Source organism: Argopecten irradians, chromosome 1 (assembly GCF_041381155.1).
Source record: "Argopecten irradians isolate NY chromosome 1, Ai_NY, whole genome shotgun sequence".
Lineage (NCBI taxonomy): Eukaryota > Metazoa > Mollusca > Bivalvia > Pectinida > Pectinidae > Argopecten > Argopecten irradians.
In genome coordinates, this window is record NC_091134.1 from 48,654,011 (window position 1) to 48,798,189 (window position 144,179).

General features: G+C 34.5%; 10 protein-coding genes, 2 long non-coding RNA genes and 1 pseudogene across 13 annotated transcripts; 10 read left to right on the forward strand and 3 right to left on the reverse strand.

Moving 5' to 3' along the window:
• Positions 1–2,002: 2,002 nt before the first annotated feature.
• LOC138329984 (uncharacterized) lies at positions 2,003–3,033 on the reverse strand. Its single transcript, XM_069277340.1, has 2 exons — positions 2,402–3,033; positions 2,003–2,294 (listed from the first exon to the last, which is right to left on the reverse strand). Exons 1-2 carry the CDS (start codon positions 3,031–3,033, stop codon positions 2,003–2,005), a joined length of 924 nt encoding a protein of 307 aa, XP_069133441.1.
• Positions 3,034–11,476: 8,443 nt separating this feature from the next.
• Positions 11,477–17,293, forward strand: LOC138331002 (four-domain proteases inhibitor-like). The gene is made up of 8 exons (XM_069278465.1): positions 11,477–11,561; positions 12,242–12,317; positions 13,319–13,441; positions 13,600–13,728; positions 14,449–14,577; positions 16,035–16,160; positions 16,380–16,505; positions 17,131–17,293. The coding sequence occupies exons 1-8, from the start codon at positions 11,492–11,494 to the stop codon at positions 17,186–17,188; spliced, it is 837 nt and encodes a 278-aa protein (XP_069134566.1). The 5' UTR covers positions 11,477–11,491; the 3' UTR covers positions 17,189–17,293.
• A 1,979-nt stretch (positions 17,294–19,272) lies between these two features.
• On the forward strand, positions 19,273–20,762 carry LOC138330991 (serine protease inhibitor dipetalogastin-like). Its single transcript, XM_069278457.1, has 4 exons — positions 19,273–19,382; positions 19,606–19,681; positions 20,163–20,288; positions 20,547–20,762. The coding sequence occupies exons 1-4, from the start codon at positions 19,310–19,312 to the stop codon at positions 20,599–20,601; spliced, it is 330 nt and encodes a 109-aa protein (XP_069134558.1). The 5' UTR covers positions 19,273–19,309; the 3' UTR covers positions 20,602–20,762.
• Positions 20,763–25,760: 4,998 nt separating this feature from the next.
• Positions 25,761–30,936, forward strand: LOC138330980 (four-domain proteases inhibitor-like). The gene is made up of 5 exons (XM_069278450.1): positions 25,761–26,043; positions 26,210–26,291; positions 26,454–26,579; positions 27,940–28,062; positions 30,817–30,936. The coding sequence occupies exons 1-5, from the start codon at positions 25,971–25,973 to the stop codon at positions 30,869–30,871; spliced, it is 459 nt and encodes a 152-aa protein (XP_069134551.1). The 5' UTR covers positions 25,761–25,970; the 3' UTR covers positions 30,872–30,936.
• A 5,244-nt stretch (positions 30,937–36,180) lies between these two features.
• LOC138330969 (serine protease inhibitor dipetalogastin-like) lies at positions 36,181–38,928 on the forward strand. Its single transcript, XM_069278439.1, has 5 exons — positions 36,181–36,295; positions 36,538–36,619; positions 37,465–37,593; positions 38,155–38,283; positions 38,788–38,928. The coding sequence occupies exons 1-5, from the start codon at positions 36,229–36,231 to the stop codon at positions 38,837–38,839; spliced, it is 459 nt and encodes a 152-aa protein (XP_069134540.1). The 5' UTR covers positions 36,181–36,228; the 3' UTR covers positions 38,840–38,928.
• Positions 38,929–44,382: 5,454 nt separating this feature from the next.
• Positions 44,383–49,001, forward strand: LOC138330958 (serine protease inhibitor dipetalogastin-like). Its single transcript, XM_069278430.1, has 6 exons — positions 44,383–44,490; positions 44,719–44,800; positions 46,400–46,525; positions 47,038–47,166; positions 48,099–48,227; positions 48,865–49,001. The coding sequence occupies exons 1-6, from the start codon at positions 44,424–44,426 to the stop codon at positions 48,914–48,916; spliced, it is 585 nt and encodes a 194-aa protein (XP_069134531.1). The 5' UTR covers positions 44,383–44,423; the 3' UTR covers positions 48,917–49,001.
• A 5,031-nt stretch (positions 49,002–54,032) lies between these two features.
• LOC138330047 (uncharacterized) lies at positions 54,033–60,085 on the forward strand (annotated as a pseudogene).
• Positions 60,086–62,208: 2,123 nt separating this feature from the next.
• Positions 62,209–67,621, forward strand: LOC138310665 (serine protease inhibitor dipetalogastin-like). The gene is made up of 7 exons (XM_069251971.1): positions 62,209–62,373; positions 62,995–63,079; positions 63,814–63,942; positions 64,475–64,603; positions 66,038–66,166; positions 66,493–66,621; positions 67,503–67,621. Exons 1-7 carry the CDS (start codon positions 62,289–62,291, stop codon positions 67,555–67,557), a joined length of 741 nt encoding a protein of 246 aa, XP_069108072.1. The 5' UTR covers positions 62,209–62,288; the 3' UTR covers positions 67,558–67,621.
• A 3,834-nt stretch (positions 67,622–71,455) lies between these two features.
• Positions 71,456–87,952, forward strand: LOC138330129 (serine protease inhibitor dipetalogastin-like). The gene is made up of 8 exons (XM_069277572.1): positions 71,456–71,492; positions 71,998–72,076; positions 73,838–73,951; positions 81,058–81,189; positions 83,650–83,772; positions 84,250–84,265; positions 87,079–87,212; positions 87,910–87,952. The coding sequence occupies exons 1-8, from the start codon at positions 71,456–71,458 to the stop codon at positions 87,950–87,952; spliced, it is 678 nt and encodes a 225-aa protein (XP_069133673.1).
• A 9,016-nt stretch (positions 87,953–96,968) lies between these two features.
• On the forward strand, positions 96,969–99,132 carry LOC138331012 (uncharacterized). The gene is made up of 3 exons (XR_011209644.1): positions 96,969–97,295; positions 97,972–98,052; positions 98,596–99,132. It is a non-coding gene; the product is annotated as an uncharacterized lncRNA (long non-coding RNA).
• A 2,712-nt stretch (positions 99,133–101,844) lies between these two features.
• Positions 101,845–106,096, forward strand: LOC138331035 (uncharacterized). The gene is made up of 3 exons (XR_011209647.1): positions 101,845–102,748; positions 102,921–103,015; positions 105,789–106,096. It is a non-coding gene; the product is annotated as an uncharacterized lncRNA (long non-coding RNA).
• Positions 106,097–106,257: 161 nt separating this feature from the next.
• Positions 106,258–116,403, reverse strand: LOC138331018 (organic cation transporter protein-like). 2 transcript variants are annotated; one of them, XM_069278479.1, is made up of 12 exons: positions 116,286–116,403; positions 115,356–115,453; positions 113,963–114,128; positions 113,283–113,478; positions 111,679–111,782; positions 110,918–111,072; positions 110,255–110,423; positions 109,505–109,720; positions 108,912–109,138; positions 107,932–108,113; positions 107,335–107,486; positions 106,258–106,519 (listed from the first exon to the last, which is right to left on the reverse strand). In XM_069278479.1, exons 3-12 carry the CDS (start codon positions 114,106–114,108, stop codon positions 106,435–106,437), a joined length of 1,632 nt encoding a protein of 543 aa, XP_069134580.1. In that variant the 5' UTR covers positions 114,109–114,128; positions 115,356–115,453; positions 116,286–116,403; the 3' UTR covers positions 106,258–106,434. The 2 variants fall into 2 exon arrangements, with proteins under 2 accessions (XP_069134580.1, XP_069134584.1); XM_069278483.1 differs by lacking the exon at positions 113,963–114,128.
• A 1,270-nt stretch (positions 116,404–117,673) lies between these two features.
• On the reverse strand, positions 117,674–121,245 carry LOC138310670 (uncharacterized). Its single transcript, XM_069252002.1, has 5 exons — positions 120,949–121,245; positions 119,622–119,657; positions 119,285–119,320; positions 118,349–118,437; positions 117,674–118,103 (listed from the first exon to the last, which is right to left on the reverse strand). The coding sequence occupies exons 1-5, from the start codon at positions 121,028–121,030 to the stop codon at positions 118,005–118,007; spliced, it is 342 nt and encodes a 113-aa protein (XP_069108103.1). The 5' UTR covers positions 121,031–121,245; the 3' UTR covers positions 117,674–118,004.
• Positions 121,246–144,179: the final 22,934 nt, after the last annotated feature.

Below are 144,179 nucleotides of genomic sequence, written 5' to 3' on the forward strand. Positions count from 1 at the left end.
TTCTCTGCTGTCGTTGATTTGCATATGTTGACTTCTACCCATCTTGAGTAAAAATCTACTACGACAAGTAAATTGTCGCCAGACGGTAGGGGTCCAAGATAGTCTATCGCGATATCTTGCCACGGTCCTGAGGGAAACTCGGTTCTCACCATTGGTTCAGGTTTCGACGGATTGCTGACAAGCTGACATCCGTAGCACGTCTTACAATAGTTCTCAATATCACGATCCATTTTTGGCCACCATACTTTAGAACGTAGTCTCTGTTTCATTAACACTATGCCTGGGTGTCCTTCATGACCTATGTCGAGCACTCTCTCCCTCAATAAGGTAGGTACAACAATCCTTGTACCCCGCAGTACTAAATTGTTTACACACGAAAGTTCATGTCTGACCAAAATGTAGTCTTTGTGTTTAATTTTGTCCCATTTCCCTGACAACATACACTGTCTGATGTTGTCTAATTCAGAATCTTTCTGAGATTCTAACTCCATCTCGCGAAGGGTCATGGCTGTAGGCACGCTAGACTCCGCGACAAAGTTGACATATTCCTCGATTTTGTCTCGAGTTTTCACCATAGACTCTGGATCCCTTGTCAACAATCGAGATAACGAGTCTGCAATGTTTTTGGGTCCTGGTATATGTCGTACGGTGTACCTATAGGGTTGCAACCGTAGCACCCAACGTTCAACTCTAACACATGGTTTTGATTTCGGAGTGAATATATACTGAAGTGGTTTGTGATCAGTCAGTAACTCAAAATCTGTACCGTAGATATACAAGTGAAAACGTTCACATGCCCACACCAACGCGGAGCTTCTTTCTCCGTTTGTGAATATCTCCTCTCCACATTCGTCAGACTACGACTTGCATAGCAGATTACACGGCTCTGCCCATCTTTCTCTTGTACGAGCACGCCTCCGAGTCCAACAGGACTAGCATCTGCTATAACTTGGGTTTTCGCATTTAAGTCAAAGTAACCCAGTGTTTCTGCACTAGAAAGTCTCTTTTTCAAAATCTGAAATGCTGTTTCCTGGTCAGTCGTCCACTTAAACGGTTCACTCTTTTTGGTCAACTTCCTTAACGGTTCAGCTACTGTTGCTAAGTCGAGAATAAATCTTCCACTGAAATTGACGAGACTAAGGAAACTCCTTATTTCCGACACAGTTTCTGGACGTCGAGCTTCCTGTACTGCTTTCACTTTTTCATTCGCAAGTCCTCTACCACGTCCTGACAAAATATGTCCCATAAACTCTACTTCAGGTAGGTTAAACTTGCACTTGTCATAGTTCAGTGTGAGGCCCCTCTCCTGGATAACAGATAATGCCTTGTTGAGACGGTGATCATGTTCCTCCTGAGTAGCCCCATGTACCACAATATCGTCGAAAATGCTGTGTACTCCGTCACATTTGTCGAGAAGCTGCATTATAATGCGATTGTACATTTCCGGAGCACAGCTGATACCAAACATCAACCTTTTATACATACTGGAAAACACCTTTGTGGGTCATGAACGCAGTTATTCCCCTTGATCCCTTATCAAGTTCGATTTGGTGGTAAGCTTGGGCAATGTCGAGTTTCGTGAAAATAACGCTTCCGTTTAATTCTTGTAGGATTTCGTCGACTGTTGGTATCTGATACCTTTCACGAATGATTGCCGTGTTCGCGACTCGCATATCGACGCATAGTCGGATATCTCCATTCGACTTGGGTACAATAACAACTGGTGACACCCATTCAGTGGGACCTGTCACTTGTTCGATGACATTTCCGCGTACAAGCTCGTCCAGTTTTTTCTCAACCTTCTCCTTTAACGAATACCCCATCCTCCTACCAGCTTGCACAACTGGTTTCATAGTTTTATCAATAGGTAGCTTTAGTTGATAGTCATTAAGCTTTCCAATACCCTCAAAAACACTTGGGTACTTTTCTCGAATTGAGCTTACAGTCACCTTTTCTGGTCCTAATCGGAGTATTCCTAGATCTTTAGCTGTTCCTTTCCTCATCAACGCCTTTCCTTTTTCCTTAATAACAATGCCCTTTGAACTCCAGATTCTGGTTCCTTGACCTCTGCTACAAAACTTCCAACTACAGTTAATAGAACGTCGATCCCATATGCAAATAACCTCTTACTTGGTTTGATTTTCTGGTCACGTACCTTGATGTTGTTCCTTTTCAGCTGGTTCCAATCCTGTTGGTCTAGCACATTAACACCTGCACCAGAGTCAATCACAAATTTTGCTTTGACGCCTCCCAGTTCTAAATTTATGTAACTGTCATCATCACCTGCATCAATGCTGAATAGAAATTCATCGTTAGAGTCATCATCAGCGGCAACTTGTTTCACACGAGTATGGTTGTGTTGTTTTGATTTTGTTTTACATCGCGAAGCGAAATGTCCAACCTTTTTACACTGGTCTTAGCAGGGCAGGATGGATCAGATTTTAGGTGTCCAGAATAACCACATGCAAAACACGTTCTGCTATCCTCAGATTTTTTAGACTGGTACCCAGACCTTTGACGTTTCTTTTCTGTATCTTTTGCACTAACTTTCCGTACTGTTTCATGCGTTTCCATTGAAGTTGCCTCCCTTTGCGCCGCTTCAAATGCGTTTGCTAGTTCTCGTATGTGATCGAGAGTAACGTTACGTCTTTCAAGTAGCTTCCTCCTTAAACGACTCGAACTACATTTCTCAATGATTTGGTCACGAATCATCTCATTCATGTCTATGAAATTACAGAACTGACCTTTTTCACGTAGTCTTGTGATGAATTGTTCAATCGATTCAGCTGGATCTTGTGACATGGCCCTGAATTGCGACCTTTCGAATGTCTCGTTCACTTGAGGCCTGAAATGTCTTAACACGTCTTTGGTTTTGGTAACGGTATACATGTTTTCTCCTTCACCCGGCGCTCTAACATCCAAGGTGTAAAATATGTCTTGCACCGCCGGACCTGCACAGTGTAATAATAATGCCTGTTTTTGTACCGCATTGTCCACTCCTTTGCCTGTAGCGTAAAGTTCAAATGACCGCATCCATTTTTCCCATCGATATCCCAACGTGGAAATTTGAGTCGTGTCAAATTTGGAAATACAGCCCAAATCCGTTAAATTAACTGCCTGCGCCAACACATTGGGGTTTTACATCCTCGTCGCCAAATTTTTAGTGTTTGTTACGTGAGTTAAATACCCATTTAAGGACGGATTGAACCAAAACATAGAAATCAACACCATCGAAGGTTCACAGCATCATGGCTCCCACGTTTATTCAACTGCGCATGTGTACAGAATACAAACATACTTCCGTATCCGGTTAGTTCGGATAGGTATATACTAAATACAGGATAGTCACATGTTTGTATGTTTACCATTATCATAAACTTAGTAAGGCATCACACTGTTGTACAATATTTTGCTGATATCTGTAGGTGTCTGGAATCTATGTATGAAGCACTTTGTTGTTTTGCGTATGTTGATTGAAAGTAGCTTGCTGTTCACTACAAGATTTCGTACATTTTTGTCTTCGGTAGAGCCTTGGGTAGACGCGCTTCAGTTTGGTTATTATAACTCGATAATGTTCCAGTGGAGAATAATGTGATTAAATCATTGCATACTTAACATGAAATATTTTCCTCTTCAATACCCTGTCTGTGTTACAAGGTGTTATTGATTTTGAAAAATAGTTGAAGTACTCGGAGAAAAAACACGTACTACCTATAACTGTAACTATGTACGTACTGCTAGAACCTAACGTCACTAACTTGGGAATCAAAGGTGCAAGTATTCGTAGTAAAATCGACACCCTCAGCGACGCTCAGTTTGTACTAATTGCATTTCTTTATTAATTTTAAACAACAAATTGTGACCAAATGGTAGTCTATATATAGTCGGTATGAGTGCAGTATGGGTGACATATTATACAAATATTTCATGGGTTACTGTGCTCTAGTTCATAATATTTAACCCGAGGTGATGGTAATCAACAAATGTTATATTGCACGAGGCCAAAGGCCAAGTGCAATATAACATTTGTTGATTACCATCACCGAGGGGTAAATATTATGAACTAGAGCACAGTAACCATGGAATATTTGTTTTATTACATAATCACCAGTTTTTCAGTTTAATATTTTTTTTTATAAAACGAATACGACAATCACTTAACAAAATCACCAACACCGTAACGTACGGAAAAAAACCTTAATATCCTATTGAAGATTGACGTATAGCCCACGTACGTCACGTTGTAACTCCGGTTTGGATGTCTTATTGTCTGTTGTCACATTATTAGACCTGCTTGCAGCCTTTTGATCTAATACATTCATCGTGTCCGTCCTTTACTCGGTACAGTAAACGTCTACATGACGTGCTTGATTCGAGATCTATAAATCCAGCGCGAAATTGAGCGTGAACATTTGTGACATCATAATAACGTAATTCACTGTTACTCGCAATTCCTCGGAAGTTTTCTACAAAACTAGACAACAACAGCGAGGTGTTCCTAAAGCCGTGCAATATAACATCTCGAACCGTGCAATATAACGTTTCCATGGAAGCGTGCAATATAACTTCGAACCGTGCAATATAACAAGGTTTTATTGAACGGTCGGTGTAATAGTTGAAAATATTATATTTCTTCATATATAGATTGGTGTAAACAAATTATGTAATAAACATATATATACATTGTATATACAATTGTATATCGTACAGATCAAAGAAAGATAACTGTGCTAGATGTATACAAAATGTAAAGTGACTGCCTGCTGCGATATATTAATCATTTATCAAAGAGTTACCTCCCTTACACTATAAGGATGAGAGAAATACAAAATAAAATGCGAAATACAAAATAGCTAAACGAAATCCAAAACAGAATAGGTAGGTGAAATTATTTTATAATATAAAAGCAATAGTAAATATTTCAGTTAAATTTGTAGTCTATGTGCATTAGTGAAATGCTTGCCGGGATTTGCTATAAACAAATATTTGAATATTTGAACATATAATGTGTATTTCTGGACAAACTATGAAACAAAAATGTATCATGATTGAATATTAATATGCTAACTAAAACTTTAAAATGGTTTCATGTCATAAATGTGGTTCAGATAACCATTGTCGGTATTTCTGTTGCTATCTATACCTTTATAAATATTTTCATTGCAAATTATTCCATTGACAAAGATATTTAGACATTAGTACATGTATGTGAATATATACACAATATCCCTACGGGTTTTGACGATTTGATCTTGTGGTCAGATAAGTTTTACCATACAAAGCGTCTTCGCCATAAGGTCTGTAACAAAGACATTGGCCGCAATTTATATTATTTTTAAAATTTTCTGTACATTCTATTTACAATAATACTGAAGCGAATGATTGTAATGTAAGATATTTTGATTAGAGTTATTCCCCTTGATTTCCGGAAGTTTATAATGATTCTTTAATTAATTAATGACTAATCAATGTGCAGGCCTGGAATATTGTAAATAGTTTCTAATTTTACAGTTACATGTAGGAAAGATATATTAGCAAATTAAAAGTTGATTACTGTTGAAATAAATAAGTATTTAATTATTGAAATTCTTTGTATACCACGAATAATTTACTGATTCTAAGTTAAGTAGTTCAGCATGATCGTCAATGGGGAGCACGATGTAAGAGGCGAATCTCTGCTTCGGCAAGGTTCTGTCAGTGACCAAGCTGAATAAGTTTGGGCCCAGCTGAGAAAGTTGGGGTTCCACTGTTGCTACCACTATGGGGTATACGTTACAGGGTACTGCAGTACAGGGTGACGTACTGACGAGTACAGGGTAACGCGGTGTCAGTTCGATACCAGGTGTTCAGTAACACAGGGCGGCGTGTTGCTTGAACAATGAGACAAGGTTTGCCAAAAGCACTCGGTGCCGCGGTAAAAGGGTGACTCGGTATTGTAGTCACAGGTGTCTCGGTATTGGTGTCGTGATAATGTGTACTTTGTACACGAGGGACTGACTGTCATAGTGAAGCAGCCTCTTTACTTAGACCTGTGGTATTGAAGATACAGGGTGCTCAAGGTGATTCAGTTGTTGTATTTACCAGGTGTAAATGAATCGGATCATGGTTGTTAACATGTGATTATGAGTCAAGTAGACTAGCCATTTATTTGTATATATTGTTGGCAGTATTTAGTTTGTTGTGTTTAACAGTGCCTGGGTCCAAGATAGAACTTGGTAACGGACCGTACTACAGTTGTAGTTGCAGTACAGAGTAGCAACAGGCATAGTCGGTCACGCTATTTACAATAATACATTACAAGTCTTTATCATATCGCCTGTGTTAATCTTACCATATCGTAATTGTAATGTTTAACGATGTCCTTGTGGGGAACATGTTCATATTTATCATAGATATGTCTACAAAAATAAAATTGTAAATGTACGATTGGAAGTGATTCTATATGATTATGAAACAGGGGATGAGACAATAAAGCGACTAGACCGGGGCTCGAACCCAGAACCTTCGAACACAATCTTGATGTCCTACCAATTCAGCTAGCTTTTTATCGATGATGGACTCGGTCCCAATTTCGCTTCAATTATTTTGTAATAACTAGTTATTTAGCCTTACGTTTTTAGAATCCTTTCAAATGATCATACGTTTAACATGTTTACAAAGTCTTGTATTGTGATATTATATGACATATGAATACACTTTTAATAGATGTTTGAATGTAAACAAAAACATTATACGAAAAAAAATTATAAATAAAAAACACTTCTATGTTGTTATGTGTTTTCTTATTTTTATTGCATCCCCTACTTCGGGGGCAATCACAAAATGATGTCCTGAACTGACTAATTCTTACATAATTTCATTATTATCTTACAATGTTTAATTGTGACATATTAAGACATGAATACAGTGTTATTTTGGGCTTCATATTTTATGATATTTAATTTGTATATTATTAAAGATTTCCTTGTTAACCTTCGATTATCTAATTATATATGTAACAATATAAATCATACTTTTCAACAAAATCAGCGAATTTACATAGAGGAACCTTATAAAAATAAGATATCTAGTTGTGAAATTGAGGTAAGAACTTTTTTTACTTTGCATAATTTATTCATATTAACTTGACATATTTTGTATATATGATTGTCACCAGTTTCAATCTTGCTATATATGGCGCGTTGGTATTGCGTTATTTCCATTTGGTTATCATTGAAGATTTTGAAGCTTGATTTTTTTATTAGCTTCAGTGATTCAGCGTGCTCTAACAACCAATACTTTTAGCTCTTAGCATCAATTAGGTGTATAAGATGAATAACATATCGGTTTGGTTTAAGATAATATAAATATGATCTTGTCCTTATCATACAGTTTATGAACGTCAGTTTTTGCTAGGAGTTATAAGTATCAATTTGTACCATTAGGATCAATAAATTAATAAAAGTACCTTTTTGTTTATCAGACTTGATATTTCTATTTGTTGGTTTTATCATATATTGTGTGGTCGCCATTGCTTACGTAAATAAAAAAAACCACTTATAATGAATAAGCTTTATTCCCGACCGACTTTTTTTACATGTAAACAAACAATACGCAATGTTTGTTTGCCGTTGAGTCTGGTTTCCCAGGTAAATAATGATACAAGATATTCATCTGTTATTGACACATTTTTCTGACATTGATTTTAGTAGTTCAGTGAAAAATTTGCTGTATAGGAATAGTTAAAGCTAATCCTTAATTTAGCGATAATGGAACACACCTTGTCCCGCTTTACACAAAAAAAGGACGTCTATACTAGTCGGGTCTGACACTGTGTTTGTATTCATATTCATTGCCATCACATTGATATGAACGCAAATCAGATATAATAGATTGTCTTATTGAGTGTATTCAAACGGAGTAATAATCCATTGTTGTTTTGATAACTTCATGCATATGGTCCTGTATATTTTACATGGGTGATCCTCATACCAGAAAAATATTTCAATGAATGACTCAGTTTACAATATTCTCATGGCATTCATTCATAAAATTTAATTACAACACACTGAATGTGATAAAACTCTCCACCCGGATTAGATTTTGGCAAAACTCAATGATTAAAATTCGCTTTATAATGCATTTGTAAGACGTAGTTTTGGTAAATTTGATAACAACAAATGTCAGCGTAAAGAAACACATACTGGTATTGAACGTTTTCAATATCATGTCTTGGAATAAGGCACTTCCTAATTTGTCTTCTTCTCTCGATATGCCTGCATATGTCGTATTACTCATTGACTGCACTAGAGTAACCAATCGTCAACGTTTATGGAATGGTTATTGTTAATTTCAATTTTCGTGGTCTATGATATGTAACTAAATCACATACGAATATCAACATTGGTTTTTAATATCAAACTACGTTGATAGACATTCTATATTGAATTCAATGAAATGAACCCATGGTTAATTTGTTGATTAAATGCCGAGTACATATGTTTTTATCAAAATACCTGTATAAAATCATGTGCTTAGTCATGCTCCGTATAACGGGATGCCATAGTAATGTTGATTATAATATATGAATGATAAAGTGGTCGCATGCCTCATGTTTAAGATTATCTTGTGTTGGTCAGGCATATATGCATATATAATTTTTGAATCAGGATGTAATTATGACACAGTTGATCCTTTTATTGATAAGTCACTATCTGTTTCCATTTGATCCATTGTTTTGATTTATTAATTGGTTTGTAATCGATATGTTTTAATAAAATGATAAATGGAATGCGTCTATAATGCTAATACGCTCTAGATACATAGTATAAACAGACCTATATATATATATATATATGCAGTGTATATATGCCCTTGGTTACAGCACATTTTATTGCCACTATTCAGTCTAGCATATATGGTATCAATCGTATTGGTTTTTCCCCAAACTTATTTAAAGCCATAGCATAACTTGTCTCTATGTGTTAAAGTTTCATTAAAAGTCGGTCAAGTTTGATTGGCATATCATCTTATAAGGTCGTCAGTTCGGTATTAAAATTCTTGCTAAGGCGATATCCAGGTCTATACATGATTTCCCATACAACCTTTAGAACGAACGAAACGACTGAAAAGATAACATATTGACAAAACTGTCATTAAAACGTAGGAAATGCCCACGACCAAACACATCTTACATGTCATAATTATAAAAAGAGATTTATTTTCCCTCTTGATATATTTTGATTATTTCAAAACACCAGCGCTGATTAAAACTTCACACAAAATATTTACATCTTATTAAGGGAATATTAACTTGACGTTAACATCTAGGTCTAAAATATTATAATATTAACGATTTTTTGTAATTGATAGATCAAATACTAATAAGCAGCTGAATTCAATTTGATATAATATGACATTAAAATATCATTCGAATGTGTAAGATACATGATATAAAACAAACTCAATTAGGGAATCTAGTATACATTTCCTTTTGTATTTCTTACATATACATTACATATTTCTTGGTAAAATGCAAATTACTAACTTTCTGATTCTTGTTTCCTGGAAACACGGAAGCTAGAACGAGTTAAGCAAGATATGTTGAGTAGACCAGTAAAACATTAGTATCAAAAGTTAGCTGTAAAACTTTTTCTTCATTACGAAATAGATAAGATTCACAGAGAATACGAATGTATATATCTAATTTCTTTGAAAAAAACCAATATCTCCAAAGTGCTAATAGACGTGTAATGATTTCAATATTCGATCGAAAGATATTAGAATAAAATTAGATTAAATTGTTTATACTTGAACGTTGTTTTGATGTCGTTTCTGTAACGATAATGAAATAATTGACATTTCAAACTAAACAGGCATGCATGCATCATAGATTTCAAAATTAATGAAAAATAAATAAATCAAGGTCAATAATACATAAAAATGATGAATACTACCAAAAGGCAGACTTCATTTATTCTGTCAAATATGAAAAGAAAGACATTAGAAAATTCTCGATGGTATCTTGTCAAAAAAACACCGGATTGTGTTCAATACTCCACAGGGGACATTACAATTTCCCAATTAACATGATATTGGTAGGAATTCAGATTTGTTTTGCAATGAAAATAAAATCTAAAATGTAATTGAAACTTTCATATCAGTAATCCGATGCGATCATTGATATCTTATTTCACCAATATATCACCTGTTCATATTACTAAAACCATCATATATCATAACAAAACACACCCCTTTGTCAAATATGCACTATAATCAGTAGGGTTTGCGTTCCTTTTAATTTCTGATGTCAGACATTTTTACATCTCAAATGCTATAGTACCAGACAAAACCCCACTCAAATGTAATAACGGTACAAAATAGATAGCAATAGTTAGTATAGCGCAGGTTTTACCTAAATGCTAGACCGATCTTTTCTATTTACGGATATAGTTCCTAGATCTTTCTCTTTTTCTCGTATGGCGTTGACTGAATTAATAAAATATCTAATGTGTATTGTATACCTTAAAGCCGGATACTTTCGCGAGTATAATATTTTCGCGATTTCGCGGGACATTGCTATGATCGCATATGGTTTTCTCCTTTTTAAATAAAATCTTGAAAATTTCGTTCCGCGGAAATAATCGGCTATTCGGTAGTTATTGTAGCCAGGTAATTGCTAGTACACGTCATCATTACGGGTAATTTCTCTTAGTATTTTGATTTGGTCATTTACAGTATGGAGATCAAATACGGAATCTGTGAATATGTCTAATCGCCAATATTTCTTTTGGCAAGGATGCACGGTGCGAAAATATTTACACACCAAACACTTTTAAAGATGATTTAAGATAAACACACACGAAATTCATAACGTTTACAGTGCTGTATAAGAAATGTTGTGTTCTTGTACATGGCGAACACGGTGGTCTACATTACGAATTACAATGTATGTCTGTATACCGTCGATACATCATTTAACTATGTCATCCTAGCTGGCAAACACCTTGTTAGGAGAAAACGCTTGTTTCAATTCTTAACTTCGAATGTGTAAATTTTGTATTTCATGTGTATGTATGAGAGTTTACTTGACTAAAGTATTGTTTAAACTAAACACCTGTATTAGGATGAAATTCTTCGTAATATTTCAAAAAGTTATTGATAAGTTTATTACAACGTTTAAATAAGTTCCTAAAGAACCAAATGATACTATGATACACATTTGTTACTATTAAAACACTGTTTAACTATTGACCTTTAACATTTTATTGTTGACTTTTAAGCCTGACAAGTGATTTAAATAAAATCGTACATCTTAATAGGACTCACAATCTGATTGACGTCATCAAAAAGGGGTTTTCCAACTAGGTTCACACGGAAAAGATGTAACGTCTATTGTGTAATTTATTACCTTTGTTGTTTTGAAGAACAATGCTAATGAGTATGTCACGTGATTGAATGTATATATATAAATACTCTTATGAACAATAGAATTTAGCAGTGACAAAACAGGATGAACATTTATCTAATAGCGGTTTTCTTTCTGGCGTCTTATTTACAGATTTCTGAAGTTCATTGCAGACGTAAGTAATAACATTGATTATTAAAATCATATACACTGCCATAGATCAATTTTAAAAATGAATCTTGATAGTATAAAAATGATGATTATATGTGAAACACCTTGCTGTATACAAGCAATATTCATTCACGTGAAATTCACGTGAAGAAATACTGCCAAATCAGCACCTAACATGTCCGCCATAACCTGACTTTTGATTGGTCCAGATTAAGATACATGTATTGTCCGATTTCAATAAAAAATGACATTTATAGGATTTTGAGGGATATCAAACGCAATTGTTCCAAGGGTTACCATAAAAACAAACTTCTAAACAGGCTTCTTATTAGTCAAAATTTAGATAGTTTTGATGACAATCGGCGTATCGACGAATCGCAGTAAATAGCCCACGCCCTCACTTCCATATACAATCAGACAGGTTCGTAATTATCAATTCTTGATGGGGTTTCTTAGCTATGTTGATGAAATATATACTTGCAAGATGATGACCGTTGGTCATGGCATTGTCGTGTACTGCATCACTTCAGAATCCAAACATGTCCTAAATGACTAATTGGTTTTTGATATGACTAACAAACAAAATAATTTCGGAGGATCTATATGTGTTTTTATTTTTGATAAAATGTCCACTAGTCTAAAGAATGATCCTGAATGTTTTGTCTTACTTTATTTGCTTACCAGGAGTGCGGTGTTACGGTAAGCCAGTATGTGGGGTTAATGGAAGAACGTACCGTAGCGAATGTTTGGCTAATAGAAGGTAAGACAAACAAAAGCATTATTTACAATATATTGTTTATCTAAGTGACTGATACATTATAAACGATAACAGCAACAATAAATACATAATTAAATGATGAAATTAGATTAATGAATCCATATTTTCTCAATCGACAAAGTAAAGATTTATTAATAAAATGAAAAAATATTAATTGGTTTTGAATGTACTCCCTAGTGCAAATCCAATTATATTTACCAATTATATTAATTGATACAAATTAAATTTCCGGCACTTGAAACTGTCTGTGACATAGATAAAATTTAAGATCTATATACATTGCCCCAAGCCATAATGCTGTTGTCTTTCAACTATACATTTATATCGTATGCTGCAATAAAAATACTACCACACACTTTTTAAAAGTATGTTATGTCCTCGTAATGTCTTTCGTGTTCTTGGATTGGAAAAAAAAGAAAAAAAAGACAAACAATATTTGCTTATATCATGTCATGATAGCAAAAGGATTTTCAGAACATTCCCCTTCGTCTTAGTCGTCTACGAATTAGATTATGCTTTCATTTTATTAATCTTCAACTGAGGCCAGACCTTAACTTATGCGTGGGTTAGACCAGACACAGTGCATCCGTGACATATGAACGGTATGACAGATTTTGCTCCTTATCAATTCGATGTGACAAGTTTGTTGTTTGGCGTTTTTACGACACAAAGTGTCGGCTCAATTCTGAGCAATGTTGTGGACATTAGTGTGTCTCGACTGATGACTAAACCCAGGACCTCCCAGATAAGGAGATGATAAAACCATAACGTAATACGAAAAGTAGCCGTTTTAACGATCATGCAACGGGAAAATCAGGGCAACGATGTCTTCGAAAAGGGACTATCAAGACGCCCTACTGAATAGATAATGATTCCAGACATAATTTTAGCTTGTTTTGTTCGTTTTAGTTCCATCAATTATCAAGGCCATTTAAAGATGAATGAGAAGAGAAATATAAAGTGTTTCAAATCATAATTTACAGAGGCATCACAGTGGCATGCAGAAGACGTTGTCCTTGTCGAAGTTGTATTTGTACAAGGGAATATCAACCAGTCTGTGGCACGAATGGGAAAACCTACAGCAACAAGTGTGTGGCAAAGTGCAAGTAAGTTACCAATGCATGTTTGTCAATTTGACCCTTGCAAACATACCCAAATCTACGTATAATTTATTATAGCGAAAAAGGCAAAACGATGAATGATCCTATCGTCCATATCTGCTTTAAGTTAATGTTCTAACAATAGCATGTTGTCCCCATTGTAGTAACGCCCGTGTAAGGTGTCAAGGCAAGTGCCCTTGTCGTCCTGAGCAATGTGTCTGTCCGTCAATATACAGTCCAGTGTGTGGATATGACGGGAAAACATACAGCAATGCCTGCAGTGCTGGATGCGAGTAAGCAGATACTTTGATATAATATCAACATTGTTAGGTTTTCACAAATGTCTTCAAGAAACTTCACATAAAAGTTGATGAATTTTGTTTTAAAAGAGATTTGTGCGATCTGACTGTAACATTTTATTTACCATTCACACCTTTCCGCACTATTTCAGGGATACGATTTTTGATACCGTATCTATGTCAAACGAAATCGATCAAGAAGATATATTTCTGTAAACAATAATCGTCTATATTAAATTCTAAATGAGTATATGTCATGGTGTTTGATATATATGATTATATTAGATATGCTCTGGTTTTCCACATTTTTATTGGCTAATACATGGTCACGTGACGTGCAATATATATAGCATATTGACTCGATGATTCCATATTTAGAATTACCGACTCAATATTCCTTTGCGAACTGCATTACCTAAACGCTGATTTCTCTAATGTGACATTCTATGACCAATGTTTTCTTGTGATTAAAATACACATTAGATATCGTTTTTGACATTTATTAAAAATCGACATATCACATACAAAAATTAAGGACCTTTGTAGAGGTCCACAATTGATATGTATGATTTTACATATGAAGTTAATTTTTATAACTCATTGGCAAATTTTGAAAGACAGTTGTCAACAATTGACATTTACAATGTTTTATCAATATCGAAAAATAGAAATTTGACCTTGGGCTACGTTATTCTTAATCGTTGCCTGTTTCAGTAATGTAAAGATAAGGTGTAATCGCAAATGTCCATGTAAAGGAATTGGATGTGTTTGTACAAAACATCTTGATCCAGTTTGTGGTTCAGATGGAAGGAACTACGGCAATCCCTGTATGGCAAAATGCAAGTAAGTGGCATGAACCCATACATTACGAGATGTAAATGGCAAGGTGTAATGATAGTGTTGTTTACCTGTATTGAAGTTTGTATTTTAATACAAGCAGGTGATTTTTGTTTGCATAATGTATTCAGACTAAGTATTTTTAATGTTTTAATCCATATACATATGTATCAAGAATAAACTGGGTGTAAATAAATGAATAATCAACAAACCAATAAAAATGATGTTTTAGAGTTATTAAATATGCATTATAATGATAGTTTTTTAATCGGCTACTTTTTCATGAGAAGACATTCTTTCTTTCCTGTAGTATATGTCCCATTTTCTAATAGGAAGTAAGATCGTAATGTAAAGGGTGTACTCCTCTGAGAAGTCAAAATTTTCTTGTATTAAACTTTTTTCTCATATAGATTTTTGGAAATAGGAGTTCATACCATTAAAGTAAATGGAAAAAGAACCATATGTCCGTGTGCTCGTTTTTGAGCTATTGTCACTCAAAGTCACCTATTTGACAAAATATTGGATTTTATGGGAATTTTGCCGTTTTGACAATAAACACAAGAGATTAAAGCCATAATTTCCTAATAAGATGTGTGATATGTATGTATGTTTGTACAATTTATTTTCCAGTAGTCGTCTTTAAAAATATACCAGTTTTGATAAATAAAACTAAATTTTTTCACAGAATAACAAAATATGCTACCCTTACCCCTTAATTTTGAGCTACATATGCACCATTTTCAGTCATTTTTGCCAAATTTAACCCTTTATAGAAAAAGTTCTGTTATCAAACTTTTCTGAATATTTTGTATATCAACAGGGAAAGGGTTGTTCTTTCTAAATCAGGCAGAAAAATGGAGGGTCCGTGTGCTTACTTTTTTGCCCCATTTGAATATTTTTCAGTATTTTAGAGTTAAAAATAAAAATTCTCAAATTACCTATAAATGTACAAATAAAGTGACAAAAGTGTATAATTTCACACATTAATGCTCAATATTTTAATGACCACGAACCTAGTAAAGATTTACAGCAAAAATTAGCTCGATACAGCTAAATATACTGGTGCAGTAATGATTTAAGAAAAAAAACCCAATTTCAGTCAAAAATGGTAAAATTGTGGCTCACCTCAAAGCGAAAAAAGACACAATTTCAAAAAGACCGCCAAATGGGCCATTTCTTAAAATCCTCGTATAAAAAATCAACTAAAATAAAAATGTAATTTTTTGACAAAATTTGCAAGTGGCACCTTGCTACAGATATTGATAGATTTCATTTGAAAATATCAGAAGTTCTTTGATCTATGTCGAAACGAGACTTCAACGGGACTGAAACCTCAGAAGAATACATCATTAATGTACCTGTTAAAGAAATGCGACAGCATGTATGCGTTTGTCTTTTTAAATATCTCCATTACAACACATTACGTTGTATGTATATGTGCATTTGTTTGTTTTGCATTACAGAGGTGCTACGGTCAGGTGTAAGGGCAAATGTCCCTGTAAAAGCAGTTGTGTCTGTCCACTGAATTTCAGTCCCGTATGTGGAACAAATGGAAAGACCTATTCGAACAAATGTGCCGCCGGATGCAAGTATGTGTAAAATGATTTTAGACTTCTATAATGTTTTGATTCATTTTTTTAGATTGATGATATTGTAATTGTTTTCAAACATCATTATGAAAAATCAATACTGTATTTTGTTAGAACTAACTCCCTTTAAAACAATAACGAAAAATCAAGAAAAAAAAGTTATTAATGAAAAAAACCCACCAAACGATTCAAAAAATTGGACTCGTTTTCTCTCTTCAGAGGCGTTCCTGTCAAGTGCACTGGTGCATGCCCATGTCGAAATAGTTGTGCATGTACATTAGATTTCAACCCTGTGTGTGGGCATGATGGTAAAACATATCCTAACCGATGTTCAGCCGAATGCAAGTAAGTATACATAAGGAAACTTATAAGCATCAACTATTTAACAATTCAGAAAATGCTATAAATTTAATAATGTTCTAATGAAGTTCTGATACAATTGTGTAACAATGTATATATGTGATAATAAGTAACAACGTTATGGCTAAAATGGCTAAAATGGCTAAATGTAAGAGCGATCCTTGACCTTTTCCAGTATATCCGGTCGATCATAAAAACGTACTTAATTATTGTAAACTTACTTATTTTCGCGGCAATACGCACGGCTCTTTTCACGCTAAATTAATTTCGCGATCGATGCCTCGGTCGATCTGCTATACCGGTATTTAAAATATTTTGGCGACGATTTAATTTGGCTATTTCTGATCGTCCGCCAAATACAAGACATTTTGTCACACGCGAAAATTAGTTGGTTAACAGTATTCAGCAGTATTATTAGAACATTTAATGTTCTACTTGTAGAGGAGTTCGCGTTAGATGTCCATGGGAATGTCCGTGCTTTGTAATCGGAAAATAACAAAATGTTGGAAAAGGATGAAAGACGTTATTTTAACCTGTGCCTTTTACTTGATTTCATGTTTTGTAAATTTGATATTTTTTAAATAAATGAATGCTTGTTTTCTATTTTTAGGGGAGTTCGCGTTAGATGTCCGTGGGAATGTCCGTGTTTTGTAATCGGAAAAAAGTAAAACTTAGGAAAAGACTTAAAGACATTATTTTATCAAGTGTCTTTCAATTGATTTATTATTATGTAAATTTCACCATTTTTTAGAAATAAACATTTACTTGTTTTATTCACGTTTTCCCTTTTTATATCGTTAAATATCATGGTTCTTGCTTATATAAGCTGTTTGTTTCTGATAGATTTAGTTTGACCTCTTCGAATTTTACATTTAACTTATTTAACTACGAATGACGGATTAGTAGTCATGGAGAACTGGATATTCCGGAGGAAAACAACAAAGTATAACTAGAATATACAGTTTATTATGTTCTGAAGAGCTTTTGTAATCAAATACAACAATCTACTATTATCCGTTGTCTAACCTTATCTGCCTTAGGATCGTAATTAATTAACAGTATCGTGCATTCCAGTATGCTGTCATGATTATACACGGGCTACATACGGACATTACATGTAGTTATATTTGCATCGATATCCTGAGCAAGGTTTGGAGACCTACAAGCCATGTGAAGCGAAGTGCATCAAAACGGAATTTAGATATACCATACAAAAACTTTCTCACTATTCATTTTTTATAATAAGACAGTAATGTAATAGGCATATAATAAGACAATTTGCACATAAATTCTTGTTATAAAAGACCATGAAGAATTAGATAATTATTCAAGACAGAAACCACTATTGTATGAAACGTTTTGCGTTCATCGTTACTTTTAAAGATACATATGTTACACGCTTTTGTTTTATGGTAATAGATGGAATTTTAGAATTGCGAAGACAGAAAGTGATAAATGATAACGAGAAACTTCTATAAACCGCTTCACAGTACATTCAGGTATATTCTATCAGTTAGGCTCTTGCGTTCTGTTATAAACATCTACACATTGCCTGAAGGAATGCACTAGCTCTCCAACTTAACATTCATCATCTATGTCGTTTAAAAATTTAGATTTATTCATCAAATTACAGTGCTCTTTTATCATGGCCCCATGCGAGGGATACTTCACGGTAGTCTATTCAAATTCTGCTTCATATCAGGTAGCAATTCATGACGTAGAAAAATTAATTATCTATCACCATAACACGTCAGGAAAAAACAATTACAGAATGTTGAACTTAGTTAAGATTTTAACTAACGCCTTTTTCTAATTGGTTAATTGTGAATTAATTGTTTGATTCAAATAAAAACTAATCCTTAGTATATTAAACCTTGTCCATGGGACATAAACAGGCAGATATATAACTTTTATTTATTTCCTAAAATACATCGGATAGACCTATCATATCTAATGTGTTAAACCATATGTGTACTTAATACTCTCAATTGTTATGACCGATCGGTAATACTCTCAATTGTTATGACCGATCGGTAATACTCTCAATTGTTATGACCGATCGGTAATACTCTCAATTGTTATGACCGATCGGTAATACTCTCAATTGTTATGACCGATCGGTAATACTCTCAATTGTTATGACCGATCGGTAATACTCTCAATTGTTATGACCGATCGGATGCCAAAATAGTACTTTATATGATTGCTATATTATTATTTCTACAAGGTTGTTTGTTTGATTGACAATCGACCGTTTTCAATTTCCTTCTTCTGGCATAAAGGGGTAGGTTGATCTACATATGGATATGATATTTTTTAATAAATAAATATATTAATAAATAAAATGGGTAGATTGAGTGCGGTTGAGTGCCAAAGAAATTTCACGTCTTCGGACTGACATGAACCTATTTATTCATACAAATACAGATAAAATATATTAAATTGAGATGGTAACATAAGGTTGGGAACATATCATTTCGTTTAATAAATTGCACACTTGAGATGATATCTGTATTTAATAAAAAAAATAGTACCAGGGATGTTTTGACTCATATTAGATTTTGTGCATAATTATAACAACTTATTAAATTTTCACTTAGTTAAATGACAACTCTTTTCAAACATTTGAGGATGTGTTGGCTTTGCGCAAATAATAATTAAGAAAAAAAGTAAGCTGATGAATTAATTATATTCTTAATTAATAAATAAGCAGACAGGTCAATCACGTGACGAAATTCCACCATATTAGAGTGCGCATTAAATGTGATATATTCCTAAAAAACAACAAGATGAACACTGCCATGGTCATAATTTTGATACTTACATATATTTTACAAATTGACCACATCCATGCCAACAGCCGTAAGTACAGCCATATTTTTCGTTGCTTGAATCCGTTTGAATTTAAAGTAAATATTGATGTTGCAGTGGAATCGTATTCAGTTTATTTGATATTCCTGATTAGAATACCCTACAGTGGAATACTATTCATTGGGATACTTTACATTTGAATGCCATTCCATGAGTATAAAGATGTGAAGAGATAGAAATGCCACTTCAATTTTTATGGTGTTGAATCTAACAGGTGCCCGTTGCTATCGAAAGCATGTGTGTGGTTTAAACGGAAAGACATACCGAAATGAATGTGTGGCAAGTCGGAGGTAAGATGTTACTTAATATACAAACATACAAGTATCTCAAGTAGGGTCACAAAAATGTTGCATTATTTAAAAAAAAACATATTTCATTTTAAGTACATGTTTCCGGAGATTGTTTTCGGTAGAATGTAATATACGCAATTTATTGAGTTTCGATTCAAAATAGAAACACTTCAGTAAGAACGCTTAATACAATATAAAAGAGTAGAGATTCGAACGGCGGATACAGAAAAAAGTATTTCCAGATTCTTTGAAAATATACCTTTTGCTTCATCGAAGAGAATCACATTAAGGATGTTTTGTTCAATTCCAAAATCCCCAATATTACATTTATATTTGAAATTTAAGCTTTCTGGGCGTTTTACTGTTGAGTAAAATTGAGGATTGGTTGTCCGTTGAATAACCTTGATAACTACAATAAACTTTTATTGTAGCATTTCTATCTGTTTATTGTCTAAATATACTTATTTTATAAATATTACAGAGGGATTATGATAGCGTGTAAGAAACGATGTCCCTGTCTCCAGACATGCAACTGCATAAAAACCTACAGACCTGTATGTGGATGGAACGGGCAAACTTATGGCAATAGATGCTTAGCATATTGCCAGTAAGCTTATTTTACTTATTATTTTGGAATATCTAATACGTACACTGAAGATAGGAATATATGCCGGCTTTTTGGGAGCTTTTCTCAGAAACACATTTTTATTGTCCGAACTATCAACAAGAAATTAGTATTATAACTTTACTATAATTTATTTGTGATTTTTTTTATTTCCTTGTGATTTCCTTTGTGATTAATGAGGTGAAGTACATCAAAAAATTCTTTGCGATAGTTTGACTGTATTCAATGTTCGATTTCCAGGAGAGTTGGAGTTCGATGCCATTGGCCGTGTCCCTGCTTCACGGGATGGAATTGATAAGTGATAAGAAGAATCTGACAGAAAAAAATTAAAACTATTACTATGTGAACACTAGATATATGGTACTTGTGTTTTCTGGCAGGACAGGAAATCGACAGCTGTACTTTAAACCGTGATAAATGTTTATATATTCAATAATAGTATTGTATACAAAAAGACGCTTTGTATTTTATTGTTATTGCTTCATTCATTAAAAAAAGTAATAATACTATTTATCTGTGAATTTGTGGGAAAAAATGAATTTCAAGTGTATAAAACGTGCTTTATCTCGCCTATAGAAGCTGTTGTCACTGAGCAGTAAAAGTGTCCAGTATTCTTGCACTAAATTTGAATCATCCGTAATCTACATCGCTGAATTCAGCCCATGCCATTTAATTATAGCTGCTGATATAAGCTAAAAAAAGACCAAACAGTTCTCAGCTAGCCAAACTGCAGAATGAGTTAACAATGGAACAACATCGACATATTTAACGTTGTTGTTTTGTAGAAACGATATATAAAATTATTCTCCGGTCTGACATTGGTGCCAGCTGTCGGCTAAGGTGAGTATACCTGTCACATTCACGCTTCGAAACAATTTGTCTCCTCTGTAACTTACCTGTAGTCAACAAGTCGTTAGCCCACCACCAGAATTTACTATTTAAAGTAAAATCATCCTTAATTTAGGAAAAACTTCGTAGTTTATAACTTCCATAGTCGAATCTATTTTTGCCGCCGTAAACTTTCTCGGTCTTAACTTGTTGGTGATTTACTTTACTGATATTTGTTTGTATATTCGTGGTGATTTGTTTTCTCGGTCTAAACTTGTTGGTGATTTACTTTACTGATATTTGTTTGTATATTCGTGGTGATTTGTTTTCTCGGTCTAAACTTGTTGGTGATTTACTTTACTGATATTTGTTTGTATATTCGTGGTGATTTGTTTTCTCGATCTAAACTTGTTAGTGATCTACTTTACTGATATGTGTTTGTATATTCATGGTGATTTATTTTCTCGATCTAAACGTGTTATTGATCTACTTTACTGCTATTTTTTTGTATATTCGTGGTGATTTATTTTCTTAATCTAAACTTGTTGGTAATCTACTTTACTGATATGTGTTTTGTATATTCGTGGTATTTGATTTGCTCGATCTAAACTTGTTGGTAATCTACTTTACCGCTATTTGTTTGTATATTCGTGGTGATTTATTTTCGCGATCTAAATTTGTTTGTGATCTACTTTACTGCTATTTATTTGTGTATTCGTGGTGATTGATTTTCTCGATCTAAACGTGTTGGTGATCTACTTTACTTTACTATTTATTTGTGTATTCGTGGTGATTGATTTTCTCGATCTAAACGTGTTGGTGATCTACTTTACTTTACTGACATTTGATTGTATATTCGTGGTGATTTATTTTCTCGATCGAAACTTGTTGGTAATCTTCTTTACTGACATTTGTTTGTGTATTCGTGGTGATTTATTTTCTCGGTCTAAACTTGTTGGTGATCTACTTTACTGACATTTGTTTGTATATTCGTGGTGATTTCTTTTCTCGGTCTAAACTTGTTGGTAATCGACTTTTCTTATATTTATTTGTATGTTCGTGGTGATTTATTTTCTCGGTCTAAACTTGTTGGTGATCTACTTTACTGATATTTATTTGTATATTCGTGGTGATTTCTTTTCTCGGTCTAAACTTGTTGGTGATCTACTTTATTGACATTTGTTTGTATATTCGTGATGATTGATTTTCTCGGTCTAAACTTGTTGGTGATCTACTTTACTGACATTTGTTTGTATATTCATGTGATTTATTTTCTCGATCTAAACTTTTGGTGATCTACTTCACTGCTATTTGTTTGTATATTCGTGGTGATTGATTTTCTCGATCTAAACTTGTTGGTGATCTACTTTACTGACATTTGTTTGTATATTCATGGTGATTTATTTTCTCGATCTAAACTTGTTGGTAATCGACTTTTCTTATATTTATTTGTATGTTCGCGGTGATTTGTTTTTTCGATATTCTATCGCCTGTGAAATGTGCATTGGTTAAAGGTACCCCATGAAATGTTATGGTGTTGATATAAAAGGTTTGTAAGCATTTTAGAAAAAATGCCATCTAGTTAAAATAATTTTTTAACACTAGATTAAGGTATCATTAGCAGCGCTTGGTACAATTGTCATTTGTTTATAGTTTATTCAAGTAAATTTTCTAATTAATTATTGATAGTTAACCAGATAAAATTACCAATATCAAATTACCATTAGCAGCGCTTGGTGTAAATGTAATCTGTTTATAGATTATTCAAGTAAATTTTCAACTAAATTATTGATAGTACATAAGGTAAACTTATAATTAGCAGCGCTCGTTACAATTTTCATTTGATTATAGATTATTCAAGCAAATTTTATAATTAATAATTTTTGAAGTTGTCGTAAGTAAGTATCACTATTATCTTTATGCTTATTATGTTTTGATGTTACCTTGATGTTAACGATATTGTAACGTTTACAGAAAATATCAAAATATACATTCAATCATCAGCTAATGACATTAACTTTACATACATGAAGGGGTTCGCAATGCTTTGTTGGACAATAGGCGACAGAAATATCACGACTCAGCAATGGCAATTCATTACGATCTTCACATGTCTAATTTATCTTCACTTATTTTTCATCAAATCAGCATATTTTTGACAATTTAATTGCCTAATTTTTGTGAGAATAAATATAAAAAAGATTAAAGGAATGTGAAACACAATGGTACTACTTTCAAAGGCAACGTTTCTATGTTAACAAAATCGGCTTTCTGCTTGGTGAAGATTTTGTTGAGGTCTGTATTGGTCACACATTACAATAAGCACCAGTTTCTAATGTCATTACTGTTGATAGTTTCTAATGCCATTACTATTGATAGTTTCTAATGTCATTACTGTTGATAGTTTCTAATGTCATTACTGTTGATAGTTTCTAATGTCATTACTATTGATAGTTTATTATGTCATTACCGTTGATAGTTTCTAATGTCATTACGTTGATAGTTTCTAATGTCATTACTATTGATAGTTTTCATATGTCATTACTGATGATAGTTTCTAATGTCATTACTATTGATAGTTTTATCTAATGTCATTACTGTTGATAGTTTCTAATGTCATTACTGTTGATAGTTTCTAATGTCATTACGTTGATAGTTTCTAATGTCATTACTGTTGATAGTTTCTAATGTCATTACTGTTGATAGTTTCTAATGTCATTACTGTTGATAGTTTCTAATGTCATTACTGTTGATAGTTTCTTATGTCATTACCGTTGATAGTTTCTAATGTCATTACTATTGATAGTTTCTAATGTCATTACTGTTGATAGTTTCTAATGTCATTACTGTTGATAGTTTCTAATGTCATTACTGTTGATAGTTTCTAATGTCATTACTGTTGATAGTTTCTAATGTCTTAGTCTACTGTTGATAGTTTCTAATGTCTACTGTTGATTTTTAGTTTCTAATGTCATTACTGTTGATAGTTTCTAATGTCATTACTGTTGATAGTTTCTAATGTCATTACTGTTGATAGTTTCTAATGTCATTACTGTTGATAGTTGTTTCTAATGTCATTACTTTGATAGTTTCTAATGTATTATGTTTATTGATAGTTTCTAATGTCATTATGTTGAGTTTATGTTTACTTTGATAGTTTATGTACATATGTTGATGTTTAATGTACTTGATAGTTTCTAATGTCATTATGATGTTGACAGTTTCTAATGTCATATTTCTATTGATAGTTTCTATTAATGTCATCTTACTGTTGATAGTTTCTATGTCATTACTGTTGATAGTTGTCTATGTCATTACCTTGTTGATAGTTTCTAATGTCATTACCGTTGATAGTTTCTAATGTCATTACGTTGACAGTTTCTAATGTCATTACTGTTGATGTTTTTCTAATGTCATTACCGTTGATAGTTTATTATGTCATTACCGTTGATAGTTTCTAATGTCATTACTGTTGACAGTTTCTAATGTCATTACTGTTGATGGTTTCTAATGTCATTACCGTTGATAGTTTATTATGTCATTACTGTTGATAGTTTATTATGTCATTACCGTTGATAGTTTCTAATGTCATTACTGTTGATAGTTTCTAATGTCATTACTGTTGATGGTTTCTAATGTCATTACCGTTGATAGTTTATTATGTCATTACCGTTGATAGTTTCTAATGTCATTACTATTTATAGTTTCTAATGTCATTACTATTGATAGTTTCTAATGTCATTACTGTTGATAGTTTCTTATGTCATTACTGTTGATAGTTTCTAATATCATTACTGTTGATAGTTTCTAATGTCATTAGTATTGATAGTTTCTAATGTCATTACTATTGATAGTTTCTAATGTCATTGCGTTGCGTTGATAGTTTATTATGTCATTACCGTTGATAGTTTCTAATGTCATTACCGTTGATAGTTTCTTATGTCATTACTGTTGATAGTTTCTAATGTCATTACTGTTGATAGTTTATTATGTCATTACCGTTGATAGTTTCTAATGTCATTACTATTGATAGTTTCTAATGTCATTACTATTGATAGTTTCTAATGTCATTACTGTTGATAGTTTCTAATGTCATTACTGTTGATAGTTTCTAATGTCATTACTGTTGATAGTTTCTAATGTCATTACTGTTGATAGTTTCTAATGTCATTACTGTTGATAGTTGCTTTGACTTGTGTATGGATGCCCATGTCATACATCACATGTCAATTATTTCATCAATATAATTTAATATGATTCAATGATGTTAAAAGTACAGGTAATGGTATTTGTAATACTGAATACTTAAGAATAAAATATATGTCGGACTGGTCGAAAAAAATGAAGAATGATTATTTGTTTCATCAATCTTAGAATTTACTATTTTGAGAATAATTCTACCAAACACATTGCCCATTAAGTTGCACAGTGATGGATTTAATCAAGATTATGTTTTCTTTCTATCATGTAATAGACTACGTCCATTTTATGTTGGGACAGAAATACACACTGGTGATAACAATAGTGTAATGGATGTTGTTTGTCCCATGTCACTATAGGCTGTCATTATTTGGAAAGCTACACAACATAGTTTAGTGCAATCCTTACAACATGTTGACGTTAAAATGATGCATGTATATGGTGAATGATGGTGAACTCAAACAACTTTGTTACGTCAACGTTCCACATAATCCATCTCAATTACAATTCACCTTGTGGTATAATACGACAGTGTTTCTGTAACCTTTCATTGGTCATTATAAATATAGGAATTGAGAAGAATTCGCTTGGCATTAACAGTTGTGTGAGCTGAGAAGTGTTGATCATCACTAAAGAATGAAGTTTTCACTGGCAATACTTGTTGTTATCGCCATCTTTATTCAGGTGGAATCCCAGCCATCACTGAGCAGTGAGTACATATCATTGTCAATTCCTGTGTTAAATAAAGTATTGTCATATTTTCGTTGCTACCATGATGTGAATTAATTGAAAATTTAACGTATAACCTTCAGAGATACGCTGTTTTAAACTGGTATTTTACATGAGTCGCCGTTCACTTAACATTTTCATCACAGAGCGACGACGATGCTCCCGCAACGGACGAGTATGTGGAATCGATGGAAGAACGTATGCAAATGAATGCAGTGCTTCAATAAGGTAGGGACTGTCAATGAAGTACTGCTAAAAAACGGTTATTGTCATTTAAGTAGATGAATTAATGAACTGCTATTGTAATATATATGCTATATATACGAAAGCCCCGCGATGAAAGGATGTTTTTATCAGTAGGCTTTTTTTTACACATATGATTAATTTTAGAGGCATCGGGGTAGCGTGTGAGCGTAGCTGTCCCTGCCTGGCAGCCTGTACATGTAGTACGGAAATCAGCCCAGTCTGTGGAAATGATGGAAATACTTACAGCAACGCATGCATGGCAGGATGCGAGTGAGTATATATGCTGTCTTTGCATTTACAGAGTGACCTCCCTTGCAGGTAAGTATCTATTGTGAGGTCATTATAGCGTGAGCGAAATTCACGTCGTTTTCTCTAAAAGGTATGACGTTATGCTTATAAACACATATCAATATGTACACGCAAGGACAGATAACTCTAATATGCAAATACAGGATAATACATTCAGTAACACTGTCAACTGATAAAGAGGACTTGATGAATTGCCACAATGAGGAGAAAATAGATAATATTAAGTGAAATAATTTGACCTTTAAATAGGAATGTGCGAAGGTGAGATAATTGTTTTAATGAAAAATACAATTTTTCGATCATATGATTTCTACGCTGATAACAACTTTATTGAAGATTTACAATATCAGTCAATAAAGTTCACGTAAATCTGTTCCTTATCTCACAGAACTACATTTAATATTTGACACTAATCTGTTACGCGAATGTGTATTTGTGTGATCAGCACTCAACAGCACTAATTTTGGTACTGGTAAGTACTAATATCTTCCAAATTGAATATCTTCCAAGGTATTAGCGAACTATTATTCTATATTAATGCGATCGCAAGCTTTCTATACGACGGTTTCACAAACTCCCACAAACTTTTTAGCGTTCAGCGTACAGGAAGTAGGACGACTGGTTCGCCCGTTGTATAACCATGATTGTTAATTGGACGTTAAAATAATCAAACAAACAAACAAACCCATTTTACGAAACTTGGTAAACAACTCGATTCCAATGTTTTCTGTGTACACAAAACATATGATTTTATGTTACAATATGCGTTTTACTGTTATGATCATCCAGGAAAAGCTAGGGTGACGCGGCAATGTCTCGATTTCACATTTTCATAAGCTTTTCCATTGAGTAAAAGTAAACCGTATTTTGTAATAAAATAACCTTATATTTGCTATTCATTTTAATTCAATAATGAATATATATATATGCCATTTGGAACGAAATCATCAATGGAATAAAGTTTTTAACTGCAATTGTAAATTTATATTTGAAATAATGATATGTCATTTAAAAAATTAAGGATATCATCATTGTAATTGAGAAATAGTATTATGTTAAGCCACTTTTAAACCTCACTGATAATATTTGTGTCCTGACATAAGAAAAATAATCAAATATCAATTACGGAAAAAAACATCTACCGCATTTATTTGATGATAATCTTAAAAGTGGACTAGTTGTCGACTGCTGCGCCGTTGTTGTATAATAAAGTCACAAAACAATATAAACTTTGACAAACAGTGTGAAATGTTATCAAAATGATACATGTATTTGAAAACAACTTTGAGTCAGTGAGTTATGTAATGATTTATCACTGTAGAGGTGTGGGAATCGCCTGTAGGAGGACGTGCCCGTGTGTAGCCTGTAGGTGTACTGAGGAGTACCAGCCCGTCTGTGGCACGAATGGCAAAACTTATGTCAACGACTGCCATGCTGCATGCGAGTAAGTACAACTCCTCTCATACTAAACATATCAAATAAATGTTTAAAACAAATGCAAACTATGACGTCACAACAGTTTCGGATTCAAGAACGGTAACTCGTAGTAGACTTGTTTTCACATTTTCAAATTCATTGCACAATCGATTAAATTTGTGAGCCATAAAATCATAGGGCCATGACAAGGAATGGTAAGGATATAACATAAATGTGTCAAACAGAACAACAAAATGCTTTCGGTTATTTTTAAGCCTATTAAAACAAAGATTTTAACTTAACCTGCATGACAGCTTCCTCGATAAAAGCCGAGCGATCGCTAGAGTGTAATTCTTGAAGGATGTTGGCATGATTGATAACACAATAAAGTCATGATAAGCATAATTGTTAACACAATAAAGGCATGATTAGCATGATTGTTAACACAATAAAGGCATGATTAGCATGATTGTTAACACAATAAAGGCATGATTAGCATGATTGTTAACACGATTAAGTCATGATTAGCATGATTGTTAACACGATTAAGTCATGATTAGCATCATTGGTAAAACGATTAAGTCATGATTAGCATGATTGTTAACAGGATTAAGTCATGATTAGCATCATTGGTAAAACGATTAATTCATGATTAGCATGATTGTTAACACGATTGTTACATTAACGAATAACAGAAAGGAGAAACCAGCAGCTAAATTCAAAACACATTTAATTATATATACAATATTATACAGAGATGGTTTACAATATCTAAAGTAATTGGTGGTGGTACAAGAGTAGTACGATGATTTAAAGTGTTACTTATCTGTATGCGAATGTCCTGGTATAATCCTTGATCCTTCCAGGTTTCAAATTAACAATAATCACAAATCCACAAGGAAATTGAATGTCCACCGATGATTTGTAAAGTTCCAGGCAATATGAATAAATCCACACAAAGTGTTGTAATAATCCACAGATAAAGTCACAATAGCTCTCCCAATAGAATCTTATATGGCGCTGTACAATTCTTGATATGTCTTATTACAGGTCTCATTACAGTTCTGATTAGCCTTGGGCAGCTGGAGTATATATAGCTTAACCCTAATTCAAGAATATAGGAGAACCTTCTACTTCTAGAAATATCTAACTAAAAGCAGTAAACAAATAAACACACATAACTTTCTGGAAATAGATCATTCTAGATCTCTACTTAAAATCAACATGTTTACAAACATATTTGTTTATACATGATTATATTCTAGAAAGTTCTATAACCTAAATCAATGATATGACCTTCATAGGATGTATTGATAAAAAAACTATAGGAGTTATCTCCCTTATCTCATAACTACATGTATTTAGTGTCATACATAACACGATTAAGTCATGATTAGCATGATTGTTAACACGATTAAGTCATGATTAGCATGATTGTTAACACGATTAAGTCATGATTAGCATCATTGGTAAAACGATTAAGTCATAATTAGCATGATTGTTAACACAGTAAAGGCATGATTAGCATGATTGTTAACACAATAAAGTCATGATTAGCATGATTGTTAACACGATTAAGTCATGATTAGCATCATTGGTAAAACGATTAAGTCATAATTAGCATGATTGTTAACACAGTAAAGGCATGATTAGCATGATTGTTAACACAATAAAGTCATGATTAACATGATTGTTAACACGATTAAGTCATGATTAGCATGATTGTTAACACGATTAAGTCATGATTAGCATCATTGGTAACACAATAAAGGCATGATTAGCATGATTGTTTGCACAATAAAGTCATGATTAGCATGATTGTTAACACAATAAAGGCATGATTAGCATGATTATTAACACGATTAAGTCATAATTTGCATCATTGGTAAAAAATTAAAGTCATGATAAGCATGATTGATAACATTATAAAGTAATGATTAACATGATTGATAACAAAATAAAATCATGAGTAACATGATTGATAACAAAATAAAGTCACAATTATCATTATTGATAACAAAATAAAGTGATAATAAGCATGATTGATAGCAAAATAAAGTCATGATTAGCATGGTTGATGTATTACTCAACAGAGTGGTTGGACGACTGGTTTGCTCGTTGCTAGTATACTGTGACCGAACAGAGTACGCTGTCCGGTGTCTCTTGCGGTGTGCGTTAGTTAGATAGCACCGTAAAGAGATCAACAGTTCAACCATCAAGGAGACACAATACGAATATACCACAGCCTCCTAAAACATACAGATATACCACAGTCTCGTAAAACATACAGATATACCACAGTCTCCTAAAACATACAGATATACCACAGCCTCCCAAAACATACAGATATACCACAGCCTCCCAAAACGTAAAGATATACCAGAGCCTCCAAAACCAAAAACATACAAATTTATCACAGCCTTTCAAAACATACAGATATACCACCCCTCCCAAAACATAAAGATATACCACAGCCTTCCAAAACGTTCAAATATACCACAGCCTCCAAAAACAAAGATATAGTACAACCTCCAAAGACATAGTTATACCAGATATATTTACATACCGATATAATTAAACCTTCCAAAACATACATACACCACAGCCTCACAAAACATAGATATACCACAACGTCCCAAAACAAACGGAAATACCACAGCCTCCCAGACATCGCAAGACATTGTATACATGTTCCTGTTCCTGAATTAATTAGGTTGTTGATAAGACGTTTAACATAAACAACATTGATAACAACATTAAGTTATGTTTTATTTTATTGTAGAAATGTGAGGATTCGATGTCAGAATGCCTGCCCTTGTCGACAGTATGGAAAGTAGACCAGTCTGCGTTATACCTTGTATATCGATGGAATATTTGAATACAAGTACACGTTGATACAGTTGTTTGGACTTTGATTTACATTTTTTGTTATTTAAAGCATTTGATTTTCAGTTACTTTTAATCGTATAGCATGGATACCATATCCCCATCATTCGAAGACAAATAATATAAGACTCTTTCATATGTGGATATGAAGGATAGGGATATTCTACTCGAGGATAGAGTATCCCTATCCTTCATATCCACTTATGAAAGAGTATTTTCTTTCATAACTCGACGTTTTATTGCAATTTTACAACTAAAATATCCCGCCATTTGAAATAAATTCGAAGAATCCACGTCTGGAAGTCAATATTCCATACATGAAAAATTACGTAATATCTTCAACACAGATTCGATTGTTTGCATCTTTTTATAGTAAAACCAGTCAAATTTGTGAAAAAAAATGTTAAAATTTTACCGAGAAAATAGAGATTTTACTGACGCCGTGACGTCGCAAAGCTTTATTGCATGGGTAGTTATGCAATACAGCCTCAGGCGACATGAGTGTATTGCTCTAGACCAGCCAGTATTACATATGTAGGTATGAAAGAATATAATTTGTTGGAAGAGAAACCCTTACAGGAGTAAGGAAATTACTGCCAACACATTGCCATACTGTATAGTTGTTTTTACCCTTGGGTGGTTACATTTATTAATGTAATCGGGCAATTAAACTCCCGCGAATAAAATGATAGCATAAAGAGTAAAAAACACGTATTTATTTCTTTTTTTCTGATTTTTTTTTATCAATTGACAAATACGCTAACATTTCTCTCCGCGAATTGTAAGTATCATTAAAGATGAGATCGCCAAATGTACAGTATACGGTATAGGATGAGAATTAGCGAACATATCATTCATGTAAGTAAGCTAACGGTTACAAATGGTTGCCAGAACAAATTTGCACGGGAATTCTTTATTGTAAAAGTTTAGATTATATCACGTCAGTGATTAAAGTAAATCAAAATAAGCAACATATAAGTTAAAGATATCAGACTTGCACGATCAAACTCGTCGATTATATCTTATAGACATTGTCTTAAAATATTCGTTTTCTCTGAAATTAGCAAAACTGTTTTCTTAAAAGTCCACTACCTTTCAGAAACAAAAAAATAAAAGTTTCTAGGAAAAGATCATAGGAAAATGTATATCAAAAGCCTAAGATAATGTTAAAAAAGTAATCAAATGCAAGTTTCCTAGCCTGTTTAATGTGTGTTTACAGTGAAGATTCATTTCGCTGTTTTGCCCTGTGGCGCAAGTGTGCTCTATTCAATGTGATTCTATATTAAGAGTGGCTGTAATTGTATAATTGTGATACGACCAAATTGTTAAGATGATATTTCTTAATCGTAACAATAAATTGATGTAAAATTCATATAATGTATACGGAATAAATAGTAAATTAAGTAATGCATGTAGTTAGTTTAAAATGACTGATAAGATATAAAATAAAACGACACATCCATAAAATACGTTATTGTATGTACATGTATTCCTCAATTTCCAATATATTCAAAATTAATACTCCTGTTACCAAGTGAAGGTTGTTTTCGATATCAATGACATACGGTGATTCATTAACATTTTCATTAAAAATAAATGGAATCGACGATTCTACAGTACATATGCAGAGATCAAACATTCAATTAAAGAAGTTACTAAACTAAGAAGAAATGTACAGCGGAGAAATTAAATATGACTGAATCAAGGATACAAATCAAAATGAACTCAACTTTTCAATTCTTGTATCAACAGAAAGTGCAAAATTGTGTTTATAATGGCGATCACAGTCTGTGAGCGATAATAATGTTGTAACTCGTAAAAACAACGCACAGTGAATTAAATGTGTATTTACAGCATTTTATAACACAGGATTTAAATAATTAACAAAACTATACCATTATCAAATTGAGAATACCAAAAGCTAAATACAATATACCCAATACATCCAATGCAAATGTACAAGACTAATTACAAACACTGCAGAATGTAAACTGTTATGGCATTGTTGGAGCCGACACAGCCATGGACGGCCGTGATTGGACAAACCCATAATCATATAGGTATATTCTGAAACCTCTGGTCCCTGAGGCACATTTGTGTGTGTAAATGGAGGGGTCTGTTTCGATACCGTACCAATGTTCAGGACAGATATCCAGATGTCTTCCATATATTCGTGATTCAACGTAACGTGATGGTGCTTTGCTGTAGTTGGTAGCTTCATAATGAGAGAAACTACAGGCCGATTTAACGACCTCACTGGCGACGTTTACATTCCCGAAAAATTGAAGCAGGACCCTTTAATACATGATGGCCTGTCATGGAATTAAAAAAAGGTATTTGAAGGCTTTAAGATATATTTTGTACAATATAGCCATATTCTCATGACAATATTTCCAGAGTTCTTCAATAATAATAAAATCGTCCAATAGATAAAGAATATAAAACATGCTGTTGTGTTTTTTAGCTATCCGCCAAAAAAACTGTTGATAGCGTGTCAAAACATTTTGGGTTTGACCGACAACCAATTTATGATATTGATAATACATGTCGTCGTTCAATCGAACACAATACAAATGCCATTGTGACAGGTCTATTTGTATCAGTGTAAACGCGTCTGCTTTGTCAATTCGAACATATAAGATTAGGAACAGTCTTCTTTACTTATACGGTAATTTACGCTACAATGTCTATCATTATCTCGTGGAGACGAAAATCTACAATCAATCGAAACCATGAGTGATCCCCGCACACAAAAATCTTTTGGCCGTTGAGCTAATTCCTCTCTAAGCCTTTTAATGTTGGTAGGTGCAGTGATTTATCTTGATGACATTGTAGAAGCTGGCGATGTTCTGGATCAGGTAATATCGCTTTCACCGTCCACACGTCCCTTACACTATACTACATGCATTCACGACTTGATCGATAACAAAACACTAAACAGATACCAGTATGTAAGAAATGCCAGTTGAATTCAAAACAAAAAGGCATCTTCCATCATTGAAGTTATTACATATGTCAACATCATCTATTCTGATCCTAAATCGTCTTTACATGTCAGTCTACTTTCTATTTGCTCGGAATTTGGTGTGAGTTGCCTTTGGATTGTTGGGGACGGAACAGAATTGAGTGGGATGTCAAAGAACACAGTTGACAAGTGCTCCCTTTCGAGTTTCCGATGACCATGCAGAGTCTTTCAAGTTCACTTTTAGTATTTCAGATTACTGTCCCTTGAGGGCTTTAATCACTTTCAGCGCGCATTGATCTTGATAGACGTAGCTTAGCCATTATTACGACAAAGCTTAGTCGTTATTTCGAGATATAGAGTCAATAGGCCAAAAGGTTTAGGGTTTCCCGACCGACCCTATTTTTTAGAGAAAAAAAATTAAAAGTCGAGTTTACGATCCCAGGCTCCGGTTTCGGCCATTATTTTAGTGAGAGACACTAAAAAACAAAATAAAATGAAAACACTCCGACTTACCGACCCTAATTTTTTGCCAAAAATTGGCCTTATAACAACATCACGTAGTCGTTTTAACAACATCACGTAGTCGTTATAACAACATCAGGGAGACGTTATAACAACATCACGGAGTCGTTATAACAACATCACGGAGACGTTATAACAACATCACGTAGTCGTTATAACAACATCAAGTAGTCGTTATAACAACATAACGTAGTCGTTATAACAACATCACGGAGACGTTATAACAACATCAAGGAGACGTTATAACAACATCACGGAGTCGTTATAACAACAGCACGGAGACGTTATAACAACATCACGTAGTCGTTATAACAACATCACGTAGTCGTTATAACATCACGGAGACGTTATAACAACTTCACGGAGACGTTATAACAACATTACGGAGTCGTTATAACAACATCACGGAGACGTTATAACAACATCACGTAGTCATTATAACAACATCACGGAGACGTTATAACAACATCACGTAGTCGTTATAACAACATTACGGAGTCGTTATAACAACATCACGGAGACGTTATAACAACATCACGTAGTCGTTTTAACAACATCACGTAGTCGTTATAACAACATCACGGAGACGTTATAACAACATCACGTAGTCGTTATAACAACATCACGGAGGCGTTATAACAACATCACGGAGACGTTATAACAACATCACGGAGACGTTTTAACAACATCACGTAGTCGTTATAACAACATCACGTAGTCGTTATAACAACATCACGGAGACGTTATAACAACATCACGTAGTCGTTATAACAACATCACGTAGTCATTATAACAACATCACGGAGACGTTTATAACAACATCACGTAGTCGTTATAACAACATCACGTAGTCGTTATAACAACATCACGGAGACGTTATAACAACATCACGTAGTCGTTATAACAACATCACGGAGACGTTATAACAACATCACGAAGTCGTTATAACAACATCACGTAGTCGTTATAACAACATCACGGAGACGTTATAACAACATCACGTAGTCGTTATAACAACATCACGGAGTCGTTATAACAACATCACGTAGTCGTTATAACAACATCACGTAGTCGTTATAACAACATCACGGAGACGTTATAACAACATCACGTAGTCGTTATAACAACATCACGGAGACGTTATAACAACATCACGTAGTCGTTATAACAACATCACGGAGACGTTACAACGAAATATATTTTCTTTCAATGTAACCCTTAAAACAAGCATTCATTATAACTAAAAAAGGTAAAAATAACCGCTTGAAATTTTGGGAACTGGTTTTCATACTAACATTTATATGATTAAATCATTTCTTAATGTTTCGCATTTACTTTTCACCATCATGGCAATGTACCGCATAATCAAGAAACATTTTTACAAAAAAAAACTATTTTAAACAGTGTTAGTTATCACACAATATTGGTGTGATCAAATCATTGTACGAAGATTTAAAATTGTAGCACAGTGGCATAATGATTTTGATATTGGAAACAAAAAAATACTTTCTTACAGTGATGTTGCTCCTCTCATTAATAACGGCGCGTCACAGAATAAAACAAACGGTGACTATACCCTGTGGCACAAAGGCTGTGGCATTGTCAGGATGTAGTAAAATATAAAGTTTATAATAACAAATGACAGCAACAGAAAAACACTGAAATAAAATATGTTGAATGATGTTACAATCCAAACCTCAGAACCGTTTAATCTTATTTGTTATATACCTCGAAATTTATTTTTTAATTTCTCTTTGTAATTTACGTGGTTTTGACGCTAGTATAAATTAAAAGCTAAACGCCATTTGTCGTCAGTTCAAGATGAGGTTGTCAGTGGCAGCGATTTTCGTTATCTTCCTTTATTTACAGGACGAAGTCGAGGCACGACGTAAGTACAGTACACTATAATGTCTGCATTTTTGTACTGAACGTTGTTTTATTTATATAGGTTTGTTTATCACAAAGGACAAAACGTTTTTTTAAAATCGTTTCAAAATCGTTTCCGCTATTTCATAGGTTTTCTTCAAATACAATTGTTTTTATTATGGCTCAGCTGATCAATTGTTCTCCTGATTGTCATTTCGACGTTTTGTCGATGTTTTACTGTCTCTGTTATTTATTTATTAACAGGGCAGATGCTATGTCCTCGCGGCCCTCCGGTGTGTGGTTCTAACGGGAGGACATACAGCAACACTTGTAGGGCTATACGGAGGTACGGACTGTCACTCAAATGACCTAGGGCTCACACGACCATTTTGACAGATAAAGTGATAGCGTTATAAAATACCTTTAGAAAATGTCGATATTTGAACTGCCATTGCTATATATGCGCTTCTATTAATACATCAGGACTTTATTCAGTTCCATTATCACTGAAGAAATACGTATTGAACATAGGGGCTGTACACGTGTTACTGTGGACAGTGATAAAAACTGCGATTTCTGTAGTCGTTAAAGATTATTTCTAATTACTATTAATTTAACTTTCATACCACGTTTTATTTGTAAAAGAAAAATACTCTTTGGTAATATATCAAATCCACATATTTTTTTACCTTACATTTTTAGAAACAATTTTAAAGTTATATATAACTGAACAGTATTTGAGACACAAATTCAATAAAGTTTGTCAAGTTGAATAAATCGTAGGATCAGTTGTGGAAATCCATGTAACTTCTTTACATGCTTTACACAAATGAGGTTTATCAAATTGTTAAATCAGCAAACTTTCAAACATGTTCTGCATGCGAAAAACTAGCTGAATTGTTAAGTAAATGGAACTTTTAAAATGTTGTCTTTAGTTGTAAAGAGCTGATCTATTAGAGTTGTTGCAGTATGTGCCAGATTCCATACACTTATGAATTAGAAATAAATTAGAGAAATGCACGATATCACAAAGGTTGTCCTTTACTAAGAAATAGAAGCAATGACGAGTCAATTCGAGCTTTGTATTGTTTGATAGAATGACATAATTCACCATTAGCGACATATGTAACAGGCGAGCTACATAATATATAATAAATTAATGTTACGTTGGCTAATATGTTGAATTTGTAGCGGTACCCAAATCGCATGTAGAAAACCATGTCCATGTCAGCCAGACTGTGTACTATGTACTGCGGAGTATCAGCCTGTCTGTGGTGTGAATGGTCAGACGTACAGCAACATCTGTAACGCCAAATGCGTGTGAGTAGCAGGGATATTTCATGTTTTACGGGAGCAGTCGAACTATCATTTCTTAAACATGCAAATACAATTATTTAAACCATGACATAAAGGCGACACATATATATCATAAATTGCAGTATATGTATTATATCATACATTCAGCAAACAGACAAAAAATCGCATACTGGGTAATTGAACTTTTAGTATTTTTCAAACACAAATAAATGTTCCAATGGTCTCATGATTCATAGCTGTGTCTGTTTTAGAAACAAAATGGTGTCCGCTATACAATTTCAGAAATGATGCAAGAAGTGATAGGCATTTGGCACAATTTATGTATATTATGACAAATAGGCCAATATTGATTAATATGTTTGACAGGAGGTTTTCTATTACAAGTATTAAATCTGTTTAAAGGATATTGCATAAATACGGTATTACACATTGCTTAAATTAGTAAAGTACAGAATTTAGCTTAATTGATACGTTAGATGCCTTAAATATATATCAGTATAATCTAATTTTCTGAAAAAAAACGTAAGCATTGTTGAATCATATGTTTTGATCATCTATCTACAGAGGAGTTAATATTAAGTGTAATGGCCAGTGCCCTTGTGGAATCAAACCGTGTCCATGTCCGCTAATGATCAGCCCCGTATGTGGAGTGAATGGCAAGACATACCCTAACACTTGTGAAGCTACTTGCAAGTACGTATACAATGTATTTAGAGAGCAAATCAATTATGTAGTAAAACATCCAAAACTCACATGATATGGGAAAGATATTTAGATCCGTACAATAGAGTTAAGATGTAACACTATTTTGATTTATGATTATTTTGCGATAAAAATTATCTAGGTTAAAATTTCACATCTGGAGTTTATAATAATAAAAATATGATTGAAGGTTTCAGTTATTATTTATAATGATTAGTTCAATTTCTCTTATTTATAAAGCCTTATAAAGCATGGTACACTATTTTACATTGGTATATAAATTAAATAGTTTTTTTTTTATTTAAAAAAATAAAATGGTTTATAATATTTTGCAATACCAGCTCTAGTGCATATAATAATTTAATATTGAATTAGATAATATTTCCCATTATGTGCAAAATTACCACCTGTGTACATAAATAGTAATAAAAAAAGAAAAATAACAAGAAATACTAATTATATAGCAGTAATATTATGATGCATCTTTTCTTGCAGGAAAGTGGAAGTACGATGTAACAATGCCTGTCCATGTCGCTATGGAAAGTAAACCAGTAACGATCTGAACGAATCATATTACAATAAACAAGAACGTTGTTAAAAAGTTAAGCAAATAAAATCATTTGAACTGCAAAAATTCCCTTTTGTTTTCACGATTGTTATGTTAAGGTGTAGCCAATGGACATACACTGAACGTCATGGCAAACTTTCAAGATTGTAAAAAAAATCTGTTATTTCGTAATGCATGTGTTTTACGCCGACAACATGAAAAAGGTCTTCCCACGTCCTTCTGCTCTCCATCCTATTATGATAATGTATCCCCAATGCTTAAACAAATTCCGCTAACGTTATGATCATAGTACAGTTGAACTCAGCTATGACGAATCCCATGGGACCAGAAGAAATGTTTCGTAACAACAGAAATTCGCTATAGAGTTTCTGAAACATATGTTTAAATTTAAGTCATAGGTCGACTGCACCCCGAATCAACGTAGTTACCAAGCTAACTCACAACTTTCAATGTCGGCAACAATGCTTTCTTTGACAGATTTTTCGATTATCGACAATTAATTGGACACTTGTTTGGTCGTATTTGATTTATCAATTGATTTCCTTTTTAGGGTACATTGTATTTTAATTTACTGTGTACTAAACCGAAATTCGTAAGAAGTAGAATCGCCTTTAGAGAGTTTTACTGGACGTTTATGTATTTTTTCATAATTTCATAGTTTACAGAAAGAGTAGGAAACCTAGTTCGACGCTTAGGTCTATACTTTTTCTGTTAGAACAGAGCGTAGTTAAAGGCCCACTACCTTTCCGAAAATAATCAAAAGTTTCTAAAAACAATCATAATGTACAAAAATATATAGATGAAGTACAACAACAAACAAATGTAAACAGGGAATATTGCCGTCTGGCACAGTGATAACTAACGAATGGTATTTAGGAGGACGACAAGGAACATAAGACGACCCGCGTTGTGACAATTAATACTTGATATATTCTAATTAAAGTGTTCAGAAGGTGATGATAAGTGTAGTATTAATGGTTTGCTGATAACATTTGCTACTCTTTAAACGCCGTTTAGGTAAGGTAGTGGACCATAAGGCGTGACATGTACATTTGGTATTAGCCTCGGGATTACATTAATTAAAACATAGAATTAAAACCTACTCAATAACACTAGGACTAATTGACGAACTATCTAAAAATATGTATAGGAAAATAAAACTGATTGGTAAACAAAAATAGGTGTTTCTGCTAAATAAGTGATAGCATGTGTTACTTGGGTGATTTCCGGGGATAAGAGCGTAACTATGTGACGTCGGGGGATAAGTGTGTATTTATGTAGGGAACGCAAAACGGATTATCCGGAGGTCCACAGAAGGAAGACGTGTTGTAAACTAGTTTGAATCATAACTACATGTACAACACCACAGATTCAGAGAGGAGCAGGAAGTGTGCTTAAACACAGAATGATGTCCATTGTGTTTTATTCCACAGATTCGTCTATATAACGTAAAAAGAGTATCATAGTTAATACACCCTGTAACATTAGTACATCACATGACAGATTACTGGATTCTGAGCTACACACATGGGTACTATTTGAAATAGTGCTAGGGGAAGCTTGCACTACTTAAGTGGCGCGAGATTGAACATGGATATAAAGTGATGTCTCAATTCCATGATGTCATTATAACTTTATGCTTCAATTAAGACGTCAAGGTGGTGGACAGGTTTTGGTGTACGGGGAAGGAAGTATATATTGCGTTTCTACAAAAGACTGTTCACAAGTTCTATATTGATCTTTTGTGATATTCATGAAACTGAATGTCGTTTACAAAGATCTCTGCGAAAATGCATATGCTGTAATTATAAGGTATCAACATGATGTGGAAATGAAAGTAGCGAGGCGCGATGTTGCTTGAAGTGTTTATGTTATGGTGTAATGGAAAGGGATGATACAAATGTAAGGTTGATATAATATATTGTGTGTTATATGGTTGTATAAACTAGTCCTTTTATATTTATCTATAATCGCTTGGTTGAGAGTTCACTAATGCCTCATAGTATCATTAAAGTGCCCTCTCAACCAGGCCATAATAGAGAAATACACATATAACGGAAAATAAACGTTTATCACATAGCTCGTCCATCTAGCCATAACATACGGCATAGCTTAAATATCGTAAGACACATGTTTAATATCACTATAATGACGTCACATAGTTTTGACGTCGATTTCTACGGTTTTATATAGGCCTAGAGACGAAATTGAAAGTTTTGTTTATATTTATATCAGTAAAAGTTAAATAGAAATAAATAGAATCTTTCACTCGTGACTATGTTTTATGAAATTTATCAAACTTATTTAATAATTTGGTAAATTTCATATTACATAGCCGCTCGTGTAAGGTTGATCACAAAATCCACTTGTTATTCAGTGACTCCACCCATATAATGTTGTTTTTACATATCACTATTGTAGTATGGTCTGGAGCGATTTTCATTAGTTGGATCGGGTAGAAAAAGTACTGTTTGATGCCTGTAAAAAATACGCCACATCGGGATTCGAAGATGTGGTGGCACAAGTGTGACATCCGATGGATTTTTGTATAATTTTAACGGGGCAACTTACACTGTGCACTCCTCTCGATATTTACATATTAAATTGTAAATGACATTTCGCCTTCTTTCAAATTAAGTTTTACCGATTCCACCGACAGCCTTTACCTTCGATCACAGCTGTTTTTGTAGCATTACACGAAATCGATGCAACTATATCGGTTTCAGCTTCTCCGCTTCCAAATCCCGCCATTATTAAAGGAAGAAACAAAATAATCCCATATCAGCGACAGTAGCAGATCAATTACTTCCTGTTTTGTATTGGTTATACAATTGTGTAATATAAGCCTGTGAAGATCTCTTAAGGATGTACTCCTCTGAGAAGTCAAAATTGTCTTGTATTAAACTTTTTTTCTCATATAGAATTTTGGAAAGAGGAGTTCATACCATGAAAGAAAATGAAAGAAAAAACATATGTATGTGTGCTCGTTTTTTAGCTACTGTCACTCAAATATACCTAGTTGACAAAATATTAGATTTTATGGGAATTTTGCCGTTTTGACCATATACACAAGAGATTAAAGCCATAATTTCCTAATCTGTTGTTTGACATGTATTAATGTTTGTAGAATTTATTTTCCAGTAGTCTTCTTTTAAAATATACCAGTTTTGATTAATAAGACTAATATTTTTTCTCAGAATAACAACATATGCTTCCCCTACCTCTTAATTTTGAGCTACAAAATGCACCATTTTCAGCCATTTTTGCCAAATCTAACCCTTTATAGAAAACGTTCTGGTATTAAACTTTTGTTTATATTTTGCATAGCAATAGGGAAAGGGTTGTTCTTTCAAAATCAGGCAGAAAAATGGGGGGTCCGTGTGCTTACTTTTTTGCCCCACTTGAATATCTGTTATTTTTCAGCATTTTAGAGTAAAAAATAAAAGTGCTTAAATTACCATTAAATGTAAAAATAAAGTGAAAAAAATGAATCATTTCACACAATAATGCTCAATATTTTAATTACCACGAACCAAGTAAAGATTTACAGCAAACATTACCTCGATACAGCTAAAAATGCTGGTGCAGTGATGATTTAAGTAAAACCAATTTCAGTAAAAAAATGGTAAAACTTTGGCTCTACTCAGAGCAAAAAAAGATACAATTTCAAAATGGCCGCCAAATGGGCCATTTCTTAAAATCCCCGTATAAAAAAATCTGCTGAAGTTAGAACTGTAATTTTTTGACAAAATTTGCAACTGGCAACTTGCTACAGATATTGATAAATTGTATTTGAAAATCTCATAACTTCTTTGATCTTTGTCGAAACGAGACTTCAACGGGACTGAAACCTCAGAAGAATACATCTTTAACAGCGGTTGCGCTTAGATTTATAAAAAAATTAACAAATGGAAGAGACAAGACAACAAGAATATTTTTACTAAATGCTTATTGTGAGTATTATTTTGTTTTTAGATTGCACTATACTACATAAATTCACGACTTGATTGATAACAAAACACTAAACAGATATCAGTATGTAAGAATTGCCAGTTGGACTCAAAACACAAAGGCATCGTCCATCTTTGAAGTTATTACATATGTCAACATCATCTATTCTGGTCCTATATCGTCTTTACATATCAGTCTACTTTCTATTTGCTCGGAATTTGACTGCGAGTTGCCTTTGGATTGTTGGGGACCGAACAGGATTGAGTGGGATGTCAAAGTTGACACAGTTGACAAGTGCTCCCTTTCGAGTTTCCGATGATCACGCAGTGTCTTTCCTAGCCAAGTTCACTTTCAGGTTATTGTTCCTTGAGGGCTTTAGTCGCTTTCAGCGCGCATTGATCTTGATAGACGTAGCCATTATTACGACAAAGCTTAGTCGTTATTTCGAGATACAGAGGCGATAAGACAAAAGGTTTCGGGTTTCCCGTTCGACCTTATTTTTTAACCCCCGACCCTATTCTTTTAGAGAAAAAAAAATAAAAGTCGAGATTTCGATCTCAGGCTCCGGTTTCGGCCATTATTTTAGAGTGAAAAACCGACTTACTGACCCTAATATTTTGCCTATGTAACCCTAAACAAACATATTTTTATTGGCCTTATAACAACATCACGTAGTCGTTTTAACAACATCACGTTGTCGTTATAACAACATCACGGAGACGTTACAACGACATATATTTTCTTTCAATGTAACCCTTAAAACAAGCATTCATTATAATTAAAAACGTAAAAATAACCGCTTGAAATTTTGGGAAGTGGTTTTCATACCAACATTTATATGATTAAATAATTTCTTAATGTTTCGCGCATTTTCCTTTCACCATAATGACAATGTCCCGCATATTCACGAAACATTATTACACAAAAAAACTATTTTTAAACAGTGTTAGTTATTACACAATATTGGAGCATTTGTGTGATCAAATCATTGTATGAAGATTTATAGATTTATAATTTGTAGCACAGTGGACATAATGATTTTGATATTGGAAACAAAAAATACTTTCCTACAGTGATGTTGCTCCTCTCATTCCCGCCCCTTTTATCAAATGATTAAGATGACCATAGCAATAACGGTGCGTCACAGAATAAAACACACAGTGACTATACCCTGTGGCACAAAGGCTGTGACATTGTCAGGATGTTTAGTAAAATATATAGTTTATAATTGATAAATGGCAATAACAGGAAAAAAACTGAAATAAAATATGTTGAATGATGATACAATCAAAACCTCAGAACCGTTTAATCTTATTTGTAAAATGACGGTTTTATTAAATAGTTTAGCTAAAAACCCCAGCAGCTGTTATTTACCGCCAAACAATTTACCATAGTAATAATTTACCTGTCTAGAAATTACGTAACTATACGGTGTTCCGAAAAAATCACAGTGTGCATTCAGGATATGAAAAATGCATTAGGTCTGTTGTGGATGATTCTAACATTTTGATTAATGGTATATACCTCGATTTTTTTTATTTCTCTTTTTCATTTACGTGGCTTTGACGGTAGTATAAATTAAAGGCTAAACGCCATTTGTCGTCAGTTCAAGATGAGGTTGTCAGTGGCAGCGATTTTCGTTATCTTCCTTTATTTACAGGACGAAGTCGAGGCACGACGTAAGTACAGTACACTATAATGTCTGCATTTTTGTACTGAACGTTGGTTTTGTTAAATTAAGGTTATTAATCACAAAGGACAAAACGTTTTTTCTGTCCTTTCTGCTATTTCAGTTTTTCTTGAAATACGATTATTTTTATTATGGCTCAGCTGATCAATTGTTCTCCTGATTGTCATTTCGACGTTTTGTCGATGTTTTACTGTCTCTGTTATTTATTTATTAACAGGGCAGATGCTATGTCCTCGCGGCCCTCCGGTGTGTGGTTCTAGAATCAGTTACATCAGCAACGCTTGTAGGGCTATACGTAGGTACGGACTGTTACTATAAGGACTTTCGGCCTACAGGACCATTATTATATAAAATCCATATTAATTAAATCCACATATTTTTAGCTCACCCGAAGGGCCGGTGAGCTTATGTCATGGCGCGGCGTCAATCGTCCGTCCGTCCGTCCGTCAACATTTCCTTTAAATCGCTACTTGTCATAGAGTTCTGCATGGATTGTAACCAAATTTGGCCACTAACATTCTTGGGGGAAGGGGAACAGAACTTGTATAAATTTTGGCTCTGACCCCCCGGGGGCAGGAGGGGCGGGGCCAAATAGGGGAAATAGAGGTTAATCCTATAAATCTCTGCTTTCCTAGAGTTCTGCATGTATTGTGACCAAATTTGGCCACAAACATCCTTTGGGAGAAGGGGAATAGAACTTGTATAAATTTTGGCTCTGACCCCCTGGGGGCAGGAGGGGCGGGGCCCAATAGGGGAAATAGAGGTAAATCCTATAAATCGCTACTTGTCCTAGAGTTCTGCATGTATTGTAACCAAATTTGGCCACAAACATCCTTGGGGAAAGGGGAACAGAACTTGTATAAATTTTGGCTCTGACCCCCCGGGGGCAGGAGGGACGGGGCCCAATAGGGGAAATAGAGGTTAATCCTATAAATCTCTACTTTCCTAGAGTTCTGCATGGATTGTGACCAAATTTGGCCACAAACATCCTTTGGGGGAAGGGGAATAGAACTTGTATAAATTATGGCTCTGACCTCCTGGGGGCAGGAGGGGTGGGGCTTGATAGGGGAATTAGAGGTAAATATTCAAATTCCTTCAGAAAAGAAACAATGAACCTGTATTCACAACAGTACTTGGCATTACAAACCAGGGGAGCGATACAGGCCCTCTGGGCCTCTTGTTTTCATCTTACTTACCTTTTGAGAAACAATTTTAAAGTGATATATAACTGAACAGAATTTGAGACACAAATTCAATAAAGTTTGTCAAGTTGAATAAATCGTAGGATCAGTTGTGGAAATCAGATTAACTTCCTCGTTGAATGTTTTACACAAATGAGGTTTATTAACGTTTCGATCAGCTAACTTCTAAACATGTTCTACATACGAAATACTAACTGCATTATTAAGTAAATGGAAATTAAAAAACTCTTTTATTGTTTGAGTAATTGTTGACCTATTAGAGTTTTTGCAGTATGTGCAAGAGCCCATTCTCTGATGAAAAAGAGAAATGCACGATATCACAAAGGTTGCCTTATATTAGAAAATAGAAGCAATGGCTTGTCAATTCGAGCTTTGTAGTGTTTAATCGAAGAATGTCATAATAATCGTCTATAATTATGTCATATAGTAAAAAAAAACCGACGACTAACATATATTCATATATTACTTTAGAAAGCCTATATTGTTTTATCAATCGTAAATAAAGTTCATCCGAATCAAACTTATCGATTTTACTCTCTGAAGCCTTTCTGCATGGCACGTCCAAAAGGATGCAACATATCGAATCACCATTAGTGACAATAGATAACTTAAATAACAAGTGATCTACACTGTAAATTATAAATTAGTAATGTTACCGTTAATTTTTTCAAACTTTACAAAAAGTTGAATTTGTAGCGGTACCCAAATCGCATGTAGAAAGCCATGTCCATGTCAACCAGACTGTGTATGTACTGAGGAGTATCAGCCTGTCTGTGGTATGAATGGAGTTACGTACAGCAACATCTGTAACGCCAAATGCGCGTGAGTAGCAGGGATATTTCATGTTTTACGGTAACTGTCGAACGATCATTTTTTAAACATGCAAATACATAAATGTACAATGTTTTAACCCATGACATAAAGGCGACGCATACATAAAATAAATAACAATACATGTATTATATTATACCGTCAACAAACAGACGAAAAATCGCATACTGGGTAATGTGAACAATTATTTTTCTCTCTCAAAGCAATATTTTGTTTATTTTTTGGTGTGTCCCCCTAGCAAGTGCGACTTTACATATCGGATCAACAGAACTACTTGAGCATCGTGACATTTTCTATGGAAGGAAAATAATAAGTTAATTGTTATTTTACAGACAATGCGATGCCATTTGCAATTTTTGATATAACGTGCTGGTTACGTGTGTTATTGCACATATTATTGATTTAGTTATCTATTATTAATCTTTCTTGGGGTTGATTTCATAACTGATGTTGTCTTGAAAACATGAGTATTACATAACCCATAACATTGTATGTATTGGCAGAAATACAAAGGTACGATGTCCAGGCCGTTGCCCATGTAGAAAACCACCGTGTGTATGTCCCAGACATCGCGCCCCTGTGTGCGGACGAAACGGAAAAACATATTCTAATGGATGTATGGCTAGGTGCAAGTAGGTGTTTTTTATGTATCAAGTACATGGAAATACATGTAAATAAACCAATAAGAAACAACCTTGTGCATTACATTTGGGTTGTGTCAAGGAAAAGAAAAATATGAACGATATCTTGTTATTATTTTCACATTATATTTTATAATTTCTTTGTAATGCACATAATAAGCACAAAATCTTAGCAATATGATGACCACACTTACAACACTCACCAACAAAGGTCTGTTAAACCAAAAGTATATTTATCATTTTCTTTAATTTGTTACTGAATGATCAATGTAAAGTTACTAGAATGATGATATTATAACAAGCACTAATCATAATGGGTGACCATTACAGAAGTCCCTCGAACTCCCCAGCAGTAATACCATTGCGTTTGGTATACCTCCAAACAATATATCAATTGTCAATAAAATCAGAAAATGTATAAATTTCGAAGCAAATATTTCGTTACCATTGCAATAGCGTCTTTCGAAAAACTACCAATGACTACCATGTTTAGCTAACTGCAAGTAAGTGCTTTTGATATTTTTACCCAAAGCATACTGTCCACATCAACAATATAAGTTTCCTCATCCTAATGTTACTTTGATTTGCGAAGGACAAGAATTGTTTTGAAATTTCTAAAATGATTGATTTCTGCCTTACCATTGCATGTTTGAGTTTCGGAATACTAAATGAATTAATTTGTGGTGATATGTACCACCAGGAATTGTTTGTACACTAAACGTAAGTTCATGAATTTATTTTCTTACCGGAGTAAATGTATATATCCCCATCAAATTGTTGTCAAAAATGACTGTAGAAAATTTACCTTCAGTGAGCTGAAACCATATTTACATAACATCCTCAGTAAGAAGTTGTTGCCTTATCAAAGTAAAAGAAGTAAAATATTAGGAAAATGAAACTAAACTTCCCCAATGAATCTCCAGGAATGTTGACATCAAGTGCAAGGGCCGATGTCCATGTAAGAAACGTCTGTGTAAATGTCCACGTATCAAGCGACCTGTTTGTGGAGCGGACAAAAAGACATACTCAAATGATTGTATGGCTGCTTGCAAATATGTATAGTTTCATGATTCATAGCTGTGCATGTTTGGGAAACAAAATAGTGTTCGATATACAATTTTAGAAATGATACAAAATAATGTTATGACAAATAGCTCAATATTGATTAATATATTTGACAGGTTTTCTATTACAAGTAATCAATCTATTTATATGATATTGCATACATACGCCATTACACACTGCTTAAATCAGTGAAGTATAGCTTTTAGTTTAATTGCTACGTTAGATGCCTTGAAATATATAAGTATAATCTAACTTTCTGAAAATGACGTAAGCATTGTTGAATCTTATATATTTTGATAATCTATCTACAGAGGAGTTAAGGTTAAGTGTAAAGGCGAGTGCCCTTGTGGGATCTATTATTCATAAAGCATCATAAAGCATGGTATTACTATTTTACATTGATATAGAAATTTTAAGTTTTTTTAATTGAAAATTTAAAAATGGTTCATAATATTTTGCAATACCAGTTCTAGTGTATATAGTAATTTAATACTGAATTTGATAATATTTCGCATTATGTGCAAAATTTCCACCTGTGTACAGATATAGTAATTAAAAAAAATGAAAAATAACAAGAAATGATAATTATCAGCAGTAATATTATGATGCATCTTTTCTTTGCAGCAAAGTGAAAGTTCGATGTAACAATGCCTGTCCATGTCGCTATGGAAAGTAAACCAGTAACAATCTTAACGAATCATATCATCATAAACAAGAACGTTGTTAAAAAATTAAGCAAATAAAATCATTTGAACTGCAAACATCCTTTTTGTTTTCACGATTGTTATGTTAAGGTATAGCCAATCTTTCAAGAGTGTAAAAAACCCTATTATTTCGTAATGCATCTTGCTTTTTTATTCCGACAACATAATAAAGATCTTACCACGTCCAGCTTCTGCTCACCATCCTATAATGATAATGTATCCCAAATGCTTAAACAAATTCCGCTAACGTTATGATCATAGTACAGTTAAACTCAGCTATGACGAATCCCATGGGACCAGAAGAAATGTTTCGTTGCAACAGAAATTCGCTATATAGTTTCTGAAACTATAAGTTTAAATTAAAGTCATAGACCGATTGCACCCCGAATCAACTTAGTTACCAAGCTAACTCACAAATTCCAATGTCAGCAACAATGTCTTCTTTGACAGATTTTTCCATTATCGACAATTGATTGAACACTTGTTTGGTCGTATTCGATTTGCTATCAATCGATTCCCTTTTTAGGGGATTTGAATGTACTGTGTACTAAACCAAAATTCGTAAGAAGTAGATTAATCTTAGTAAGAGTAAGAGTTTTACTGTACGTTTATGTATTTTTTCAATGGTTATGCATGTCATGGTTTACAGAATGTCATAGTGTACAGAAAGAGTAGGAAACCTAGTTTGATGGTTTGTGAGTCTATACTTATTAAATACTTTTTTCTGTTAGAACGTAGCGCAGTTAAAGGCCCGCTACCTTTCCGGATATAATAAAAAAAATTCTAACAAAAAAATCATAATATACGAAAATATATAGATGAAGTACAACAACAAACAAATGTAAACAGGGAATAATGCCGTATGGCACAGTGATAGTCAACTAACGAATGGTATTAAGGAGGACGACAAGGAACATAAGATTTGAAATATTCTCATTAAAGTGTTCAGAAGGTGATGATAAGTGTAGTATTTATGGTTTGCTGATAACGTTTGCTACTCTTTAAACGCCGTTTAGGTAAGGTAGTGCACTATAAGGCGTTACATGTATAGTTAATCTTCTAGACAAATAATGCCAGATTAATCATTTGGTATTAGCCTCGGGATTACATTAATTAAATCAGATGATTAAAACTTATTCAATAACACTAGGACTAATTGTCGAACTAATACAAATACATATAGGAAATTAAAAATGATTGGTGAACAAAAATAGGTGTTTCTGCTAAATAAGTGATAGCATGTGTTACTAAGGTGATTTCCGGAAATAAGAGCGTAATTTTGTGACGTCAGGGGATAAGTGTGTATTTATGTAGGGAACGCAAATAAGTGTGTATTTATGTAGGGAACGCAAAAAAGATTATCGGGAGGTCCACAGAAGGAAGACGTGTTGTAAACTGGTTTGAATCATAACTACATGTACTACGCCACAGATTCAGAGAGGAGAAAGAAGTGTGCTTAAACACAGAATGGTAACCATTGTGTTATTTTCCACAGATGTGTCTATATAACGTAAAATGAGTATTATAGTAAATACACCCTGTAACATTAGTACATCACATGACAGATTACTGGATTCTGAGCTACACACATGGATACTATTTGAAATAGTGCTAGGGGAAGCTTGCACTACTTAAGTGACGCGAGATTGAACATGGATATAAAGTGATGTCTCAATTCCATGATGTCATTATAACTTTATGCTTCAATTAAGACGTCAAGATGGTGGACAGGTTTTAGTGTACGGGGAAGGAAGGATATATTTCTTTTCTACAGAAGACAGTTCACTAGTTCTATATTGATCTTTTGTGATATTCATGAAACTGATTCATGTGTAACGGTATAATGGAAAGGGATCATACAAATGTAAGGTTGATATAATATATTGTGTGTTATATGGTTGTATAAACTAGTTCTTTTATATTTATCTATAATCGTTTGGTTAAGAGTTCACTAATGCCTCATGGTATCATTAAAGTGCCCTCTCAACCAGGCCATAATAGAGAAATACACACATAACGGAAAATAAACGTTTAACACATATCTCGTCCACCCAGCCATGTCATACGGTATGTCATAAATATCGTAAGAATCATGTGTAATAATACTATCATTACGTCACATAGTTTTGACGTCGATTTCTACGGTTTTATATAGGCCTAGAGACGAAATTGAAAATTTTGTTTATATTTATATCAGTAAGTTATGTGATAAATAGAATCTTACACTCGTGCCTATGTTTTATGAAATTTAGCAAACTCATTAAATAATTTGATAAACAAATACATAGCCGCTCATGTAGGGACCGCAGAATCAAACCAAAAATAGATTCCTGGAAATCCCCTTTTGCGCACAAGATTTCATAGAGATGTGAATGTTTCGGAGCCTGCTGATTGGGTATTCAGGGCGCATCAGTTTCAAATATTTAATGTGTGGGTTGGGCAATACATGTAGATGTAAAATATGTAAAGAAATTTTAAAATTCTGTCAAGTGTGTGTCTGACAGGGGGAGGTAATCAATATTGGAATTTCATGAATGTTTTGGTCAATATTTGGTGCGGAATTCAACATAAGATGGAACCCCCCACATAAAAGTTTAGCAAGATGGTAGATCTTTATTTCTTTTTATTCACAGGTATGCCAGATGCCATTCTTCAAAATTAGTGACAGGTGATAAGACTTGAAAACACCATTTAACCTGGACAGTGGCAAACGTTAATATATCGTATATGGCGAAATCATTTGGTTCTGCGGTCTCTGTAAGGTGATCTATTTATCACAAAATCCACTGATTATTCAGTGACTCCACCCATATAATGTTGTTATTACATATGTCACTATTGTAGTATGGTCTGGAGGATTTTCATTGGTTGCGTCGGGTAGCAAAAGTACAGTTTGATCCCAGTAAAATACGCCACATCGGGATTCGAAAATGTGGTGGCATAATTTGATTTTAAATTAAACATATTTTATTGCAAAATGTGCAATGGGATTGGGCACACGTTGTACAACTTATATAAAGCCCGTTCCCAAAAAAATAAAACATTCAAATTGCATAGACAAGATGGCATTTACCAATAAGATATACATAATATATAAAGTCGTATTTGAGACAGAGAGAGAGGGAGAGAGTAAGGGAAGAGTGAGATGGGGGAAGGAAAGAGCTATGATATAACCAGTATGCCCCTCAAGGTGATAGTTTCACCTCCTAATATACTATTATTTTAAAATCTACCCCTCCGATAAAGACGACAGAAGTTCTAAACCACTTTTCTTAACTTTCAACTTCTCAATGTTCATATCATCCTTTCCTTCGTTTGTCTTTCTCCTGGTCACTCTAGGCTTCCTTTGAATATACGTTTCTCTTTTGTCGTCAGTATCGGAGGGTTATACAAATATAAGATGTTGGTGGTGAAGCAGATACGGATATATTAGATAATAATGGAATATTGTTGTAAGTTGTGGAACGGTTGTACGGTCGCTGAAGCTAAAATCATAGAAAAAATACAATTAGAGGCAGGTCGCATTGTTACGGGATTACCATCGTTCTCAAGCAGAAACTCTTTTTACTGTGAAACTGGGTGGGAGCCCTTATCTAACAGACGGTCTCGCAGAAACTCCAACTCTTTTAAAAAATACAACTTATCTACAAATACTCCTCCCTTCTATAGTTGCTGATAACACCCAACACCTTCTTCGTAATGCAGAAAATTACACACTTCCTAATAATAGACTTGAATCTTCTAATATTTCTGTTTTTCCGTCCACCATTCGTTTATGGAACTTGTTTCCTATAAACACCAGACATTCTCTAATTTTAAACATGCTATCCGGAACCAAACTTACCTGTAGTACCCGACTTTTTCTATTTTGGAGACTGTAAATTAAACAATATACATAAAAGGTTAATAAATCGTTCATTACGTAGTCATTTATTCAGAGCAAATATTGTAACAGATCAAAAATGTCATTGCGGCTTCCCAGCTGAAGATCCACAGTAGTTCTTTTTTAATTGTAATTCATACAATGACCAAAGAATCATTCTATTTGAACAGCTTAACTCATTTATTCCACTCTCTGTCGATTTATTACTATTTAGAGATTTGAACATAGGTACACAAGAAAATGAATTAATCATCTTGCACACTCAGCAATATATCAAAGATACTCATAGATTTTATCTTCGTCCTTCTAATATAGGAAAAATAAAAGCTCTATAAATTTTGCCTAACGTTTGTTTAGAGAGAATGAATTTAAATTTCCGGAGAATTCCTTATTGTTTCGTGACAGTTTCACTGATATGGTTTATATGTCTGCCCCACTTACACTCGGAATCAATATACACTCCGAGATTCGATGGCTGTCAACAAAGCCGATTGTTACATTATTAAAAACAATATCAATTACATAATTAAGGTCAAAATTCGAAATGATGATAGCCTGTGGTTTTACTAGATTAAATTTCACTAACCATGTATCGGCCCAAGACTGGATATTCGAGAGATCATTCTTTATTTTTGTTCTATAACTTACGGGGATTTGTCAATGCGTAAAAGAGAAGTGTCATCAGCGAACAGCTGAGATAGACTGTCTAAATTATCAGTAATATCATTAATATAAAGAATAAATAAAAGGGGACCTAGGACAGACCCTTGAGGCACCCCTGCCTTAGTAATTTTAACATTAGATTTAGCATTCCCCAGACATACTTGTTGCGACCTATTCTTAACATAATCAGCTAGCCATATCAATAATTTTCCCGATATACCATAGCTAGTTAATTTTGTTTCCAAATCCCCTGCGGTGGCACAAGTGTGACATCCGATGGATTTTTGGATAATTTTAACGAAACAACTAACACCGTGCATTCCTGTCGATATTTACATTTTTAATTGCAATAACGTTTAATTTTATATAAAATTAAACACATTTATTTTTGGTTTTGTGCAACCTGAAGTTGATATTGTGGTAAGAGTTAAGTCCCTTGTGGGATATAGACATGCGCAAAGCATTATATTTTACCACGCGGTCGAACGGGTTTCAGTCTCAGCAGTACCATAGACAAATTTTGCACAAAAGTAAGTTTTAAGATGCCGGTATATAAGAGACAGGTTGCAGGAAGAAAAAGGCCGGCGGGTAACCCATCAAGGTCGAGAACGGAGAAAAAAAAACCAAAAAGCCGGCGAGGCCTGTGGACGACGATAACCAAGTAATGGACGAGCCCAGCACTTAGGCCTAGTCGTGCCCCCAGTCTTCAGATACCTCCAAGTTTTGTGTGTGAGACAGAGCGTCAACGGGGTATGAATGTTTTAAATAACGAAAACTCTTCAGGTGATGAGTTTGTCAATTTAAACAATATTTGGGGATCGGCAGTGTCATCTAATTTAGCGTTAGTTGGTCACAAGTCCCCACCACCTTGTACCGGTATTGCCCAGGGGGGGGGGGGGGGGGGGGGGCGCAGATACAGTTTTGCCCCGTTTACAGATAGAGTGTGAGTATTGTACCACGTGCGGAAGATGGGCCCGCCGCACACGTGCCTTTACAGCTACGCCAGAAAATTCTGGCGAATCAGTATATCAATTTGGCATTGCTGCTAAAAGGAAGTGCGGACCTACACTATTTTTATGCAGGTAGCAGTTTGTACTTGAGTGAGCAGGGGGTATTGGAGACAAGGCCGCGTGTTATGAAAGATGTCGTGCCAAATATTGAAAAGTGGACGGAAGCTTTTATTATTTTTATGACTGTATACCTACAAAGGTTTCCAGACAAAGGTATCGAACTTTTACATTACATGCCGATAATCAGAGAGGCAGCGGGTAGAGGGAATAATTTTGCTTGGCGTAAGTACGATGAACAGTTTCGTCTGCGCCAAGCGACCTGCCTGAGGCCTTGGGATAAATTGTACCCTGACCTCTGGTTGAGGTTGATGTCATCACATCCTGGAACATCCAGCAGTCATAATAATAATCACACTGTGGGAAATGGCAAAGTCATTTTTAAAAACAAAGGGATTTGTTTTGGTTTTAATGAAGGAATTGTAAATTCAATCCATGTCATTTTCGTCATGCATGTAGAACTTGTCAAGGGAATCACCCACAAATAAAGTGTAGTTCATGTCGAAACAAAACTCAGATCAACACTAATGCAAAAAACATCAACGCTACAAGTACACCAGGACCTAGAAAGTGATAAGTTTTCCTTAGGTAAATATCCTATAAACTTGGCCACACTTGAAAAATTATTGAGAAATCACCCTGGCACCACAATTAAAAATGAGCTATTAGATGGTTTTCAGAATGGTTTTAAATTACATTATACAGGCCCGCGTTTGCCTACGTTGTCTGACAATTTACCTTCAATTAACAAAAATTTAAGCTATGCCAGGGAAACAAATCTTAAAGAAATTAGCTTAGGTCTGATAGCAGGCCCCTTCAACCAGAAACCGATATCAACTTTGAGAGTATCTCCATTAGGTTTAATACCAAAGAAAAATCCAGGGGATTTTAGGCTCATTCATCATTTGTCCTATCCAGAAAATTCACCAGTCAATGATTTCATTGATCTCCAATTATGTTCGGTAAATTATATTAAATTTGATGAAGCAATTGTCATGGTTCAGCGCTTGGGAAAAGGGGCTTTGTTAGCAAAGGCCGATATAAAGTCAGCATTCCGTATTTTGCCAATTTGGCCATGAGATTTTGATTTGCTCGGTTTCAAATTTGACGATCAATATTTTTATGACAAGTGCCTGCCTATGGGGTGCTCTCTGTCGTGTGCTTTGTTTGAAAAATTTTCAACATTCTAGAGTGGGCAGTAAGTCAACAATCACATACAGACGAATTAATACATTATCTTGATGATTTCCTTTTCGGAGGTAAACCAAATTCAATTGAATGTCAGGCTATGTTAATAAAGTTTGAGGAGGTATGTGATGAGCTAGGTGTTCCTCTCACTCCAGAAAAGACTGAGGGCCCTACTACAATCATATGTTTTTTAGGGTTAGAAATTGATACAATTGAAATGTGTGTTCGCATGCCGAAAGACATAATTAGGGAAATTGTATTAAAAATCAGACAATGCTGGCTAGGCCAAAACTAAATTGAAAGCTATGCAGTCATTGTTAGGCATGTTAAACTTTGCTTGTAAGGTAATCCTTCCGGGTCGTACCTTCTGTAGAAGGTTAATCAAAGTGACGATAGGTCTGACACAGCCATACCATCATATCAAAATAAACAATGACATTAGAGACGATTTGAAGCTTTGGTTGAGATTTTTTGAAACATTTAATGGCATTTCAGTTTTTAGTGAACAATTTTTGATAACAAATGCAGACATGGAGTTATACACTGACAGCTCGGCAAAAAGGGGGAATGGTTTTGGGGCATTTTTTAATGAGAGTTGGACATACGGGGTTTGGCCTTACATTGACATTACAATTTTAATTGACTTAGGTTACACAGGTGACATTACAATTTTAATTGACTTAGGTTACACAGGTGACATTACAATTTTAATTGACTTAGGTTACACAGGTGACATTACAATTTTAATTGACTTAGGTTACACAGGTGACATTACAATTTTAATTGACTTAGGTTACACAGGTGACATTACAATTTTAATGTTCTTTCCCTTGGTTGTGGCAGTATATATCTGGGGTTAAATATTGCGTAATCAGAAAATTTTATTCCGCTGTGACAATCAATCTGTGTTGGCAATTGTGAATACTATGACTACAAAATCAACAGTAGTTTTGACTGTGTTAAGGTTTTTCGTCTCGAGGTGTATACGTCTTCACATAGTGTTTAAAGCAGAGCACATTCCAGGTTGTTTTAATGTGATAACCGATAGCTTGTCACGTTTACAGCTGAAGAAATTCCATCGACTGGTACCACAGGCAGAAAAGGTACCCGTCCCAATTCCGAATTGGCTATGGTCAATTTGTCAGATGAAATTGGACGACTCTTAAAGGTAGGTTTCGCCCAACCAAATAAATATTTTTTTTGTGAAATGCGATAAGCGGAAGAAAAGATGAAAAAACATATTAAAATATCTCAATTTAATTTCTTTATGTGTTTGAGATTGAACAAATGTGTCTTGAATACAAAATTGAAGGAAATCCTTCGGAATATTACGGTGTCCGTCAGACAAAATAATATGCAAATGAAGCTGCGATGGATTGCGTTGTCGAAGTTTGGCGCATGCGCATTGTCACGCACTAAAAGTAAACAAAATGGCTGAACAAAAGTGTGTGAGATGAAAAAAATATATCTGAATCGGCAACAAAGTGGAGGAAATTATAATGGATTCGGTAGCACCCTAGGATAGATCTATAGGGATTTAAATTCAGAGATGGCATGTAGCAATAGAAGAAACAGAAGCCACATCTCAAGCGGAACTTGCCGGGATCTGTTGGGACTCGTGTAACGGCATTGCACGTGGTGAGTTAAATTTCAACACATATGCATATGCCAGCGCACAGATAGCCGCAGACTAACTACATGTATATTTGGTGTACAAAGTTAGCGAGCGTATGTAAGTAACATGAAGTGTTTTAGATTATATGATATGTATAAACAGTCCCTCGCACTTCGATTTGTTGTTGTTGTATTTTAACTAAACATGCCGTGGCAAGACTGTCACTTCTATCTGACATCTCGACATTTTGTTGCACGCTTCCGTTTGTTGCTGCGGCCTCGTTTTGGAAAAAATACGTCATGTTCTATGTAAAGCTTGACTTCGCTCTATTTTAAGAGAAGTATTTTCCTGGTCAAGCTAGGCAACTGACCACCCATATTGTTCGCTGTATGCATTGAAAATGATCTGAAGATTATATCTATGTATAGGATAAATTTCAATTTCGTAGTCTTTATATTTCATTGGGCGAAACCTACCTTTAAATGCTAGTATTTCAAGCAACACCAAAGCTCTTTATGAAAGTGCACTTCGTAGTTTTAATCAATTTCGATCATTATTTATGATCGATTACAGTTGGCCAGTACCACTTTCACATATTTTGTGCTTCGTTGTCTTTCATTCAAACAAAGGTTCTACCCCAAACACAGTAAAATCATATTTAGCAGCAATTAGTACATTCGTAAATTACAGAATTGGGAAGATCCTACATCTTTATTTATTGTAAAAAGAGCATTGGAGGGTTTTAAAAGGCTCAAAGGCACACCAGATGTGAGAGCACCTATGACATATGATTTGCTTGAAAAAATTGACAGGATATTAAAGCTGATTTGATTTGTAATTCACCATATGAAACTCTACTTTTTAAAACAGCCTTTTGTATCACGTTTTTTGGACTTTTTAGAGTTGGCGAGGTAGTGTACACCTCTATAAAGTCACAAAGCCCGTTGTTAGTTTCTGATTTGTCTATTACAGATAAGGGGTTGGAAGTTATATTACCTCGCTCAAAAACTGATCAGTATGGTAGGTCAACTAAACTTTTCATTCCAAAAATCCAAGGGAGCCCAGTGTGTCCTTATGGGAATATGGTATCTTATATGAAAATTCGACCAGGCAACCCAGGATTATTATTCATACACAAAAATAATTCCCTGCTGGCCCGTTATCAGTTTAGTGCAATATTACGGAAGGCTATTATTTATTTGGGAATACCCCAGCAAAATTTCAAATCACATTCCTTTAGAATTGGGGCGGCTACAACGTTATCTATGAAAGGAATTTCAGACGAGGTAATTCTAAGATTAGGTAGGTGGAAATCTAAGGCGTACACCACCTGTATTAGAATAGATAAAATAATTGGGTCTTGAAGTTAGAGTTATCCCCCTTTATACGGTTCATGATGATTCAAGGCTAACATAGCATTAAGTCATCAATTATCTACTGGGCACATCGGATGTCGTTCTAATTGTCGGACCCAAATTTACATCTGCGACATCTGGGGGCTAAATTCAAGTGGATAGGGAAACGTGGCATGTCTTGGTATGACGTAAGAAGAACCCTGTCGTTGCACTGGTCACAGAGTGCTCCTCCACAATTCCTGATTTAACTACTTCAACATCGGTGTTGAGTGCACGGATCGAGCATGATATACATTCTTTGGCTACGAGTTTAGCTAATATAATTGTATGTTGATATGGTCAGATATATTGCCGCGGTTACAGTGGCGGGGATGTACATGAATTACTGGGATAGAGAGGAAGCGTAAAAGAGTTAATCGGATAGGACGACAGGCTGTTTTGAAAAAATAATGGTAGAGTCATACAGCATCTAGATATTACATATGACTGTAAAGGATTGTATAGGGCAGATGGGGTCCATCTCTCAGATATTGGAAATGCAATTTTTCTTAATACATTGCAAAGGGCATTAGAGCTGTTTATGTCAGAAAAGGCAGATGGTACACCTGAAAGTGTTAAATTGATATTTTCCTAAAGGTGTGAATTTTAGCTTGTAAATATTCATACTTATTCTCTGCTTTAGGGATGGATGGTGGAAATGTATAAACAGTTCCAAGTGGCATGTGTGGCGAGCAGGCATAATTTGGTCATAAATTGTCTTTTGATTTGTGTATATTATAGATTGTAAGGGTATACGTACTGGCTCGCTATGGATATACCCTAGGAGTCGGGGATAACCCGAAATATTGTGTGGTAACCAGTTTTTCAATAGACTCCTCCTCTCACTTGCCTAGTGAATCCCAGAGGGTTGAGATGTCGGAGATAGATGTACAGTAACTGTATAATGGATACAGATTTTGGTTTTTGGTTTCTCCGTGGTGGAGAAAATGGATATTACTCGCCAAGGATTTACCCTGGGAGTACGATGGAGCCTCGCAGATCTGGGTAGGTCAGCAGGCTATTCGGGTCAGGTACATGCAAACTTTGCCGAGGTTAACCCTGGGGGCGGTGAGTAGCTGATGTGTCCGGTACCAGTTGGTAGATACTCAGCATAGGGTGCTCACCGTTGCATGTACATGTACCTGGATTATACATAATGTAATTCTAGTCATTTGTTAGTTTAGGTAACGTTCTTATCTGCTTTGGTTAACCCAGGGGGAGGAAATTACCTGTTTAAGTAAATCATATTTGCCTGCTCGCCACATCTGAGAATAAGTATTCTGCTTTGGTTAACACTTAACAAATATTAAATAGGCTGCGTCCATTTAATCCAAAACTGTGTTTGTTATTTCATTTTTAAGAAAACATCATAAAATAAATGACATTTCGTCTTCTTTCATATCAAGGTTTACTGATTCCACCGACAGCCTTTACCTCCGATCACAGCTGTTATGTAGCGTTATACGAAATCGATGCAATATATATCGGTTTCAGCTTCTTCACTTCAAACTCCCGCCATTATTAAAGGAAGAAATGAAATATAAAAAAATCCATATCAGCGACGGTATCAGGAGTTATGAAGACATAGACAAAAAACGGACATTCTTTTAGACGCTTCGCACCTATGAAGAATGTCCTTACGTTTTTTGTCTATGACTTCATAACTACAAAGATATTGAGAATAATGCTTAGATAAAACCTGAAATAAATAAACTGTAAAGGCATAATCACGTTCCATTTATCCTGAGGTTTAGACTTAGCAAATCACAGAAGGTGATATAAAGAATTACGACTAGCAAGGTCCTTTACAAGTAGATATGTGTTTTTTTCAATCCTGCATTTATCATGGTACATGTACATTGTATTTGCTAATTAGTTGAAGAGTTGTCGTGTTCTCTTGTTCCATATTGGTTTTGTTTGTTAAAGAATGATCTTGTATCAGTTCGTGTCATTTGAGGACGCACCGAGCTTTGACGCTGAAGGAAAACCTATATGCGGAGAAAACCACCGTCTCGGCAGTGGGGATAGATTGGTGTTGGCATATTCCTCAAAAACACAAAGAAATTGTTCACTACGTAAGCTGCAATTTGCCAGTTACAGTTAGATCACCCGATTTCATAACTCTTCTCATACTTGATTCTGTCTTTATCTTCATCTTACGTTGTTTCAGAAACGTCTTGGATTTTGTTTGACGTTTTTAGCAATACACTTTATTTGAAGCGTTTTTCAATGAGGATACTTAGTACTATTATATAATATTTTGTCCGGGGTACATTAGTTGCTCTTCGATTTATATATGATATACTTAGTATATCATTTTCATACTATAAGTTCTGAAAGTTGTTCCCATTGGCCATAAACATTCCCATCTGTCATTACTCTATTGATTGTTATGTATATATACGCTGTCGTTCACTCACCACATATCGACTTTAATTGTAAAGTATTATAACCTATATGACTAAGATAAAGTCACATCCCAAACAAATGCAGATACTTTTGAATATAAGTATATTTTTACATTGAAGTTGCTCTTGATTTATTGCCGAGTCGCAATAGCCAATCACTATCGAACGACGTCAAAACATAGGATGAAAATAACAAGTTCACTTGGTCATTGTCTAGATAATGTCACTGGGACGGATCATCATCGTAAATATAACAAGTTCACTTGGTCAATGTCTAGATAATGTCACTGGGACGGATCATCATCGTAAAAATAACAAGTTCACTCGGTCAATGTCTAGATAATGTCACTGGGACGGATCATCATCGTAAAAATAACAAGTTCACTTGGTCAATGTCTAGATAATGTCACTGGGACGGATCATCATCGTAAAAATAACAAGTTCAATTGGTCATTGTCTAGATAATGTCACTGGGACGGATCATCATCGTAAAAATAACAAGTTCACTTGGTCATTGTCTAGATAATGTCACTGGGACGGATCATCATCGTAAAAATAACAAGTTCACTTGGTCATTGTCTAGATAATGTCACTGGGACGGATCATCATCGTAAAAATAACAAGTTCACTTGGTCATTGTCTAGATAATGTCACTGGGACGGATCATCATCGTAAAAATAACAAGTTCACTTGGTCAATGTCTAGATAATGTCACTGGGACGGATCATCATCGTAAAAATAACAAGTTCACTTGGTCATTGTCTAGATAATGTCACTGGGACGGATCATCATCGTAAAAATAACAAGTTCACTTGGTCATTGTCTAGATAATGTCACTGGGACGGATCATCATCGTAAACAGCTAATTTTAGCTATGGCAAGTTTGACAGATGCCTCAGCTGGCGGATACACACCTGCCACACTGATGTTACATAAATTTTCGTCATATACAAAAATTTACTTGATTAATGAAACATCTCGTAGGTCAATTTGTATATAGATTCTGAACATTAAAACGTTATATGTAATTGCACCACGTATCCTGTAGTAATTAATTTTGACTTTTGTTTGACACTCGACGCTATAAATAAAACAATTGATTTAGCAATTTAGTCTTCATTCCAAGATGAAGCAACTGGTAGCTTGCGCATTAGTTATCTTTTTTATCTATTGCGGTATCGCCGAAGTGGAATCACGACGCACGTTAAACAGTGAGTATGTCATTTGTTTCCCTCTATATACACACTGTTAAATATACAATATATGAAATATCGAAATATGGTTGATTTTATAATTGTATTTTCTCCGTAGGTTCGTTGACTTTTACATTGATAACAGCGAATGATAAGTTCGTATATTTGGAATATCTAGTACATTTCTGATTTCAAATGTTATGGTTGTGTTTACGGAAATGAATATGAAAATTGTGTCATTTTTACCCGATGTCGGATAGTTTGTGTCTAAGAAAGTATAGAGCGCAGTCGCAAACTAGAACAAACTTACAAATGTATATGCAGTATTTACTATGAATAATGAGGCAGTTCAGCATCAGGAGAAATATAAGGGTCAGTGATGCACTATATATATCCTAAATGATGAAACTAGCAAACGATTGGTAACAAATGAAAAAAACACGTTTTTATAATGTATGCGTATTTATATTGGCTAACATATCAACAGAAAAAAACAATGACGCACAAGCATCATACCTATTGTAACTCAACAATAACGAAATGAAATTTTTGAAACATTGATGGATTTGGGGGCCAACAAGGGCACAAACCGTACGTAATCCTTTGTGATAGTTTTACCCTTATGTTTGTATTGTACAGGCAAACTTCCATGTCTCCCTGGAGGTATCCAAGTGTGTGGTGCCAACAACCAAACCTACAGAAATGCTTGCTTTGCTAGAAAAGGGTATGGACTTCTGCGGTTGTTATAGACAAAAACCTGTGATATGTTGTTTTAATATTGTGATTTGGTGTTGTGACGCGATGAATAACCTCAATGTGGTGCTTGTGGAGCAAGAAACGTGTTTTTTTCTGCTAAATATACACTTTGGAAAATCAGAAGTAAAGTTTTGCTGCACATTCTATAATCGTTGTCAAGCTATGCAGATAGAATGTAATTCTCAAATAAAATACTCTTACTACATGTATTACTACATATTCAGGGAATCTTTGAAACAAAGGTAAATACCAATAACGAGATTTTCCGGATATTTACGTGCCTCTTGATGACGACGACGAAAGCATAAAACTTACATTCTTTATATTGCAAGACGAATGAGTTTTTCCAATATATTTAAATATTTCAATGACACATCTTCGAAATTAGCCTTTTTTCAAACACATGCTTTCTTTACAATTACCGACGTTACATATCGAGTCACTAGAAGTAAAAGTTATAAAACGACAAATAAATGATTTAAGACGCTGTCTTCTTGTTATTTCCGTTACTCTTTTTCGATTCCATTTGCAATTTTCAGTATTGAAAATTATATTCATAATTATGGTTATCAATAATATATATATATATTATTTTCTCTGACCATCATTTTAGATAATTATATTGAGTGTTAATATCATAGCAAGAGGTATATCTAATGCACGAGTTCTAAAATATTGATATAATATGATTTTTATTTGAAGAAATACAAGGGTGAGATGTCTAGGTCCTTGTCCATGTAGAAGGCCACCATGTATATGCCCCAAAAATCGCTCCCCTGTGTGCGGAAGAAATGGAAAAACATATTCTAATGGATGTATGGCAAGGTGCAAGTAAGTGATTTTGTTTGATATATCAAATACATGGCAATATATATTAATTTGGTTAGTAAGGCTCAATTCTATTCATTAGAAGTTTGAGGTTATTTTACATCATCGGAAAATATTGTACGTCGCGTATCATTTCCGCGGGAAAGACATCACTGCGGGAGTAAATTTAATGTATTATAAAAAGTAAGTAAAACAAGAAAATCTATGCCAATTTAATACCTTACAGAATATCCAAATAAAAATTATCCTCCCCTTTTTGATGACTTCATAACTATCGCCACCCTCCACCATCCCTCCGAACAAAATCTCTTGTGTTTGAGGCGGTTTTACTTATCTTTACTTACCTATCTTGTATTTTTGCGTATAAATGCACGCTTAACATCTCCACTTACTTCTACTCAAGTACATACATACATGTACATACACACATTTTTTTGTTCAAATTGTGAGGATTTGAACAAAATGAAAATAAATTCATTATGAATATTAATGTTTCTGTTGAAGAACGTCTATTTAATATGATTTCTATTTGCAGAAATGCAAATGTACGATGTCTAGGCCCTTGCCCTTGTAGAAGGCCACCGTGTGTATGTCCCAGAAATCGCGCCCCTGTGTGCGGAAGAAATGGAAAAACATATTCTAATGCATGTATGGCTAGGTGCAAGTAAGTGATTTTGTTTGATATATCAAGTACATGGAAATAAATAAACCAATAAGAAACAACCTTGTGCATAACATTTGGGTTGTGTCAAGGAAAAGATATATAATAACGATATCATGCTATTATTTTCACATTATACTTTATAATTTCTTTGTAATGCACATAATAAGCATGATATCTTAGCAATATGATGACCACACTTAAAACACTCACCAACAAAGGTCTGTTAAACCAAAGCTATATTTATCACTTTCTTTAATTAGTTACTGAATAATCAATTAAAATTACTAGCATGATAGTTACAAAGTACTAATCATAATGGGTGACCACTACAGAAGTCCCATTAATAACATTGCGTTTGGTATCCAAACCATATATCATATGGTAAAAAAATCAGAAAATGTTAAATTTCGAAGCAAATATTTCGTTACCATTGCGACAGCGTCTCTCGAAAAACTACCATTGAGGGCGGAATCCCTTAAAATTTCTAGGGAAGGACCATCCGAACCATGATACAGACACAAGGTATTCTAGTTATCCCAGTTTTCACCGAAATCGAACAAAAATCACATGCTAGAGATTGACGTTCATATCAATTGACAATTTGAAAAATTAAGGATGGCGTAGGCACCTCTGGCCCGCGATGAATATTTATCGAGAAAGTTGTGTAGGTTGGATATATAAACATTATTTTTTGCTTAATAAAGTGACCAGTTCAGGTATGTCATACAGCTAGTATACCAACACTGTATATATGAAGTCACATGTAGTTTTGACATAATAAACTATATATTACGTCACAATTATATGTTTATTTTCTCAGTAAACGTAAATGTCATATCCGAGCCGGATTTCTACTGTTTTTTTATGAAGAAGGAATTGAACGTTTTCCTTATATTTATAATATTAAGAGTTATGTAATGAGATAGAATCTTACGCTTGTGACTAGTGATGATATGAAACTCATTAAATGACTTGATTAGCCTTTAAGACTCTGCTTAGACTAGTTATTTCTGTATGCTTATATACCACTTTATTTACCACAGTTGATATAAAGTGTTGACTCGTAGACTGTTGTTTTGTTTACAGATTTTGACAAAATACGCAACAGATTGTACACTTTTATGTTGCAAGTCCACAGGGTTCAGTACATATTTCTGTCACAAAATAGCCATGTGAGCGCTGGTTGTACCGAATTCGACTTACTTAGGCATAAACACCGAGTCCTTTTTGACATTGTTAGGAAAATGGCGGCTGTAGATTATAACATGCTCGTTTGATAAATTTGCACATAACCAATAATAATATTAGTAGTATTAATAGTAATATCCTCTTTTTTTTTTTTACTCTCGCAATCTTTTCGATAATCTCTATTGGCATTAATGTAACTAATTTTCCCGATTTTGATATAATATGCTATTTCGATGGAATCTCCAGAAAGGTTGTCATCAAGTGTAATGGTCGGTGTCCATGTAGGAAACGTCCGTGTATATGCCCACGTGTCAGGCGCCCCGTCTGTGGAGCGGACAAAAGGACATACTCAAATGCTTGCATGGCTGCTTGCAAGTATGTACAATTGTATGCTTCATAACTCTTATGTCATCCGTACAATTTTGATAATAAATAATGATTATATTTGGTAAATTATGAGTGAAATAATCATATTATCATGAATGATTGAATTTATTTGACTATTATGATATGTGCAATTCTTAGATACGAACGGCGATACACATGCCTTACATATACTTAAGTAATAAAAAGTTTTTACATTAAACATAACTACACCATGAAGATACCATAATGTGTATAAACATAGAACTTCCAAATCAAACGTAAGCACTGTAATTAAATTGTGATGATTGTTACACGAATTGATCACCTGTTCACAGGAAAGTGAAGATACAGTGTAAAGGCAAATGTCCATGTGGAAACAAGCCATGTCCATGTCCGTTTATCCTAAGGCCCGTATGTGGCACAAACGGAAAGACATACCCAAACGCTTGTACAGCTGCTTGCAGGTACGTATTTAGCCAGTAATTGATAATGATGTCGTATTTTTGTTTGATTAATTAACGTCCTATTAACAACAAGGGTCACGTAAAAACGGCCTCTCATGTATGCGGTGTGTACTGTTCGGTGCGTGTTTTGGGAAACGGTTGATAAACTCATATTGTTACTTCTTACTTACTTTGTATAGTGGAACTCGTGCCCTTTTTGATACTGCTTTATCACTTAAGCGGTCACATTATACTGACAACGGGTGAACCAGTGGTTTTATTCCTGCTATGCTGAGCGCTTAGCAGGAGCAGAAACTACCACTTTTATAGACTTTGGTGTGTCTTGACCAAGGGACAGAAACCAGAGCCTACCTCACAGGGGCGAGCGCTCAACTCAAGGCCAAGGGTGTCAACGGAGACATAAAGTCAGTTAGAAAGATGAGAAAGATAAGATCTTATATTTAGTCGCCTTTGACGATCATGCATTAGGGGCAGCAGGTTATGTTGTAAAAACAATTCAAAAATTTAAAGAAATGAAAAAACACGTACACTCCGTCTGGGCACGCGTAATTTGATTCACAAATAGTTTGCGATAAAAATCTAGATCTAACTTTAAAACTGTATATATTATTATGTATGGTTTCAATAAACATTTACCATCATTCTTTTAATCCATCTGATTGATTTATACGTTGTACCATTGAGTTGCATTATAATATAAATATATATACAGAGTGTACATGGATTTCATATTGAGTACCACGTACCTGTAATAAAACGATATGCGATTTTGTTTTTAAATTATCTACTTATTTACTTATCAAATCATGAAATGATAATTTAATAACAAAAGAATGAAACTATTGATAAAACAAATATAATCATGGTTTTTTTTCTTGCAGTAAAGTGAAAGTTGGATGTGACAAGGTCTGTCCTTGTCCTCAGTTAACACCCTGAAAGAAGATGTCACAGTTAAAGACAAGACAATGTCAAACAAATAAAATCACTTAAACTGAAAATATTTCATGTCTTGTCGTCATTTATGTTGTTGAGTTATTTTCAATGGACGACACATAAACTGGACATCATGTTTTAGTGGACGTAAACTGGACATCGAGTTTCAGAGGACGTAAACTGGATATCGTGTTATCATAAGTACAGTATCACAGAAAACCAACTACGTCGTTGGGCATAGAATGTTGGTTAATAATATTTACGTTAAATAAAGAAAAAATATAGACACGTGATGATAAAAAAGCTTGGGTTCATGACATCATTCAATAATACAAAAAACATGTATTCTGGAAAAGGATCTGATGTTTTACTGCTGATTTCGTGGTATTATTGTTTTCACAACAGAACATTACAAATGAACTACCACAGACATATATTGGTGACACACACCGTTAATGTCTTTATACAAAATCGTTGATTTATGTAAGTTGAGTAATACAACCTAGAACTATCTGCATTGACTGCGCATGTCATGAAATTCTATTCAATGCCATAGATTAAAGAAGTCGGCAACACATTTTGATGGTTACATGATTATAATTCAATCATCAGCATCAATGTTTTAAATAGACTTATTTATTGTTCACCTATGCTATATCTGTTTTTGGGCGAGTACAATTGGTGTTCATAATTGGATAATGTTTCATAATTGGATAAATATGTTAATCAATTGTAACTTAGCAAATTAGGACAATACCTTGTATACATTACTTACGACACAGGTTTATACACGGAATATGCTTGCCTGTTTCACAAGACATTTTATATAGATAAAGAAGAAACTTCCAGATAGCCATAGCAGTATTCTGAACTTTTCCTCCGAATAATGTTTCATACCTTTTTTGTGGCATTTACTTTTCTCTCAATGACCATGTTGGATCTACGAATAAATGTTGAATAAATGAGTCACTAGACTTTTCAGTTTAAACCGGTTAATTCCGTGGGAGACGTTTTAGGTTGCAGGTTCATGACGACCAGGAAAAGTCTTTTATCATCTAGATTAAAATCTTTTCGCGGGATACTGTCGTTTTGGCATGATGTCTGACGGACGAATTCAGCACTTCTAATCAAATCACTACTTATGGTTTCGTAGTCACCATTCGATTATCGTTTTAGATAATATTTTGACGAAAAGTGTGCTTAAAAACGTAGGGTAAATGTCGTCAAAGAAGGAAGAATGTGTAATGTTCCCGATCACTTTAAGACCTTTCTAAAAGCTTGTTAATGCTCACAAACATTAAAACTTTATTTGATAAAATCTCATATTAAAATGAAATCTCATTTAGTAATAAATCTTACATATGTGTAACTGGAGAGGGGACAATGGCCAGATCTCCGAACACTATCTGTTGTCAGATGGTTACATTCCTCCCTCTCTTTTCTTCGCCTTATAAGACACATGCGGCTTTAATATCACAACCGAGGGTATTGAAGTACCAATTTAGCACAGATTCCATAACAGGAAAGAAAGGAGACAGTGTATTATGGAAATGAATGCCAGACCAAGACTCGAACCCAGTCCAATGTCGCTGCATTGTGCGCAAGGTTAATCATATGTGAAATGTTTTTGCTCTATATTTTGTAATTTACACGTGAAAAATATGCCTTTTAAATATATAACATTTTCGCTCAAAACACAGATCGGGGTATTGTTTGTTTGTCAAAGATTGTCCTATTATTTTTGACCTTTAGGATGATATTGTATCAGGTAAAGAAATCTAACCAAATAACACAATCCAAAGGACCTTTCCTCGACATTAAAAAATTGTTCATGGGGATGGCTCAAATTGGAGTTATCCGAAAAAAGAAATGCATAAAAGTGGAGTTACTTGAAAATGAACATAAAACTGTACCTGAATAATGAGATTCCTGAAAAACATAAGGAGATATATCCGAATGCTGCAAAAAGCGTGTTCTTGATTCAATCGGGAATCTTTGGCACTTTCCGTAAGCAAGAAAATATACGTGCGGAAGGTTTCCGATTGTTTATTGAACCAAAAATGGTCTTTACTACTATGAATGTGTTTTAACACCGAGTGTTTGACAAAAAGATCCTTTATGTCCAACTTGTATACATAACACACATCTAATTGATTACTATCTATGAAAGAAATTTTTAAATATTCTTTCTTTTAGACATTTATTATGGTATTTATAAATTGGTTCGTCTATTGAGAGAATTTTATTGCACACAGTTTAGAATTTCTGATCTGATGCTAGAACATCAGAACATCTATATCGATCGTCTAAGATGACGTTATGACAACAAAGTATGCTATGAATAAATCGATGTGATCAGTGGAGGCCTAATTTGCGTTTCATCGCATGACATCTTCTGTGCTGTACATATTACGACGCCAAAAAACTCTTGTTATAGAGATAACTTTGGAGGGACATCACTTTTGGCCGAATTTTGCTGAACTCGTGGGTATTTCAGAGGTCAAAGGACAAAGTATAAATATTTAAATTTTCATTGTTTAAGTCCTAATCAATCAAATATAAGAGTAAAAAATATTTGTTGTAGGTTTTGCCAGCAAATTATGGGTTTGTGAAGGTCAGTTCAGAAAACGGAAGAAAAATATAAGAAGTGGGTGAAAATGATTTGTTTAACTGTATTTAAGCATTGCGACTTTCACGATTTGCTTCCACTTTACAACGAGTTGATAGCTTCAGATTAATATTAAGTATTGCATATGAATCTTGTCATGACCTGTTTAAGATATGGACAGTGTTAGGTGCATAAATTAGGTTATTCATTGAATGATATCATCTGTCAACTAAGCATTCTATGTTTTCCAATGTTAAGAGTAGTTTTTTTTTAATTTTAAATCATTTATGCTTGTTTTATGAGCTAATCGCAAGCAACTCCTTTGGGGTATGATATTAGAATTGTGACTCCACTGTATGAACAAGACGACTACATCTAGGATATTAACTCTAGTGGCTCCGTAGATCAAAATGTATGGGATTTCTTTCCCAAACATCAAAGATTAGGTTTCTCTCTCAGGACGACTTTCCGGTAACCACAATGATTTTTAATAAAATACGTCTCACAGTGAACTCTTCATGTTGAACTATGATATTGTTTGCTTTAAACACACGATAACGGTACCATATTTAGTCGCCTTTTACTTACTTGCAATATAGGTGTTGCTTGAGATTCTCTCAAAATACAAATTGAAATAGCTAAAACATTTGCTTTAAACATTGAAAATTCAGAAGGTTCGTTGTTGCCAGACTATACCATTCATTGAATGCGACCTTATTTATCCCCGTCACCTAGCACACGTGACATCTTACGCAGATCATCTCAAAATCTTTGATTATTTTGATTCAGGTAGCCACGAGATTAATATCCCGAAATTTTAATCAGGGCTTAAACAATGAAAACTTAAAATTGCAGCATTTGCCATTTGACCTCTGAAAATACCATGAGCTCAGAAGAAGCAAAATGATCTGAAAACCCCTAAAGTATCCTAATGCAAAATAGTTTGCTTGTCATATCTCTCCTTTGATTCAATTTTATCAGTTTTTAAATTGTCAATATTTTTCTGACGAATTTTGACCAAGGGGACAATATTTTGTAATAGATTTTATTTTGTATGTATGTTTTTGCAATTACCATTTTATAGAGTCGCCAGTTATGTGTTTAACGAGAATGGAATTCTAATTATTATAATGTGACTATTTTATTACTTTGCCATAGTTGGGAGACTTTTTATATGATTTCTATAACATAGCAGGCAATTGTTTTATATCATCTTTTCCAATATACTATTTTGAATCAGGTTTGATTTAAGTTTGTAAGCAGGCATTTAAGTCATTTACATAAAAAACATATATGCGTCTGTCCCCCGACAAACAGCTGGACGTTATTGGTAGGACTTTTAATGAAAAATGACAACAGGTATCAAAAATCAGCGTGGCGCTTTATCATCATTAACAATTAATTATAGGTATTGTAAATCTGTCAGATGCGTCAGCTGGTGGTTACATACTTAACGATACTACATAATTTTTGTCATACACAATAGCTGATTAATGCAACAACCTAACAATGAAACATCTAATTTGCCAATGTGTATAGCGATTTTGAGACAAAGCAACATATTACTTTATAATTCTACTAGGCACCCGTGACTGAGTAATTAATTTTAACTTTTGTTTGACACACGGTTTGAATAAAACAACTTACTTAGCAATTTAGCCTTCAGTACAAGATGAAGCAGCTTATAGCTTGCGCATAATTATCCTTTTTATCTATTGCGGTGTCGAATCACTACGTATTTCACGACGTACGTAGATACTTTTCACTGTATTCTTCGTGATATTACGACGTTTTATAGACATTGTGTGAATTCTTGTTATTCTGGTTTTTTACAGAAAGAACTCGATGTCTCAAACTGCGAGTGTGTGGCACAGACAACCAAACCTACCCTAATACTTCTTTGGCTAGAAAGGGGTAACTTTTTTCAGACTTAACATAGCAATTTCTGGAATGGTTTCTTTTACCGCGGTTTTGCAGTTCAACAATACATAAAATAAAGTCATGTTATTTCAAAACTGATCTGATAATGTTAATCAAATTATATATTACTTATTGACTAAACTACGGTAGGTTATTAAAGTATGTTTTGAAGGGGAGTTACGGCGGTTCCTGTGTAAAACTTAAAATATAATTTTTAGAAGTGTGATGGTTATACGTAACCTTATACATGATGTTTTGTAGATGTGAGTCGGTTATATGTAACCTATGATATAATGTTTTCTAGAGGTGAGACGATTATATGTAACCTATGATATGGTGTTTTCTAGAGGTGAGACGATTATATGTAACCTATGATATAGTGTTTTCTAGAGGTGAGACGATTATGTAACCTTTGATATGGTGATTTCTAGAGGTGAGACGTTTATATGTAACCTATGATATGATGTTTTGTAGATGTGAGACGGTTATATGTAACCTATGGTATAATGATTTGTAGAGGTGAGACGTTTATATGTAACCTTTGATATGATGTTTTGTGGATATGAGAAAGGTATAAACAACATTTGTGGGACTGCGGTGGCCGAGTGGTGAAGATGACCCGACATATTACCATACAAAATGTAAGCCCTCCACCTTTAGGTCGCGAGTTGGAATCCATTTTGGGGCAGTTGCGGGGTACTGACCGCTGAACAATGGTTTTTCTCCGGATAATCCGGCTTTCCTCCACTAAGAAACCTGCCAAGGCCCCAAATGACCCTGGTTGTTAATAGGAAGTTAAATCTATAAAATCAAACCAAAATGTAACCTTTGATATGATGTTTTGTTGAGGTAAGACGGTTATATTTAATCCATGATAAGGTGTTTCGTAGAGATTTGACGGTTATATTAATGTCTAGTATTGTTGTATAAAAGTCAGACAGTTATATGTATTGTTTAATATGATTTTTTTCATATCGGTAAGAGGGTTATATGTAGCTTTAGTAATATAGTGTAAAGATGAAACGGTTATACATATCTTTTAATAATTTTTTTTCCGTAGAGGTGAGACGGTTATATATAGCCTTTGATATGGCTTTATCGTAGAGGTAGGACGATCCCTTGTCTTGGAAGTTGTCCCTGCCGATCTCAATGCGGATGTAAAAAGACATCACAGCCTGTCTGTGGTGTGAACGGGAATACGTATACCAACCCATGCATGGCAAGATATAGTTTAAATTTTACATTTTGCCGTATTAATAGGTGAAGAAATGCAAATATTAAAATAAGTATAAAGCAGAATTACATTTTATTCAGAATATTATCATACAGTCAGTGATATGTTAGATTATAGTGTCCTGATGAGAGAGGACTGGGCGTTGTTTGTAGGAAATACATCGCAGTAATTATAAAGGAGACGTGATTGATAGTTTGTGTGAAAACACTGGGTGTTCGATATTATAATGAAGAAATTATGTCGTTAAATGTTGGTCTTTTTTTTAGAAATTTTGAAATAAACTATTTTCTTAACCATTATTTTTGAGGTATTGATTTTAGAGAAAGCTTTTTTCCATCAAATGATGCTTATTTCCTTCAAATGTTGTTTGGTATACATTGTGTCAAATATATATGTATATACAAACAGGAACTCATTAACTTGATTTGATAATAATGATTTGAGAATTCGTTTAATTATAGCAATGGCTTTTGAAACAGATAAATAGTCGTAAGGTCTAAAACTGATTCCATCATCAGCAGGAAAACAGCAGTAAAGTGCCCGTGTAGTAAAGCATGCCGATGTTCTCGACGTAGCGCACCAGTGTGTGGAAATGACGGCAAGACTTACAAAAACTCGTGTGAAGCCAAATGCCAGTAACATATTATTGGTTTATTTTTAAAGTAATGGAGAAGGGTGAATGACTTGATCATTTTAATAGTGAGCTATCTTACATGATGTTGCTGTCTATGAGGTATTTAAGTACTAAAATTATCATTGGAACACTACCAGATTAGGGTAGGTTCAGCCCTGCAGGTAGGGCGTTAGAATTGTACCTGCTGCCCCTATTGCATGATCGTAAAAGGCGACTAAATTTAGGATCTTATCTTTTCTCTTCTTCCTAACTGACTTTATCTTTCCTAATGCCTTCCTTGGCACCGCCTCACTTTTGGCCTTGAGTTGAGCGTTCGCCCCTGTGAGGAAGGCTCTGGGTTCTGTCCTCTGGCCGAGACACACCAAAGTCTGTAAAAGTGGTAGTTTCTGCTCCTGCTTAGCGCTCAGCAAAAAGGGAGTGGGACGACTGGTTCGCCCGTTGTCAGTATAATGTGACCGGGTGGGGTGTGTTGCTTGGTGTCTTCGGCGGCATGCTTCAGTGATATAGCACTATAAAAAGGGCAAAAGTTCCACTATACAAGAAGACACAACATGAATATACCGCAGTCTCCCGAAACACTCACCTCGCACAACATACACGCAACACACCGCATACATGAGAGGCCGTCCTTACATGACCATAGCTGTTAATAGGACGTTAATTAATCAAACAAACAAACAAACAATAGGGTAGGTTAGGTTTAGTTCAGTATCCTTGTTTTCGGTGGGACTACTGATTCGGCATAATTTTAATGTGCCAGTGCATTGTAAACACAAATACCAAGATGTATAGTGTGCTGATATTGTCACACAACCAGTGGGCATTTTATGTGTGACGTTTAGATTACATGTGCGATGTGCATAATGTTACCTTCGTGAGACAAATGACCTAACAGCATAAGTACACTATGATGTGAAAATGTACGAAATGAAACAGGAAATCGATGTTCAATGACGATTTCGGCACTGCTGAGTATCAACACTATGCTATGACATTATAACGGGCCGATGTGAATTATCCCGCTAATCGCTAAATAAAAACGTGTTAACATGTGATATACTAATAGGGCGAAATCTAATCTGTATATTATATCTACACTCATATACAGGTAGCAAGGTAAACAAACAAATAAGACAGTTTTTATTGTCACAACTTTGCTCTGTAGGAAAACTACGGTGATGTGTAATGACGAATGCCCATGTACGAAGTGTAACTGTCGCCCCAGCCTAGCTTTTTGTGGGATCGACGGCAAGACATACCCAAGTAAATGTGTTGCTGATTGCAAGTAAGCCAATGTATCGTAGCCTTACTATTTCATCTTGATTTAATAAAAAAGCACTATTAAGATTTTTAAATTTCAGCCGACCGTTGAATGAAACATAGCTTTTAAAGCATAGTTTTTAAAATGGCTTCCCTGTATGGGGCGTGCATGTGTCCTTGATGAACTGAAAATTCTGTGTGTCATACTCTCTTGTGATTAAAGGAAATGTGTACGTTTAGAAAACTTACATTGAAAGTAATTTGGCCAAACACTCTCTGTTAAAAGCGGAAAAAGAATTGCCCTGCTCACTTATTTTATAGAGTCTCCATGAAAGCTGGGTCCACGTCCCGAGACTGGGTGCACTGTTCTCATGCGGATGCGCACCACTTTTGGGGGTGTGATGTGCGTCCGCGTGATATCAGTGTAGCTGAAGGCTTTCACAGTAGCTCCAATTTGAGCCAACCTGTTTGCCGTGGGTTGCATCTCGTATCCGGGGGAAGAAGGTCCTGGTGGTTGAATAGGTTTTGCTCTTTTTTCTTCCCTTTTTTACTGCTACACACTACTTTGGCTTCAGACTCCGGTTAGACGAGAGATAATATGGGCCCTGTATTATCAATCGGCTGGTCATGCCGAGCCCTTGGTTCGTAGATCTCCAAGAAGGCGGTGGCTTGGGTCAATCGTGAGTTTAATTTGGATTGTCTTGATTCTGATCGATCTTGCGAGCGTGCTGCCGGAAGCTTGATTTGAATATGTTTGTTCGAAATATTCTTCCGAGTATACTATCTGTGTAACCCTGACACTTTGACATTGGATATCCATGTCATCATGAGTGTCCCCCTGTTGGGCTCCGAGGTGGTTGGGGGCACAGCTAGCGAATTGTAATAAACTCTAAAAGATGGCTTCCAGAAACAAACAAAATGAACTACAACCAAAATCTCCCCAAAAGGAATCAACCACAAATCAACAAACAAAAAGCGGTACAACAAACACATTCCCACAGTTTCTGGTCATGTCCTCTACACAGAGTGGCAAGACCACTGCAGGTTTATCACCCTTAATATTGCGAAAGGGCATCAAAGGCATTGCTGGAGATGTCAAATCTGTCAAGCCTTTGGGATCGGGTGATCTCCTAATAGAGGTTTTCCGCAAGCAACAAGCGGAGAACCTCCTTGGAACCAACAGTTTTGCCGGTCTCAGTGTGTGTGTAAAACCACACTAATCATTGAATTGCAGCAAGGGGGTAATCAGGTGCCCAGCCTTGCGCAATGACAATGAGGCTGACATACTGTCATACTTCCAAGAGGAGAACATTCCGGTCTCTCATGTTAAACGCATCATGACGAGAAAAAGTGGGAGCTTGGTCCCAACACACACTTTTATCTTAACATTCGCTACACCAACATTACCACAAAGCGTAACTGTTGGTTACCAACGTAACAATGTCACTGTCTATATCCCTAACCCATTGAGGTGCCGTAACTGCAAGAGGTACGGCCATCATGAGAGCAATTGTAGACGAAAATGGTATGTCAGTACTGTGGCCGTGAAGGTCACGACGAAAAAGACGAATGTGACATTGTCAACCGTCACTGCGTCAATTGCGGGGGTGACCATGCTGCGTTTGCTCGCACCTGTCCTGCCTGGACTCGGGAGAGGGAGATATTACGGGCCAAATATACCCGAGGTGTCTCCTTCCCTGAAGCTAGGAGGATAGTCGAGTGTTCAGACCTGAATGTGGCAACCTATGCCCAGATCACCCGCGCAAAGACGCCTGTTGACAGTGTCACCGTCAAACATGCGTCGGTCCAGGCCTTGGTTGACAAGCCTAACTGGGACAATGATGTCCCAGATATGGCTGATGCTAAGGCCTGCAAAGTAATCATGGGGGACCCGAACAGGTTCAAGTCAGGTCCATGTAAACCACAAAACAAACCACAACAAAAACCATTTGCTGGGCCACCTGGAGCTAAAACGCCAATCCCACCGGCGTCTCCGGGACTTACACAACACCAAATTCAAACACAGAACATTAGAAAACAAGTTACTGCCGCTCGTCATAGACGTGCTTTATCTTCACCGTCTATTGACGTTAAAAAACTCCCTAATAAAGCCAAGCGACCAGCTAATACACCACCGCAGGAGCAGCGCCAGACCAAAACCACCAAGGTAAAGCTGGCGAGGTTCCCTGCACTAAACAACAAACCCAGTAAGGGATCAGATGACCCTATCCTTGGACGGAACATCTATGATGTTCTATCGGACGACAGCGAGTTTGGTGACAACACATGTATCGCCACCAAACAACCTACTTCAAGTAGTCCTGTCGGTCCGACAAACTATCCTCAGGGACCAACATAGAGACAAACACTATCATACAATGGAACATACGTGGATTTAAAGCGAACATAGAAGAATTAAAACATCTTATATAAACAAAAAACCCATCCATATTCTGCCTTCAAGAAATAATGCTGAAAGACACCATCAATCTCAGACAATTTACACTATACACAAAAACTCCAACAACAGGTGGCCGCGCATCAGGTTGTGTGGCGGTGGCGGTGCATCACGTCCCTCACAGACACATTCAGCTAAATACCACCTTACGAGCTGTTGCTATAAGCACAACTCTTCACCGAAAAATAACAGTCTGTTCTATATATTTACCTCCAAATACTCCATTTAGTTGTGATGAACTGAGTAACATCGTATCACAACTACCAGTGCCATATATTATCATGGGTGACTTTAACGGTCATAATAGCCTCTGGAGATCCCCAGGCACTGACGATAGAGGTAGACGTATCGAAGAGTTTATTGATAAAAACAGCTTATGTCTTTATAACACCAATGCCCCAACATATTTACACCCTGCCTCTAGCTCGCTTACCCACATTGATCTATCGTTATGCCATCCATCAATTCTTCTGGATTATGATTGGAGGGTCAACGATGATCTTTGTGGAACGATCACTTTCCAATTATATTAAAAATATAGGGTCACCAAAACTTGAGGAGCCTATTCCTCGTTGGAATTTACATAAGGCGGATTGGGCTCAGTTTAAAACCTTATGCGCCGAGGAGCTCATCGAGGATAATTTTTTGAACCTCGATGACCCCATTAAAATTTTCACAGAAGCGCTCACTTCTATCGCTACAAAAACCATACCAAAATCCGTGCCAAAACCTACAAAGTTCCTTCTGTCAAATGATTCATTTATCAATAGATCTGGTAGAAATGCAGCTCTGAGGCGGTACTTGGCTTCGCCAACCGTCTCAAGCTATAACAATTTTAAAATATGGAGAGCTAAAGCTCGAAGGTCTATTAAGTCCGACAAGAAAAGTACTTGGAAAGAGTATGTCTCAAAAATTAATTCCAATATATCTTCGAAGAAAGTTTGGGAAATGATTGGTAAAATCAGTGGGAAAAGAAAAGCAACACCATCCTCCCACCTCATTAATAAAAATAAAATATTTTCTTCAAAATCCGAAATAGCTGACGCATTTGCCAAAAATTTTGCTAAAAATTCATCCGTCAAAAATCATTCCAAAAAATTTAAAAAATTTAAAAAAGAAAAGGAAAAGAGACGTCTTAATTTTAAATCCTCCAACAGTGAAAGTTACAATAGGCCTTTCGAGATACCAGAATTGCTCGAGTCTCTTGAGAAATCAAAGGACTCGGCAGCTGGACCAGACGAAATTCCATATATGTTTTTAAAACAATTACCAGACTCTTCACTAAAATGTCTTTTAACTATATTTAATAAAGTTTACTCTTCTGGCAAAATTCCCGGGTCTTGGAAGGAATCTACTATTATACCCCTTCCGAAGCCCGGGAAAGATGCTACTGATGCCAATAACTATCGTCCTATTTCATTGACGAGTTGTATTTGTAAAACTCTAGAACGTATGATAAATACTAGATTAGTTTGGTTCCTGGAATCAAACAATATTTTAAGTCCTTTGCAAAGCGGCTTTAGAAACCGCAGGGGAACGGTAGACCACTTAGTTAGACTAGAAACATTTATACGAGAAGCATTTGCCAAGAAAGAACATCTTGTGGCCGTATTCTTTAACCTTGATACCAACATTTGGCATCAGAATTTCAGAGTTTTTGCAGGAACTAAATATAAATTTCGACACCATTGACGAGTACACCATATCGGATGTACCACCATGGCTCATTCAAACACCTGATATCAATTTATCTCTACATGAGAGGGCAAAATCCAGTGCATTACCCGAAGAACACAAATCCTCCTTTCGGGAGTGCATTAGGGCTTTCCCTGATCATGTTAAGATCTACACTGACGGCTCAAAAGATGGTGATAAAGTTGCGGCAGCATGCTGTACATCTAATCACTGTTCCTCTATCCGACTTCCAGATGTTGCCTCCATTTTCTCTGCGGAATCTTGTGCTATCGGTCTGGCTCTTGACCATATCGAAGAACACCGCATCAAAAAGGCAATCATCTGTTCAGACTCTCTTTCGGTTCTTCAGGCTTTGAAATCAAGATGTCCTAGAAATACTCTAATCCAAAATCTTTTAATCCGAACATTTCAATTATCTTCTAAAACTCAAATTACTTATCTCTGGATTCCCAGTCATGTGGATATAAAGGGAAATGAACAGACTGATAAAGCAGCTAAGACTGCTCTTCGCCTAGCACAAACAGATTTGAAACTACCATACACCGACATCAAACCTTCAATTAACTCAGCCACCAAACACCATTGGCAACAAAGGTGGTCTACCGAAACAAACAATAAACTGTTTAAAATTCAACCTACACTTAATCCTAAACTGTCCAGTCGGAGAGACCGCAGAGAGAGGAAGTTGTTCTCTCTCGGCTCCGAACTGGACACACATATTTTACCCATTCCTATCTATTGAGAGGGGAGGATCCTCCCACATGCCATGCATGTGATTCTCCTCTCACAGTGGAGCATATTTTAGTGCACTGTATTGATTTTAAGCACATACGAGATAAGCACTACGATGTCTCCGACATGTACACTTTGTTTCATGCCGTGAGACATAATCGTATTTTTAATTAACTCAAAGAAATCGGTATTTTAGATAAAATATGAACGTTTTTCTCATCATATCATCGTATCAACTCAACATTTCATCGTTTCATCAACTTTTTGCACGAGTTTTCTCGTGTGTTTTAGCCAAAACTATTTTATCCCATGCAAACCTTTTTTTATCAAATAAACGTTTACAATCTGTGTTTTAATCCTTACTTGTTGTTTTTTTACCCTGATATTTTATCCTGATAATAATGCTAGTTTGGCCCTAAATGACCTTAGTTGTCGATGGGCCGTAAAACTCAAACAAACAAACAAACAATGCTCACTTATAATAAGACATACTTGAAGTTTTCCCCAAAATCCCCAAATCAAATCCAAGGTATTGTGGGTTACCAGGAAGAAGAAAGTATCCAGGAAAAATAAAATCATAAGATCACAAATTAAGGTATTTTATTATTAAGAAATGGCTAAAGTAAGTACAATGTCTGGTCTGGCTTTATGGTAAAAACTTTTCCAACCATCCGGAATGTCATGATCTGTATTACTTTAAAAGGTATAATGTTCATTACTAAACATGTAATTGTGATTTTGATAACTTTTTTTCCATAGAGCTTGTTTTTTTATATGCCTAGAAATCTGCCTTTATATATGTATCGGGATTGGCCTAGATCTGTCATCGATGACCAAGTAGATCAATTGGTTGAGCATCGGCTAGCGTTCGAAGGTCTTGGGCTCGAATCCCGGTCATTTTCTCCTCCTCAATGATCGGGTTGATTAAAACCAGCTTTTACTTTGAATGTAATGAATTTTAGAGGTGTGATCATGAAGTGTAAAGGACGATGTCCATGTAGAAAACGTCAACGTGTTTGTCGACCTGAACCTCTCAACTTTGTGTGTGTAGCAGATGGGAAGATATACAATAGTCCGTGCCAAGCTGTTTGTAAGTAAGTATAGTTTAATGGAAACATAACTATCCCTATAGAAAAAATATGTTTTGTATTTAGATAATGTCGTTTATCTGGTGTTATAACTTAAATTCATGATCCAATCTCCATTTGATTCAGGGAAATATCATTATATCCCCACTCTAAAATTATTCAAAATGCAGTGTGCTATACATGTTAACTCGTTATCTAAAATGAAACTTGAGATTGCCTCGCTTCTTTCTGATTTTTATATAGCCACGGCAACGTCTCAATGTTATCAATCTAACGCGGATTATGTCAAGAATATAATCCAATCAAAGCAAACGATATATCAACATAATTTTAGAATTATAGTAAATTTATAATTCTTATTGCACTTATTATTTTAACAAATAAAGTTGTCTCAATTCTTCAGATGTTGAGGTGATGTGTCGTAATAAATGCCCATGAAGGAAGTGCAAATGCCCAGCCACAAGAGACCCGGTGTGTGGACATGACGGCATGACGTATCTGAATAAATATGAAGCGAATTGCAAGTACGTTTATGTTACCGTCCCTTTCAGATGAAGATACAATAAGAAACAACATACTCTTTATATCTTACTAAGATATACGTCACTGGGACGTGCTTACAACATACGATCTCTGTATGATTACCACTTTATCTGAAGAAACTCGCAATTGTACATGATTTTCACCATTACAATCGAATAAAATTGCAAAAGTAGATGTAACAATATATCGAATAAAATTGCAAAAGTAGATGTAACAATATACCACATAAAAAAGTTAAATGTAACTAGAGTTATTCCGTCTTTGCATTTTACAATGTTAGCTCCCTTGTCGGTAGGTATCCATTGTGACGTCATTTTCTTATGAGCACAATTCACGTAGTTTTCTAAAAAAAAACATGACGTTACGCTCTCAAACACCTGGCGTCACAATCTATACCTACCCGCAAGTACAAATGCAGAATTGGTCGACCAAGTGAACTTAAAGTCAATGGAGCCATGTCAACTCTTTGAATCATGAAATTTTTGTAGTACAGTTGTTTTTTTCTTCTGAACCGTAAACATGCAGACACGGGCACTTATAAACGAACTAATATGAATTTAAGAAAAATCGTCAGAAGAGCGCAACTTTATGTTAAAAATGTATATATGGTTAGGGTTGTAACCTCAGAACGAGATTAAAACCATGGATGTACATATGTGGATGATTCAGACTTGTAAATCCCTGTAAAATCTTTAAACTTGTAGTCCTTTCATTTGTTTACAAATGTAATTCTTTAACACTATTAATGGATGTTTTATGGTTAGCGTATATCGACAATCGTCATATACAAGTCGGGAAGAAATACATTCAACTAGAATTTCGTTTCTATCTTATGTAATTCGGAAATTAATCTTGGCAACATGCCATGTATAAAAATGCACGGAAATATATGCCGTCATTTTTGGCAACAAGATTCATGACGTCACGGCTGACGGTGCCGTGCGCCTGACAACACATTTGACCAGCACATTCATTGTGTTCTTTCGTTGTTGTCTAAAACCACTTCATTAATTTCAAAGTGTATCCTGATGACACGTTTCGTCTATATAGAAATGGAATGTATTGGAATCTATATACTCACACACATGTTATGGTTAGTAGAGCTTCGCTCTACGCAGAGCTGCGCTCTGATTACCAGTAAACATGATTTCAAATTTTACGTGTTCGATCTGATGAGGTTTGGTTGAGAATGTGGTGTTAAACCCCACTATTTACAAATATTCAGATATTTCATTATATATTACACCTTTTCCTAAAACATGTTTGATAAAACCATACACATAAAAAATACAATTTGATATTTGTGAATGGACTTAGTTAAAATATGTTTTCGTGAAATACTAAAAATTAATCCTCAACTGCAGCATTGTATAAAACTAGTACTATGACCATGTGTATGACGAATTTTGTAACAAGTTGATTATATTTTGTTTTTCTACCGGATACATTCTTTGCAAACGAAACAACGTGCACCGAGTAAAATGTATTATTTTATTATTTAATAAGCTCCATTTGTCCTACGAAATATTTGTATAATGAATTCATTTTCAATGTCCGCTACAATTCGTTATTAACAAGCGTAACAGTAGATAACCAAAGGTGTTAATTTGGAAATCAAATACAGTCAAACCTGATATAAAGGACACCTCTATAAAATGGACATTTGTCTATAAAGGACAGACTTATAACTCCCATTTGATACAATTAATTATATTATTTACCTCTGTATTAAGGAAAACTGCCTATAAATATCAATTTGTAAGTCCCTTTGATGTCTCGTATGGACAGGTTTGACTGTATTCAATATCTTACAGAGTATACAATACGAGGCGTGAAATATTAATCATTAAAAATATTACTCCAAGTTTATATGCAAGATGGTACATTAGTGTCATATAAATATAATTTCATTCATATGCCAAGGAAAGTCCAAGTGAAGAGTGTCGGTGAGTGCTCCAAAAAGACTTGTAACTGCCCTAAGTTTGAAAGAGCAGTTTGTGGAATGGATGGAAAAACGTACTTTGGTGCTTGTCAAGCTAAATGGAAGTAAGTGAAATTTTTATATTTGTTTTCTTTCTCATTGACTGATCAAGCCTAAACTTTTTTAAGTCCACGCTTGTTCAGGCAATGGCTTTAACATATTAAATACTTTGGAAGTGTAGTTTCGAGAGATGACATTGCATATAACGTTGTAAAGATAAATCAATAATTGAAATCGGACCAAGCATGATTTAAACATGAAAATTAATATTAATATCACAACCTTATGCTTGACATAAGTCAATTCTGTCGCTACACTGTACCATTGAAATGACTTATGGAGACAATCATTAACTCTACCACTTATTGCAGAGTTTACCTCTTTTACCGATTTAATCTAGACAGTCTGCTTCATTGCACAAGTTTGTGAAGTGTTTCACAGGTATTACTCAAACCGTTAACATGACCAATATTGAGTTCCAATGCATATATTTCTGGTAAAATTCCGTTATCTCTGAAAATGACTTAAACTGTTGTGTGCAGTTTTTCAGATTTAGAGGTCAGAACCTGACCAATGTTATTGTTCGATACCCTGTACAGCTATTTAACCTAGAATAGAATTACCATTTCTGCGCATGTTTCATCTCACTCAATGAATTCATTTACAACTTACCAGTATTTATGTTTGGAGAATTCAGTAGTCGCGGTTCTCTTAGAACTTATTAAAAAATAAAATATCAGCATAACGTCAAGGTTTGACAGAAAAAATACTCAATATGGACAAGGATATTCTACTCTGGGGTCATAAAATGTTACAACACTCTCGGAAGCCTCATTAATCCTACCTTTTGACCCTCGACTAGAATATCGCTGTTTGTCCTCAGTGGCGTAGGAAAATGAAACGTGGGGCAAAGGTCCTCAATATTTTGTAACACTCCCCTCCCGCGCCGCACCTACAGGAGGAGATTAATTCCACACACAACCATCCTGGTACACATTTATAGACAGTGGGGTCGGTAAAAGGTATTTAACGAATACGCAAATAGGCCAAATTAGCGTGTGAGCGCCTCTGGAGTCACCCCCGGGGAAAATGTAACGATTTAGAATGGCTGAAATGAGTTTAACAATGTATTTTGATGATTTTGCGAGCGCCCGAAAGCGCGAGATTTTGGTGTTTTGGTGTTTGCCCCGCTTCCTACGCCCCTGGTCCTATCCACATAGTCCTACAACAAATAAACTGTATATATTTTATACGGAGGTTTCGGGACACGACGTCGATGTAGTCCAATTAATTTCAACTTCCGTCGATTGTGACGCCAAAAACATATTTCTAAATATGACGTCATATTTACCGGAAGATGAGATTAATTAATGGTAGGTTGTAGTTAACCAACGTCACATTTGTATCTCGAAATTGTGAAAGTGAAAAGATGCAAAATAAATCCTCAATACAATTTCTGTGCTTTTTTATACACTGAAATATATTTATCGTCAGAAATGTCGATGTCCAGTGCAACAAAATGTGTCCATGTACGGGAATAACATGCAACTGTCCGCCAGTCCGATTTTCTGTGTGTGGAGTGGATGGCAAAACATATAGTAATTCATGTGAAGCATTTGGTTTGTTTAGTTTTACGTCCTATTAACAACCAGGCTCATGTAAGGACGTGCCAGGTTTGTTGGTGGAGGAAAGCCGGAGTACCCGGAGAAAAACCACCGGCCAGCGGTCAGTACCTGGCAACTGCCCCACATGGGATTCGAACCCGCATCCCAGAGGTGGAGGGCTTGTGGTAATATGTCGGGACATCTTAACCACTCGGCCACCGCGACCCCATGTAAAGCATTGTGCAAGTATGGTTAATATAATTTTTAATTTGACAATAAGATATATTAGATATAAGAGAAAATTCCTCTAGTAAAGGTTCTCAAAAAATACTTTGAAACTGAAATCACCAGAACACCGTGTAGCTATTTTAACACAGGTAATAGATTAGACCAAATACTTCGTGCTCGGTTGCGTCTAGAATGCAGTATACTAAACCAACATCTTTTCAGTAAAAATCTTGTAGATTCGCCTCGTTGTGCATGTGGTTTTATAATATAGGATTCTTTTCATTTTTTTGTTCAATTGTATCAAATATGCTGACATTAGGCAACAATATATTTCTGGTATATTCACAAAATATAATATCGTTGACGATTTAAATATCCTTTTATGGGGTGATCCTTCATTTGAAAATAAAATGAACGAGGAAATTTTTGTTTCGGTACAGAAGTTCATCTTTTACAGTAAAAGATTTTAGTAATTCATACCTTGTATAGTTTTCTTGGTTTTTTTTCCACTGGGGTTCAATCAATATAATTTGTCAAACTACATAATTAATTCATGATTATAACTTTAAATTAACTGTTTGCAGAAGATGTAAGATTCAAGCTTCAAATCTCATCGAATCTCCAAGGCCTAAATCACTTCTATGATATATTAGAACGTTTACAAAACACAATATGTTCATAAACTGTATGAATTTTAATCTTGTTTCTGAAATAAACGAAGATCATCAGTGTTTTAGTTATATGTTGTAAAATAAAACCTCTCTATATAAATAGGTAATTTTAGTAGAATCAGATCTTATAATACATAGAAATAAAACCAGGCACTGGTTTTGATGTTTTCCAGTATTCTGATTTAATGTGCATAATGCATTATTAAAGACTAATGGCTATATTGTGTATATACATATATATACATAAAAAACACAACTATAAAACAGTTTTTTGAAAGAATTCAAACCCCTGAAGACCGGCATGAGCCGAGAAAGCGCTAGGGAGAAAAAAATGTTTTATAGTTGTGTTTTTTATGTATATGGAAACCATCACATGGACATTGTTCTTTTTTATTTATATATATATATATATATATATATATACATTTATCAAATAATCCGCCTGATACCCAGTGATTTCGCACGTTCAATATTTTTGCATATGTCACTAGAGTAATATGACCTGGAGTGATTTTCATTGACCGGAAATTCGTTGTGACGTCAGACAGAAACAATAAAATGACGTCAGGAAAATGACGTGACGTCAGGATTATGAGGACGGCGGGACAAAATGTTAGCCTCTGCTGGATTTTCGGAAGACATCTTGACGTGAAATTCTTTGTAATGTAGGTATTTGTAGATATGTGATAAAAAGTATCTTAAATTTGTGTCCATTTTTATATGAAATTTTATGAGACTTGTCTCGAAGTTTTAATTTTTCCTCGCCAAGGCTCTCAAAAATGAAAACTTCTTATACTCGTTTCATAAAATCTCATATGAAATTAACTCTCATGTAAGATCCTTTATGTATATCTATTTTCGCTTTCAGAAATGTCGCCGTCGAGTGCGACAGAGTGTGTTCATGTTCAAAGAAGGGGGATGCCGATGTCCACCATTTCAAATGCCAGTTTGTGGAAAAGACGGGAAGACGTACAAAAATGCATGTGAAGCTACAGTATGCAAGTACATACAAATTGTATACTACATGTTAGGTAAAACGCATATAAATATAAAGGGTCGCGGTGACCAAATGGTTGGGATATCTCTACATATTAAAATAAACACTCTACCTTTGGGTCGCAAGTTAGAATCCCATATTGACAGTTGCCAGGTATTGCCGCCTTTTTCCCCGTGACCTCTGGCATTCCTTCACCGATATGCCTGGCACGTCCTTAACTGACTCTGACTATTAATTGGGCGTTAAACATAGCGACTTATTAAACTAAACTATCTATATTAAAAGGAATGAGGATGGCATATTACAAGCTAGCTATCGTGTGAGTCTAGAGGCATGTGAGAAATCAATAACAGTGAATGATTTTGGCTGTTATGATATCTTTACATGTGCTTCCGTTTGGAATGGCTGCAGATTATAATTGCTTTTATGATCAATGTTAATTGATATTATCAATTATTAATAACAGTGTAAAAATGTCAATATTCCATTCCGTTTTCATATTGATGTTTAACTGTATAAAGTAATCATAAAAAAATCAGGTACACAAATATATTTATAACAGAGTAGAGTTTATAAAATTAACCATAGAGGAAAACATATAGACATTTTGTGTATAAAATTTAAAATTCCAGCGAGCTGCTTTACCATTTACGATTGGTGTTTAACAGATATTCAGTCACAATCTATTACATTGGTTTGCAGGAAAGTGAAAGTAGACTGTCTGCGTGCCTTTCCTTGTCCATAGGAAAGAAGGGATTCCTATAGGAAGGAGAAAAATATCTAAATACAGCGGTTTTAAAAATATTTGGTTCTGTAAAGATCTGTAGTAAAAATAATTGACAGTTTTTCAAATACATCCAAATAAAATTATGTCTTAAAAATCGACAAACAATGTGCATTGTTATCTCAATATATTCCCTTTATCAACCTTTATATATATGAAATACTGATGGATCCAGTTATAGCTTAAATATTAGTGAATAAACACGGGATTGTTTCATTTATGTAAATATGCAAGCTATACGTATAGCTAATTTTTGTACTGACACATATAGAAGTAATTGTGTACAATTTAAGTAGGAGTTGTTCCCCTTTGCTTGACTGTCCCTTATTTGGGGTACCGTATGACGTCACCTTTTGTAAAAGAATCTGATTCGCTAAGACATCAGCCCTTCATCTAAGAAAAATTTTCACGTGCGCCATATTGGCATACATTTTGTGCAACATTTTATTGATATTAATTCAACAAATCGCCAAAAAAAATTGTGTTTTTTGAGCTTCATGGGATAGCTTGCTTGGGCCGGCTTCCTCATCTATACATTTTTCCATGTGGTTTATTTTTTTCTACTAAATAAAATTTGGTGTATTTATAACGTTTTCCTTTTTAGGAAAGCTTGCTTGAGCCGGCTTCCTTGTTCACATAATATATAGGTATTAAGTTTGATTTCAAAGATATTTGGCAATATAAATCTTATCATGGTTGTCTTTAAAGGTTTTTGTACATAGCCTAATATGTGATATTTTGTTTTAGTAATCTTGACAGGAACTTGCTTGAGCCAGTTTCCTGGATTTACTGTACCTCATTATTTTAGTTTATTGTTTCTTTATATATATATTAGCACCTGTCTCCAAACAACAAATTATGGTCAATGCAGTATAGGAATTCAAGGACTGCGTATGTGATGAATTCCGTCAGCTAACTTGAACATTCAGAAATCCAAATACATATTATGGAAATCTCCGTATGTGGACCATGAGGAAGATATATGTGATCAAAGTGTTGATATAATAGTGAAGAACTTGTGTATTTATCTTGCCATGCTTGGGCTTGGCAAGGTATATTAGTGGGAACAAATTTATTTCAGCTGATATTAATTTTATTATTTAGTCCATTTTTGAACAAACAAATTGACTGTTGATATACTCTACTTGAAAAACCTTGAACTGTTTCTTTTATTTACTTGAATGTGTTTTTAAAGTGAACTTTGTGTGTTTGTGGGGAAGTTAAAAATCATCTTTGAGATATTTTTAACTTTGTGGCCGTGTTTTATCGAACCCCTACCTTAATATCAATATTGAGATATTCTAGATTATGTTATGTTTCATAATCTTTTTACATAATTTTATAAAACTGAATTATACGGCGGCGTATTAGGGCCACTATACAATTTAATTTATCTTGTACGTACAAGTTGGTATCTTGTACGTTCAACTTGTTTGTTTGTTTGTTTGATTTATTAACGTCCTATTAACAGCTATGGTCATGTAAGGACGGCCTCCCATGTATGCGTAGTGTTGCGTGTATGTTGTGCGAGGTGCGTGTTTTGGGAGACTGCGGTATATTCGTGTTGTGTCTTCTTGTATAGTGGAACTATTGCCCTTTTTATAGTGCTATATCACTGAAGCATGCCGCCGAAGACACCAAGCAACACACCCCACCCGGTCACATTATACTGACAACGGGCCAACCAGTCGTCCCACTCCCTGTATGCTGAGCGCTAAGCAGGAGCAGAAACTACCACTTTTATCGACTTTGGTGTGTCTCGGCCAGGGGACAGAACCCAGAGCCTTCCTCACAGGGGCGAACGCTCAACTCAAGGCCAAAAGTGAGGCGATGCCAAGGGAGGCATTAGGAAAGATATAGTCAGTTAGGAAGAAGAGAAAAGATAAGATCCTAAATTTAGTCGCCTTTTACGATCATGCAATAGGGGCAGCAGGTACAATTCTAACGCCCTACCTGCAGGGCCAGTACGTTCAACTTAGTATCTTGTACGTACAAGTTATTATCTTAGATACAAAGTTATGCGTACAAGATACTAACTTGTACGTACAAGATACTAAGTTGTACGTACAAGATAGTAAGTTGTACGTACAAGATAGTAAGTTGTACGTACAAGATACTAAGTTGTACGTACAAGATATTAACTTGTACGTACAAGATAAATAAAAAAATTCAGTGGCCCTAATACGCCGCCGTAGAATTATGTGTCAATTTGTTTGCATAATATTTGTTTTATGACTTTGATATGAGTTTTATATCATTTTTATAATAAATATGTCCCCTTATTGTGGCCATTTTCAATTTATTTAACTCTTTGTTTTCTGTATGTGGAGTGTGCATAAAATACAATACGGGACTTCGAGTAAACTGCAAAAGACCGTATTAGATGAAATACATTATTTATGTAAATTCAGTCCTAGTGTATTCATAACGAGGTCCTCCATAAAAACACACATACATATTTAAAGTACGATATTACTTTGTAAGGAACAATTGCGTATGTGCCGACTTCGCAAATTATTATGAATATGATAGCTTGAATCATATCGTTTTGGGTCTTTATATTATTTCAATCTAAAAGTGTTTCTGATTTTATCAGCGATTTTGGCCATTTGTTTTTTTTTTCGTGCTGCTAACCTCATTAATTTAGAATCAGATATATGTATGTAAATTTAAGCGTTATCAGCTTATACACATGTAGTGATCACGAACTTTAAAGGAATTGGTGGTTATTGGGGCGAAATAAATATGTAGTCGAACCTGTCGAAGTAACCGAAATACAAAAGGCTTGATTGTATAACAGACACTCCCACATGTTATATACTCGTATCAATAGTTATCCGTGACACGAAATGAACTATTCATGGCCATTCTTATGTATTTATTGTGACGATAAAACGTCTTTTGGCAAATAGCCATCTTTTGTTGATATGTTTGATATTGTACTATTTTCAATACACTGTGGTATGCCCTTTAGATATACATGCCTATATAAATACATGTATTGTTCCTTGTTACAGTATACAATTACTAGTTTAAATATCCAGGTGATATAGCCAGTTTGGTCTTCGTAAATCCATTTTTTTCCTGATGATTTGCTTAGTTGTTTTTTTCCATAACTTAAAACTTTACAGTGCATTACTGTATAACCGACTTTAAACACAAACAATGGATTTACATAATAAGTTCAATATTTAATATAAATTTATAATATTTGTTAACATCAAAAACAAGTGAAATAAAAAAAATTCAAACATGTTATAATAATAACATTAATCGAAACAAAAAAAGTAATGCATTAATTTAAACACAAAATAAAAATGTAAATATAAATACTTCAGTCAGAACATCAGTATCACACATTCTCCGCCGGTATGACCTCTTGGCTCCATTTATGTTGTGGTATCCCCGTGCCTTGGTTCCATTAATGCTGTGGTATCCCAGTGCCTTGGTTCCGTTAATGTTGTGGTATTCCCGTGCCTTGGCTCCGTTAATGCTGTGGTATCCAAGTGCCTTGGTTCCATTAATGCTGTGGTATCCCAGTGCCTTGGTTCCGTTAATGTTGTGGTATTCCCGTGCCTTGGTTCCGTTAATGCTGTGGTATCCCAGTGCCTTGGTTCCGTTAATGTTGTGGTATTCCCGTGCCTTGGTTCCGTTAATGCTGTGGTATCCAAGTGCCTTGGTTCCGTTAATGTTGTGGTATTCCCGTGCCTTGGTTCCGTTAATGCTGTGGTATCCCAGTGCCTTGGTTCCGTTAATGTTGTGGTATCCAAGTGCCTTGGTTCCGATAATGGTTGTGGTATTCCCGTGCCTTGGTTCCGTTAATGTTGTGGTATTCCCGTGCCTTGGTTCCGTTAATGTTGTGGTATCCCGTGCCTTGGTTCCGTTAATGTTGTGGTATCCCCGTGCCTTGGTTCCGTTAATGTTGTGGTATCCCGTGCCTTGGTTCCGTTAATGTTGTGGTATTCCCGTCCCCGTAATGTTGTGTATTCCCTGCCTTGGTTCCGTTAATGCTGTGGTATCCCCGTGCCTTGGTTCCGTTAATGTAGTGGTATTCTCGTGCCTTGGTTCCGTTAATGTTGTGGTATTCCCATGCCTTGGTTCCGTTAATGCTGTGGTATTTCCGTGCCTTGGTTCCGTTAATGTTGTGGTATTCCCGTGCCTTGGTTCCGTTAATGCTGTGGTATCCCAGTGCCTTGGTTCCGTTAATGTTGTGGTATCCAAGTACCTTGGCTCCGTTTATGCTGTGGTATCCCCGTGCCTGCTGTGTAAATGTTGTGGTATCCACGTGCCTTTGGCTCCGTTAATATTGTGGTATCTCTGTGCCTTGACTGTGGTAGTGTTGTGGTATCCCCGTCCCCGTACCTTCGCTGTGTTACTTTTACGGTATCCCCGTGCATTGGCTGTGTTTATGTTGTGGTATCCACGTGCATTGGCTATGTTTATGTTGTGGTATCCACGTGCCTTGGCTGTGTTTATGTTGTGGTATCCACGTGCCTTGGCTGTGTTTATGTTGTGGTATCCACGTGCATTGGCTGTGTTTATGTTGTGGTATCCACGTGCAATGGCTATGTTTATGTTGTGGTATCCACCTGCCTTGGCTCCGTTAATGTTGTGGTATCCATGTGACTATGAACTGTTCCTGGTATATGGACTATTAAAAACATCGATTACTTTTAACGTTGTGGTATCCCCGTCCCCGTACCTTCGCTGTGTTACTTTTACGGTATCCCCGTGCATTGGCTGTGTTTATGTTGAGGTATCCACGTGCATTGGCTATGTTTATGTTGTGGTATCCACGTGCATTGGCTATGTTTATGTTGTGGTATCCACGTACCTTGGCTGTGTTTATGTTGTGGTATCCACGTGCATTGGCTGTGTTTATGCTGTGGTATCCACGTGCATTGGCTATGTTTATGTTGTGGTATCCACCTGCCTTGGCTCCGTTAATGTTGTGGTATCCATGTGGCTATGGACTGTTCCTGGTATATGGACTATTAAAAACATCGATTACTTTTAACGTTTCTGTCGAACACGAACTCCAGAGCCTTTGTTGATCTATCAATGTCGGCATCCATCTTGTCTAGCTGTAATGAAATTGTAAAAGATAATCATAAAACGATAAATAAATATAATCGAGCATGATACGTTTGAGTAAGGTTTCACATTTTGATGGTAATCGAGCATGATACGTTTGAGTAAGGTTTCACATTTTGATGGTAGATCGAAGTTGATGGCAGTTTATCATATGGAGAGATCGATACGGACGAACCATCAGTATCCGGTAAATGCCACATTTAAGGTTCAATGTTGCTACATTAACGTTCATGTAGAGGAGGCAATGGTAGAACATTGTATCCCATGGCCTCTGATCTAGACCCCTTATGAGATACGGCATAACGGTGATTATTACATAGGAAAATACCTTATAACTGATTTTTTTCGCGGGTAAACATTTTCGCAATTTGGTCTAAAAATGAGTTTTGAACTGTTTCAAATTTCTGTGATATGTTTTTAAAGGTACATTTTTATATATTCTTTATATTCTGCGAAAATATCATCCCAACGAAAAAAACAACTATATGGTAAATGATCTTAGAAAGCAATGCAAAAATAACCATTGCGATATTTTACATTCTTGATTAGTTGTTTAGTTTATTTTCACGCTCATAATTTCCATACGTATTATTTTACTTACAAGTTTGCCAATTTTCGCCATCCCTCTAAGCACTTTCTTTATTGCACGTTTTCCCTGGCACTGAGGATTTCCTGTAAATTGAACAAACATATCTTCAGCTGTTTTGAAAATACAGAATTCATAATTAATTATTCTTTACCGTTTTTTTTCTGTAAGGTGTACATTTTGTCAAACAAAATTTAATGTATTCATATTTTTAACATTGTTCATTACATAAAACTATTTCACAATATTACAATGTAAGTGTAAAATTTCATTATTGTCAAGATAATATAAAATCATTTTTAGTTTAACTTGATAAGCCGTTTAACTTATAAGTTGTAATATTTTCGTTTGCATAACACTCAATATCAACAAACTGAGGACCTAACTTATAATGACATACTTAATTACATAGAGTCGTTTACATGTATACGTGTGTGTATACACAAACCATGAATTTAAATAAAACCTGCACATTACCAAAAGCAAAATTCCAGCAACATTCCATGCATAGCGATGTTTTTTTGTAGTACATCATTATTATTTTTTGTTAATACAATTCTTTAACATTACATTCATGGCATTTGTCGAAAATGTTAAAACATTTCAATGACAGTTATTCGAACAAAGATTTAAAAAAAAACGGAGAATGAATCAGTAAGTTTTACTAAAATATGTAACATTGCACCATTCGTTTACACGAAAATGTACCTGTCAAAAACGTATTGGAAGTATCAAATTCAACTGTAAAATGTCAAAAATATCCCGATAGGTTCATTGATACATACCTTCAGCTGGTGAGAATTCCACAAGGAAGAGAAAAAAGATTATCGATATTAGGATAAAGGATCTCATGTTTGACGTGTTCCTCATATTCAAACGGAAAATGATGAGAAAACAACAAAAATACCTGATATATATACTCACAGCTAAATCCTTGTGGTACATTCTCGAAAGATAATCCACAAAAGGATAACAAAAATCACAAAAAATAATAGATATCCCACGCGGATGTTAGTTTACCATTGGTAACCGCCGAGTTTTTCTACAGCCAACCATTCTACTACTACACTCATAACTCTAATATGTACACCGGGTGCGATGAGCTATATTTAGAAACTGGAATATCTAAAGAGACAAAAAACCTACTCATGTCGTACAATAAGGATGGGTGTCGCGCTTACAATTCATTGTCAAGTCTGCCTATATATCCTGTTATCGCTCAAATACATTGGTTCGTGCACTGGGCACAATTGTGGTCTCGCCGACATGAGAAATTGCTCTGTAACTATGATATACAGACAAAATGAAACACGCTTACTATAAAAATATTTTTATTAAGATCTAATACACATAAGTAATATTTAAGATTCATCTTTAGAAGTGAGATAAAAAATACGTTATTGATATTATAAAATATCCAGCAGTACATTATAAAAATGAGGAAAATAAATAATATAAACTGCATGATACATGGCCAACGTTACAAGTGGTTTCTGATGTGAAATAAGCAACATAAGGGAATAGAAATTGGATTTACTAAGATATATTCTTAGCAGATATCGTAACACAAATTGCATGTCTATTTAGGTTAGTATGTTAACGTAATTTTGAAATCATACTAATTACTGTACGAACACAAACTTATGCGACCCTGAGTTACCAGCATACATCTATACGATTTGTCAATACGTTTACATAATATCAATGTTTGTTTTATATTTTTTTAAAGTAGTTTTTTGTTACAATATCATATGTATTTTGTTTTTATTTAGACAACAAGTTTTTATGGACATTTGAAAAAAATGAAATGAAGACGGATATCATTGAAACGATCCGTTCCTATCATCTACTGACGTAAATCTAAAACATGCTAAAAATACAATAAATATCTGGTTAAGTAAACTTTTTTGTTATATATTATGTGTGCTGTTTTCTACACAGGCAAAAGTGCCACGCATGTAAATCATGCGTGGCAATTTTCATGTGATTTTCACATGAATCTCATGCGTAAATCATATGATTTTTTGACACGCATGATTTTCGCATGAAAATTTCATGTCATTCTCATATGATTGTCATGCGATTTACATGTCATTTATTTTACACATGAGAATCGCATGATTTCTATTTACATGTGAAAAACATGCGTATGATATATATGAATATCACATGAAATATTTTACATGTCAGAATCATAATTGAATTTTCATCCGATTTTTGTTAAATTTTAAACTTTTCCTAAATTTTGATATTTTCACTCTTTTGCAATATCTCATGTCATTTTTCGGTATATTCTATAAAATCTGTTTTCTCGCTAACTGATTGGATTGAGTGTTAGAGACTATATTGTATGGGCGGTATGTGCTCTTGATTCGTGCGAGGCAACTAAAAAAATCCAGATATATATATTAAGTACATACCCGCGTCATGTTCGGAAAATATCTTCCAAAAAAGTCCAAAATGATTACATCAAAACTCCACATGAAAATAGGAACAAAATTTAAACACTTTTGAGAATAGATTTTTAAAGAAACGAGAACTTGTTGTCATGAAAGTGATACCAAATATTGCTTTTGTGTAAATATGAAACCGGCCCTATAAAACAAATATAGGCTTAAGTTATTTGTTAGTGTATAGGTGCGTCATATTTGAAAAATATTTAAAAAAAAAACAACAAACGGTTACATTAAAACTCCACACGAAAATTAGGATCAAAACATATCTTTGAGAACAGATTTTAATGAACCAAGACATGAAATTGATACCAAATATTGCTTTTGTGTAAAAATAAGTCCGGCCGTATGATTTTTTTTTTTTTTTTTTTACTTTCCAAATATAACTTAATGCAACATTATTAAAATATTTTAATAACTGCCATATAACTGCATTTGATATATATATATACATGTATTCAATGTAAAACATAATGGTATCCCGAGCTAGAATATATCAGGATTTAAATTCTAATTAGCCATTAGGAACCATATCTGTCAGCAATATTTGATCTAATACAAAGGGACGGATGTAGACTGATTTTTTTAATTAAGCAAATTGCAAAATATTCAAATATTATGGTCATGTTTAGGATTTGAACAGTGACCTTAATTTTGTGTCCTTTAGAAATAACCTGAAAATATAAGCTTAAATAGGCTACCATTCAGTATAACATTACAATTGCAAATATGCATTAAAAATTATAATGGAAATATCCTAGATCTAATTATAAATATTTTGTGGTCACTGATCATGGCTTCAAAGCCTGTTAGGATGGAATCCCGGACTTGCACAAGACTGTGACGTTTCTGACGTCACTAAACATTCTAACAACTGGAATCAAGTGTATTCCGGACATATCTATCTACATCAAAAATAATACTCGCTGATTTTAGTTCAGCCAATAAAGTTAGGTTATTTTTTAAAATAATTCTTAAAGATAAGTAGCAATTAAAAGGATTATTATTTTTCAATCTAATAATTGAAAAATGTCGGTATATCTTCACGTAATATGCTATCCGGATTATGTCGTTTCGGAAATTACACCATCCCGGAACCGATCGCGAAGGACGCTGACAAACGGACTTGACGAATGTTGACAGCAGTTGAATAACAGCTGAACAATACATGGTAAGTTGTACTGGATGAGGCATATAGGGCCTAACCCGTTGTAAGTCAACTTAACAGTTTTTGATTAGAATCACAATGCTTGTTTTTTTTTAAATAATGGTGATCAGAACATGCAGTCAGTGATGAGCCACTGTCACTCGCGATCGGCATCAGTTTAACTAAAAAAATACAGTGTGTCGTTGCAACATTACAAAATAAATATAGGCATGCAAAATCAAACTTTTATGCTCAAAATGTTTAGGAAGTAAAACAATACCATGAATACATGAGATAAATCTGGAGTCAGAATTAATCAGGTCGTTTCGGTGCCGAGTTGTACAGTTACTAGGTGCCTACATGTAAGTCGTTTCGGTACAAAGGGAGTCGTTTCGGTACAAGCGAGAGTCATTTCGGTACATTAGTTATTAATGTAGCGAAATGATTGTAAGCTATTTGGCGTATAAAATAAATACTGTTAATTAGTGTTAAAGTTATTTATTTGTATAAAGCTTTAGTTGGAATATTACCGGTTTAAGATATTTTGAAACAATATTTTTTAAATGGGCGATACGCATTGATACATTAGATAAGTTTTATTGAAGTTTCATAGATATTTGTCTTCTTAATCAATGTTATTACTTATGTAATCCTTTGATTTTTTTTTCGAAAAAAAATGAACATGGTTGTTGATTTTTAGGTTGATACCACCAATGTAATCTCCAGCTCCTGTGACAGACAGAGAAGGCTACAATACAGGACAATTTAATTTTCATTCAAGGTAAATATAATATATATTGCCTGATGAATTAATCAGTAAGCAAACATTCAAGTGCAGACCAATCTTTTTGTGAAAATTTGCTTTAGTAAAGTGATAGCACTGTACAGAGCTACATTTTAGGTTCTACACTTTTATGAGGCAAGCATACCAACAAAAAAAGGAATATCTGACTGACATCCATGAAAACAGGTTAAAAATATTTCAATAACATAAAATTGAAACTTACATAAATAGTTTGGGTCAGTGGTTTTCAAGTGGGTCTGTCAGGTTTAGGCAAAGAAACAATATTTTATTTTAAGCCTAACTGATAAACATATGGCATATATCAAGGGGCCCTGCTTAAGTTAGAGTCTGATATATCCTTATTGTGGGTCAGTCATTTATCAGGGCCCTTCCTGACTTTCCAGTTTTCTAGTTGTGCATGCATGTACATACATGTGCTGATTATGCCTTTGTGTTACCGGTAATTATTGTTCATCCGTGAAATTTAATAGATTATTGTACAATGCCCTATGTAATATTTTCCCATTTTGATTTTTACAGTGAAAGGAAACATGAAAAGAGGCAAGCAACTGGAGGAGCTGAAAAACTGCAAAATTGTGAAGCTGTGTTATGCAAGTTACACCATTTATTGATCAATAATAGGTAGAATGCAAATGGTTCAGATGTCATCAATGGATCAGCTCAGCATCCAGAAAGTTGATCATGGGAACTTGAACTGGCATTGACATGAAAACAGCTTAATTTGAAAAGGACATTTTCAATGAAATCAACTTGTTAGGATGACAAGCCTTGTTGGAAAAAGTGTTTTTATCCCACAATAAAAGACTGAACATTTAAATTAACTGGAAGACAGGAAATGGACTTTGATATCCAGTAGTGAATCTAGTGTTGAAATAATAAGGCAAAAGGCATAGATAGTTGAAAGCTTAATGTGTCACACTTAAAGACTGACTATTTAACTACATATAAAGTGTTGTATGTGTTATTTAGGATATGCATGGAGAATTAATTTTGTTTTACAGTGTATCTTTTGATTGTTTGTGCATAATCAAATTGAAATGAATAATTTTCATCTTATCTGATGAGTTTTTTGTCTGTTCCTTAAATTAAATTTTGATATAATTTGAGATTTGACATAGGATTGTATTGCTAAGTTACAAGAACATAATGCGAGATATGACATTTGACATGGAATGCGTTCTTGTTATATATAGTACATTTCTAGAGAAGTTCTAGAACAATTGGAGAGTTTTTCTTATCATCATGATAGAATGTCTAGACATGGGACAAATAATTCACAAATTTATTAAATGTGCTCTTTTTTGTATTTTACATACATAATTTGATTAATTAATTACAAATATAAAATGCAAGAGAAATATATTACACTATATGACATAATTTACATGTGTGATATGCATCACCATTCACATATATACAATACATGTGAAAAACATGCGTGGCACTTTTCGGCTGATTTACATATGATATAATTTACATGCGTGCAACGCATGTGATATGCATGATTTACATATGTGGCTACACATGATTTACGCATGTTGAAATTTACGCATGAGAATCGTGCGTTTCTCGCATGATTCTCATATTTGGCTACACATGATTTACGCATGTGGAATTCTACGCATGAGAATCATGCGAAAAAACGCATGATTCTCATATGAATTTTACGCATGAGATACAGGTGTGCTCTTTACAGCTCAAATACGCATGAAATTTTCGCATGAGAATCATGCGTTTTTCACATGTATTTCATGCGTGGCACTTTTGCCTGTGTAACTAAATGAGAGTGAAAAATGTCACGTTGTTTCCCTAACAATTTCATAAAAATCACTTGCCTTAATAAAATGAATTCAACAAAGTAAAGTGTGTAAAATGTATGAGAAGGAAAAATGATAAATTGGTGTACAGTATGATGAATGAGAGTCATTCTACGTGAGGACGAAACATATAAATCAAACAAATGGCTTTATTAAAGACAATCACTGAAATTAGAACATTGTAATGGTATATCAAGGATATTAAAACCGGGGTACGTGGTAAAAGCATTCTTCTCTTTGAAATACCAACATAAATAAACTTCAAAAGAATACAAAAATGAAATAAATACACATCATCAATTTTCCTCGTGCTTGGCTAATCACCAAAGAAATACTTGGTATTTGAATCAATTGATAAAATAATTATTTTTATTGGTAAGGATAAGTTGCAACATAGTAGCTTTAACGACGTCTAGACAGGAAATGATGTCTTTAATACGGTATATTAGGCCGGGTACGTATATTCGTTCTAGATAAGGATTTGCTGTACATCGTTATAACGCTGTTGGTGAATGATTGGATGAGTATCGAAAGTGAGCATTAATACTTTATAGTTAAACTAAGTATGAAATATATGTCTTCCTACTTTACAAATTAAAACTTGGCAAAATATGTTCCACTGGTATGGGTTATTCTAACATTCATCTCAGCCTATATTGGTTTGTTAGCATTAACTGGAAACTAAAAAGTATAACAACTAAATCTATTTACGCGGTAGATACAGTTACAGAAGTTGCATTATATTGCATTATTTGTGTTTTATCTTGATATGAATAGGCTTTGTGATGATAATGTGTTGAATAATTTAAATATCATATATCTTAGAGTGGAGGACGTCCTTACATGGCCCTGGCTGATAATAAGACGTTAATTTAATAAAAAACGAACAAACAAACAAATTAAAGAGTGGAAGTCAGCTAACACCCCATATTTATATATAAATATAAATACAATCTATGTACAACACCAGCACAGACCCGAAGATACGCCCACTAATCTTATCAAACTAACTACCCCATCCGGTGTTTCATTGGCATTTGTGGAATGATTGGTATGCAATGTGGAGGTCTGTGGTGAGTTACAACAAAGTTGTTCAAAAATTGACTTTTAAGTTTTAGTGTGATACGCAAAAAACGCAAATGCTTCATATTGCTTTTCATGGATATTTCGATGTAGCTCATTTTTATCCTGTTTACTCATCCTTTACGAGGGCGTTTTTCATGATCGAGTTTAAATACTAATTATTGTAGAATTATGTGAAAAATTGTCCATTTGAAGTACATTGTAAATCAAATAAACATGTAACCTACACCATCTTCGCATATTTATGGAAACATGTCACTGAAACAGATTTTGATTATAGGCCTACGTACAATTTAATACAATATGTTCCATATCAGATCCATCTTATAACAAGAAGTTAAGTGTAGGCCTTATGTGTGCAACGTAGAAATTAGGGAAACTCCAGAAACCATTGAAAACGGGATATTATGATATGAATGTGTTCGACACAGGATGGTTTGTTGGTTCGTATTCCGATGAGTCAGTTTATTTAGAAGAAAATGCACTTCTCTTGAAAAACAAATATATAGAGGAAAATGATACTTCTAATGATATATTATTGATTGTATTTACATTTCCACGTTTTATAGAGAAAATGTTCTTTCAGGAGAATTAAAAAAGGAAGTACTGAATCCAATATAGAAAAATATGTTTACCACTAATGTACAATATGCAGCGAATTTCATTGGTTGTACCGGACTTGACATCTATTGTTACGTCCGATATAAACAATGAAATGACATTAAGAAATGATGACCTGATGCCAGGACTGAGTTCATTAATGAAGAGGTACGGGAACTTTTCGCGAAGATGTTATTTTTCATCTTCCGAACTCTGCGCTATTCATCTTGAATGTTGATGTCATTTTCCGGGCACTGATAATGGAGGGAAAATGAAACTTTTACCTGATAATTTCGGCATTTTCAAGTAATGCAGCGTTAAAATTACAGTATTACAGGACATCGTGAAAAATTGGCTGCTTCCGGTAGTTTTTTACATCACATGTTGACGTTGAAATCCTACGAAATTCAGGTTGTTTTTTTGTTATTTTATCTGATGTTTTATATGAATCTCATCGTAGATCCCATACGTATATGAATTTATGAGGATCTTTACATAATGATAATACAGTCACAAGAATACTATGACATGATTGACTATAAACATCATTGTTTTCGTTTTAAAACATGTCAACTCCTAAGCGGTTGGGACATGTTGATGTAGGCGACTTCACATTGTCGGTTTATCTAAATAATATCGGATCATATTTATATCTTACGATTGACTCCTCCCATACAGATTTGATTAAATTTATTATTATTTCCCACAATATGTATTTATTTCAAAGTGGTTAAATATCATCTTCCGAAATCGATACTTAACATCAAAGTAAGGACGGAGTAAATTCAGCATTGAGCTATACCATGCCATAAACTAATCCTTATGCATGTATGTAAACAAGAACAAACAAAACGAAAATACTATCATCAAATTGAATGCTAAAATATAGAGTCCTAACACTATAATTAACACACATGAATCACCTTGTGTCAGTGTAACTATACCGACCCGCAAGGATGGGTACAGTAGTTCCCCCTATTTCAACGTGTATACGTATCTGTACTGTGTGGGTGTGTAGTAGTATATATATACAGACACGGGTGTCGGGTACCATACGATGATACCGATAAACGCAATTTTACTTGTTTCCATAATTCAAAACAACACGATGCATAGAAAATTCATGTTATTTTTTATCCTTTTTTCAACATTGACACTGATGTTTACAAAAGGTGAGTGTAAAAGATATTTTGTTGTTTGTCAATCATTTAGTCATACTATATATAAGGCAGAAGGAGATTTTTTCTATAAAAAATAGATAGAAAAAAATTCAAAAACATATCTAATAATTTTTATTGTTTGATTTTGATATTAAATTAATTTTATTTCTATGTTTCTGAATAGGTCACCCTGCCAATGTCACCTATATTCGAACTAAACGGAATGTTCAATACACATTGCTGGAATTAAAAAAGGTTGGCGAACAACTCCTCCAAAAGGTAAGAACCATTTTTAATAAAATCAAATAATGTAACGAAAGGAGCCCAGTTGTTCAAAAGGTAATCACAGTTTAACGACAATTTACAAATCAAGATAAAGTGACTAATTTAAAAGATTCTTAAAGGCCCATTACCTTTCCGGAGCAAAATATAAAAGTTTCTTAAAAAACATTAATAACATCAGAAAATGCGTACCGATGACCTAAAATAAGGTTACGACACCAAACATATGCAAGATTTCCTGCGTTATATATGAAAACAGTGGAGAGTCAATTCGCTGTTTTGCCGTCTGGCGCAGTGATAGTCAACTACCGCCCGGTATTTAGGACGACGGCGGGAAACATAATACGACCCGCGTTATGAAAATAAACATTTTATTTATTTTAATTCAATTGTTCAGAAGGTGATGATAAATGTAGTATAAACGGAAAGTTAATAATTTTTGTGACTCTAAAAAATGATCGATCTTGTTTTACATTCCCATTTTAAAAAAATTAAAGCCGTTTCGGAAAGGTAAAGTGACTAATTTAAAAGATTCTTAAGAACTACATTATTTACCTTTACTAAAATAACTAATTTAAAAGATTCTTAAGAACTGCATTATTTACCTTTACTGACTGATTTTAGTATAGATTTAATCCCCGGTTTGCAGCAAATAAGACATGGGGATGGAAATTCCATATTTTTAATAACCGGGTCCAGGTGTTCAATGTACGTATGATAAAGAGCCTATAATGACGTAGTCCGTACATAAAAAGTAACACACTTTTGATAATTTTACCCAGTTTAACCTAGTACAATATGACTATGATTTCTACCAGGGAAACATAATTATGAACGATCGGAAAACATTTATGTCTGCTTACCCTATAGCCGATTATTTTTGCGGATTTGATCTAAAAACGAGAAAATCCTATGTTACCGGTTTTAAATTTTCGGGATATGGGTTTCAAAAGTAGATATCATTCAACCATTTCTCGTTATTTCGCAGATCAAATTTTGTATCGTAGCAATGTGCCACGAAATCGTGAACGTACAATCCTTGCGAAAATAACCGGCTAGACAGTATATCAGTTTGACCATTTATGCTCATACAGTCCTGATTTAATTCAAGGAAAAACTCAGTAAAATAGTATAACGTTATATAACGGATATTAATGAAGCGCATACGGGAAAGCTGGATGCAAGTGGTGGCAATTGTTATTTACATCTGAGGCATGGAATAAAAATACAGTTGTATTATTGTCATTGATATAACAAGTTTACATTTACACATTGAATGTAATTACCAATGAATGGACCTTTCATAGAAATGAATATATTTTAGTGTATCTTATTCAGTAAACCTCTATTTTCTTTCACCATTAACATATTAATGTATTCATTATTCTTTAAGTACTTACTATATCATTAAGGATGTATTCTTCTAAAGTTTCAGTCCCGTTGAAGTCTCGTTTCGACATAAATCAAGTTATGAGATTTTCAAATAAAATTTATCAATATCTGTAGCAAGTTGCCAGTTGCAAATTTTGTCAAAAAATTACATTTCTATTTTTAGTAGATTTATCTTATATGGGGATTTTAAGAAATTGTGTCTTGTTTCGCTTTGAGTAGAGCCACAGTTTTACCTTTTTTTTACTGAAATTGGTTTTACTTAGATCACCACTGCGCCAGCATTTTTAGCTGTATCGAGCTAATTTTTGTTGTAAATCTTTACTAGGTTCGTGGCATTTAAAATATTGAGCATTGATGTGTGAAATGATACACCTCTCTCACTTATTATTTACATTTAATGGTAATTTGATTACTTTTAATTTTGACTCTAAAATACTGAAAAATAATAGATATTCAAAAACAGCAAAAAAGTAAGCAAACGGACCCCCCTTCTTTCTGTCTGATTTAGAAAGAAAAACCCTTTCCCTATTGATATACAAAATATTAATACCAGAACTTTTTCTATAAAGGGTTTAATTTGGCAAAAATGGCTAAAAATGTTGCATTTTGTAGCTCGAAAATTAAGGTGTAAAGGTAGCATATATTGTAATTCTGAGAAAAAATATTATCATTATCAATCAAAACTGGTATATTTTGAAAGAAAACTACGATAAAATAAATTCTACACACATTCATACATATCAAATATTCATAAGAATAGTATGGCTTTATGTCTTGTGCATATGGTCAAAACGGCAAAATTCCAATAATATCCAATATTTTGTCAACTAGGTATCTTTGAGTAACAATAGCTCAAAAACGAGCACATCAGTTTTTTCTTCCATTTTCTTTTATAGTAAGAACGCCTATTTCCAAAAAATCTATAGGAGAAAAAAAGTTGCAAGAAAATTTTGACTTCTCAGAGGAGTACATCCTTAATATACCATTTTCCAACAATTCGTAAGCCATTGGAAACTGCGAGTCTTTGGTCCGTGGATCTCAATAGTATAACATATTACACGACTTGTAGTTTGAACACATGATCTTCTATTCATAGTTATTATTTAAGCTGATAAATATCATGGAAGTAAATAGATAACGTTCTTGTCTTTCACAACTAGTAGAAATATAGAGCATTCAATATCATCCTGCTTGCTGTAAAATACTTCTATAATGTTGATCACACGCCATTTAGCCGGGGATTTTTTTTATAACCCACATAATATCTTCTAATGTTTTGTTTTTGTTTTCTTAAATCATGTATTTTTTCATCTTTTGTCAGTTGACTCGGATGTTCACAAATGTCTAAATGCATGTTTGTTTTATATATTTTCTGCAGTTGGAAGGACTAAGTGAACGGATAAACCGGACAGACGATTGCAAAAGAAGCGTTATGTACGAACGGCGAAAAAAGAGGAAATAGATATATGTATTCCTTGTGACTTTGTATAGCAAATATTGTTTTCCGGAATAATGTAGACAATGGAATTTGAATGCCGTTACACGAGTATCATCGGACGACAGAACAGTGGCTATTTATGATACTTTACAAATTGTGATGATAACATTGATACAATTTTGAATTATTAATGTTATTCTTGCAGCGCGAAACCGGGCATACTCTGTCATTATTTACACAAACCCACATACACACATGTATGAATATGTATATTTAAAATTTGTTTTGATCTCAATATTTATATTCTTTTGTATTAATTTATTTTTGAAACATTATATATTTTTATTGTATAATATAACTTAGCATGATAACAAGGCCAAAATAAAAACTACAAAAACTGTTTGATATGTTTTATTCTATTTCGAATGTTGTAATGAACAATACCTGAAAATCATTTAACCAAAATATATCAAAAAATTAAAATGAAAGTCAACCAGCAACTTATTTCATTTGATATCAGTTCGAACCAAAAGCTGCGTGAAAATGATATTTCCATGAAACCATGTTAAACATTAGCCTGCTGTTATCAATTTCCATTCTGCGAAGTTTGGTTTGTATTGATTTCCCTGGTCTCCATGGGTTGAATTACAATGTCATCGTCTTCGCGAAGCCTGCAAATAAAAAAAAAATAAAACCAATAGATGTCTTCTTCATCTTTAACCCCCAATTCATATATAGCATGTATTGTGACACCTACTTAATATCTATGGTTATTGTTTAAAGTCTTCAGAAGATAAATACAAATTTGTCTTTCATACCTACACGTGGAATACTGGCTGGTCTAGGGCAATATGCTCATGTCGCCTGAGACTGTCTTGCATGGCTACCCATGCAATAAAACCTCGTGACGTCACGGCGTCAACAAAATCTATTTCCTCGGTAAATTTTAACATTTTTTCACAAAATGGACTGGTTTTACTATAAAAGATGCAAGCAACGGCATTTGTGTCGAAAATATCAAGTAATTTTTCATGTATGGAAAATTGACTTCCAGTCGTGGATTTCTTCGAATTTATTTCAAAATGGCGGGATATCATGCTTGTAAAATTGCAATAATACGTCGAGGTATGAAAGAAAAATACTCTTTCATAAGTGGATATGAAGGATAGGGATATTCTACCCTCGGGATCTCAAAATGTTGCAAAACCCTCGGCAAGCCTCGGGTTTTACTACATTTTGTGATCCTCGGGTAGAATATACCTATCCTTCATATTCACATATGAAAGAGTCTTATAATATTAAAACTCACCAATAAACCCAAGAAATAATGATTTTACGCGTAAATGAAGTTACATTAACATCCTTTTAGAAAGTTAAAGTGCAGGTGAAAACTGATTGTAGTTGAATTTTTTATTCGTTTACGAAAAATATATATGTTTATTACTAGTCGTACTAGGTCCCTCCATCCCCGTTAGTTTATAATTACAGTTTGAAGTCGATAGCTTCCTCTATTGTGTCTGGTAGTCTGCATCCTTTTGTTTCTGGTAATAGTAAGGCACAGAGTCCAGCAGTGATAGAACAAGTTCCAAATACGATCAGGGGAATAGCTTTACCATAACTGTGAACACTATGTGCACCCTGTAAATAGAATCATCAACATATTTGACTGAACTGTTATGATAACTGTTAATATCACTTAATTATTTCGTATTTGTATGTCTGATCTTGTCGTTACGTCATTAGTTTCTCTACAATCAATACGTAGATGTTACGCAGATGTAAGAAGATGATTACGAATCAGACATAATGAATGAATATTCGTACTGAATAATGTTTAAATTTATTCAGTGTAAACTACGCACACATGAATTTGGTATTGTTATTGCCATTTTATTCGTAATTTTGTTTCCATAAATATATTACGTACATTTTGAATATTTGATATGCACGGATGGTGATATTTCTATATCATTTAAGTGTGAAACCCAATAAAACGTAACGTTAACCTATCAGGTATAATACATGTATAATCAGAGATCTAATAGTAATTTAAATCTGGAGTATAATGGAGTGTAGCTCTCACCAATTTTGCTATGTACGGAGCCACCATCGATCCAATCCGAGCAAAACTAGAGCTAGCACCAACGCCTCCATTTCGGACCACCGTTGGAAACACTTCTCCGGAAATGACGTAAATCGATCCGAAGGCTCCGGATGCACCCATTTTACCAATGACAGCAAGTGCAAGAATCAGCGGTTGGAGTTCTGAATAAGATTGAATCATTAAATATCAGTTATGATTTTGCAGATGTTTTGCTACACGCAGGTGAACATAATTCATATAAATGATTAAAAGCAGCTATGTTACCCGTGCTTATAATAGTAATGCGGATAAAGCTTATTTACTAAAAAAAAGTACCGATAACCATAGACGTCGGGTCTGGATATGTTTGATATATGTTTTGTATTGATGCAGATTCAATAGATGAAGTTTTATTGACGTTGTTAAATTTTTTTCTTTCTACCACAATATCTCGTGTTATTCCACTCTCAGGCCATTGCATAAATGTTCTGGGTGTTGGATAAATATATTGATATTCCACTGGTGGAATGACACCTTTCATTATTTTGATTGGGGGAGAAATTGAACTTTGACTTAATGCACTTTGTTTGCGAGCATATAGTCCGCGATTGATTGTGTTTTGGACTTGATAACGATGGCTCGTTATGGTTTCATAGAGGTAAATTAATCTTAATTATACAAATAACGATGTTATTTATAAAATAAATTTGATGATAATGAAATATTAATGAAAATGCGTTTTCTAATATTAATTAGGCTTTTCGCAATGTTGGTCATATCAGTACATCTATTTTGATTTCGAAAGCATGCGAATTTGCATTCAATAAATGATTCTAACATCGCTAAAATATATATAAAAGAACATCTCTCGTTAATTATTTTTTAAAAGTTGCAAAAGACACTTTAAATATTGTGTTTTTTTAGCTTTAAAAAATAATTAACTCGAGAGAAATAAGTTGTGTTACCTCTATTCATCTTACCTTCCCCTCCATATATGACCGGGAATATGGTACATATACATGCTAGACCTCCAGTCATCATAGTTACACAATGAACTTTCCTCCTCCCGAACTTATTAAGCAGGTACAAGTTGACTAGAAGTATAGGAATTTCTATCACTGATAGCAGAAATATAGCCAGGTAAAAATTTCCTCCTAAATTTTCGGCGTGAAGAAATACGCCGTAATAGGTCATCCCTAGTCCAAACCTAGTGCATAATAAAAATAAACATATAGTAGGGATATGACAAACACGTATTGTAAGACAATATTTGTTTCATTTATGATGCAATTAAGAAAAGAACATAGGCAATAAAGAAATAATATAATATATATACAAATTCTGTAAGTTTTGCGGTGTCTCATTTTCACTTTTTCGAATCTGGATCTTATTAGTTGGGTCTAGAATTCAGACTTATCCGGTGTTTGGTATATATACGCGCTCACTATGTCTTGATTTTCGCTTGGTATTTGAATTCGCTTATTTAATAGAAATGCCAATTGATACACAAATTGATGGCATAACCTTTCCGAGGCGTCACTCACCGATTAATAACATTTTCTTTCCCACTCACCAATTGAAGAACACAACCAATGTGCGGACAGCCAGTGTGCGGTTTTTAAACAAACTCCATATCTCCTCAGTGTATGTACATTTTTCGAGTTCTAGATGCTCCAATAGATTATCTGGGGGTGTCACCTGGTTAGTTCGTGCAATCTTTTGAAGAACAGTTTTTGCTTCTTCCATTCTGTTTTTACTTATAAGCCATCTGGGGGACTCGTCTATAATACTGAAATAGTTATGCCGTATTATTTAAAAACAAGCTAAATGAATTCTATTTCACACTCATGTACTTGAAGATAAGAGAAAAACAGCTGGATATACAGTGTAATTTTGAGGTAAAGAAATTACATTCTCATGTTAAATTGCCTTTAATCTTTTTAACTGTTTCATCGTTTCATTGCACAAGCAAGACGTCCATTTACTGCATCTGAAGATACCGTTGATTTTTTTTATATAAATTGTAATTCAACCTGGATTTGACCACGATTTGCATGGTTTGCATCTCAAGCAGCTACCGTTTTCTATCCACCTTTTAAGGCAAAATTTGTGTAATGTTAAATTTCTCTTGGTTTGTAGTTCAATACTCGATAAGTTTATCATAACTCTTATATGTTGATATTCATCATTGTTTAATACAAAAAGACCCTCGATATTGACATCAAGTTTCATTAATAAACGTCTTGCGACATTTATTATGACCATATTGTTCATATGAAAATATTCTTGTTTTATTTCACTTTTGTATTGGACGAACACTTACAACCACGTTGGTATCAATAGGATGGCTGGCATGGATGCAGTGATCTGTATATACTGCCAATCTTTGATAAGGATCCCCAAACCACACAGTAAGCAAAGCGCCAGGGCGAAAACAATGTTAATAGCCTGACCAAGCCACACACGCATGTCAGGACCAACGAATTCGAAGCCTACAAAACAATAAATTGTTTTTAAGTACATTTGATTATTATCTTATTAAAATAAGACTTGTAATTCCGCTCCACTACTATGCTAAACGATACGCTCCGATGTATGATCTAACAATTCCCCATTCGCGGTCACCTCAGTGTGCAAATGTTGTGGTGGCCTAATCAGCGGGAAGCTTGCTGGGGTGACCCCGGGTGGAGTGTTATTACATCTTGTATTGGACCGTCTAATTAGATTGATGTAAATATAATTCATTAATTAGAACAACGTAAAATTTCAATAACAAAACTAAATCATGGGAGTCGAAAAGATATCTTTTGTTGAGACATAGGAGAATATCAATTTTCAGAAATAAAGAAGGAATTCAACTAATGAAGGAAGGTGAAAGACGTCTAATATAGTAAGGAGGAATGAGAGGACAGGGAGTACGAGGGTGAGAACGCCGACGATTACGGGATGTGGTCGATGTGAATATGTATTATTGAATAACACTTACCCATCACAAAGGCCAGTACTAAGCAACCCTTACAGGCTGCTCCAACGACGAAGTGTATAACAACAAAGCTGTAATACTCCGGAGAAAATGATCCTGATAGTCCGGATACCAACAGGATAAACATGGTCAGAACCAAGGTCTTTTTTCGTCCAATACTGGAAAATAAACAAACAATACGTTGCCTATTCTCGTCAAAAGTACCATATATCAGGATTAGTTACTTTAAAGTGAAATAATTCCAAAGCAAGTACGGAAGGACTAATCCGAGTTCTTAAATATATTCTTTTGACGTCAATTTAGTAGTACAATTTAAGGTTGGCAAAAGGGGGCTACATTTGGGATATATAATTTTTACTCCTCATCTTTTTATAATAGTAAGGTTTTTTTGTTGACATGAGTGGTGCGTCCGTAGCCACGTTGTCGGTATACTGTAAGTGCTGAGGAAACTGGTTGGTGGCTCCTACAGTATGTATTAGACATATGGTGTAATGAAATGGTAGGAGTTTCGAAACTATATGGATACACAATGACAATATCACAACACACTACATACACAATCAATACAGAAAAAACATACATGGGGGAGGGTGGGGGGGGGGGGGGGTCTTCACGACTCCAGCCGTTAAAGTAACAGGACATTAAATTAAATTAATCAACAACCAATCCGCCTGAGACGTACAACATCATACTCATTTACTATCAAAATAATGAGAATAGTGAAACGGTAACATTACCAATACAAAACACAACAATAAACTTACAAATCAGATATTTGCCCAAATAGTATGTCCCCTACTACAACACCGAAGTAAAATATCATTTGCGCATGAGAGATCTTGAAGCCTTCTCCACACACAAGGTTATGCTGTAAAAGAAATGAAACCATCATTATCAGCCCCATCTTGTGTGGAATTTTCGTCTTATTAGTTGAACTTCAAAACGGCAATATATGCATAATACCGTAGAAATTAATCAGCTGAACAGGCCGTCAATTATAGCGAATAAAACATGTGCATATGTATTGTATACCGTATTGTTTTAAAAAAGGTCACAAGGTTATTTTATTATCCACAGTAAAACATTTATACATTGCCAAGATCAGTAGGGGCCAAATTAATTCAAGTGAGTGAAACTGCCACATTCAATGGAAACGTTTTGGATAGTTAGTCCTACAAAATATTACCTTATGCTTGAATTACCGCAAACTGCGAGGGCGGACTTCCAAATGAATGTTTTAGCAAGGATATTTAAAGTAAAAAAACCGAAACATAAATATTATTCCATTCTTTGTATGGAGTGGTTATGCAATATTTATTCTGTGGGCGTTACGTCCCTCTTAAATACACAGAAATCAAAATAACAAATCATACTTCAGACTCGTGTGTACATATGTTTTAAATATTTCTGTTGATATAAAATACAATAATGTAAAGACATGTGCCGTAAGAATAGCCAATTAATTATCAGTGGCTTTTTATATTGACAGGGCCACTGTGAGATCCTTCTCGCTCAGCTAGTGGTATTCCAAATAAAGAATATTTACATTTTGTGTTCGTATATAGTCATTCATACTTCATATATGTTTTAATGAATAGCTGCTATTTAAACAATAATATATTCTCGTCGCCAATTTCGTTTTTCATTCTATTGGGATTTTACTGTTCCCTGGACTTAGCTGTTAATGGAACATTGATTGATCTAGTCAAACAACGAACCAATCAAACAACAACAAATCATGTAGGTTTGTAATGATAATTAATAATTTAGGGAAACGAATGTCAATATCTAAATGTATGAAAAAATAAGATGTAGCTAAACAAAAATAAACAGAAATATTACTAGCAGTAAGAATATTCAATATCATCCAGAGTAACAAATTTTAAATCGCATTACTGAATACTAAAAACTTAAATCCTTCTGATTAAATCAATAAGAAATATTAAATACTTTGCTTCTTTTGGAAACAAAAATATAAAATTTTAAGTAAACGTTTCAGTGTGTTGTAATGAATTGACAATAAACGAAAGCATATTTCGCTGATCCATAAATTCCAGTTATGGACAATTGCAAATCTCAGAGACTATATCTACATTACAATATAGAAGAAATGGTGATATTCTGTTGTTTTATGACACGATATGGCCCAGTTTAACGAACACTGTAAGGAACTCCAGAACTTACGATATCACATAGAGAAGCGTCACAAAAGTTAAAGAAAAAATCTTAAGTTAAGGATAATACGTGTCTTATATCACTCATCTTTCTTATATCATGTATGTCATTACCATATTAAGGCATTGAACAAAATGACAAGTGAGTGATTAATTTAAAATAGCATTCTGTGTCCCCATACTGGTATACCTACAGTAGTGGTGAACGTTTCCTTGAATACATCCTCATCATAATCCCATTCTGAACATGTCATTTGTGCGGTAAGGGTTGAACTATTAGATAGAGAAGTGTTTATGTGTTCATCTTCAGGACGCAGAGTGCATTTGGAGTCAATGTAACGAATATTTGCAGAAGCATTGGTAGTATTGACTTCTGTTGGATACTTGCATCTGGTAAACATAAAGCATATATGACGATACAGTAATGAGGGTGAGTGGGTGGGTGAGTGAGTGAGTGAATGGGTGGGTGAATGAATGAATGAATGAATGAATAAATGAATGAATTAATTAATGCAAGTCTGAAAATCAGTCATTACTCTACATACTAACCACAAATATTTAAACAAAAACATTATCAGCTCTCACAAATAATACCCACATCAAAAGGAATCAAAACCACAATGTATTCGAAAAATGTTTTTCATCGAAGCTCAAAGAATGATGATAAGATAAATCTCAGGTTCAAAACAGATATAAATTAAAATATGTATTCCATAAAAATAAAAGAAATACCTGCATTTTAAATAAACTCATTCTGTTGTATGTTTTTAATCTCTGGATCTGTTGAATCTACATAACATTGATACTCTCGTCAACACCAGTCGTACAATACATGAATTCATCTCGGTATGTCAGTTGAAATTCATTAACTTACCTGTGAGTCGGTGTATATAGTGCAAACACTAGCATGATCATGAATAATGCTGCTAAAATTGTCGGAACTGTAAGCACCAGGAGCAACCTCTTTTGGTAGTACCCAAACCCTCCTAGTTTGGGTATTAATTCATCGACGTTTACCATGGCAACCGATATTCCAAATCCTAGGAATAAATTGATGATAAATGAAGTGAATGTATCATGCCTTTATTTTGCATGCAACCCTGGTATGTGTGTGTTGTGACAAAAAAAGACGTTTGATAAAGACAAATCTGATATAGGCCCTGACTCTCACTCCGTGTGAAAGGGGATCTGACAAGATCCCTTGATAGGCCATGTTCTGATGACATTTATTCACGCTTTCTATACAAAAGCAATTTAGGTAAGCTACCATTTTCTTTTATAGGTTCAATATACATGTAAGTAATCTTAACAATATACTGGACATCATCTAAGTATCATACAATTACGGTCCTCTGTGAATTGATACATCTAGAATTAGCTCCCTGAAAAGAGCTCTTTTTCGAGGGAGAAGCCAGAGAGAAAATAACTCTGTCCGTGGAGACAATTCTAGGAGTTTACCAACACATAGAGACATACTTATTTTATCATATCGAACAAAATCAAAATAGATTCATAAATCCATTCAATTTAACATGTTTAAGTAATATTAATCTCTGGTAAAAGTAACGCATAAAGTTATTTGCCAACAACGTTACTAAATACGTCTGACAGCTGTCACTGACAAATCAACAACATGTCATGGCCCCGTTGATTAATGTACGCCACATCGTTGTTATTCTTGGTTGACGTTGAAGACGACGTCCACTTCCGGTCTCATGCGGAGCTTCCAAGGGGTTATTTCACTCACCTTCCAATTTCGGTGAATCATTTTACTTATTCAATGTGATGTGATCAAATTTAATCCAATCAGAACATTCTAAATGAAGGTAGGATTGACAAATCTAAGATATAATATTGTGGTAACCAGATAAGAAAATAAGTATACAGGATGTAAACAGGTATCGTAATTGCACTGTTAAAAAACTGGTGAATATTAAAACATAAAACATCTCAAACATAAAATTTCTAAGAAATACATCAAATTTTTTATCATTTCATAAAAACACGACTCCGACTCTTATCAGAATCGCAGAAGTCAACAAAACAAGTGGACCGTGCAACTGAAGTTCCGGTTATCCGCAGACCGTTTTATACCACCAAAACAAAATATAAAAGTACTCAAAGTTCAGTCATTCTGTATGACTAGAATGAATCAGACTTAATCTGTTTTTGCTCCATTCCGCCTCAGTCGTTCATGATACAAATAATCCGGACCATTATTGTTATTATTTCATATTTTAACAGAAACATGATATAATAAAACTTACCCTGTCAGATCACGATACCACTGCGTGTGTTTTTATAGTCTTCTCAGCCAGGTTCAGCTAGCACTACACTATCACATTAGGGCAATGACAGCAGGGACCTGATAACTCGTAATGGTTGGATATATATTTCAGACGTTTTATGGGTGTATTTTATTTCGATAATAATGACACAAGCTTCATAAACCTGTGTATATTCATTGTAACATTATACATTTTTATGTGAGGGGAGGTCTGATAAAATTTGAGTACGCGGAGGGACATTTTTTATCAAATTATAATCCCTCCCCTGAAAATGTTGGAGTACATGGTAGGGATATTGCTGTAATGACTAATTCCCAGATCCCTGTGGCACGTCCGTGAAGGAGAGCACGGGAGGATGTCGGCAGTTCACGGCAGACCTAAGACAGTACAGTACATCATACCCAACAGAAGAAGTTATGTTAACTACTATATAAAAACTGCTGTGTCGGGTTTCTATCTCTGGCCAATTGGCACACTCCCAAATCTATCAACCTACTTAAACAAAGAACGGATTATGTGGAGATGGTTTATTAAAATGTTTAAGGACTTATTAACATTATTTTATTGAAGGATGTTTTATGTTGCTATCTTAGAATAGTATAGATAAAACTGATGAAGCAACAATTCATGCAATATACATCATGGAATGTCGAAATACCTAGAGAACAGACTATAAGTCAGAGACAAAACACACAGCATAGAACAGATATTTCTTATTTGTCGAATTGGTCATTTCGATTTTACTAACGAAATATTGCGATAAGAAACAAGAAAAAAAAACTCTTAAAAAAATTCTATTTATCTATATTTCTTGTATAGGAATTTATTTTAAAACTGTTAACCCCGCATGTGGAAACCTAATGCAATTTACAACAAGCGGTGAAATATTTAAAAAAGAAACCTACGTACCGTCATGTCCGTTCATTGAAGAATTTGCAACTGAACCTGCAAGCATATGACGTTATCAGACCATGCCGTCTGTTGTAATTAGTACAAATACACCAATAACAGGCATGCAGTGAGTACACGTGTTGGACACACTGTAATGTTTTACGTAACTCCTGTCAAAGCCAATCTGTCACGTAATCCTAGCATTACTTCGCTATACCGATTCTACAAAGCTTTAGTATCAGCTTGTTAAGAACAATATTAGTTATTCCAGTTGTACTTTTATTCGTTAATGGACATAAACTTTGATGGAATAATGGCAGTCTAATTGTTTATTCTTATGATAAATAAGTTTTAGCAGCTAATATATTAGAATTGATACAATGTGTTACAAAAATGTAACTACCTTTGCTTGGAGAGCTATATTTAGCTACAATTAGGTCTTAAATGCTTTACTAAGTAATAATTGTTTGATATATCAACAATTATTTCGATTTTGGATTGTACTAATTACTAATTAGGCATTGATTTCTGTGATTTTACTTTCTTCTACAATAAAATAATTTCGGAACGATTTGAGTTGTAGCGCAATGATATCTTATCCAATAGTTCATTTTGGCTAATGACTGTGCCGCTTTTAAAATATAACTCGAAATCGTTCTGTATATATGACGTCATATTATTTGACGTACACTTCTTTCGGTCTATGGAAAAATAACCTCAAAAATCTAACTAATCGAGAATGAGTGTAACATAGGGAATTTCATTGTTTTGACAGGGAAACATAAGATTTTGGAATTCTATACCACCATATATTCAGAAGACGATGTAAGCCACATGGATCCAAACCTCAAATATTGAACATAACGATTCATATATATTAGAAATGGTAAGACCAAGTATTTTGTCTCATTTCTTGTTCCGCTCCATTTACAATTAGATTTGGCTATAAAAATGAATACAAAGCTGACTTTAGTTTGAATTGATCACTATTAAGTTTCAGCTATGTTTCATAGTTGATAGTAAATCATTAACCATATCCTATAATGCGAATTTGATCATAACTGTATAGACCTAAAAGTTCCAACGCCTTTAACTGAAATTTTAATTAACAACAATCATATCGATTTCACAAAGTTCGTTAAATACAACTATATACAAACGAGTACTTCTGGTATTTGCCCATACATTCTATCTTATTTCTGCATTGTAATTTACAATTGCGTTTTCTCTCGATTATCTCCACGGATTATTCCAATTCTACTTTGATTCTGATAACAATGGAATTATTCTCGTAGTAAAAATGTTGTGAACTCGCCTCACCCATAGTAATCTAACGTAAGTATTGTATAAATCACAAATCGACTTTTTTATCTATTTTACGTGACATGAAAGAACATAAAAAGTCAAACATTTGTAGATTTTATTCAAACATGCAACAATTAAATCATTTTTCATACAACCGTACAATTCGTGTATTACAATAATTACATAACTGATATAGGAATAATAAAGAAATGGATATGTAAGTGTGATAGATGTAATATATAAATGTAATAAATGAGTGATAAACATCAATAAACAAAGTGTCAAAACAGATATTGATACATTATATTTCTTATGATAATCTACTCAATCTCTTTAAATATCGCCATGTATTTGTATTGATGCCATTTCCCGCATGTGTTGAAACTCTTCTCCTGTCTGTCATCTTTACTTTATATAAATGGCATCTCGTTACTATCGGCCAGTGCGTCGTCCAGGATTGACACAGTTAGTTGTAACCATGGTTTTGATTTCAGTATTTAGTTGACATAGTTCTTTCTTATTGACGTATACCTGAAAGAACAATAAATAATACATCAGTAAATAAATCTAAATGTAAAATAACATCAAAACAAGTTAAAAACAACAATAAAATACAAATGTACAAGAACTGCACAAAACAACCCAACTGTTCCTTCAAAAAAGAATGGAACAAAATGAAATGAAAAATAGTAAGAGCTAAACTCCAGGTGATTGAGTAAAACTAAATACAATTAGATATATAGTTACTGTAGTGTAAACTTAGTATTCTATATTACCTTGCATTTGATCATTGCCATTATGTTTAGTAGCTCCGAGTCCGGCCTCAATGCTTGTAAAGTGGCATTGATATCATCCTCAAGATCGTCTGGAATTGATCAAAGTGATTAACGTTAGAACAAATACATGATTGGATATAACTACTAAAAGAGCATCGCTTCGTAGGGATACGACAGATCCTGAAACATTAATTATTGTATTAAATGTATAAAAATCAAACACTTTATTGGCGTACAATCGAAGAAATATTTCTTCTTATAAAGAAGAACGCGATGTCTGTCAGATAATTTTTCATCTAAATTTAATTCTCATTACTGCGTAATTGCATAACGCATTTTTATTTGTAGCAACATACATGTATTTGAAGTAATGTTTGCGGTGCGATAATCCAGGTAAATACTACGGAAAAAGGTTATGAGGAAAATAGCAAAAATAATGGTTGACAAAATGACACGGCGATACTTATACTTTAAGCCATGTATTTCCATGGGTCAAAATTCGCGATTTTGACTAGCAACGAGAAAAAATTTAATTGAAATGGTTTTAAAACTTCGCTATCAGTCTACAATGTTATATAAATTTCATCAGTTTCTCTGTAGTTGGCGGATCAAATGATCGCCACCATAACGATGTGATTGCTGAAATGTTGAATGAAATCAATTTGAACAAAGAGTAATCAAACTAAACGAACAGTCGACCCGATGAGTCTTCAACAGCACAATTGAACAAAATATATAAAACTCTTTCAACATAACGGCAGAATAACATCGCTTGGAATTAAACATAACCTGTGGTTAACTGATTAGAGATGTATATAGTTGTCTCTATACAAAACCGCGAATAGTATATATCGGATTCGCAAGCGGCATGTCTAGAAAGATAATAATGTCAATTACTGCGTAACAAGTGAAGGAAATGCACTAAAATATACTTACATGATGAACAATGTTCAGTATCATATCTCGCTATAGCTGTAAAAAAACCAAAGTCCATTGCACAAATTAGCGAGATGTCATTACCAATGGTATCTCATAGTTATTATACTGATATCTTTATCAATCTTTATCTGAGCTCTCGGATAAGTTTTACCATGGTGGCCACAATGAGTTTGGTATATAGTGGTTTGATTCGACATCTAGTATCTTTCTAGTATATCGATATTTTTTGTCAGACATTAAAGTTATGTCATACATTACACTTAACACCCACACACAATCACACAAACCTACACACACATACAGATGAGAAGAGATACAAAAGTGCTATACATACCTTCATCGCAAGATAGGTTCTGAAGTTGATAGCGACCTGCAATATGACAGCAATGTTTAAATTAATCATTTATTAATATGTCATGCATAAATATTACCACCTCACTTAACCCTAAAAACAGATATACAATTTTATTACTGAAGACGTATATCAACACCAGTACCGGACTCCTGACAGAATGTAACATTGAACAACAAGTGTTAATTGAACTACAGTTCTAAGGCTTAATTTAAATTTAATTTCTCTCCCTGATAAAAATAGCGTGGCCTGTGCATCACATTCAGACTGTAACCTAGCTAACATTCATCATATACAGTTGTGTAACTTAAATTAAAAAAAGAAAAAAACCATGGACATATAAATCGTGACTCTGAGTGATCAAAATGTTCATAACACAATATCAGGCTTTTTATAGGCATTGGATATATTGAGATTACAATCAAAACTAGAAATAAATGATTCAGACGACGGGATATGATGAGACGGGACGAGGATGACGTATATATTACAACAAGCCTTCATATGTTGCCGGTGAGGGCATCAATATAATAAGCAATTTTGTAAAGTTGTAACATAACATTACACGTATAATGATCGATGTAACTGATTATTTACACATTTGATTAAGCAATGCCAAACTGTTTAAAATACTCGTCAAATATTTCTGAAAATGCAGATATTTCTGGCTCAGTGATTCTCTGATAATAATTCTATTTAACTTTTTTAACACGAACTAAACATATTTCTTTTCAGTAATATAATATTCTTCTTCTACAAATTCATCAGGTATTTCATTAAATGCTGTTGAGTGAATCAAAAAGTGTCCCAGATCACTTTAGGTCTGCATATGCTTACATTGAAATAACATAAGCAACGCTATGCTTCAATAAACATTTTGTCATAATTCAATTTAAGCAGGTCACAATAATATAATATCATTTTCAATTTCCATCAAGTCGCTAATAATACATTTTTTAACCACAAAGATAAAATTTTGATCTGAATTTACCTGAATACATTTTCCCTTTGTATAACTTTCGGTATGTTCCAATACATGTATTGTTTTATTTAGAACATTGAGTAAGAAGAGTCAAATAAGTATGTAAATTGCTAAAAATATCGGCATTATCATTAATAGAGTTCAAACCCTATTATTCATGTCTATATTTATAATTCTCATAGTTTTACCTGTATATATTTATCGTTTAAAATCTTTTAAGACGGGCTAATCCTCTAAATAAGACATTTTTAAAATTCAAAATCCATTATCTCAAACATTATTTAGAAGGGAACCAGGAGAAGACATATGAATTAAATATACACTTACCACACCGATTAGCGTGTACGTGTAGTATATGGCTGCACATGGCTACTAAAACCAGCATAACACGCCACCGACACCGATACATAATGAAATTAGGTGTGTGAAGGCTAAATATAGCGCTGATTTTAGTCAATGACAACTCTTGTCAGCTACCCTGAACGTATTGTAGTAGACGGAGAGTAACGATGAAGTATTGATACAGTGTGCTTGACAAGGTTTTTATACCCTAAAGTGTGTAAAATATCCAGAATGAATCATAGGTATTCAGTCTCTCATCTTGTGCTCTCCTATGGCGACAACGCAAAGTATAGCACCACACGTTTATGTGCTCCAATAGTTTAAGTTCCGGGCCGGATACTGGAAAATTAGATTGATAGGTACCAGCCATGATTCATAAATTGCTGTGCCTCCGTATTTAAAAAAATGTGCGGGTTGTTATAAGCATAGCTTGAGACTTGATACTTCATATATAATTACATGGAACTGTCACAAAATGATAAATAATTATTTATCAAACTATATGGAAATGAAATAAATTTTTTTAGTTAATTTTAGAATTTGAAAATAAGGCCTTGAATAATTGTGGTAATAACATGGTATTTAATTCGTCCTACATCAACTCGTTGGGGGTATAAAATGAACCCTCATTCTTATAATGATAAAAATACCTTCTATATGCCCCTATGACTACACTATGTACTTCATCGACATTTAAAAGATGCACAATAAATTAAATAAAAATATTGTGTGTATATTTCATTATTTTCTACTACATCATTGTATGCTGAGTAAACAATCCGTTTGTTCATTTGTATTTACTGCATAGTTGCATTTCTTCGCGGAGATTAAATCTAATCTTTGGAATTTCTTGTATATCACGGAAACACTTATAGTTGAAGAAATGTAACCCTTGGCTACCAAAGGAACAATGATGTTTTCTCTATCTTAGCAAACACCAGTCTAAGTCGAATTGATGTCTAACACAACAACAGATATAGACCGTGATTAAACTCATTGTAAGCCTCACTCTGATTGAACTCATTGTAAGCCTCATTCTGATTGAACTCATTGTAAGCCTCATTTTGATTGAACTCATTGTAAGCCTCATTCTGATTAAACTCATTGTAAGCCTCATTCTGATTAAACTAATTGTAAGCCTCATTCTGATTAAACTCATTGTAAGCCTAATTCTGATTAAACTCATTGTAAGTCTAAAAAAAACTTTCCTTTTATTGTAGTTTCCCTCATGTACGAAATCTTACAGCAATTATTTATCTATTCTGAATTAGATAATTAATTATTTACTTTTTACTTTGTTTGTATAACATGAGAAGAATCCATGTAGGTACATGTACGTTGATAGAGATAGGCAGGAGGTGTTTAGGTATGCATGTAATACATATAGTGTTTCATTTCGTAAAATCTACAAAACATAAAAAAAATCCTTGCAATATAATGTTAGTTTATTTTCACCACATCAGTTGTATATCCTTTGTTTTCGTTCCACTTCAAAAGAGATTAATATCTTCCGGTCTATGAAATCTACATTGTGTCGCCGATGTCTGATTTCCTGTCTTCATGTCTAAGGAAAGATTAACATGAGCCAACTCTGGCTATCTAAACGATCTGAGATTTAAGGATACCATCGCACCAGTGAAAGATAAGGAAACATATCCTTATAAGTCCTATCTGTAATGATGATGTCAAAATAAACCGCCATTCCTCGTAGACTTTACCAGCACACTATTCGAGCTATCCATTTATCTTGCTTGTCTAGAAGGATATTTTTCAGCACTATATGATTGTATTTCTTATGTTTTTTGACATCAGTCTGACTCTTTGTTAATTTCCTATGAATCAATCTTTTTGCATGAGTATTACTTAGGTCATTTATATTCTGGTTCAAATTAATAAACAATTAACTTAATCTCTTCATATGTTGATTTCAATTTGTTTTCAATGAAAGGTCACTTGCTAAATATTACAGGTTGTGGAATGTATGTATAACGTGTTTTACATATCATGTTCTCTAAAGTGTGTAGAGGAACGTTTATGAGTAACATTATTCAGCTCACAGCAGATCATAATTTAATGCCAATTATTTATAACATGCATACATATACCACTATGATTTAGCTTTCTGAATCTCTTCTGTTGATTTCAATTAGAACGTTTTCAAGGATTGTATGAGTGCATATTTTTATTCTTCTATATTCTCACTTTTCTGTCTGTGACACATTATATCAATACATAATGCTAGCTATTACTTATCTACCTGGCTGACACCAGTGTAGCCATAACGGTAGAGTGACGTAGAGGGTCCCGTAGTTTATTACTAACATTCCAGGATGTTGGTATTTCTACGACACAACAGAAAAGTGTTGCATTATTTGGATAACAAGCTATATATTGTGTTTCTGTTTCGTGTTGTAATTTAGAAGAGGGAATGTTTCATATTCAATTTTCTTTAACCAAAAAGGGTGATAAAACAGATACAAATGATATGATATACAGAGGAATATATATCATACCAAAAATCTGTTATCTGGTTCGAATAAACAGTGATTACATGTCTCTGGGCTCATGTGTACATGGGGACTGTGAATACAAGTCTCTGGGCTCATGTGTAAATGGGGACTGTGAATACATGGGGACTGTGAATACAAGTCTCTGGGCTCATGTGTACATGGGGACTGTGAATACAAGTCTCCGGGCTCATGTGTACATGGGGACTGTGAATACAAGTCTCTGGGCTCATGTGTACATGGGGACTGTGAATACAAGTCTCTGGGCTCATGTGTAACATGGGGACTGTGAATACAAGTCTCTGGGCTCTCATGACTGTGAATACATGGGGTAAATGGGGACTGTGAATACAAGTCTCTGGGCTCATGTGTACATGGGGACTGTGAATACAAGTCTCGGGTCATGTGTACATGGGGACTGTGAATACAAGTCTCGGGCTCATGTGTACATGGGGACTGTGAATACAAGTCTCGGGCTCATGTGTACATGGGGACTGTGAATACAAGTCTCTGGGCTCATGTGTACATGGGGACTGTGAATACAAGTCTCTGGGCTCATGTGTACATGGGGACTGTGAATACAAGTCTCTGGGCTCATGTGTACATGGGGACTGTGAATACAAGTCTCGGTCATGTGTCATGGGACTGTGAATACAAGTCTCGGCTCATGTGTCAGGACATGGGGACTGTGAATACAAGTCTCCGGGCTCATGTGTACATGGGGACTGTGAATACAAGTCTCTGGGCTCATGTGTACATGGGGACTGTGAATACAAGTCTCCGGGCTCATGTGTACATGGGGACTGTGAATACAAGTCTCTGGGCTCATGTGTAAATGGGGACTGTGAATACAAGTCTCTGGGCTCATGTGTACATGGGGACTGTGAATACAAGTCTCAGGGGCTCATGTGTACATGGGGACTGTGAATACAAGTCTCTGGGCTCATGTGTACATGGGGACTGTGAATACAAGTCTCTGGGCTCATGTGTACATGGGGACTGTGAATACAAGTCTCTGGGCTCATGTGTACATGGGGACTGTGAATACAAGTCTCTGGGCTCATGTGTAAATGGGGACTGTGAATACAAGTCTCTGGGCTCATGTGTAAATGGGGACTGTGAATACAAGTCTCCGGGCTCATGTGTACATGGGGACTGTGAATACAAGTCTCTGGGCTCATGTGTAAATGGGGACTGTGAATACAAGTCTCTGGGCTCATGTGTACATTGGGACTGTGAATACAAGTCTCCGTGCTCATGTGTACATGGGGACTGTGAATACAAGTCTCTGGCCTCATGTGTACCTGGCGACTACATTTTTGATGATTCTGTCATTATTCATTTCACATGTAATCTTATACATCACACTTCTATAAACTTAATGTGACAGACATATTTTAAATGCCGCGAATGCTCCATCATACTCGTCTTGTTAACTCGATACTTAACCTATTCATTCATTGATATGCACCAATAGCATTCAATGAAAGTCGCTAGCCAAGTTTTACAGATCATATTCTCTCGGGTTGGGGGACGTTTTTGATTAACATTATTCAGCACTCAATAGATAATTCCTTTAATGTTTATTAAAAGCTTTCTAAACCAAGTGGTCTGTTAGTTATGTAAACATTTCTACGGATATTTTATGTAGTCTCAGTGATTCAGAAATTATTGAGGTTACACGAAATTATAGGTATGATATTCTGTATGTAGACATTATAAAAAAACCAGTCCGAAGGTAGAGGATGAAAGCCTGAGAATATGACCTGGAAACTTCGCTAACAAAAGCAAAGCAAATACTACAGTGCAGTAAATGGTAATGAATGACGCAGTATATATTTACAAAATTAATGGTTACCGCTCTATCGTATCTACAAAAAATATCTTTCTTTTTACCTTTGTTGAGGCCCATATGGAGTCATAACGCTCTCGAAGAATTAAATAATAACTGAGGGCATAGTTCGAGTTCATTATTTGATATTATACCAGGGCGGTAAAGCATCATATGAATCGAATAAAAGATTCATAATTTTTATATTATATATGTTAATCATTTTAAAACGTTTGCTTCATGCTAAATAATATAGAAATGCATGGAGAATGGTTCGACTATATCGTCCCACATAACCAGCGTTGGAGTATAGTGACGCTACAATAGCAATATCGACATAAGAATGACGTCACAATAGGAATATTAATTCTGTGTTTGTAAAAGTGGAAACACCGAGTCAATATGCTAAATATCCCCCTTTTCGTGACTGTGTATTAGCCAATGTAAATAGCGCAAAAAATTAGACCATATCTGATATTTTCTTTTAAGCAATTTTTGATTCAATCTTTTGATGCGCAGAGTTCCGGCATATCTGAATATAACATGGGACGGTTTCTCAGTAAAACGTTGTTTGTATTTTTTATCGTTAAAGAATATATCGCCACATTAAAGATCCACATGAACATGATGATATGCACAAAACGCAATGTATTGATTGTGAAAAAAACTCAAAAGGAATGAAACAACAACCGTATGATACTGCGAGTATGTATAATGAAATTTTAATAAAATGAATGTAGAGCTGGTTACCACTCGTGTACTAAAAAACGATAGTATTTTTTTCTTCTCTTTTAACACTCCCTTATTGAGAATTATTAATTTATATTACACATTCGGTAATTTCCCTAAACATTACAGAACAACCAATAACATATAGCGAATAACTGCGTCTTGCACTGTGTTACCCAGTCATAATTTTGTTATAGCCTTTTGTTAATTTGGATGTTATTGATGAATCAAGCCTTCAATGTGTAGAGTTCCGGCATAATATAATACTGTCTGACACACGGAGCGGCTATCCAATAGAACGTTGTTTACATTTGTTTAACTTTAAAAAAAAAAATCGCCACATCAAATACCACATGGATATGATGGTTTACGCAAAATGCAGTTTAATAATTGGGAAAAATATAGGAAGTGGAATACCAACAATATGGTACTACGAGTATGTATAATGAAATCGTCGGAGTAGTAAAGCTGTAGCTAACCTACGATCATTGGGATAGGAACGGAGAGGTTATCTCCCTTAAAACTTAATAGCATCGTGCATATTATCACTACATATATGTTTAATATTTGCTACAGAAGAATGGCTGCGATATTGATTTACCGTTCTACTTGTCGATACAGTTATTGTGCCTTTGTAAGAAATTAGTGTCAAATTTACGAACTTATGTTGAATTCATGCCTAATACATTGTAATTTTATTTAACACAATTGCTTATATATGCAGTATCTTTGTATTTTATTGGACATACATAATGTGTAATTGCAGCAGAAGTGTCGTTGATACACCAGAATATATTTGTAACCGACCATGCGCATTTTTAATGATATTCCGTATTTTAAGGAGTTTCTTTACGTTAATTTCATCCTAGGAAAGCGTTACCGAAGTTGAGGCGAAAATCTTAAGTTAATGAATGATGTAACTGAATGGATCAGGTACCTTTCATTATTTTGTATTACTGATAATGAAGTGACTATGCATTATTTTATATATACCTGAGGTTTAGGACATCATTCTATGACATACGAATAAGGTTAGGCCGGAGTCCGTTGTGAGTTATGGCGGGTTAAACAGGAGGGTCAATTTTCTGTTTTGTCCAGTTTTGTTGGAACCAAATGTTATTTTTGAATGATTTTTGATTATTAATAATGCATTAATATGTTAAAAATAAAACATCTTGGAAAATAGAACTTTGTGTCAAAATATAGGTAACAGTGACCTAGTTTTGTGAAATGTCAATTATGTAAAAATAAAGTTCATCTGGTGCCATAATATACCAGAAACAAAATGGTATATATCATATTGGATTCCATTGAGTAATATGTTTGCATATTATAAATTGACGCAAAGAATATTGTGGATGGGATGGGATTGGGGAGGGGAAGCAGGTGAGAGTGGAGGATTTTTTATATTTTTTAGATAAAAAACCAATGAATATATTGTTATGTTCAGAATTAAGATAAATTGTTCAAATATTACGATTTTTCTGTAATGAGTGGCATTGAGAAAATTTCATTATATATATCATACAATGCATATTTAAAACAATTATTGCATTTCAAAAATTTATTTGTGCAAATATATGATCCTCTGACATAAGAAAAACATTTATTGGTTTTTTAAGTTTAAAAAATAAACTGTGAAATTTTGACTTTAAGTTATATTTTCCAAAATGTTTTGCTTTCAGTAAATAAATGCATTATAATTCATGAAAAATCATTTGAAAATATCATTTTGGTTTCAACAAAGCGGGACAAAATAAGAAATTGCCCCTCCTGTTTCCCCCCCCCCCCCCAACTCACAAGGGACTCCGACCTGACCTTAATCATATGTCATACCATGATGTCCCGGGTATCTGTAAACAAGAAATAATGCTTATCGGTCATGGCCACAGAGGGCCCAATTGACACTCCTCCTTTGACAACTTTTCAAAATGAATGGTTACCACACTATTGTCTATAACATATTTTTGTCGTTTTTTACAACGTTTTAACCCCTTATTGACAATTAACTATTTATATTACACATCTGGAATTTCACCCAAACAAAATATAGATGTAGCAACCAATACTATATACGAACTACTTTCCACCCTACGTTATCCAATGACGGCATGTTCTATTCTTCAGATAATTTGAAGCCATCTATGAATCAATCTTTCGATACGTAGAGTTCCGGCACGACTGAATATAATAACACGTGGCGGTTTTCCATTAAAAAATAACTAAAGAATTACCACACGATCATGATGTCAAATGATTTGCATAAAACCCTATTTTTAATTGTAAAAAAATAAAAGGGATTGGAATTTCAAACGTATGGATGGTACTATGAGACTATGTGTAATGAAAATGTCATAGTAGTAGACATGTAGCTAACCAACGATCATTGGGATAAGAATGGAGAGGTTGTCTCTCTTACATCAATTCATTTCATGTACATAATTACCACAAAATATATCAATTTCTACCACATCAGGTGGTTTATTCCACTCTCAGGCAATTGTATAAATGTACTGGGTGTTGGATGAATGTATTAATTTTGATATTGTCTCTTGATTGGCTGATATTTTAAACTTTGACCCGAACTACTTTTTCTCAATCTTATATCACAATTTGTTTACATCATTGATCATCGAATGACATCCTGTTGCGGTACTCCGATCGCTGCTTGCAGAATAAACCGCTGTTGACAAGGATGTGTGATGACGTCGGAAATTTTCATGTCGTAGCATAAACTAACTTGGTTACAATGGTTTGATGATTATTTTGCGGGAAGTAGATGTCACTTTGCTGTTCGACAACGATTAATTGATTGTTCATGTACATATAGAAATCTAGATTAAACAAGAGGCCCATACGCCTCATTCTCGGCCCCCATCGGCTGTCAAGCTATCGCTATACCAACTGACAGAATGAAATGAAGGGAAGTAACTCTGATGGATGAGAATATACGCCTTAACGGATATCTTTTGTTCACGAAAAAGGAACATACACCTAATAGGTCTACAAACAAATTTTCATTAAGATTCGTGCATATTTACTCACATTACCGTTTTCACAAGATTCAATAATTATTATTGCAAAAGGCAATAACCTCGTAAATGATCGTCAAATCAAGCTGATTTTCTAACTCGTCCGAGATCTGTCCAATGTTAGTCTACATACAAAGTTTCATTAAGCTCGGTGCATATTTACTCAAGTTATCAAGTTCAAAAGATTTAATAATTATAATTGCAAGGAGCAATAATTATGTAAGTTACCATCTAATCAGGTCAACTTTTTTAACTTGTCCGAGATATTTCCAATTTTAGTCTAAATACAAAGTTTTATGAAGATGAGTGCATATTTATTCAAGCTATCGTATTCACAAGGTCCACTAATAATTATTAGTGCAAAGGGCAATAACTCCGTTAATGATCGCCGAATCAATCTGATTTTCAAACTAATCCGAGATCTTTTCAATCTTAGTCTACATACAAAGTTTCTATAAGCTTGGTGTATATTTACTCAAGTTTTCGCGTTCACAAGGAAATATTAACGGACGAGGCGCGATGGACGACGCACGACGAAAGACAAAAGACTATCGTAATAGGTCACTATGACCTAAAGTACTTTCCGTGACTTGGAATGCGTGTAACATATGTTCATAATTAAAATGATTTGTTATTAATACATCCCTTAAGCAATTAAGATTTTTGAGTATTAATGATTGACTATTTGCAAATGATGATATCCCTACACCTTATTTGCATATGTCGGCAAATAACATTATCTTATTTCGGCCTTGCTGTAGATGATTACATTGTATAGTAGAGACAGGTCACGCAACTCAGGCTTTTTGGTTATAGAATCAATCTCACACAAGTAAGTTATATTTTTACAATTTATAAAGTTTTGTAACTTGTAAAATATAACTCACTCGCGTGAAATAAATTCAACATCTAACAACCACTCGATGTTTAACCTCTATGTATCATACAGTTTCAATACATATGTAATAATTTGAACAGAAAAATAGCTGGTCTAGTTACGTTAGAATTATATAACAAAAGTTCCTGGTGCACTGGTTTGTGGGTAAAAACTTTTAAGTAAAGTCCGGTTACCATTCATTCTTTTATATTAGTGATATTAAAGTGGCGTAATGTCATCAAGTTGCTATGTCATTACGCTTTCGTGTTATATGGCGTTGCTAGATTAAACCATCAAGAGAAAATAAATAGTGTTTACCTACACAATATTAGGGTTGATATTTTTGCTTTAATATAGGCGTTTGGAATGATATTTTTCCGTTGGAAATACATTATTGTATTTCTTGTGCTTTTCATTTCATTTCAAAAGATAATTTCCGTTATTCAACCATAATCCATGCCACTTATACGCGTAAATAATTAGTTCGATGCATTATTCACGGAACGTAGATGTAACCTTATAACATGCTTGGAGATAGCTTACTTAGTTTTTATTTCGTTTTCAATTCCCATGATCTGTGAATGCGTGTGTCATCCAATATCCGTTTTTAATTTAAACTCGTCATTTGCAATGCTGGAAAACCAAAACTGATCACCAAATAGGTCAAAGTAGGTTGTAGAAGGTCAAAGTACTCATAATCACCTCACTCACATACATCTGTAAGTCAGCCTGGAAACATGATAACCAATCAAAACATGTAGCAGCTATTTTATCTCTTAACAATAGTATTATATACAATTTTTAAATTCCGAATGATTACTTTTGTTTTAGAATCTTAGAATGACGCCAAAACCCGACGTTATCTAGACATCACAATAGAGACATCGACGTTGCGTCTTTATTCGGAAAAAATCCATTGGAAAATCATTGAAAACTTGAAAATAATACATTTTCTCGAACGATAGCGTCGTCTGCCATCCATTTTGTTTGTTATCGGAATACCTCGGAGAGTTCCGTTACACGAACGATAACTCCGCATGGGGGAAACATGATTTTGGAACATGACGTTCAGCGGAATACACGATGTTTTGTCGCCCTAACACGTGACGTCTCTCGACCAATCAGCGACTGTGACTCATTGATGAGGTATAATAATATATGGTGTACATTGATTTCTACACTATAAAACTTTTCTTTTTGGTTTTTGCAGGGTTATAATATGAATTTAAGGCAAAGCCTCAGAAGAGCGCAGCTACATGTAAAATATTATAACATCTTCTATATTTTTTACGAGATTAACAATAAAATATTTCACTGACATGCAAATACTATCGATAGTTAGAAAGAATTCAAAACAATCCAAATGGAATAGTTCAATATACTTCAATCTTGTTTTTATCAGATGCAGAGAAAACTTGGCAACATCCCATGCTATCAAAAATACGCGCGAATCTGTACCGTCATCTTTGGCGTCAGGTTTTGTGACGTCACTGCTGACGGTGCCGTGCGCTTGAGAACATACACAGTATATATTGGACAACTACATTTATTGCGTTGTTCTTGTATATGTGTAAATTAAAACTACTTACAGTAATTTTAAAGCGTATACTGATAACACATTTAGTACAGAAATTTCAAATCTCGTCGTGCTGATAACGAGAATTAAAACATGGCTGCCTACATGGAGGCACGAGACTTTTCCCGCGGGACACAATTTCAAAGTCCAAGGGGTGCTGGAGTGTATTGGAATCTATATATGCTCACACACGTGTTATGGTTAGTAGAGCTTCGTTCTACGTGGCCTTCGGCCGCGCAGAGAGCTGCGCTCTTATTTAACAAACAGATTTTACAACTGTAACTTTTCGGGTTAATGAAACCTTTATGAACCTCTACATTACATCAGTAGCTTGGTTATTGTGTATAAGGCAGCTAAGTACTTAGCTTAATTTATGTATACCGATACTTGCACATATATTTTATATGAATTTTCTCCCTTTAATCTAGTACCCAAATTTATTGTCAGGATTACTTCCCTTTACTGATAGGAGTAAAGGATCATGGGTAGAAAATTTTTTCAAGACGCCATTATGATGAGAAAGCGCGAGCTCTAATTTTGAATTTTAGCAATTATCCACCCTCTTCCACCCTAAATTTATCGTTTGTGGAACACAATTTCTCTTATATTTTCATCCTAAATTTATCGTTTTGAAAACTAATATAAATTTATATTTCCAGACATGATCTTTTATTTTACTCCAGTTAGTTTAGTTATGCTTTTTTGTTTCAAGTCTTATGTTCGGCAGAGTTTTGGTAAACCCCACTCATGCTTTTCTTTATTTAAAAAGTGTCTCCTTTGTTTGATATGTATAATGCTATGCCCTAGTCGACTTTTTATTTGTTTGTCTATATATTTTGTGTAATATTAAATGTCACCATCCGGTGGCCATTTCACACAAAACTATTTTTTGTTGTTTATGTGACAAGATGGAGGATGCATAAAAATATCTAAGATTATGATTAAGGTTATTCCCCTTTGAACGTTTAAACTTCAGCTGGGACACATGAGTGTGCGATAGTTAAGGATATACTAATAAAATATCAAATTTGTTTGATTAATTAACGTCTTATTAACAATCCACGTACCAGAGACTATCATTACTTTTTAAACGGAACATCTTTACAGTAGCAAAAGACGCTACATCACATTACAGTCCTACTTAATCAAGAGTAAAGTGCTTCCTTTATTTCCTTGTGTTACCGATCCTTGTATACATTCATATTTTATTAACGATCGATATGTTTTGGAAGTCAGCGTAATAATACGAACGCAAGAAATAAATAGTACAGTGTACAATTAGAGATACTGAAAAACGATTAATTACAATTATTCTCATTATAATCAAATTGAATATTTTTTATTCTCGTGTAATAATGTTTTGACTAAAATAAAATAGGACATTGTTCTCAGTACCTGGTCCCCGGCGTCCCGTATCGGAGTCAGAGAACGCATCAACTCGGCATAAAACTCAAACAAAACTCAAAAGTAAAGCGTTTTTAAAAATAGTCTGCAGTGGTTTTGTTTTGTTTTTAATTTTTTTTTATTTAGGATTTCTATTCATTTAAAATACTGATGTATCTTATGTTATACCTTTAGTAAGTTTAGAAATAATGCCAAACTATTTTTATTTGAATATTCCCCGTTTATCAAATTGTTGTTATGAATATTTCTATAGGTATCGTTAATCTTATTCTTCACTTCTGTTATCTTTTTGTGTCACATCGAACTATTTGATTAAATATTTACATTTAATGTGAATTTTACAGAAAGCTAGCCTATCAACATAAAAGAGATAGAAACACATGGCAATGGTTATTAAAATACTAAACTATCATTAATTTTCAGTGACTAATCTAATTATCATTAATTTTCAGTGACTAATCTAATTTGAATGTAAGCAGCTGTTGTGAGTATAATTGTCACCGTGTGATTTTTACATTACGGAATACCTCTCATAGTCTTAACGAATGGAAACAGTTTAACGAGAGTGATTTTCTTTTTGAACATATGCTCTGCAGGAAAGGGGTTGTGTTATAATTGTACTTGCTGCCACCATTGCATGATGGTCATGAAAGGCGAGTAAAATTGAGATCATAACTATTTTCTTCTTCCTTGCCGACTCTCCTCTCTCTTGACACCGCCTTACTTAAGGCTATATGCGTCGAGCGTTCGTCCCTGTGTAGAAAACACTGGGATAGAATGGGTAAGGTCTACATTTACAATGTCCATCACTCTACATCATGATCACATCGCTAGGACAACAATATCAGTCAAGTAAATACTTCCGACCACAGGTGCCATTTCCCCGCCGACACAGGTGGTGTTGTGGAAATGTTGGCCCCACCTAGCATCATTTATCTAATTATTATTGGGAACATATCTTTTCTTCATGAAGTGAGTGAATCAACCTGACAAACCTATTTTAGTGAGTCTAAAACATTATATAGATTCTATTATTATCTTTGTTCCGTTTTGATGATTTTTCAGCTAAACTACAATTTCGTTTAAACATTTCTATATGTTTGGATTGGTTTATTTGATCAACGTCCTTTTAACATCCAGGGTCATGTAAGGACGGCCTCCAATGTATGCGGTGTGTTGCATGAGTGAAGTGCGGGAGTGTGTTTGGGTAGACTGTGGTATGTATGTGTTGTGTCTTTTTATATTGATTATAGTGCTATATCACTGAAGCAAGCGGCCGAAAACACCAAGCAACACACCAGTCGTCCTACTCCCAATTTGCTAAAGGCTAAGCAGAAGCAAAAAATACCACTTACATAGACTTTGGTGTGTGATAGGGGACAGAATCCAAAGCCTAAGCTCAACTAAAAGTGAGGTGGTGTCAAAGGAGACGTTAGTAAAAAGAGAGTAAGGTAGGAAGACAAAAAAGACAAGGTCCTAAATTTAGTCGCCTTTTACGATCATGCAATAGGGGCAACAGTTACAATTCTTAGGTCCCACTTTCAGAGTACAAAGCAGAAACTACCATTTTTATTTCTCGGCTAGGGGACAGAATCCAGAGTCTATGTAACAAGCGCTCAACCGCGGTCAAAAGTGAGACGATGTCAAGGGAGACGTTAGGAAGAAACAGTTAGTTAGGAAGAAGAGAAAAAATAAGATACTAAATTTAGTCGCCTTTTGCGATCATGCAATACTAGGGACAGAAGACAGAATTCTAACGTTCTACCTAGACGTACAAGTACAATCGTGATTGATAAAAAAAGATTGTGTTGTGTTTCATCATAATAATGATAAGTCTTGCTTTTTCCGTAGTGTTATCTCACTGAAGCATATTGCCGAAGATACCAAACAATACACCCGGCTCGATAACAGTCCAAAGATACCAAACAATACATCCGACCCGATAACAGTCCAAAGACATCGAACAATACACCCGACCCGATAACAGTCCAAAGACATCGAACAATACACCCGACCCGATAACAGTCCAAAGATACCAAACAATACATCCGGCCCGATAACAGTCCAAAGACATCGAACAATACACCCGGCCCGATAACAGTCCAAAGATACCAAACAATACAACCGACCCGATAACAGTCCAAAGATACCAAACAATACACCCGGCCCGATAACAGTCCAAAGATACCAAACAATACAACCGACCCGATAACAGTCCAAAGATACCAAACAATACACCCGGCCCGATAACAGCGCAAAGATACCAAACAATACACCCGGCCCGATAACAGTCCAAAGATACCAAACAATACAACCGGCCCGATAACTGTCCAAAGATACCAAACAATACACCCGACCAGATAACAGTCCGAAGATACCAAACAATACATCCGACCCGATAAAAGTCCACTGAAACCAGGTAAATACCGCCCTACTTTCCCTCTGATTAGTGCTAAACAGGAAGATAAACTGTCGTATTTGTGTGCCCTCGGGCAGCACCTACACCAGCCAGCCATTTGCGAACGTTCACGTGATGGTCAACAGAAATATCAAGTAGGAAGAAAGGTAAGGTCCGAGATCAAGTCGCCTTTTACGTAATGTAATGGGTACAATTACGGCCAGCTTTCAAAACTGCGATGACTACAATATAACAATGTCGGATAATTGCCATTATGATATTTTATTACAAGAAAATACAAGAAACATCTATAATACAAGTATATAGATATCATGTATTTTGTTGTTGTTCTTAAATGTTTTAAAAATGAACTGGAAAAAAAACCCACAGTTATTGCACTTAATCTACGATTTCGATCAGCAAAATTCCAGCATCCTGAAAATGAAGGATTTTTTTTTCTCATTTTATAACAAAAGTTACGATAAAAATGAAAGTGATTAATTTGTCAGAGATATCAAATAAACCAACAAACAACAGTGTTTTGCAATTATATAAAAAAAATTTAGGATCCAAAATATAGATATCTGTCCTTCAGATAAGAAAAAATCGGTAATTATCCACTGAAAGGCTTAGTTCTATGTTTGTGACCAAGCAGTTGCATTTTGTTAAGGTATCGGTCGCATAGATAAATTGTCGAATCCCCAAACAAATTACGCTGTTGTTGGATTAATTACAATACAATTAGAGAAGTAAGTTACTGTATCAGATCATGCACACGATGGCATTGTCATAATAGGTTTACTACAATGAGGCCATTGGGTATAACGAACTTCCGGTAACAACAAATACGGAAATACGTCTACGCTACTATAAACACTTGGTGACTTAATTAGTTTTCTTATCATCTACTAGATAATAAGGTTTGTTCTAAATCAATATCAAACAAGAAGACCACGGGGTCTGTATCGCTCATCTAACAATCTCAGTTGTACTAGTACATATTATATATTTTATGAGTGTAATTTCAACCACAACACTGAGTAGAAATGCCATTTGTTTCAGAAGAAGTTGGATTTTATGTTATAAATACTGTATCCACACAGTTTGGCGTATTCTGTCTCTTTGACAAAGACCAGATTTAATCCAATTAATTATAATTTGTTGAAAAAGAATGCTAAAATTAGATTTTAGATAATACGAAAAGTTTTCCTACATGTATTTCGCCTCGTCCACGTAGTGTCAGGGCCATGGTTGATTTAAAATATTCTTCACCCATGAATCTTCACGCACAATTTAGGTATGATCCATCCACTTTGTCATTACTTGTAGCATTTTAATAGAAAATCTGAGAGACAGTTGCTCGACGGATGCCGTGCCATGATATATATATAAACAAGTAAATTCGTGGAATTTATATCCCTCGCTGTCGTTAATCAAAGGCCCATAGCTCCGCCAAATAGGATCCAATGAAAGTGCCAATCGCACTTGGCCAAAAACCGGAGACAGGTACCATGTCACCAAGTTTCGAGAATGTCCGGTAATATTTGTGATAGTTATTACCACGAAAGCTGACGAAAATCGCATTTGTATTTAATCAAAGGGCCATATTTCAGCCAAATAGGTTCCAATCAGGTCCCGATCGAACTTGGTCAAGGCCCTGAGACATTAAGCCATGCTACTAAGTTTCGAGAAAATCCGGTAATATTTTTTGCGAGAGTTATTGAACGTATAGACGAAAATGATTTTTGTTAATCAAAGGGCCATAACTCCGCCAAATGTGGTCCGATGAAAGTGCCGAGTAAACTCCTCCGGGCCCTTGGCACATTTAACCATGTTACCAAGTTACAAAAATCGCTTAAGATTTGGGGCAGTTACTGTATTACACGGAAATTAAGCGTTACAGACAGACAGACAGACCCAAATTAATAACCCCCTTTTCGGTGAAAGCGGTGGATAAAAAGAACGGAAAATGGAACGAAGTGGCATGCAAATGCTTCGAGTAAAAATTGAAAGTTAATCTGAATTTTACAGAAATAATACCTTCGTAAACTGATACCATCATTTGATGGCTTTGGTATTCGACCAATTGATGAGTGTTAAATATATGATGTACTAGAGAATGATCTTCTGTAATACCAATGATTGCTGACTCCATCATTCTAGATTTAACAAGTATCTACTTTTACGTATACATTCACTTTGTAAATTCCACGTTGTTGATACACAGATGTACACAAAGCTAAGCCTCGACCTGTTGATTTATTGGACGGAAATTGATGTGTTTTTCTTAAAAGGTGTAAAATAATGTTAAGAATGTGTACTAAACTATAGTCCCACACTCCTTTGTCAAAAATCCGGGTAATGAAATTGTCTGGATTTGTTTTCCTCATTCAAATGTCAATCGCATCCAACATTACATTGACGCACTCACATTATACCACGCATTTGACGTAACCGAACCGGCCCTACAGTATAGTAACTCTTTGGGTCTGCTAAGGAAATCATCCCAACATGAATCTTTGACGAGACAAATTGTAGTTTATGACACTCGTGACATTCCCCCGGTCATGTTATGTACCCCTAACACGCGCTCGTGTCTAAAGAATGAATAATTCACGTGCATATTTGTGTCTGTGATCGTGCACATATACAATGACTATTTCCATTGAAGGGAAAGCCTGATATACAACAGTGTATAGGATTAAGACATACATGTAGCTTCAGTTTGTGTAAAAACGATAAAAATAGTGTTTCAATAATTACTTAATAAAATAATACATATGCTACAAAGATATAAAATAAATCAATTAAATAGCGTCATATATATAAATGTTGTATGTACGTGCATCAGGTGAGGCTTATTTTATTGAAAACAAATATTTGAAACAGACGTTAAAACAAAATATTCCATTATCATATTGAAACTAAATCTAATATAACATACACTAAAGGTTAGCGGTTTCCCGATGTGATGATAATGGTAAAAATGTCGTGAAACTTTAACATAGATCGGTAATTGGTTGTACGATCAACGCAGCTGGAACTCTATTACTTCAGACGCTGACTGAATTATTTTTTGATAGAAAGACATACTTTCCCTAGTCTTCACAATTGACATGTACAGAACAATGACTCAATATTTATCTTTTACGAATTCTATTTCACGCACAGTTATTATGAAATAAATGTCTCCTACTAAGTCTTTCACCAGAAACAAATGATAAGTTAATGAAATAAAGTAAACGCAGACAAACGCGTATCACAGCATGCATAACATTTGTAACGGAAGTAAACAGTTTTAGTCATCACTGGTCAAAAAGCCGTCGAAATTCACATCCGGTGCAGACCGTTCCCTTATGATGTCGTGAGGTGATCAAATTTGGTTTTTATTAGATGTTTTTAATTTTCAATTTCATTACATTATTGCTTTAATTTTATCGCTTCTGTTTAAAAACTCTACTGAAGTTTTGTTTGTATGTTATCCGTCGGGTACAATACCGAGTTCATGCCAATAGCCTGTTACTGTCATGAAGGACATGACATTAAACAGCCCATGTTGCTGATGGTAATTTGTAGGGAGCATGAGTGAGGCTGCCTGTAGTTTTTGTGGTCTTTTTGTCTCAGACTAATGAAGTGGTCATGAATTATAGTGAAATGTGACTAATTGGATCACAGCCTTGACCTCGTTTTAATCACATAGCATAATATCAAAATGACGTGACTACTGTTAGCAGGACGTTTAAAGCGACTCCGATTCCTAAGTGTAACGATTGAAATTATCAAACCGTACATTGGTACGTGGTATAATGTGAGTGCTATTTTAAACTTTATTCTATATTTGAAGAAAAAAAATAGTTTATTTTCTATTTTCAAACTGAAATCATTTACATATGACACTCCTATTAGGTATATTTTTCTTTGTTCATAAAGGGACAATTTCAATGCAGTTATTACTCTGAAAAAGTGTCGAATATAATCAAAATACGTATATTAAACCAAAGAATGCCAAGGAATCATTAGAGATTTCTTACAAGGTATTGATTTAAGGTAGTATTATATTGCATTAATTAACCTCAGTTTACAAAGCTCACTGTCACTGTCTAAACATCCGACATCACAAACACACAAACACTTTGATCATAAACGCGATATCTCAACTTTTGTCATCTTAATCCTCGGTATACTTAATGACTCACTTGGTATTTCCTGAATATCAGAGAGAGGCTAATCATCCATATTAACGACAATTCAAAAGGAATACCGCAGTTCTCATATAATTAAATGTAACTATCCATATTCCAGTCCATCGCCCTTCTTATCAGGTATACCGTGTATCTTAATTTTAAAAGGTATATGTATTTCATTTTTTTTGATGTCCGCCCGAAATCTATCACCATGATATAGTTTGGCGATCATTTCATGACAGAGTAGCAACATTTAAAATTGAAATCGTTACTGACACAGTGTTCAGGAACTTGTGTTCTTATCTGGTAATATCATTTTGACCATTTATTTGAGAACTCAATCTTAGTATGCATGTATGTTATCTACATGATTCCAACATAACAGTTTAAATTTCAGTTTTCACCATTCACGACGGATCTTTTTATCATCATATACACTGTCCTCTGCCCTGCAGGTAGGGCGTTAGAATTGTACCCGCTGCCCCTATTGCATGATCGTAAAAGGCGACTAAATTTAGGATCTTATCTTTTCTCTTCTTCCTAACTGACTTTATCCTTCCTTATGCCTCCCTTGGCATCGCCTCACTTTTGGCCTTGAGTTGAACGTTCGCCCCTGTGAGAAAGGCTCTGGGTTCTGTCGCCTGGCAGGGACACACCAAAGTCTGTATAAAAGTGGTAGTTTCTGCTCCTGCTTAATGCTAAGCATAGAGGGAGTGGGACGACTGGTGAGCCCGTTGTCAGTATAATGTGACCAGGTGGGGTGTGTTGCTTGGTGTCTTCGGCGGCATGCTTCAATGATATAGCACTATAAAAAGGGCAACAGTTCCACTATACAAAAAGACAACAGGAATATACCGCAGTCTCCAAAAACACGCACCTCGCACAACATACACGCAATACACAGCATATATGGGAGACCGTCCTTACATGAACATAGCTGTTAATAGGACACTTATTAATCAAACAAAGAAACAAATACACTGTCCTACAATAGCATAGACTTATGCCGGTTTACGTTATTCCGGCAATTTTTTTAAGAGTTATAAGTCATAAATATAAACTTGTCGGTTTTCAAATAACCCATTTCCCACGATTTAGCCTTCACGCGATTTCAGTTTAAAGAAATTAAGTATCGAACATTTAGCATTTTTATATGGAAGCCCCCATAGGAAGATCGCATTGTGTAATGTTCTCCCAAGGACAATAAAGATCCCCTAAGTGACATCCTTATGTCATGTCGACGAAAGTTCAGGTTTTTTCCATGGTATTTTATTTCCGTAATAACGCCGTTTCTTCGATACCTGACCCGCGTTTTCCTCCATTTGTTTGTTTACGCACCCGTAATGGTGATGGATCACTGTATCTGTTATCGAGGATGCTTCATTTTAAAAACAGTTTTTTTTTCATTAATCAATTTTATGCCTGACATCATTTGAGAGCTCATCAAACAGTTACATCAAATGTTAGAATCATGTTCAAAGTTGCTTTCATTTAACTAACTCATAATGTATGAACTGTTATATTTTATACTTTGACATTAAACAACCATAACCTGTTATCATATAGGGAACTGTTGTTTCACCGTTAATCATTCTTCATTATATTTGCATTATGAATTAATGATCAAAAGTACAAATGGGTACGCTCACAATCGTGTTGTGATTTTTAGCAGATGGGTCTAATACGTTATTTAGTTGTTATAATTTATCACTTTGTTTATGTCCTGTTTTTAATTTCCAATTGCCATAATCAATAATTGATATGATATACACAGCACCAATGACCACCATGACCATCCTATACTCGGTGTTCGAGTGCAAAGTTTAGATATCATGACAACCGTGATATATATTATTATTAATTGCATTTGGTGTTATCTATAGCGAGAGCAAGAGTTTGTTTTATTAGCTTTGTGTCATTTTAATGATAACCTCCATGTATTGTGAATGACTGTTAGCCAGACGTCCGACAGACAGACAGCCATAAATCCCCAAACACAAAAGTTTGAAAACACATTCGAAGTATAGCTCTGTAATCCTGTTTTAGCGTTTGCTTGAGTGACTTCCTTTTTCAATCATTTAATTAGCATGCATACAATCAAACCTGTATATAAAGACCACTCAATCGACAAATGATCTGTATAGCCAAGTATTCTTAATATACAGCTCGGTGTTTGTGTTATGATGGTCATTTGGGACTCTACGAAAATGATCATAATGAACAGGTGATTACTACGGCAGGTTTCACTACACAAGCCGATCTATGAAGGTTATGATAGAATATCATACCTGCTTCTCACTTTGAAAACACATCTCATATGGCTTATTTTAAACCGCAATTTCAAAATATAGTAATTGTATTAACAAAAACTACAAACTTTACAATTCATTAATGTTGGGCCGTAGTACATTTGGTATTTTTTATTATTATATAACCTGCATCGGACACCCTCGCAACGCTATTTCACTATGGGAATGAATAATATTTGTACAGATAATTCCGAATTCCTAATTGGCAATCATATTGTTTCACCTATTACAGTTGTAGGAGTATTGAAGATTTCAGAAGTGTTTTTCATGCATTATCATAAAAAACTGATATTAACGACTCTCATTATTAGGAAGAAATATCCTCGTATTTCAAATCGAAGGCTTGAAAATATACAATGTATGGAATCAAAGATATAATATCTTTAGTGTATTGTTTTAAATTGATATTTACTCCTACCTATAGTTCATCTTCACTGTTCTTTTTTATATACTAAGACCAATGGAACCAAATTTCTATTATAATCGAGTATTTCAATTTTATATGTCGACCAATATTAAGATTTGTGTTTCTCCTCGGGGTTTTTGTGCAAATACAAGCGGTATATTTCAGTTTTCGCAAAGTTTAGTCTCTAGGCGATCATACAGATACTACACACTAGTCTGTGAACCCTGCAATAGAACGCGGAATCCAGTTATGAGAGAAAGCAAACGCATGGCATGTGCTTAATTGTTTCATAACGGCGTTTCGTATAGACAGTGACAGACAAATCCCACAGTTGGCCATGTGGTGGCATCGGGCAATATAAAAACAAGCCCTGTCTTTGTGCTTCAGTGGTCGAGTGATTAAGAACTGTTACATTTCACGTTAAGCGATATTGTGCGCCTTTGGTGTTGCTTCTGGATAAGGGAATAAAAGTCTCAAATCAACGGACGCTCGTGACCATGTTTAGACAACGACTTTCTATAGATCACACATAGCCACGAAACTAACATAATATATACTATGATATATATATCAAAATGATTCAATACACGTACGAAAAAACTTCATTGCGAAGGAAATGTTAATTTCATGAAATAAAGATACATTGCATAGCTAAATATAAAAAGTATATGGCAATCAAGAAAGTGTATTGAACAGTAAACCCCTTTTTTGTGGGGCAGAGAATATGCTGACTCTTTTGCAAATACAAGATTGACAGCATTTTCACTTTGTGGCGTAATTCTGACGAATCCCCACAATAGGGAAAATATTTTGTAATAATATGTAAATTTTAATTTTTTATCTTTATTGTTCCCTATTTGAAAAGAGAACAGCTATGTTTATTGGAATGGTCATTTTTAGAGTCTCCAGTTACAATGTATGTGTTAATTGAATATGGAGTACTAATTATTATGATGTTATGACCATTCCATTATTTTGTATGTGTTAATTGATAACTTTCATGTGATTTTTACACATATAACATGGTTTAGTTTTAATAAACCGTCATCTTATATAAGATGTTATCATCTTTATAAGATGGCTATTTTCAATTCACACATTTGTGTCGAGTTTTATGTGGAGCATGCATAAATGAAATAAATATGACCAATTAGTGTGATACGGTTCAAAGACGGAAATGCCCGACTCCTACAGTAGACACACAGGGTAGTCTTACCTACTCAAAACTAATTTCTATATCTATTCTGTTTCAAAATATTATTGTTGTATATTGTAAAAGATGTTCGACAGAACATAAACGATACTTATCATTTGAACAATAATTGGCGTTTTATCAAGTATATAGATATATGTCTAATTAACACAAAAATAATAAAGCATAATTAATTTGCTTTTGTTGCATGCACAATCAGTACTTCATTCAATATAGGACATAGTGCAGTGGATGTTTATGGGATGCGATTTACTATTTTAAATGTTATTATATTGAAGTAAAATTAGAAGCTCAAAATTTTCAATTGTGGTCATGGTGTAAAGTAAGTAACTTATGTAACTTAAGAAAAATGATTATTCGTCTGCTCCTGGTTTTGATAGAGAAAAAATACCATTTGTCAGCGTTAGAGCTTCTTTAAAGCAAAGACAACGAGTAAAGTTTTGTGTATATTTGATGTTATGTTTTGCGTTTGTCTTCCTTGGATGTTAAACAATAGTCAATATTTCTGTCTGACCATCTGGCGACGGAAAGTACTGTAAGTAGGAATAAGGTGACATAATACAGGCGTGTCAATATCAACATCATTATCGTACTAATCGAGGCCGTCTTGTGAAGACGTCACCAGAGATAATTTAAATTATCTTTAATATTTGTTTTCATATTCAAGAAGATTGGGTTCCAGCACGACTGGGAATATTTCCACTAAATAATCACATATACGCGACTTTTGCCAATCCTGTAATGTCAAAA

Coding starts and splice junctions, on each gene's coding strand:
- LOC138331002 (XM_069278465.1), top strand. CDS start 11,492: ATGAACATTTATCTAATAGCGGTTTTCTTTCTGGCGTCTTATTTACAG. Junction 13,442..13,599: donor AAGTGTGTGGCAAAGTGCAA/GTAAGTTACCAA, acceptor TCCCCATTGTAG/TAACGCCCGTGTAAGGTGTC. Junction 16,161..16,379: donor AAATGTGCCGCCGGATGCAA/GTATGTGTAAAA, acceptor TTCTCTCTTCAG/AGGCGTTCCTGTCAAGTGCA.
- LOC138330991 (XM_069278457.1), top strand. CDS start 19,310: ATGAACACTGCCATGGTCATAATTTTGATACTTACATATATTTTACAA. Junction 19,682..20,162: donor GAATGTGTGGCAAGTCGGAG/GTAAGATGTTAC, acceptor TAAATATTACAG/AGGGATTATGATAGCGTGTA. Junction 20,289..20,546: donor AGATGCTTAGCATATTGCCA/GTAAGCTTATTT, acceptor TTCGATTTCCAG/GAGAGTTGGAGTTCGATGCC.
- LOC138310670 (XM_069252002.1), bottom strand. CDS start 121,030: ATGTATCGGTGTCGGTGGCGTGTTATGCTGGTTTTAGTAGCCATGTGC. Junction 119,658..120,948: donor CGTACACGCTAATCGGTGTG/GTAAGTGTATAT, acceptor GTCATATTGCAG/GTCGCTATCAACTTCAGAAC. Junction 119,321..119,621: donor GAACCTATCTTGCGATGAAG/GTATGTATAGCA, acceptor GTTTTTTTACAG/CTATAGCGAGATATGATACT.
- LOC138331018 (XM_069278479.1), bottom strand. CDS start 114,108: ATGGTAAACGTCGATGAATTAATACCCAAACTAGGAGGGTTTGGGTAC. Junction 111,073..111,678: donor TTTGGGCAAATATCTGATTT/GTAAGTTTATTG, acceptor TTTATTTTCCAG/TATTGGACGAAAAAAGACCT. Junction 109,139..109,504: donor TTGGTTGTGTTCTTCAATTG/GTGAGTGGGAAA, acceptor ATTATGCACTAG/GTTTGGACTAGGGATGACCT.
- LOC138329984 (XM_069277340.1), bottom strand. CDS start 3,033: ATGCGGTCATTTGAACTTTACGCTACAGGCAAAGGAGTGGACAATGCG. Junction 2,295..2,401: donor GCTAAGACCAGTGTAAAAAG/GTTGGACATTTC, acceptor ATTTCTATTCAG/CATTGATGCAGGTGATGATG.
- LOC138310665 (XM_069251971.1), top strand. CDS start 62,289: ATGAAGCAACTGGTAGCTTGCGCATTAGTTATCTTTTTTATCTATTGC. Junction 63,080..63,813: donor GCTTGCTTTGCTAGAAAAGG/GTATGGACTTCT, acceptor TTTTATTTGAAG/AAATACAAGGGTGAGATGTC. Junction 63,943..64,474: donor GGATGTATGGCAAGGTGCAA/GTAAGTGATTTT, acceptor TTCTATTTGCAG/AAATGCAAATGTACGATGTC.
- LOC138330129 (XM_069277572.1), top strand. CDS start 71,456: ATGCGTCTGTCCCCCGACAAACAGCTGGACGTTATTG. Junction 72,077..73,837: donor ACTTCTTTGGCTAGAAAGGG/GTAACTTTTTTC, acceptor CATCATCAGCAG/GAAAACAGCAGTAAAGTGCC. Junction 87,213..87,909: donor TGTGAAGCTACAGTATGCAA/GTACATACAAAT, acceptor ATTGGTTTGCAG/GAAAGTGAAAGTAGACTGTC.
- LOC138330958 (XM_069278430.1), top strand. CDS start 44,424: ATGAGGTTGTCAGTGGCAGCGATTTTCGTTATCTTCCTTTATTTACAG. Junction 44,491..44,718: donor GGACGAAGTCGAGGCACGAC/GTAAGTACAGTA, acceptor ATTTATTAACAG/GGCAGATGCTATGTCCTCGC. Junction 47,167..48,098: donor GGATGTATGGCTAGGTGCAA/GTAGGTGTTTTT, acceptor ATGAATCTCCAG/GAATGTTGACATCAAGTGCA.
- LOC138330969 (XM_069278439.1), top strand. CDS start 36,229: ATGAGGTTGTCAGTGGCAGCGATTTTCGTTATCTTCCTTTATTTACAG. Junction 36,296..36,537: donor GGACGAAGTCGAGGCACGAC/GTAAGTACAGTA, acceptor ATTTATTAACAG/GGCAGATGCTATGTCCTCGC. Junction 37,594..38,154: donor ATCTGTAACGCCAAATGCGT/GTGAGTAGCAGG, acceptor ATCTATCTACAG/AGGAGTTAATATTAAGTGTA.
- LOC138330980 (XM_069278450.1), top strand. CDS start 25,971: ATGAAGTTTTCACTGGCAATACTTGTTGTTATCGCCATCTTTATTCAG. Junction 26,292..26,453: donor GAATGCAGTGCTTCAATAAG/GTAGGGACTGTC, acceptor GATTAATTTTAG/AGGCATCGGGGTAGCGTGTG. Junction 28,063..30,816: donor GACTGCCATGCTGCATGCGA/GTAAGTACAACT, acceptor ATTTTATTGTAG/AAATGTGAGGATTCGATGTC.